The following is a 139,609-nucleotide window of genomic DNA, read 5'->3' on the forward strand; positions in this document are numbered from 1 at the left end:
AAAGCTGTTGGAAGTCATGTAAAAATGTGGAAGTAACCATAAAGTGCTAAAAAGTTTTATAGTGATAAAGATAAAATGTGAGATAAAAAAGTATTTATAATTAAGAATTAAAAAACTAAAAAGGTGGGATGAAAAAGTTGGAAGTTTAGGAGGAAAAAAAAAACTTAAGTGTATCCTACTTTTATATATATATAAATTGATGAAAATTACTTCAAGATCATGTAAGATATAACTAGAACACGTAAGTATTGTTATGTATTATTGTTTAATATAAATAATAATAGAATAAACGTTGCTATTGTTATGTATTATTTATTATTATTAGGTAATAAAGTATCATAGTCTAAAGATACAAACATATACATACATATATATGTATATACACACACACTTACTAAAAAATACATATAAAAGATATATACAAACATATATATATATATATATATATATATATATATATGTGTGTGTGTGTACATATATATGATGTATATATATATATTTAGTATTGGGGTGTGGGGTTGGGGGACTACAACCTAGTGTAGTCTCCCTTCCCTCCGTCCCATATTAACACCATTGTACAATGACAAGAGAATACATTTTCATTCCTATCTATATCAGCAAGATACGTTTCCCAATACATATTACTGTCTCATTACACAATAACCATTGCAAGTGCCCTAAGCCAACCAATGTCCTCTCCTCTCTCGATGCCAAACAAAAATATAGACCATCAAATTGTGATTGTTGTATTCACATATTCCTCCATGGCCTATCAAATATCACCATATGAACATCCATGCCACAAAAAAAAAAATGCACCATTGTTGTATTCCTATTCTTGTTCCCTCCCTTCATTTTCTGTTGTGCAACCAAACAAGCCGTGAGGGTTTAGGGTTCACCCTATACCATTTTCCCTCTCAAAACCACCGAACAAGATCAAATTAAAATACCAAGCAGCAGCGGGAGATGAGAATATCCCTGCATTAGGTCGAAGAGACTGATTTAACTTGTTCTCGAGAGCAGAAGTTAAACTCGCATTTTCAGAGAAGACGAGTAAAACTAAGATAGAGAGAAGGCCAGCCATTGCGAAGAAGACCCAGCAAATGTGCCCGATTTTTTGACTCTCTTGAAGTCGACTTGCTAGAATGCCTATCGGCGTTCGTGAACTCACAGTATTGGGCGAGTTCAAGCCCTTCGGCTTGATTGCCGAGGCTCTCGACGGAAAGCCTCCAAGCAATGTCTCCGAAAAGTTCGATTACTTTCTCTTCGACACTGAAACCACACGAGAGCGAGAAGAGGAGGATGAAACCGATGCATCCATTGCCGCATTCAGCGATGGCTGTGATCACGAGCTCTTCATTAGAGGAAATCGGTAAATTCTGTAATAATTATACAAATTTTATTCTCCAATATCGATTAAAGGAGTAAAGTTTATAGTTAGAGATTGCGTTAGATTACAAAGGTCACCGGACTTCTATTCTGTGCTTGACTGCTTATATCAGGCATGAATTGCTCACTGGATTGGTTTTCTTGTGTCAAACAGTATCATATGGTCAACAGGAGCTGGGGTTTTTAAAAGATTCACCTTACCGACCTCAGTTATCAAGGTACGTTAAGAAATATTTACAGACACATATTCATCAAAATGTGAAGTCTTTTATTTGTTCCTTTTGAGGTATTAGTGAATTCTAATTCGTTTAATGCCAAGACTGCTGTTCGTCCTTATTTGGCTCCTTGTAGATGCCATTACTCGTATAAATTGTTACTATTAGCGGGTCACTATTTTGACTTGGAAGTGATTAACAAGTACCGCTTCAACATGCAGACTGATTTCACGTTTTCATTATTCTTTACATTTATGCAAAGTATAGGGTCATTTAATTTGCTCAGTATGACTGATATTTGCTTGTTGTTTATAGTCATGCTAAGTTGCTACCCTGTTCAATACGAGATTTTTATCCTTTCTCAAGATCACTAATCTCCTCGTCATTCAAATTTTTTTAGTTTTCTTTTCTTGTTTTTGTTTAGAAAGTTGAATTTAAAAGTGCTAAGAAGTTTCATTTGCCAGTTCTCTTGGAAAATTCAGGGATATAGTAATCACAATTTCATGCATTGTATAGTTTTCCTGGTAGATTAATCTGCTTGCTAGCTTATTCCACTGAAGAGAAATGGCATAATAGAGTCAAACTACTCTGGTACTTACACCACCAAATTTTACTTTTGTGGGATGCAACTCGATTCTAAATTGCTATGACCTTTTACACCTTTTACGAAGGTATTTAGATCTGTCACAAAATTATGTGCTTGTATTTCAATATGAACTTTATTTATCTTGGCATCTTACTTACCTTAGAGTGTTCCATGTGCATGTCTTATAAATGTCACTGTGTTTGTTCTTTCACTCCCTCGGAAGAGTTGGATTTAGGTTGACAGCTTCTTAATCCATATTCTAGGTATGCTGGTGTCGTCTTGGAGAGATGACGGAAGCTTTACTATGTGTATTGCAAATTGATTGTTTAACACTATACAACACATCAGGTGAGCAACTTGGAATTTATTAAGTGAAAGTTTGTACTACAATGACAAGTGTTCCCTCTTGACGAGGCATACACATCAGTTCTACTACGTGTTAAATTAATTTATTTTCTAAATTATTACTCGATTATCTTTCCTCACAAAGTCTTTTAACAGGTGAAGTAGTTTCTATCCCTCTACCTCGCACCATTACATCAATATGGCCTCTTCCATTTGGTTTGCTACTGCAGCATGCTGCTGAAGGGAATTCACCAACACAAAATTATTTTTCATCCTCAAGTCCTTTATTTGGCTCACGTGAGATGTTTCATTCTAGAAGAGAAATTGGTCATAGTCCACAGCACAATTTCAGTTTCTCGAGCGCATCTGACTGCGCAATCAAAGGGGAGCCCACCAAAACTTCTTCACATCTTATTCTAAAGGATGCATTGGAAGAACCACAGGTATGGCTGATGGTTTCCTTGTTACTATTCATATTTTCCGTGATGTTACATTTCTCTTTGCTTCTTCATTTGAGAAAAATAATATGCTTCTTGGTTCTTGCTTTCGAGTTTTGAAGTCTGTGTTTTCATCTCCGTTGAGGTTCTTGTGTTTAATATACTTTTCTAATATAGTTTTGGGCTGATTATTTTTAGTTAACCTATATTGAAGAAAGGGGGAAACTCAACATAATGAAGGATTTTGATGAAGAAACAATATGGACTAGCAATCGGATTCCTCTAATGGCATCATATAATAAAGGTTTGTTGTATTGCCTTCTACATGATCAGTTCCATCTCTGCTGCGCCCTTTTTTCTTTCATTTTTTTTTCTTCCAGAAGTTGATGTGAACCTTTTCACTTTGTTTACAGGAAAGAAGCAACACTCAGTGTGGGTTGTAGACGTTATCAGTCCTAACCTTGAAATGGCAAATTCTTCTGTGAGTGAGGCAATTCCAGCTGCCAGGTTGCCACGGCAATTTTCTTTTCGTAAAGTATGGCAGGGGAAGGGTGCCCAATCGTCTGCCTCTAAGGTGCCACTCAACTGTTTTATTCGTCGATTGTCTTGACTGCAAAAAATGGAACTTTTTCTATGACTTGGTAGCAACTAAAGCGAATATAAAGAAGTGGAAAATGCATCCTAGGTTGGATTTTAAGACAAACAGAAATAATAGACGATGTGTTTTTACTTGGGCCTAATAATCACTGCTTAGGAAGGTTGTTTTCATGGAGCTACCATATTGCTGTATCAGGGTGCAACAAATTTTTAGCTTTCTTCTTTTTCCTTCTCATTTTCCTCTTACTATATTGTTGCTGCATAATTGGAAATCTAAACGTTCCTATATTATTGAATTAGTATTTTCTTGTTTATTTTGTGTACTGTAATTTTAATTTATTTTTTATGCAATTAAGTTCATTAGGCGTTAGTTTATATATGTGATGCAGCGAAAAATTGATGACAACAATAAAGAATAGCAGAATAAAGATTTGAACGAAGAGATTAGAAGAAGGGACGATAGAATCGACTCAATGGAGTCTTTAGGGTTAAAACCCAACAGAAAATTCTGTATTTTAATTGAATTAAAGTCTAAAGTCATCTATAGCACGGAAGGTTACAATCCTTAAATAGAGAACCCCAAACCACTCCTACTAGGAAACCAATACTAAAAAGAGATCAGACAGACTCCTAATTGAACCCTAAAAGATAGTACTTGTTCGCCAAGCAGTAGACTTCCTAAAATATCATAATAAAACATTAATAAATACTTAATCTCGTTTTTCTAACTAACCTAGAAATTACGATAATGCCATCGCTTTTAAAACTCAAATAAAACCCTATAATATTGTCTTAACAATAATACTAACTTAAGTAAAAGATAAACAAGACCTAAAACCAACTGAAAAGGAAGTAAACTTCTAAATAAACTATAATTGAAAATCTCATGATTTTTGATCTGCATCAATATGGGTCGGCGACAGACAAAATGTATGCATTTTTACCCCCACTGCGAGAGCCTTCTGCATGAGTGTTGTTTACTTTTTATAGGCGATTATGTGGCTCAGTGGTAGAGTTGCAGAGGTGCAACCTAGAATTCACAAGTTCAATTCCTGAAAATAGCCTCTCCACATATTTGTGGGTTAAGGTATGCGTTGGAGAGACCGTTTCTTATTTTGTGCCGAAGCTCTTTATAAAGCACAGGCTGAAACAGGTGAAATCAAAGGGCATTACTTGAATGCTACTGCCGGTACATGCGAAGAAATGATCAAAAGGGCTGTCTTTGCTAGAGAACTGGGCGTCCCTATCGTAATGCATGACTACTTAACGGGGGGATTCACTGCAAATACTAGCCAACATCTTGCCTGTCTCTGACTTTGCCCACTACGGGAGCCTTGTACATGGGTGTTGTTTACTTTACTCTCTAAGAAAGAGGAATATTATGTGAATAAAATCGAATATTTATGGTTTGCTTGCCCTTCCTCTCTTTCCCTTCCTACTCAACTTTTGTTCTTTTCCCTCTTTCGTTCTTGGCAAACCCTATTCTTCTTCTTCTTCTTCTATTGGGCTTCTTTTCCTCTTAACATGTTATTGTGTTCAAGTGTCTTTATTGTTCTACATGACCTTTTGGTATTAGAGACAGGCTTTAGTTTTAGTCTTTTAAATTATTAAGTCTTCATTTGGATGGCTATTTCAAGTCAAAAGGTGATTGTTCTGTAAGTTTTTATCATATTACCTTTTGGAATTGTAATGGTTTAGGGACTGGAACTAGAATTGGGAGGAATATTGTTGCAAATAAAATTGAGTATATGGAGGCCGTGGGGTTGTTTTTTCCTCTCTTTCTCCTTCTTGGTTTTTCTTCTTTTTCCTCTCTTGTTCTTGGCTTCTCTCCCGATGCTTCTTTTTGCATCTTGGCTTCTTTTTCCCATAATATTATTTTATTGTTCAATTCTCATTAGTTTTTTTACATCACGGGCAAACATGTGACGAAGTGCTAGAGTTGCAGGGGTGCAACGTAGAGGTCACAAATTCAATTCCTGGAAACAGTCTCACCACATATTATGTGGGGTAAGGTCTGCATACATTCTGCCTATCCCCGACTGCACCAATTACGGGAGCCTTGTGCACCAGAGTTGTTTACCTTTAGATGTGTCATTATGTCCTTTTATACATCCCAACTCTAGTTCAAAATAAAACACCAAAACACCGGTTTTGTTCAATCATTTATCCTCTTAGATAATGTGCTTACTCCTCTTCGGATTCTTTTATGGTCATGCCTTTGGTCCTTAGCCGATCTATTTGGACTTGAGACTTTTATTTGTTTATCTGTGCCATGTTTTTCATTTCTCTTCATTGTTGGGAATGAAAAAATCAGACAGAATTGGTAGGCGAGCATGTACTGATTAAGTCTCAACTAGCCTAGCAGTCATAAGTTATGGCGGCTCCAATTTTAAATACAGGGCGATACCCTGCGCGGCCAGAATGGGCTTAGCAGTCAGAATTCATTCAAATTACTCACTGGCGTTTTTGGACCTATATGTTTCCTCCTATAAATATTCAAACTTGGTTGATCTGATCAATTACAACCTTATAATGCAATAACATTCTCTGCCTCTGTTGCTATTTTTGTTTCTTTCTTCCTGAATTATTCACTAGGTCGGTTGGGTTGGTTCTTCTCGCATGGGTGGTGAGTTGAGTGCCACAATCCCAGTCATCATTGTTGATCCATATAAGCCAAAGTTTGTGGCACTGGCGATGTCTCTGGCATAGATGCAAGAATATATAGCTCCGTCTCCATGGGCGGTGGATGGGGAATCAAGAGAAGCAAGGCTAGGCATACCGTACACAAGGGATTGTGCAAAACTGCCAGAAGTTGTGCTAGAAATCACTTGTGTCTCTTCTTGCATTGCCCTTGGTCCTCTAAAATCCGGGCTAATATTCTCATGATGATGGGCATTTCTTGGCCCTCTAGTTCTTCAGTGGACAAGGAATTAGTGGCTTGGAAGGCTATGGGCACTGACAAACAGCAAAGGTGTTTCTTTCAGTTGATTCCTATTTCTGTCATGTGGATGCTGTGGTTGGAAAGGAATAACAGAGTGTTCAACGATAGAGAATCCTTCATAGATACTTTCCTAGTCAATTGGTTGGACTGCATTAGATTTTGGGGTTCCTCCTTTTCTGGGAACTTGTTTGAGCATCTTTTCTTCCCCTCTTTGTAATTTGTTTGGGTTGCGCCTCCTGGCGCTTGAAAAAAATCTTTTTTCCATTCAAAAAAAAAAGAAATCACTCGTGTTCAGTAGCTGCTTTCTTGACGAGTGCCCTTGGGGAACTGCTGTCCATTGAACATATATTAGTGTTGAATGTATTTTCCTTTGATCGTACTTATTGTTATCTTTAATGCTGCTTCTTAACTTTTTCTAAGCTTTTGATGCTGTGGTTCTATATAGAACGATTTCTTTTAATTTTTATTTGATTTTGTACCTCAAATGAATATCAGGTTTTTCTGGCAACTGATGACGATGCAGCTCCTGTAGTGTGTTTTCTTCTTCAAGAGCATAAAAAGTTGTTGTCTGTAAGGCTTCAAAGTGTTGAAATCAATAATGAGATTATCTTTGATGTTAAGCCTGACATGAGCTGGAGCATACCTGCAATTGCAGCTGCACCTGTGATTGTAACACGCCCAAGGTTGAGTTCCTTTTATTCTCTCCTTAGTTGTTTCATATTGGTCAGTTGTTCATGATATTGTGAAGTAGCATTTAATGGGTTTTTTTTTTCCCAGAGTGAAAATGGGACTCCTGCCATATGTGGACATCATTGTTTTAGGTCCGGAAAGCACATTCCTTCTCTATGTAAGCTCCATCCATTGAGAATTTTTATTTAAATTTGGTTATGGATAATTAGTGGTTCGATTGCTCATGAACTCCTTGACTTAAAAGAACTATATTAGACTGAACATAAAAGCCCAAAATCAAATGAAACTCAAACCAAGACCTAATTGACAAAGCAAAGATCCATTCCTGAAAAATAGAAAATTACATAATGGCGCCTAGTATAAGAATGCAGCATAGATCCTTTAATTAATAGGGTAATACACTTACCACCCCTAAAGTTTGCCATAAAGACAAATACCCCTTTCTAGTTCGAAAAAGACACTTTCCCCTTACCAATTAACTCGCCGTTAGTTTATTTCGTACAGATTGATATTTTATGAATTCTAGAAAAAGTTATAAACAAAAGAAGGGCACCAAGTGCATGCCTGAGATACACCAGTGCTGAATGAGATTCAGAACAATATCCTTGTCGTTACAACCTCTCTCCACATATCCTCTAAGCCTAAATAAATGATCATAAAAGCATGGGCTCATTGTTTACAATAATGAGAATTCCTCCCCCCTAAAAATCTTGCTATTCCTCTCCAACTAAGTTGTCCAGTGGAGGCAGCATGTTGACGAGGCCCTTAAGATTCATGTCTTGATGATCGGGATAAGGCTAACAGTTTTGCTTTGATAGTACCTACAGCAACCCACTGGATACCCAACATGCCTTTAAAAATATTCCAAAGATTCATAATCCTTTCGCACTGACAGCCTCTTGCCTTTCGAGATCCGGTCCATGGTGCAGCAAGAGACAAGCAGCATTTTCCTCCCCTTTCTTGCATTGCAGCATCTTTTTGCAAGCCCATGCCTGGTTTTATGCAGGCTATCAATAGTTAAAATCCTCTGCTAAGTTGCCTCCCATGTGCAAAAAAAAACTTTTGGATGTGCCAGAGTTTTCCAAACACCTTTCTAGGGGAAGGTAAAACATCAGTGTCTCCAGCACATGTCCCTTCGAGCTTTCCTGTTACACATCTGGACCAGGGGAGGGGAATGGTGGCGAGTCAATGCAAGATATATAATATGTTGTTTTGTCAATAGCAAATTTTGCATTTTGTTTGTTATATAATTTTCTGTTAAGTTTGACTTACTATTGACTAAATGAGGGAGGTAACTGTCCATTGCGTTAATGATTAAACCTCAAAGTATCTCGTGTTCCTTTTGAAATTAGAGGGGGTAATAAGTCTATCATAAACCTCAGGTCTAATATATGTATTTTACCATTTTATAAGCTAATAGTAATATTACATTTATGACCATGTTCTAATTTCCCATTCATCATCATGTTACTTTTTACAACTTTTTAAAGTGTATTTACATTGTTCTTGGAACAAAAATTCAGCGTTCGTTTGCATTGTTGTACTTGGTACCTGTGCAACTACGCTATGTAGGTTACGTGATATATTTTTGATATACCAAAACATTACTGGTTGTGTTGCATTGCAGTAGTTCACTTCCCTTTCTAGCCAAGTGCACCTGATGAGTGATGACAATGGAAAGTTGTTTAGCATTTTCTTTTGAACTTACTAAGGAAGTAGTGATGGTAGCATGTGATAAATGGAGGCTAACGTCCTGTGCGAGGGTGTTATTGGAGAAAAAGAATCAATTCAAATGGCTTTGTCCTATTTTTCCCTGAATTGCTCTATCTATTTAAATATGCACAACTTGAACATACTTCATTGAATCTTTATCGGATGAACCTCTTTATCCTTTGGTAAAATGCCGTTGAAGTTTTCTTGCTGACTCTTTTCTATGCATTGAGTTCTGCTCCCACAATATTTGCTTTAATGTTTGATATCTTTGTTCCTATATGATTTGATATTAATTATTCAATTTATTTAGGAAGGTTCTTTGTTTTCTCCTTTTGATGTCAAAATATCTTAGATGTGTATAGTTGACATGTGTTATATTGCAGTCAGGGAACCAATGCCTGTGTCGATTTTTATTACCTTCTCATCTTGGTCAAGGAGATCTCTCCCCTAATCCAAAATTTCCGGATAGTGCATCTATTCCCCATGACTTAAAGATGGTTGGTTTGGCTGATGCAGTGGAGGGGCGTGTAAACATAGTATTAAATAGTGGACAGGTATGCAAACTCCTAAAAAATTTAGAAACTGTTAAGCAAAAGAACAAAAGAACTCTTGGTACTATTATTAATCTATTTGCTCATTGTTCTGCTGAAAAGTTCTCTGCTATATTCTGAAATATTGCAATTTCATTCAGTTGAACTGTTACTGATGTATTAAAATATTTTATAATATTGTGTCACTCTTTAATACCACATACACCACTCCGGACTTGCAACTGCAAGTTGGGTATGGTTTTTCAGTTTTTGATGGTTATCAAATTAAATTAGGCTGGGTAAGTTCCGGTAGCTTACTCTTTAATGAAATCATTTGTGTAATCAAATGCTCTGGCTTTGAATATTTTTTGTTATTTGTCCAGATGTTTCGATGTGCTCTACGGAGAAGCCCTTCATCTTCCTTAGCAAACGATTGCATCACAGCAATGGCTGAAGGGCTTGGTTCCAGTTTCTATAATCATTTTTTAGGTCTACTTTGGGGAGACGGCGACTCCGCCTATTTGTCAAAGGCTGATTCTAGTGTTAACTCTGAATGGGATTCATTTTGTAGTGTCATTTTGCAAATGTGCAGAAAGACTAGTGTCATATCTCAAAAAACTACAAATTCGGTGACGCCTTCAGCTTGGGATTTCCTCTTGAACAGCAAATTTCACAATAACTATAGCAAAAGTAATTTTCTTTCTGGTATTTCTCTTATAACAACACCTCGTGATGGTTGGGATATGGATTCTTTAGGACCAGATATTTATTGTAAACAAAGCTCAGGAAAAGGCTTTTACTCTGAACTATTGAAGGAAGTTTTGGAAACTCTGCACGCGTTGTATGAATGTCTAAAATTGGATAATCTTCGCAAATGGTAAGTCCAGTTTCTCATTATGTGCAACTACCTCCTGTAGTTAAGGCCATGTTAAAAATTTTCTCTGACGAGTATAATTTATCCTCTGAGCTCTATCCTTTTTGAAGCTAGGATTAGTTTTGTCAAAATTTAATTTGTTATCATCTGTGTTGCATGAAAAGATGAAAGTCAAGAAGCTGCTGTTTATTTGTATTATTAGGAGTTAACATGGGTGAGTGGAAGCACAATTCTCCCATGCTGAAAGACTTACTGCAATTTTTTAACTTAATGTTCAAATGACAGAACAAGATATTGTAGGTTTTAGCTCTATGTATATGTCTGCTGAATATTTTCTGAATACATGCGTCTTGCTAAACCTCAAGTGGAATCTTGATCTTGTATTTGTATGCTGTTTTGTATTCTTTTGTGGCTTGCGTCATGCATTTTGGTTTGAATTTGAACTTTTGAAATTTTCAGAATAGTTGATAAGCCTTAGGACTCATTATTCTGTATCCTTGTTTTATTAATGCTATAATCTAAGAAGTAATTGGCGCTTTTAGGGACTTGGAGTCTCTGGCTGTTCTTTTGTGCAGTATTGCCAAATTTCTTGGTGAGGAAATTTATCTTGATCATTATGTACGAGATTTTCCTGGTCTTTTGAAGAAGTTTGGCATGTGCAAACCATCTTTCTCTCAGACGAGTCCTCCTAGTTTATTCAGATGGCTTGAAATGTGTTTGCAACATGGCTGCACCTCTGCAAATAAAAATGATCTTCCACCTTTAGTTCGTAAAGATGGAAGTAATGTTGTGAGCTGGGCGCGAAAGATAGTCTCCTTTTACAGTTTACTCTGTGGTGCTAAACAGACAGGGAAGAAGCTTTCATCTGGTGTTTACTGTAGTATTGCAATGGGTTCATACTGCAGTGCTGACGAGCTTACTGTCTTGGCTATGGTTGGGGAAAGGTTTGGATTGCAACAACTTGATTCACTGCCGTCTGGTGTGTCACTTCCTTTGCGACATGTAAGTTAGCCTATTATATCTTACAAATGTTGGAAGCTTTGTCAATGAATCCTTTTGAAAAATTTCCATGGCTTTTGTTCCTTGTAGCTTCTCGCTTTTGTTGTAAAGTTTATTAGATTAGTGTTGGCATGGCTGTTGCAATATTGACGATGGTGATAAGTTTAATTGGTAAAATGACAAATGCCAGACGTGAAGCTTCTGTATTCTGTCTCTCTACTGATTATATTCCTTGGATTGTGATTGTACAAGGTTTATGTCCTTTAACCATCTTTTAAAAAGAGCCTCCGGTTCTTGCTTTTGCTGCACTTCTCTTGTTCCTTACTTCTTTGGCTCCAGGATTTTCTTTAGCAACATTAAGTTTCTCATAGTATTTTTTTCCTCCACCTTGATAGTTGCCTTTTTCCTGCTGCATTTAGGCACTGGATAAGTGTCGTGAATCTCCGCCAACTGACTGGCCTTCAGCTGCATATGTTCTTCTTGGTAGAGAAGATTTAGCTTTGTCATGCTCGGCTCTTTTATGCAAGTCAAAGGAGCTTGGAAATCAAGCCATTGTGAATCTGATCTCCATGTCCGCACCTTACATGTTACATTTGCATCCAGTGGTAATTCCTTCTACAGTTTTGGATACAATTGGATTGGAGAGTACAAAGATTGAAGATACAGATACTGTTGATGGGTCAGCGACTGATGGTATGGACCATATCTTCAACTCTAGCACTCAGTTGCATTATGGTCGAGATCTGCGATTGAATGAGGTCTGTTCTGGCCCTTTTCTTAGAGTCACCCATTATGATTCTAAGGATTTATGTGATTTATTTACTGTGACAGCTCCTTCAATTCAATGATGATTGCAGTAGATTGTTGTTTACTTTGTGCAATGCTTAGCAACTATAAAATATTTGGAGAGACATTGGCTTCTGTTATCCTTTTTATCTCAAGTTATTCCGAGAACTTTTTTTCATTCTCTTTATTTTGTGCTCGTGGTTTATTGTTCTTCCGAAGCAGTTTTGAAATTTTTTTTATTCTGTTTTACAAAATAATTTTTTTTCCCCATTAGGTTAGACGGCTTCTGTGCTCTGCAAGACCAGTGGCGATTCAAACACCTGTGAATCCTAGTGCATCTGATCAAGACCTCCAGCAGGTATACTTTATCGGTACCTTCATTTCAATTACAGTATTGTCAGGGGTTTTCTTTACATAGCGTCAATGGAGAATAGCTGTTGGCTAAAGCAATGGAAATACTTACTTCTTGTCAGGAAAATAGAGAATAAAGATTACTGGAAATTCTACCCTCTTCCTTGCAGAGCCTTTCTCATTAATAGATGACCCAAGGTCAATTACAAGTATAACTTCTCCTAAATCTATGCACAACATAATTGCAATATCTTCTAAGTACAGAAACTAGCTGTAACGTCTCCTAAATCTATGCACAGCATTACTACAATATCTTCTAAGTATAGAAAGTATTCCCTATGTTCAGCACAGTCATTGACAGCTAAAATTTGACTAGCTGTCCTTCGACACTTCTATGGGTATTAGATAATGTATTGAAGCAAGATACATGTGTATATGTATATATTCATTTCTATAAGGGTGCTTAACAAGGTATAAGATATATGGTTCAGCTTTTTTTATATCCTGATAGTCCAAGGCTTCAAAAGAGGTTTCAGGAATGTACGCTTAACAAGGTTAAGAAAACATTTCTTGCCAACATTTAAGATTTCTTGGAGCCTATGTCCTCAGAAGTACATTGACTTGCTAAGGTAGACTTTGGGCTTTGGCAGCACATCCTTAATAAGATGGACATTGAGACTTAATATTGTGGTAGTGTTAAGTGGTGATTTCTTCAAAGAATCTGTTGCCTGGAATTACTAAGTTTGGTCACTTCAGGATGGAGGTAGTAGTCAAGTAACATTTTTCACCTGACTGAAATTTAGAAGACTTTTGTGTTGTTTATTATTGAGGACGTCATAAGGTTGAATTGCTTCACCATTGAGGTAAATTTGGATTGACCAAGCCCAATGGGCTTGCAGTCAGTGAGACTAGTTAATTAATCTTTTCAATTGAGCCTGGGTCTCTGTATTTGATGTTTGAATTTTTAATGGGATCAGCAATTGAAGTTTCTAATATATGATGGCTGCTTTGTTCAAAATTAAAATGATTTGAGTTGGCAGCATTATGCTTGTAATAATGTTAGAAATTGCGTCGTTTCATAATTTTCAGCACTCTTTCTAGACATAAGTTGCTTGTTTTGTTACTCGAATAATTGAACGACAGTGCTTGACGATTTCTCTCTTATTTTTCCCCTGACCTTGATGTCTTTGCTATTTCTGTTGCTTTATCGAGATAGGTTGTTCTATGTACTTCTTGTCTTCTTTTACTGTATCTCTTCTTCATTTGCTTGTAAAGGCTCAGCTATGGCATTTTGCACAAAGGACCACTGCTCTTCCTCTTGGCCGTGGGGCATTTACTCTTGCAACTATATATACACTTCTAACGGAGGTAGACCACCTTTGGCGTTTACTAATGAATTTTCTTTGCAGCAGTTTTTTTTTTCAATAAAATCTTACATTAATTGATTGAAGATGCATCTTGCTTTTTAATAGAACTTCTTTTCTGTAGGCCTTCACGGTCCCAAAGCTAGTTTTAGCTGGTCGGTTGCCTGCTCAACAAAATGCAACTGTATGCCCCTAATACCTATATTATATTTTATTGTAATATATTGGCATTGCTTTTTTTTGAGTACATACGCATATTATTCTGGTCAAATCACTTTGACGAAGGAGTAGGACAACTTTTGCTATCCTCATTTTAAGGGCTTATTGTGAGTGACTTTAAGCACTAGATCTATTCTTGGACTGTGAAATAGTAATTTTAAGGGAAACTTGGGGATTGCTAAGGCTAATTAGGGTTATGGGATGATTAGGGCTCTTGAAGACAATAATTTTTGGGCTGAAAAAGGAAGGAAAAAAAAACAGATTTGAAAATGCTGGAAAAGTAGTGAAAAGGTGGATAAAAGATAAATTACCTAAGCATCACACGAGGATTCTTTGGCGTCGCACCAAAGGATGATTGCATCACATGATTGAAAGTAAATGCCTTGTTGGCAATACATAAAAAAAATCACTTGCTGGAAATCATCTCAATATTATATATTGAGATTCATCAATTCATGATTCATTGTAATAGAGAGATTACATCCATATTTACGACTATACTATCGTAAAAGGAATCAAATTAAGATACCAATTTCAACTCTCAACTGAACAAACAAACATAATAAGAGACTAATAGCAAAAATTATTATTAATAATATATTCGAAATTCCAGCAAACCTCTAAATTTTAAGAATACCTACTTCTAGAAGTTAAAGAAGACCCAGATTTAAATTAACTTAAGAAAACGTATAATAAGACTTGATTTATCTAGAAAGACTCTTTGACGTTCCAAACAAACCACGACTTTAGCTTTTGACTTTTGGTATTTTAACCTCTTTGTCATCTGCATAACATATCTTTTAACCTCTTTGTCATCTGCATAACATATCTTTTCAGCAATCCATTACATGTTTTTATGAAATTCGATTGCCTTTTAGCTTACCTGATTGTATGGTCTTGTAGGTTAATTTGGACCCAAATATAAGGAATATACAAGAACTCAAATCCTGGCCAGAGTTTCATAATGCTGTAGCTGCTGGGCTAAGGCTGGCTCCCCTTAAGGTTTGTTACTGCTTCTAGGGATCAAAGCTTCCATATACTTCGCCTGTGGCGAAATGTGAAAATTGGGATCCTTTTCTTTAAATTATGTTATATGCATGAAATCTCTTACAACTGTGAGGGCAAAAATGGACATTCCATGTTTTTTAGCATGGTTTGAGTGGACATGGTAAGTTTTTTCATTCATTGTGCCACCTTTTCATGTCTTCTGCATACGTACTTTACCATGTTCATTAGTATTTGCCTTTCTTGTGCAGGGGAAAATGTCAAGAACATGGATAATCTATAACAAACCTGAGGAACCAAATGCAGTTCATGCAGGACTTCTCCTTGCACTGGGTTTGCATGGATATTTGCGTGTTTTGACTATCTCTGACATATACCAGTATTTGCAACAGGTGACACTCTTCTTGTCCGGACTTATGGTAGTTATACTCTAAATAATTCTTTTGTCCTTTTGAATATTTGATAAACAATTAACTTCTTTGCTGCCACATACAAGCACAGTATCTGTAATACGTTTGGATTCAGTTTCAAGGAAGTCATAGTTGCTTAGGTCTTGGTCCTTGAACTGATATTTTCTTGTTGTTTATGGAGAATTTAATGTGTTATGCCTTTGGCAATTCTTTCTAGTTTTTCTACCTGAATGTAACTTTTTTTTTTGGTTGTATTGTTTCACCTTTATAATATTTTAAATATTCCCAGCCTTTAGAAGGGTGTTTTTTGGGTTCATTAACAGCTTTTATCAGTGCCTACTTTTCTCTGTGTCAAGAAATTTCGGTCAAACAGTCAAACTGTTAAGGAAACTTCATAATCTAATTTAAAATTGTATTAAGTGTCATTATCTGTGCATCTTTTCTATGTATTTAAATTATGTTTCAGAGCAGCTTTTGGAATGGAAGAATTTATGTGCCTGGTCTCTGGCCCTTTCTTTGCTATAGCTTTTTGTTCATCATAGCAATTGTTGCTTTTTTATTTTTATTTCTCTGCGAGTCTGTGACGTTTCCTTTGGTAGGAACATGAGAACACAACTGTGGGATTAATGCTTGGCCTGGCAGCATCTTATAGGGGGACAATGCAACCTGCAATATCAAAGGTGACAACAGATGCTCATTTGATAATATTTTTTTAATTTTATATGATATAATCTTGAACATCAATTGATCATCTGATACTGGAGTACTTGCACATTTTATTGAAGATGTATATTTCTGGGCTAAACTTTTTGCATCCTTTTATCTCTTGCAAAAACTTTTCCCCTATATCTTTCATGAATTGTTTTCGTCCGATCTATAAAGATTTGTTGCTTGAAGTTCATATATATCTGTTTGAAAGCAGGAAAAAAATATTTGTTGTTTAGGTTAGTATTGGCTTAATTTTCTATCATTCAAGATTTTTCGTTGCTTTTATGCAACATGCTATAAACTTTATGGGAAACTCACTTACATGGCTTCAAGCGGTTCTCATATTAGTATGCTCTTGCATTAATAATATTGTAGTACAATTTATATGCCTTTTAATATATCCGTTGTTTAATCCATGAGCCTTATAAAAATTCTGCACTGTGCAGTCTCTTTATGTTCACATACCTTCTCGACATTCATCATCCTTTCCGGAGTTGGAGTTGCCAACCCTTCTACAGGTATCTATATATTTCCACTGTTATCACATTGCTGCACTCACCACTTCTGTAAGACTCCATATTTGCTAGTTTAGTTCTACGGTTAATGGAGTCAATTTTAAATGCAGTTGTGTGTTAAATAATTGATTGGCTTACCGAATTAAAATGAATATTTTTAGGATCATTAGGCAGTCTTTCATATTAATGATGTTGAAATCCTTGTTACTATATTTCCAGTCTGCAGCACTACTGTCAGTTGGGCTTCTTTATGAAGGATCAGTGCACCCGCAAACAATGCAGATTCTTCTGGTATTTCCAATTCTATCTTGCAGTCAAATTGACTTCTTTCTTGATGTTTAAAATGATATAGATAAATCGTCTTTGTTGCAACCATCAAGCTTATCGACTTGTTAAGTTTTGGGTCTGTGCCTTTGCCTGTGTGTGCTTAACGTCATTTGCATATCGGATGTTTCTAATAATTGATACCTCATTTATATTTATATTTAGTTTCTCATGTCTGTCAACCAATCCCAGATCTGATGTTGTTGAACTCTTTCTTCATATGTGAGGTTTTGGGAATTAATGATTGCTTTACATTACAAAGCCTGAAGCCCTGAATTGTACATTTATGAAGTCATTTAGTTTTGAAGTATGCAAATAGTCTTCATTTGTAGAAGCTTTTCCAGATTTGAAATGACAACTATGGGGGAAATCCTCATAATTTTTTCCTGTGAAAACTGAGGTTGAATGATACATTGTACATCATACATAACTGGTCAAGGATCAATAAATTCCATGAGATATTTATAGTGTGATATAAATCATGTAACCACTATTCTGCTGATTTAGGAAGCATTCGGGAATTTGGTTTTAGTTTCTTCTTGGAGGATGCCTTATAATGGAGCTTGAGATAATTTCATTTTGCAGGGTGAAATAGGCCGTAGAAGTGGAGGTGACAATGTTCTTGAAAGAGAAGGTTATGCTGTTTCAGCTGGATTTTCACTGGGCCTTGTTGCACTTGGTATGCATTTTTTAGACTTGTTAATCAATGTATTATGAAATTCTGTTCTTAGCTAATTCTTTTTTATTGAGTGAAGGTCGTGGGAGAGATGCAGTTGGCTTCATGGAAACTTTGGTTGATCGTCTGTTCCACTACATTGGTGGTAAAGAAGCTCATAGTGTATGTTGTCGAAATTTTATTTATCTTGTTCTTTCCCATCTTGTTCATTCTAAATAATGTGCGTCTGAAGTCCTAGTGCTGCCTCTAGAGGTAGAGTAGCTGAAACATTTAAATTCTTGTGATTTCTGGTTATTTCTCTGAAGCAGTTATTTTGTTTTTCCTAAATCAGGAAAGATTTCCATTCTTGATGCCCTCGACAGATGAACACAGCCGTGCTGCTGGACAGGTTGTCCAAGCTACCTCTGACAAGAAAATTGTTGCGTGATTGGATCTGATGTAAAATAATGTTTACTTTTAGGAAACACAGTTTATCATAATCTTTTACTGTTATGTGGTGTAGATGATGGATGGAACTGCAGTTAACATTGATGTCACCGCACCTGGAGCTACAATTGCAATTGCTCTAATGTTTCTAAAGGTAATTAGTAAAAGATGCTACTTAAGTTTATAAACCTTCTTGAACATTTTATAATTTATTTAGTACAAAATTCTCAGCATTTTGTGTTTACAACAGACTGAATCTGAAGCGATAGTGTCAAGGCTCTCAATTCCACAGACACATTTTGATTTGCAGTATGTGAGGCCTGACTTCATAACGCTTCGTGTAATTGCTCAGAATTTGATAATGTGGAGCAGGTTGTGTATATAATCAAATAAACTAGCTTTCGTTTGAACTTTCATCCATGATGTTTGTCCCTAAATTGACGTTGATAAGTTGTCCTACTTTAGGGTTCAACCCTCCAAAGACTGGATTCAGTCTCAAATTCCTGAAATCATCAAAAGCAGCATCAGTGATCTCCATAATGATGATAGTGATATTGATGAAATGGATGCTGAAACATTTGTCCAGGCTTATGTCAACATAGTGGCTGGAGCATGCATTTCTATTGGTAACATCCTGACTTGGTGCTTGATTTTTTGCCCATTACGTATGTACATACATATACATATAACCTGGTTTTTGATCACTTGTGTTTATGGACTAAAGAAAATAAGGGTAGTAAAAAGAAGTGGGTTAGTGTAGGAAACATGATGACTGAGCGAATATCTAGATTAATAGGCTAGTGAACCTGTCTTTAGGAACATAAGTTAATCAGTTAAGATGACAGCATTATTTTGTTTTTAATTTTAAAATACGAATTCATGGAACTTTGTGAGGAAGTGAAACAACTTTTTTCAAGAAACTACTTTACTAGTTTGAGACCATCAACTTAAATTTGGAATCTTATGATTGTTTTCATTCAAGGCAACCCTGTTATTCAATTACAGACGGTGATACTGGGTTTTCGGGACGATTTTTATTAAAAAAAATGGTGTCCATCAGTCCGTTAGATAAGTTTCATGACATGCAGGGTTCTGACATCAACCAGATAGTAATCTTTGTATTTATTTGAATTTTCATGTGTATTTTTCTTTTACTTTCCCTCCCTTCCTCTCTCTGAAGTCTAAGTATAATTCCTTTTCTTTTCAGTTCCTGATAATGATAAGTGTCTGGTTTCTGTGGGTGGCATTGATCTAGTACATATTTGACCAAATATTTTTTTAATGTTCAATTGCATCATAGCATTTCTGTTTTCTTTATTTTTGCATGTAACTTGGCACTGAAGATTAGTAGTTTTTTTTTTTTCCTTTCTTTATTTTTTAATGGACAGGTTTGAGATTTGCTGGCACAATGAATGGAAATGCGCAGGAGTTACTTTACGAATATGCTGTCTACTTTCTTAATGAGGTCTTGCATTCAACAGAGTGGTGCTTATAAATTTAGTAACTTCATAACAGGGATATTTCATTTGATTTTTGCAGATCAAGCCTGTTTCTTCAACTAGTGGAAATAATTTTTCCAAGGGATTGTCTCGCTACATTGATCGGGGAACATTGGAAATTTGCCTTCACCTAATTGTTCTTTCCTTATCTGTGGTATGTGGTTCTTTCCCTATCATATTCCTTTAATGGCAGACTCTTGAATTTTCCCTTCAATATTTTTTTGATCATGAAAGCAAGTACCTGTGACTATAAGTACGTGCATACTCTTTCACGACCTTCCTCCGGTAGCAATTATTGGTGAGATAAGTGCTGGTTCAAAAACTATATATGGTGCATAATAGCACCAATAACTTGATTAGTTGCAATGCTGGTTCTAAAGCTTTAACCGCTCAGATGCACACATTTATGTTTCTTCACCTTTTGTTTTTGTTTTTTTTTCTTTGCTTTTAATGACTATCAAATGTCAACGCAAATTTGTGATTCGTTGTAAAAGGCTGATTGATTTGTGACAAGAAGGCATGGTATCTTGCACAAGAACAATGTGATAGAGGCTTATAGGACTAGAGGGGCAGCGAGATACTCTTAAAATTTCTCGTGAAAGTGGCAGGCATCAACTGTATGGAAAAAACTGAAGATGAAAAAGCTAATTACGATTTACGAGCTCATGAATGAGAAAATATCAAAAAAGGTTGCCTTTAAAGTAAGGGTTATTTATGTTATGCAATTAGATTGATGAGAATGTAAGAAGCAACCAAGTCAGTTAAGCTTTATAAATGAATGTGTTTTTTTTATGCAATTTACACTCAGAAATTCTTTCCTGAATTGATCGACCTTCTTTTGAACAAAGTCCTTGCGACTCATATTGTGATTAGCCATAATTTTTTTAATGCACCAACCAAGAGACAAATGAATGGCTAGGAAATGAACCATGGGAATCACACTACTTTTGTCAACCACTCAACCATTGAAAAGCATATTAAAACTTTGGGACACCTTCATACACGTCAATTCCTTTACCTCTTCAGTTCCAATTAATTTGATACTTGCACTTACTTGAGTGTCTCCTAAATTTTTTCACAGATTTTATGTATGTCTCAGTGTTTAGTGATGCTGTTCTGAGATTGCAGGTTATGGCTGGTTCTGGACATCTTCGAACATTTCGTTTATTGAGATTTCTTCGAAGTCGTAACTCTTCGGATGGGCATACTAATTATGGCATTCAGATGGCGGTAGGCATATCTATTTACTCATGAGATCCGTCATATCCATAAACTGATCAATTTATTCATTGTACATCTTTTTATGAGATGTGAAATCTATTCATAACTTATTTATTTTATTTTGGCTCTTCCAACTTTTCTAAAATATACGAAAAATGAGTTATCATTTGCTTGTTCGGTGATTTCATAATAATTGTGTTATAATGCACATCTCCATCAATTTTGAGGCTTTGGTTAATGATTTTTACTTCAGGGGGTTACTTTTATATATCTTGTAAGCTCAATTTTGTGGTCGGCTTGCTTTTTAACCATTTGTTCTAAGATACTGATAAAGCATTCACTAGTCTGAAGACACCTTCAGTTTTTTTGGTCAACTGAAAAGCTTAAAGGCTCTATTCACTTCCTCCCATTTATATATGTTGCACAGCCTAAGGTAATGGGAAAAGCTAAAGTTTTAAGTGGACTTCCTACTATAATAAATGACCAAATATACATATAGTCATGTATATTCTGCTGAATAGTAGTCCAAATTGATTTGGTTTACTCATTTATTTTTGAATGTTATAGCTATTATTGTCATTAGTGTTGCTGTTCTTGTTCTTCTAATCTTCTTATCTGCTCCTTTATCTTTGCTCTACTTTGGTTATAGGTAAGCTTAGCAATTGGTTTCTTGTTTCTTGGTGGGGGAATGCGAACATTTTCGACTAGCAACACTGCAATTGCTGCTCTGCTGATTACCCTTTATCCACGCTTGCCTGCTGGACCAAATGACAATCGTTGCCACCTTCAGGTACATGATGATGCAATATGTTAGGAATAAGAATTGCAGAAGCTCCTGCTATAGGGTTGAAACAACACAAGACTCAGCGAATGCCTTTGCAAAATTGTTAACCTTTCTTAAATGGAGTGTTTAAGAGGTCATGTCTAATATAATGGCTTTTATTATGCAGTTCATGTCTTTTTTTAGTGCTGCTCCATCTCACATGAAGAGAAGTGCTTTACATAAATCAAATGTTGCTTCCTTCTAAACAATCCATTGGCTGCAGAAGCCCAAACTCCTTACAGTTGTTCCGTATTAATGGAAGGGCTAGAGCATTCTTATCAGTTATCACCCCCTCTTATGTATGTGTGTGTTATTTTAATATGATCTGGTGTCATCTGCCTTGTTTCTGAAGAAACTCTATTTCCAGGCATTCAGGAATTTGTATGTCCTCGCTACCGAGGCTCGCTGGATTCAGACTGTTGATGTTGACAGTGGTCTGCCTGTGTATGCCCCGCTTGAAGTTACAATTAGAGAAACAGAACATTATTCAGAAACAAGTTTTTGTGAGATTACCCCGTGCATTCTGCCAGAACGTTCTATAGTAAGTTTCACAAAGCATTTCTTTACTATTTCCCAGCTTGGGCTCTTTCTATTTTGTTAAAATGAATGTGGAAATGTTTTGCCGGTGGCCTTGCTAGCTCAATGAATCTGTCCACTTTTCAAGTTAAAAAAATATAGGAAAGGATTTTATCAACTAGATAAAAGAATAAATGAGTCTGAAAAATGATATGATGCTTGCAGTTGAGAAGAATACGTGTTTGTGGCCCTCGGTACTGGACTCAAGTGATCGATCTTGTGCCTGAAGGTAGGATACTCCTGCCCCATTCAAGTCCTGTCCTCTTATATTAGTTTAAGATATCCAGATTATCTTTTTGAAATAAATAAAAAAAAGGAATAATCACCTCGTCTGTCCACAGACAAATCCTGGTGGAGTTTCAGGGACAAGAATGACCCATTCAATTCTGGCGTTCTCTATATCAAACGGAAGGTTGGAGCTTGTTCGTATGTTGATGATCCCATAGGGTGCCAGTCGCTGCTTTCACGAGCAATGCATAAGGTAACAATCACATTATAATTTATGGTTCATTGTTTCCCTGATTCAACCTTGCTATATAGGGGATATCAATTTGCCTTTCATCCAGGTTTCTGGTTTGACAAGTTTAAAAGCATGTGATACAAGTATCAACTGCCCTTGTGGACCTGGTTCTGTTACTGTTGATCAGTTGGTCAGCACCTTTTCTTCTGATCCAAGCTTAATTGCTTTTGCCCAACTATGCTGCAACCCGTCATGGAGTAACAGGCAAGTTCACAAATCTGGTTTCCTTTTAGTCATAATGTTTTTGTTGATGTTGTTGACCTCAAGAGCTCTTGTCTAAGATAATTATAATATTTTATTCATGCAACACCTGAAAAAAAAAAAAAAAAGTGGTAATTTGCAAAAATGTTTGATTATTTACATGCTGATAGTTGTGGCAGTATGATGGCTGTACTGAGATAGATAAGAAAGTTATCTGTCCAAATCTCCTGGTCAAATAGTAATCCACCTGACTAGTTTTTGTTCTTCTTGGGATAATTGTTACATCCACTTGAAATAGAATTGACCAGGATCATGGCTTACTGGGGTTAGTATTATTTCCTATTGTTCAGACAGACAGCAAATGGTTGCTTATATGAAGGCCATTCTGCCATGCTAGAGTTGCCCCACACGAAGTCTTCATTGGGTTGCGGAGAAGACCTACCTACATAAACTTGAGGAAAAAGATTTGTTTATCCTTTAAGAATTCGGCCAACTGTTCCAACATGTTTTGTATTCAAAAAATGTAATTTGTTTTGTAGGATTTAAGGATTGTAGCCTTCACTGATGTCTCGCATTCGGAATGTAACTTTTAGTTTTGGTTGTACAATAATTGGTACTTGGACCATATTATCTGATTATCTATTCCTTAATTTAGTAATGATGATCAAAAGAATATAGGCAAAGAAATGGTACTGCTGTGTAGAAATCCTCCTCTGCGGTGGGCGGGAAGTCCTTTTTTATGCTCAAGCTGGGGTGATCACTAACACTGATTTGTTAAAATCTCTTGCAGATCTGACGTTGATTTCCAAGAATTTTGTTTACAAGTATTATTTGAGTGCATAAGCAAAGACAGACCTGGTCTGTTAACGGTAAGTTTGTAGTTCTTCATACTGCTTACTTAACTCCTTCAAGTGCAACTTAACCTTGATGATTTAAGCTATTCTCCTCTTCAAACCTGCAAGCATGACCTTTAGCATCCCGACATGTGGTCAGAGAAGTTATCTTGCTAATTTATGGTGCATGCCAAAATGCATTTTGTCATTTATTCATGTGAGTTGAAAGGATTGTCAAATAATAGTTCACTCATTGGAACTCATTCATTCTGTAAAAAAAGCTTAACATGTAGCATGTTTGTGTTCTCTTCAATTTGTTTGTTATCATATGTTTTGCATTTTGGAATTCAAGTCAAGTATTTGCTGTTGTCCACTGACTTTATGTTTTGTTTTTTGAATTTTTCGTAGGTCTACTTGTCATTATATATGACACTTGGGTCAATGGCTGATCAGGTTGCCAATGTTACTAATGCTCTCAGTGACTCACTTTCTATTTGCAATTTAAAGGTATCTTTCCTTACTCTCAGTAATAATCTACTAATGATTATGGTATTCTGTTATTTCCTTTTGGACTTAAGTCTTAAGATAATATAGTCTTAAGATAATATCCTCAGTTGGAAGGTGGTACACCTTGCTTAAGCAGAAAGTTTGTAGTCAATAATCCAATGACTGGTAAATACATGGAATAAGAATAACTTCTAATCAATGCGTTTTACCTATATTTCTTAAAACCAAGTGGAATTAATTTACAATATACTTTATTTGGTGGAATCCTGCAATGTAAAGGTGAACTAATTGGACTGGGACAAACTTAATATGTAAATTGCTAAAAATTGATCACTTTTAAAAAACTTGTCTGAGGTTGTCCTTCTGTAGTTGCTTTCTTCAATCTTGATTATAACTGCAGATTAATCATAGCACTTTTATTGGCGTGTTCTTTTGCAGCTTGCACTAACATACAATGAGGCAATTTTGGGCGGAAAATTGGCCACTTCGAGAGGTGGCATTATTCAATCAATCTTTCTAGGGTCTGTTAGGAAGCGGATAGAAGAACTCCTAAACTGTTCAGAGGGATTGAGAAATGATTTATGTAACTATTTGATGTTGGGAAGATGGCCTGACGAAGCAGAGGGAGATAAAAATTCAGTACTTCTTTCTTGGTACCTTCAATGGTTCGGTATACCTGCGTCATCTGTTGTCAAGGCAGTGGTGGATAAAATAAAGCCCAAGCTCTTATCATCTTCTTCAGTCCCCCTGCTGCGTTTGTCACTTCCAGGCACTCACATGAATGCCATTAGAGATATAGATAAGTTACTGTTTTCTCCCCAAGTCAACAACTGATGCTCAGATGGTGAACTTCATAGAAAAGAGAAACCATATGTTTCCCTTGTATATTTTTGGTTGCTTCTGCATGCAGCTCCTCAGCGGTTTATGTTAGTTTCTTGAAGAGAAGAACCATGAGGCTGTTTCAGGTCTTTCAAATTTGGAAGGTTCTGGTTTGACAAAAGATAGCAAAGTGCAGGTATTACTACCATTTCAGAATGAAGATAAACCTGGAATACGGTTATTTCTAACGCTTGCTTAACTTCTGTCGAACAGCTTCTTCTGAATTGGGTCTCACCAAGAAGAAAAGGGTGCAATGCTACCATTCATGTGAAGTCGACCTGGAGCAAGGAGTCTTACGTTGACTGTCATGCTCAACTAATGGTAGATGAGCCAAATACCTCCATCATGCAGTTTTGTTTCTAAATCGAGTATCTGGCACATTATCATCTTTGTTATTATCAAAGCTTATATCCCAAATAAATTGGGATGACCTACATGATCAAACATAGTGTGTGTGTATTTGATTACAGTGTAAATTAAATGATTGCGTACCAGGTCGCTGATAGGGCCTTTTTTTTGTATGATCTTAGTGATTTGCAAAAGTATTAAGTCTTTTTGAGCATTTACGTTCATTAAGTGCAGGACTTTAAAGAGTGCCTTTCTAGAGATCTGCTCATCTTCTATAATCCTCTGAACCACATTCACCTTTCATTCCTGTAGACAATCTGTGTGTAGAGCAGTTCATTCCAAGTATCAGGTACCCCTGGTAGACACCAGTGAAGGCAATCCACATATCTGGCTGGATCGTGTTTCTGCGCCGGCGATAGTAACCTTCCCTCGCCAGTATTGTAAACTGTGGTATGTCCATCTCTCCGGTACTCCGAGAGGGTAGTCACATTAAGGAAGTGAATAGGCACTTTGATTGATTGAGTCACATTGGCTGCAACCACAAACATTTGATAGTCTGTGCCAACGTCAAATGTTCCAGTCATGTTCATATTCGGAGTTGGCTCATCCAGGCAATTACCTTCCAGAGGGTTGTTCCAGTCCAAGCTGTCATTGCACTTGCACAGACATTAGGGATCAAAAGCATAATATTTTATTGGTTAGGTTATCTACTCATGATTATAAATTATTGTCGAAAAATATATAAAAATGTGAAATGTCTCCCTCAACCCAATAAATTAATTTATTGGGTTGAATGACAAGATAACTAATATTACATAGTATCGGAGTAGGAGGTCTTGAGGTCAAATCTTAGCTTCCGCAATTTAAACTCACATTTGTTGTTGCGTTGCTCCAAGTGTGAGCCTTTGTGAGAGTAGCCCTTCGTCCAGCTAATTCAGTAACTAATACTAACAAGTTTCTTATAATAGAGTAGTTGCTTTGCAGAAATCTCAGTCCAGCTAATTCAGTACCTAATATTAACAAGTATCTTATAGTAGAATAGTTGTTTTGCAGAAATCAGTCCAGCTATTTCAATAACTAACACACTGATTCATTGTAATAGATAGATACAGTTTTGATATAGTTGGTATATGTATAGAATCTTAGACTAGGGCAGTTCAACTAACATAAGCTTTTTAAGATTCAAAAAAAAAACACCAAGTCAACTAAAAGATGACAATGCAGCTTTTGATCTGATAAAATGTCCATATCAAGTGATGTAACTTTGAATTCTGAGAGAGAAGAGTTTTGGTTATTCTACCTGAAATGTTGAGGGAAGTTGCTGCTGAAGAAAACTGAGGTACGTTTGGGATCAACATTTTCCTCTACCCACTTTCCCCATGTTTTCAAGGCTCTCTCATATGCTACATGCCGGTCGATTTCATCGTATTCTATGGCCCCTTCATCGAACGATCCATGTCTTCTTGATCAGCTCGACAGTCACAAGGAGAAAAAAATGTCAATATGGTGATCATACTGAGATTGTTTCAATGCTGTAATTTAAACCAAGAAAATGTCAAAACACATACAAAACTTTCATGGTAGGATACTTGAGCCACCAAACGTATGTGTTAAAGATGAGGTAGTCCACGTCCTTCCAGTTATCACCATTTTTAGAGATGGATTCAGGCATGATTATGGGGTCTCTTTTGCCATCTCTAGTCGTCGGAGGGTCTGCGTTGGACTCGACAAGAAATGGTGCCCAGTAAAACTCTATGCTTGCATTGTACTCCTGCAAATTCCAAATGAAAAAAAATAACAATTGACCTCCTGAAGTTATTCTAATCGAAACAGAGATTGTGAGTGTGTGTGTGAGAGAGAGACCTCCATTTTGAAGGCAGTACTATAGTTTCCGCGGCTCAAGCTCTTCTTCTCCGGTAGAACTACAGATTGAACCAAACAAACCATAGATTGCCACTGGTTCAGGTGTATTGAGTCTCCAATAAACATAACCCTTTTCCCTCTAAGAGTCTCCAGCAACAGTTTTGCATTGAACCTTCAAATTAAAACCAGAGTCACAACCCACCATTATAATTTATACATACATACAGATCAGGTTGATTGATAAACACTTCCAACTTACAATAAAAAATAAAAAAAAAAAGATAAGAAAAAAAGATTTACTTGGGTAATGAACAATCTCTGGGTTGCCATCTCCAGTTCTGATATAGTGAATCCTGCCTGCCATTCCTCAAGCATGTAACCCACTCATCCAGAAACTCACACTCATCCTCTTTGTACAAAGGATGTGTAAATGGGTCAAATACCCACTCTCCTTTGAAGATGTCACAATCTGCAGGCAACTTCTTCATGGCTGATGATTTTACTTCACTTGCATCAGAAGCCTTTCCTTGAACAATTTCTGATTTTCCTTTTAAGGTTTCTTGGTGGATTGGCCTTGAAAATGAAAATGATAGTCCAAGTTCATCACTGAACACAAAAAAAACAAGGAGAGATACCAGAAGAAATGATGCAAGGACTTGTGCTGGGATCGAAATACGGAAACTCTGGCTAGGACATAAACTCTTCATTGGGTATGTCTTGGTTGGATACTTGGATCAACAGCTGCAAGAACACAAGAGTAGGTTTATACTCTATAGGTTAATTTATACACACACATATATACTGCTTGGAAAGGTGCTGCAATTGTTTGAAAACAGAAATTGAGTTGCAGAGAGACTTTTTCTGTCATCAAATATTGTTAAAAAAAGTAAATAACAAAAAATAGAACAGAGAGAGACTTGATCTGTCATCAAATATTTTTAAACTTTTCTTCTTTTGGTATCATAAGAAAGATGTGTTTTATTTATATATTATAAAATGACAGACATTGTGAAGTATTGTATTGCTGTATGCACTGGAGTTTACCTGGAGATTCTTGTGGTTTTTAGATTCTTGTGGTTTTAAAAAATTGAACTGCAGGTGCATATGTTTCCCTTCCTTGATAATTTGACTTTCTTTTGTTTTGGGTTTTCAAACTTAATTTCCTCCATTGATTCATTGAAACAACCTCACATAATTAATCTAAAAAAAATCTTTTTCATTACCTGTGTTGACCTAAGATTACAACTCTTTTATGGAGTATCAGGCTACATGATTGATCAACAACAACAAAACATCAAAGTTTATCTTGTTATGCTACAAGGGTACTTAGATAAAAACTAGATGGAGTTGATCAAGTAAAGGCCATCAAATCCTTTCTCAAGCAAAGATTATTGATCAACACAAATTGACTCTTCATCCAAAAACAAAAACTTACAAAGTTCACACTAGAACAAGCATGAAGAGTATACATCCTCGAACAACATTTTGTCGTCGAACCCATCAATTGTAAGAATGTTACTCCTATAACTTTGATACAACGTCCATCCTCTATGAACTTTTCAATTTCTGCATATATGTGCTTGAAAAAAAACTGAATCAATAAAACCTATTCGAATTCTTCTATATCATCAATGGTCACCTTATGAGGAACAAGGAAAAAAAATGTTTAATAGTCAAGAGTGAGAAATGATATGTGTGTAGAGGAACTCATTCCAAGTATCAGGTAATCCAGGTAGACACCAATGGATACAATCAGCATAAATTGCTGGATTGGCTTGTTGCTCCAGAGTCAACAACTTGCCTTGACGAGTGGTGTAGATTGAGGTGTGCGCATCTTTTCTGTACTCTGAGAGGGTGGTTATGTTAAGGAAATAGACGGGAACTTTCATTGATTGAATTACATTTGTTGCAGCCACCATGAGTCGGCGGTCTGTGCCCACATTGAGCGGTGTGGACATGTTGAGCACTGGACTTGTTTCCTTAGCGCACTTAATCCCATCAGGGTTGTTCCAATCGAGGCTCCTATTGCAATTTGTATGCACACATATGTTATATTATTCCAAAAGAAAAACCCACCTAGTTTACTTGAAATGTAACTCAGATAGAAATTTAAGAATTGAGTTTCAACTTTACTTGATATGAAGAGGGGAAATACTGGAGAAGTAGACAGAAGTGAACTTGGGATTCACATTGGCATCAACCCAGTTAGCCCATGTCCTCAAAATTCTTCCATAAGCTATTGACCTTTCTACTTCGTCATAGTTTTTTGCTCCTTCACCAAACGATCCTTGCCTTTCCACCCAAACCACAACACAAGCAAGTCCATTAGATGGTATCATCTAGGATTTGCTTCAAATACAGGAGGAAATCAAACTAAAGAAATAATAAAAGTGGGCGAAAAGGAAAACTTACAAGACTTTCATATTGGGAGTGTTCATCCACCATATGTAGGAGTTGAAGACCAGAAAGTCTACTCCTTTCCAGTTATCTCCATGCTTCTTGATCGACTCCGGCATAATTATACGGTCCAATATGCTGTGCATTCTTGGATTATCAGAATTTGACTCGACCAAAAACGGTGCCCAATAGAACTCCACGGTAGAGTTGTAGTCCTTAATTTAACATGAAAACTGTCATATATATGCTAAATGTGGGTGCTTACAAAAGGAGCTTGCTAGTTCATGAGACTGATAAAGTCTGAAAATATCATATAAACATAAAGTTGGGCATAACAAAAGCATAGGATTGTATTCGTAACACCCAAAATCAATCAGAAACCCAGTAAAAGTAATTTATTACATGGGTCTCACGGGTTTTCCACAAAAAGAAATCGAACAAGATTATTAAGCCGTCTATACATAGTACAGAACTTTCAGTGGTAAGCAGGGTAAAATTCCATCAAGCTTTAGGCAGACAAGAAACAAAGGCAATCATAAAGATAGAGATCTAAGATACCTCAATTTTGAAGATAGTTAGAGAGCCGGATTCACTCAAGCTCTTCTTGCCTGAAGAAGCAGATTGAACCAGACAAACCATGGATTCCCACTGGTTCCTATTTAGTGAATCTCCAACAAACATAAGCCTCTTTCCTTTCAGTTTCTCAAGCAACAACTTTGCCTTGAACCTTGAACCCAAAATCACAAATCGATAGTTTAATCAGAAATACCTGTAATGAACAAAAAACTTAGAAAATAAGAATTTCATCTATTCACTTACTTGGGCAAAGAACAGCCTCTAGGTTGCCATCTCCAGTTCCGATACATAGAATCTTTTCTTCCATTACTAATACAAGACACTTGCTGAGAGAGAAACTGACATTCTTCCTCTTTGTACAGAGGGTGAGTTGTGTTATCAAAAACCCATTTTCCTGTGAAGAGATCACAGCCTTCTGCTGGCAGTACGACTTCCTCCTCTGCCACAGGTGAGTCTACAGTGTAAGGTCCCTGAAGTTTAAAGTTTTTCTCATGGTACACAAAGAAATTGAAGAGAATTATCAAAGATAGCAGTACAATTAATGAATTGTGACCCCTTGTGTGAGTACTCAAATTGCAGAGAGAGAAAGCCCTCATCTTTATGTGGGTATTGCTAATTTCAGAGAGATGAAAGAAAAAAAAAAAATGGAAGGCAAAGAGAATTTGGAAAGAAGAAATTTAACCCAGAAGAGAAAGCCCGCTTTTGGTTTTTATAATGTCTTATTAGTTATACTAAAGAATGGAAATTAAAGTTTGGTATATATTTGGGAGAATTTCATGAATCGGAAATGGAGGCATTTTTCATTTTTTTTTTTAATGGAGAGTAAAGATTCCAACCTTCCTTATTGATATATATATATCATCCTTATCATTTTAATTAATTGCTGGAGGGTGTATGTATGGTGGCATCTTTCTCTTTATTTAATAATATGTATATATATGTGGACACCTTTTATTTAATTGGTCAGTGGAATAATTGTTTGGGTCCATCATCCATGGGCTAATATTTCTGACAATCATCCGAGGACAAAAGTCTATAAAATATTTAAGGTTCATGTCACGCTTTAATGGTTTGGTCAACCAATCCATACTTTAATTTCTTGGAGATGGGTTAGTAGCCTAGTACCTATCAAAAGCACCCGGTAGCACAGGTCAGCTGGCCAGGAAGGTGCATTCCTGCCCAACTGGGTGAGGGGATTGAAGAACAAATCGAATTTGCAAAAGAGTTTTCCTGTGGTCCTTCGGTTCTTGCATATTTAGTGCAACTCCAGTTGAGTCTTCTTTTGGTGGAACAGTGGCCAGTGGAGCTCCTATCCAGCTGAACCAATGTGCGGCAGGGCTGGTAGATTGTAAAAAAAATTTATATAAAGAAAGATTTACATGCACTACTAACGGTTAAACAAACAATGACAATGAGTTAAGAAGAAGAGGGGCGATTGCTTTTATTTTATTTTCTCAAGGTGCTCTCTCCCTTTTGACACGGGCGATTGCCAAATCGAGAAAGTTCTAAGCGGTGGGTTCTGTTTGGGTGATGAAGGAATTGAAGCGAAAACATAATTGATAGTATGGAATGATAGAATAAAGCTAGTGGAGGAAAGGGTTTCGAGTTTGGAGGGGTCGGCTTCCTCTTTGGTGGACTTGAATCACGATCTGGGAATGGATTTAACTATCAGGGAACGGAGATATCAACCAGGTGATCAGGAAGAACAAATGGCTATTTTAGCTACAAGGGCTGAACATATGACCTGGATTGAACAAGAATCTGAAGAGGATGATGAGGATCTAGAACCAGTTTCACAGGAAGTTTTTGAGGAATCTAATCTTGCTCTAGTGGCGAAGATTGCAGCACTGAAAGTTTTCCCAAAGGAGATCCTACGGAGAGAATTGACGCGAGCATGGCCAATGATACAACAATTCGCAATCACAGATATAGCTGATAATATTTTCTTACTTTCATTTGGAAACAAAAATGATATGCAAAGACCTATGCACCAAAGCCCATGGAATGTGCGGGGCCATCCTTTGATCATCCAACCTCGACAACTTGGTGTGCCAACTAATGAAATGAATTTGAACAGGGTTATCTATTGGATTCAAATCCATAATCTTCCGGTTGAATTCTCAACAGCAAAGAATGTCAAGAAAATAGGGAAGCGATTGGGTGAGGTATTGCAAGTGGAGGATGAGAATGTCGTCGGGATTATCAACAAGACGTTCCTACGGGTTCGAGTGGCTATTGCGATAGAAAGACCTCTATTACCAGGCTTCTCTCAAAGAATGTATGGAAGGGATGCAGTGTGGGTTAACCTAAAGTATGAAAGGTTGAGTTTTTTCTGTTACAATTGCGGTCGATTCACATACATGGAGTCTGAATGCAGGTGGAGTCCGATGCAGAATCTGAGAGGAAAACTTGTCGATGGAATAAGGGGGTGCCTGTTAGTAACAGAGGGATTGAGGTGAGAAATCGACCTCAAGGTTATCGGTTTCAATCTCACCGATATCTACCTCTGATGTAAATACGATGACCGGAGGTGTGCCAACGACGGCCGGAGAAAGGGAGCCAGACCATATTCATAGGGATAGGGGTCCTAATACTGTTCAACGTGGGATGCAGGTGTCACATCAATTGTCAGAGGAATGTGAACATGCTGGAGTGGGCTCGATGCAACTGGAGCAGGCTTCTGCCTCCTCTGTTATGCCGTCTTCTACAAGATTGCATTTTGTAGAAAAATAGGAGCAATTGTAGAGAAGAATAGAGGCAATATTTGTTGTGTATGTATATTGATCAAACATTACAATTACAACCTCATATATATATAGGCATCAAACATTACACCTTAAGACAAATGTTCCATAATTTGATGAGCAAATTATGGGACAAAGGTTCCATAATTTGAGGAGCAAATTATGGGACAAATTATGCCATAATTTGAGGAGCAAATTATGCCATAATTTGAGGAGCAAATTATGCCATAATTTGAGGAGCAAATTATTCCATAATTTGAGGAGCAAATTATTCCATAATTTGAGGAGCAAATTATGCCATAATTTGAGGAATAAATTATGCCATAATTTGAGGATTTAATGTCAATACTCCCCCTCAAGCTGGATCAAGAGGATTGATTGAGCCAAGCTTGGACAATAATCGGTGAAAATGACCAGAAGACAGAACCTTTGTAAAAACATCAGCAAGTTGATCATGACTTCGAGTGTAAACTGTTTGAATAACTTGATTCTGAACTTGATGACGAATAAAATGACAATCAACTTCAATATGTTTTGTGCGTTCATGAAACACGGGATTATCAGCAATATGCATAGCAGCCTGATTATCACAAAAGAGAGTCATAGGAAGACTACTTGGAAAACCCAAATCTGCGAGCAAACTCTTAAGCCATATTAGTTCACATGCACTGGATGCCATTGCACGATATTCAGCTTCAGCACTAGAACGAGCAACCACATGTTGTTTTTTGCTACGCCAAGAAATAAGATTTCCACCAACAAACATACAATAGCCGGAAGTGGACTTTCGATCAAGGGCATTTCCAGCCCAATCAGAATCACTATATCCTGTAATCCGTAAGTGACCGTGCTTAGCTAGAACTATGCCACGACCAATAGAACCCTTGAGATAACGTAAGATTCGTTTGACAATGCCCAAATGGAAAAGAGTAGGAGCGTGCATGAACTGGCTAACAAGACTTACACCATAAGCAATGTCAGGTCGAGTAATAGTGAGATAAATGAGCTTACCAACCAACCGTTGGTAATCACTAACTCCTTGTAAAGGTTCACTGGCTGTATCAAGATTTAATTTGCTATCCAGTGGAGTGGATGCTGGCTTTGAATTCATCATTTCGGTTTCCTCTAGCAAATCAAGAATATACTTCCTTTGATTTAGAAATAAACCTTTGCTGGAAACTGCCATTTCAATGCCAAGAAAGTAATTTAAGGAACCAAGATCCTTAATAGGAAATCGAGATCGAAGAGTGGTTTTGAGTTGAGAAATAGCATCAATACTATTCCCAGCAATAATAAGATCATCAACATAAATTAGGACCACCACTATAGTATTGGAAGAATGACGAATGAACAAGGAAGAATCAGCTGTACTGCGAGAGAAACCAACCTCTTGAAGAACGGTACTTAACTTGGCGTGCCAAGCACGCGGAGATTGTTTCAACCCATAGATTGATTTGTGTAGGTGACAAACCAAAGAAGAATTCGAACTCTGTGGATGTCCTAGAGGTAGTTTCATATAGACTTCTTCTTCAAGATCCCCATGCAGGAAAGCATTTTTGACGTCCATTTGACTCATAGACCATCCACAATTTACGGCAACTGAGAGGAGAGTACGCACTGTATTCATCTTAGCAACAGGAGCAAACGTCTCTTTGTAATCTACACCAAAGGTTTGAGTAAATCCCTGGGCCACAAGGCGAGCTTTATGTCTGTCAATGGTGCCATCCGAGTGAAATTTAGTTTTATATACCCAGCGGCTCCCCACTGGTTGTTTTCCAGGAGGAAGTTTAACAACACTCCAAGTTTGATTTTCAGCAAGAGCTTGAAGCTCTTCACCCATAGCTTGTCGCCATATTTCCTGAGAATTTGCTTCCTTGAAATTCTTAGGTTCATGAACAGTAGAAATAGCGGTGAGAAATGCCACATGAGCTGAGGAAAGACGATGATAAGTGACATACTTGGAGAGAGGATGGCAAGCAGAAAAAGTGACATAATCTTGAAGTTTTGTTGGAGGGACGCGATTTCGAGTAGGATTCCGTCGAACCAATGACGGTGAAACCTCATGATTATTAGTGGAAGCAAGCACCTCATGATTATTAGTGGAAGCAAGCACATGCACATCTTGGAGATTCTCGGGCTGTTCAGCTGGAGGATTTTCAACCAAATTTTCAGCTAGAACATTTGGAAGGAGTTCAGCTTGTCCAGTTGGAGGATTTTCAGTGGCCTGGTGCGGAACAAACTCAGCAATATTAGGCTTGTGAGGAACCCCTTCAGAAATAATCTCGGATATAGGCAAGGGAAACACGTCCTCTAAATCATCTTGAGAATTTGTATAATAAGGTGTTGCTTCTTCAAACATAACATCTCTGGAGACAAATAATCTTCGAGAATCAGGATGATAACATTTATACCCTTTCTGGGTCGAAGAATACCCCAGAAAAATACACTTAGCAGCTCGGGCATCAAGCTTATCACGATGAGCTGCTTGTATATGCACAAAGCAAGTGCAACCAAATACTTTCAAGTGAGACACATCAATAGTTTTCCCCTGCAAAACTTCAAGGGGAGATTTAAAAGACAGCACTCGGCTCGGAAGCCGATTAATGATATAAACTGCTGCTAATACTCCATAAGACCAAAAAACTTTTGGAACATGCATGTGAAGCATCAAAGCACGAGTTTTTTCCAACAAGTCTCTATTTTTGCGTTCTGCTACTCCGTTCTGTTGAGGAGTACCAACACAACTAGTCTGATGCACAATGCCATGAGAATATAAATACTGTGTCATATTTTTAGACATGAATTCTGTGCCATTATCAGAACGAAGTGTTTGAATTTTAGAGGAAAATTGAGTCTGAACAAGCATATGAAAATCTTTGAAGATATTCATAACTTCACTTTTTGATCTCAACAAGTACACCCAAGTAACACGTGAGAAATCATCAATAAATGTAACAAAGTATTTAAAACCATCAATTGATTCAAGAGTAGGTCCCCAAACATCGGAGTGAACAAGTTCAAACATTCTAGTAGTTCTAGAAGAAGAAGACACAAAAGGTAATCTAGTAGATTTTGACAAATGACAAATTTCACAAGAAAAATAATTGGTATCAACATTTGGCAACAATTTAGTGAGAATATTATCTGAAGGATGTGCTAAACGTTGATGCCAGAGAACATGATCTGCCGAGGAAGAAGGAAAAAACGAGACTTGAGTACTTTTACTAGGTTGAAAATTTCCTGAGATGTAGTAGAGACCTTGTAGAAAAAATCCTCTACCAATGATCTTTTTAGTGACAAGATCTTGAAAAAGTACCTCATGAGGAAGAAATATAACACAACAATTTAAAGCTTGAGTGAGTTTTCTAACCGAAAGTAACTTGACTGGAAAAGATGGAACATATAAAGCCATTGAAGTCACATCTTTAGACAACAATTTAAGTTTACCTTCACCAAGAACAGGAACACCATTCCCATTGGCAATTGACACATGGGATGGAGTAGAAAATTTTTTGAAGTCAGACAAATTGGTTAATTTATTTGTCATATGATCGGTGGCACCAGAATCAACAATCCAAAAATCATGCACGGTATTAAATTCTATAGCAGTAGAGAGTGCACTGAAAATACCTTCAAAGTTGTCATTGGATTGATGTCCCGAGTTTGATAAGAACCCAGCAAACTTACCAAGGAGGGTTGTGGAATTAGAGTGTCCTATACCAGAAGCTCCATGTATTGAATTTGAGGTGTAATTTACTCTTCCCTTCTCCTGAAGATAGGTTGCAAACTCATTTATAAGGGAAATTGGATTTAAAGTGTAATTTACCATATTTCCCTGTAATGTTTCTACAACATGACCTGCTCCGATACCATGTAGAAAAATAGGAGCAATTGTAGAGAAGAATAGAGGCAATATTTGTTGTGTATGTATATTGATCAAACATTACAATTACAACCTCATATATATAGGCATCAAACATTACACCTTAAGACAAATGTTCCATAATTTGATGAGCAAATTATGGGACAAAGGTTCCATAATTTGAGGAGCAAATTATGGGACAAATTATGCCATAATTTGAGGAGCAAATTATGCCATAATTTGAGGAGCAAATTATTCCATAATTTGAGGAGCAAATTATTCCATAATTTGAGGAGCAAATTATGCCATAATTTGAGGAATAAATTATGCCATAATTTGAGGATTTAATGTCAATACATTTAATGCTATCAGAAGATATCTCTTTTCATGATCCTTTTGGATATGTTCTACAACAGAGGGAGAAGAAGGAGATTTTTCAACACATACAAGAAAATGGAGTGGGTCCAAGAGGAGTTAAAATATCTGGAAATCAATTGTCAAATATTCTCGAAGGTCTAAACACTCCTCATGCTCTTAAACATGGGCCTAATATTAATAGGCCTCCCTTGCTCAGTACTGACCCACCGATATAGAGGGTAGAGCTATTATAAAGTATGGGCCTAAAGAAGATGCAACATTGACCCAAGGAGGGAAGGGTAAAGGCTTAATGGAAGTTTGGGCTGGGAAGAGGAGCCCAATTCGGCATAAATCAAACAAACTGCAAGGTAATAAAATCAGATTATCTCCATACTCAAGACTGAAAAATATGCTTGAAGTCACAGTGAATAGAAGCATGAATCCAGCTAGTAATATCATGGAAGTAGGTAGCCCTTTATCTCACATCAACATAACTAAGGTCCAAGAAGGTGAATCATCTGGTGGAGAATTGGGAGATAGCTCCATTAACAATCCAAATGAGGCGGGGTCTATACCCCTTGGTTCTTCATGAAGATAATTTTCTGGAATTGTCGGGGCCTAGCTCGACCCGCGGCATCTCATTCCCTGCGAGCTTATATCCGACGTTATAGGCCAGATATAATTTTTCTTTCAAAAATTCAAGTTTCTCATATGTTTATTTTTGATCAGGTTAGTAAATGGGGCTTTCCTTCCTATGTTTTTGCACCCCCGTAGGAAATCGTGGAGGCCTTCTCACTGTTTGGAAGGCAAATATGAATTTTGTTCCTACTTTTATCAATCAGAATTTTATAGCTGGAATTGTTCGGTATGACTCTATTGATCAACCTTGGCTCCTAACTGGTGTGTATGGAACTCCCTCTGCGCAAGCACAAGTCCAGTTTTGGACTGAATTGTGGAATACGATCTCTGTCTTTAATGGGCCTATGTTAATAGGTGGAGATTTTAATGCTATTTTATCTCTAGAAGAGAAAATAGGTGGTCGTGGTTTCTGTTCTAACAAGAATGGCTCATTCAAACATTTTGTTGATTCCTCTGGTTTGGTTGATTTGGGTTTCTCTGGTAAGCACTTCACCTGGTCTAATAAACGCACGGGCCCCCCGAAATATTCAGGAGAGATTGGATCGTGATTTCGCTACTACGGATTGGTGCTTTATGTTTACAAATTATGATGTTTTACACATTCCATTCACTTCTTCTGATCATCTCCCGATGCTAGTTGACTCGAACAAGGATCCCGTGCCGGTTCGCAGATCGTTTATGTTTGAGAGTTTTTGGACTCGTGAGCCATCTAGTCATAGCCTTATTTCTACGGTCTGGAATACTCAGGTGTCTGGTTCTCCAGCATATAGATTATGTCATAAGATCAAATTGGTCAAGAAAGCTTTAAGAAGTTGGAATATAACTGATTTTGGGATCATCAAAGAGCGCATTGATTCACTTTATGAGGACTTGCGAAACATCCAAGTTGATCCAATAAGTGATACTCAATGTCAGCGGGAGGAGCACATTCAAGACCAATTAAATGACCAACTACTTCGGGAGAGTATGCTTTGGAAACAAAAAAGTAGAGAAGAGTGGTTAATTTCTAAGGATCTTAACACCCGGTTCTATCATATTTCTGCTCTTATTCAACGGGAAGCCAATTCTTTTGTGCAAATTCAGGATGATGTAGGTGGTTGGTTGAGAGATAGGGAGCAGATTGGCGACTATCTAGTTTCTCATTTCTCTGAACTATTCAAATCACATCATGTTGGTGCTTTTGATGATATGGATCAACAGGTTCAACTTATTGTTTCTATTGATGAGAATGAGGTTTTTTGTGCTATCCCTTCAGAGAGCATCATCTTCAAGGCTCTCCAATCGATTGGCTCCTCTAAGGCCCCTGGCCCGGATGGTATTACTAGTCTTTTTTATAAGACATATTGGTCCACAGTTAAGGCTGATGTGGTTTCTTCTGTGCAATCATTTTTCCATAGTGGATATCTTCTGAAACAACTTAATCATACAAACATAGTGTTGATCCCAAAATCCTCGAATGCCAATCGGATTCATCAATTTCGACCTATTAGCCTCTGCAATGTCATTTATAGAATGATTGCTAAAATTCTTACAGATAGGCTTAAGAATGTCTTGACTAGATTCATCAGCCCAAACCAAGCTGGTTTTCTCCCAGGTAGAATCATTCAGGAGAATGTAGCGGTGGCTCACGAGCTCTTTCATACCATGAAGAATAAAAGAAGAAGTGGTAGTCTGATGGCTGTTAAATTAGATATGTCTAAGGCGTATGATAGAATGGAATGGAAATTTATTTTTTCCATTATGAATAGCCTGGGTTTCAATGAGAAAAGCATACATCTGATTTCTCAATGCATCACTACCACATCATTTTCTTTCCTTTTAAATGGCAGTCCAGTGGGCTTGTTTAAGGCACAGCGTGGTCTTCGCCAAGGAGATCCATTATCTCCTTTCCTATTTATAATGGGCTCGGAGATTCTGTCAAGACTGTTAATCAAGGAGGAAGCTGCTGGCTCTTTACATGGTATCAAACCTGGAAGACAAGGAACTCCTATTTCTCACTTGTTCTATGTTGATGACTCTATTATTTTCTTGAGAGCAAATCTTTCAGAGGCAACTACAATACAACGATGCCTAAATACATACGGTTTATGGTCTGGGCAACAAGTAAATGAAGGGAAATCAACCTTGTTTTTTAGCAAGAATTCCTCAGTTGTTTTAAAGCAAAATATTCATAATATCCTGCCATTTCAAATTTCGCCTCCAAGATCAGTCTACCTTGGTTTGTCGATTACTGATTTTTCTAATAGGAAGTGGTGGTATGAGGAGGTTAAAGATAAGGTGCATAAGCGTCTTTCTGGTTGGAAGGTCAAGGTGATGTCGCAGGCAACTAGAGGAATGTTGATTAAATCTGTCTTGTCTTCACTCTCTACATATAGCATGCAGGTTTTCAAACTCCCCAAGTATATTTGTCACTCTCTGGATAGAATAATGAAGGACTTTTGGTGGGGCTGGAGCTCGGGTACTAATCATATGCATTTGAAGACTTGGTATTCTATATGTCTTCCTAAATGTCAAGGAGGGCTAGGATTCAGGAACTCATCTCAGATGAATACTACTCTGCTTGTCAAACTGGCTTGGAGAATCATTAATCAGCCTAATTCCATGTTCTCTCGTGTCATTCATAGCAAATATATCAATCACAGATGGGGTAATTTTATGGATTCTACTTGCAAGGGACATGATTCATGGCTTTGGAAAAATCTCCAACAAACAAAATCTATTATTGGGGAAGGTTTGTGTCGACTTATAAGATCGGGTGTGAATACTAGCATCTGGAACGACCCTTGGATCCCTTCCCAGAATGGCTTCAAACCTCTCCCACTTACTAATTCGCCATCAGCAATGGTCGATTCCTCTGTTTCATCTCTAATGCTATTGAATCCTAGAAGATGGAATGAGTCCCTATTACATGCTCTTTTTGAGTCGGTGACAGTTTCCAACATTCTCAGAATTCAGTTGACAGATACAAATGACCAAGACAAATGGATTTGGAAACATAGCACTTCAGGGGATTATTCAGTCAAAATTGCATACCATATGATTCATGGTAATGGCACTCCTGTCACAACTATTTCTCCGCTGGCACTTGCGGATTGGAAACTTGTTTGGAAATTGGATATTCATGCTCGTTTGCAGCTATTACTCTGGAAGTCAGTCTGGAATTTGATACCTACAAAAGTGAGATTGGCACCAATATTACAATTCTCAGAGGCTCAACAGGTTTGTCCCTTATGTGATTACCAGAAGGAAAATTTAACCCACCTGATGCTTGGTTGTGTTATCCCGCAAATGGTTTGGAGACTCTCTAAATGGCATCTGGACACTATTGCCTTTGAATCTCTGGAGGCTTCTGACTGGATCGCTAAGATTCTCCACCCTCAATATGAACTGGGAATTCCAATTGAAGAAATTCATGATTTTCAGCTACTGGCTTTGGTGATTCTAGATCAAGTTTGGAAATACCGAAATAAGATAACCCATGGCGCTACTCGGTAATCTCCTGTAGAAATTGTAATCAACAGATCATTGCTTGGAATAAGAGGAAAACAGAGACTCGTATAGCTCTCCCGTAGTGGACTCTACCTTCACAGGATTGGACCAAAGTCAATTTTGATACTGCGACTTTTGGAGACACCTCATCGACATCCGCAATTGGCAGATCTTCAATAGGGGATATTGTTTTCGAGGTGGTCAGATTTTTCCCCATAATTGAGTCAACAGTGGGTGAATCGAAGGCCTTGCTACTAGGGTTGGCTACATGTGCGGAGCTCTCTGTCCAAAAGGTTAATCTCAAAAGGGATGCTCTAATGGTGGTTAATGCTATTAAGCAACCTAGTTTGGTTGCGGAGTGGGCTACTGAGGACCTGATTGCTGAGGCCCGACGCAAGTTTGATGGGTTTTCATTCTTGGTCCATTACCAAAATTCACAGGTGTCAAAATACTTGGGCGGACTCTCTCGCCAAATGGGCCGCGGCCAGAGCTTTGTCTGATGGCATTCCCAATCACATGTTCAGAGAACTTCAATTTTGGTTGTATCATGGTCTTGATCCTCCTGATCATAATTTTGGGGTTCATCATAGTCAACTGTAATCCCTTGTTTGCCGGAAAAAAAAAAAAGGTTATAAGTTGCAAAACTACAACTCTAATACTGTGCCATATATTCGCCTGTAAACCATTAACCAATAATAATATACTAAACACGCCGCATAACTTTCAAGTTTGAACATCGCTCGCTCATAAAGATGGCACGGTTTTGAAAAATTGCTGAAGGATACAAATGCATTGTTGAATTCCGGGGGAAGAGACCAGTATCCACTTATTACACCATCCAGCTTATAATCCAAGGAGTTTCCTTCACTATGCACACAATATTCTAGCTTTCCTCTGTTTTCTCCCCAGCAGCGTGTAGTCTCAAAGACAAAGAATAATTGTTCTTAATGATTTTCTCAAAGGAAAAGGTCAAGGAATGAAAGGAACCATGAAAGACAGATTGGATTCATCTACTCAAAATTGTATGGGGAAAGCTAAAACTTATCCTTGGACTAAAAAATGCCAAAACAATTCCTAAGGAACAAGAAATGAATTCATCCCTCATCACGAGATTGAATTCTAGTTGGTTAATATTGTGCCAACCAACCAAAAATATTGCATGCATCATAACCTGTGCGGAAGGCTAAATTACCAGTAACACCAGGATCTGGATGTTGTCGTCAGTTCTGAAGATTATGTCATGCATATAAATGCGAAATGGCATGCAAACATAACTGAATGTTGCTCAGCCATCATCTCCCAGTAAGCTCACGAGAATCAACAACGTTCCCGTATGAAAAAAGAATTAAGGCTTCTCTGCAGATATTCTTATGCAAACCAAAAGCTATGAAATACTGGATAAGTAACCAAAGAAAATTTGGTGGCAATTTTATGGACGAGAACCAAGCAGAAATTGATCATAAAGAAAAGAGCAAGTCAAGATTCTGTGATTAAAAGCCAAGCTGTCAAGGGCACCTATAAGTATAACCAACTCTAGTAGCATTGCCCCAAAGCTGGTCTCCAAGTCATAACTACTGAAACAACAAAATCAAGTGCATCACAATATACTAGGGGTCATACCCCCCCTGGCACCAGACCGTGATCTTAAGAGCACCATGTTTTACACAAGTGAAGTCCATCCACGCCACGGATCTCTGGATCTTAGCAATCTATCGGCGGGTACTGACAAAATGTTGGGACAGCACTTTAGTAATCTCTGGCAGCCCGACTCTCTCTTTCCCCCTCAATAAAGCCCTCACCTTCTCCTCACATAATTTGATTTCCTTTTTCCCAGGGCTCTGCAGGGTATCAATACCAGTATCATAACATCACCAGATGTTCACACATGAAGCATAAGTTTGAAATGGTATGAGAATTACATGTAAGAAACAGACAAGATTCTTCATGATCAGAAGATGCCAACAAACCACAATCCAACACAAACCCATTAATTATTTCATTTTTGGTACGTTACATCTTCAGTTGTATCTGGCGTGTTATTGAGCAAATAATTGCAGTTCTAACCTAGACACTTCTACAACAAAAAAGTTCAAAGGATTTCAGCGGTCAACATCACTCTTCTTCAGTTTTGTTTTGATGATGATACTGCTATTCGCATGCATCTTTGGCTCAATGCAACCCCAGGATGGAAATGAAAATTTCAATTCAGGCATTCAGCCCATTGTTAAGGGAAATCTTTGCAAAGTCAATTACTTCAGCAAAAAAAAAATTGTACCCATATGGTGAACTGTAGAATTCTATAATCATATTTTTCTAAAAAAAATGTCACTTATAAGGCAGAAGCTACTGAAGCAAACCATGAAGCCAGAACGCTTCAATTGCAAGAAAGGGGCCATCAATATTACTTTCTTACAGAAGATATTTATAATGCATGTTTTCCGTATATGAAATCACAAAAGAAACGAGTTAGTGCAAGGTGATGGCATTGCAGATCTGTCAGAGGCAATTGCAAGCAGTTCCTGTTCATTGAAATTCAACAACAAATGAATGAGACTATCTAGGAAACAAAAGTAAATTTCCAGTGAAAATCGAATATTCATTAAAACGGGAATAGTTAGATTTATTCACAGGATTTGGATTTCACAGACAAAGAAAACCACCGATTTAATTCTCAGAGTCAAATCATCAAACACTCGGAGGAAGTCGAAATAAATACACATAGGAGCAAAATAGCAGCATTGGAGAGTGGGGTTTTGAGAGAGACCTTGGTATTGTGCATCTTGAGGAACTTGGAGATCAGTTGGCCGAGATCGGCTCGAGGAGGAGTGGATATGCAGAGATACTTTCCGATATTGGAAGAAGACAAGGACGAAGCATCCCTTGCTTTGATTGCTGCAACCATGGCTCTCTTTCCTACTCCCATTCTCGCCTCGTATTCACTGTTTCTCTTTGTTTCCGGCTACCAATAATCCCTAAATCACTCTAAAATCTAAATCGTCCATTAGAAGGGAAGTTGTAGCTTTATGAGGAAGAATAAAAATAATAAAATAATAAAAAAAGGAAAAGTCCAAATTTTTAATGTTTATTTTTTTATTTTTTAATAATAGGTAAAAGTGTAAAACACTAAAAGCTACACAGGAGAGGAGGGTCAACTAAATTATTTACGTTCCAAACGTTATAAATTAATCACGGACTTTCCTGTATCATTCCACTCAAATTTAGCTTACCTGTATTAAGACAACAAAACTCTCTCCCTCTCTCTCCCCCTCTCTGAATAGGACTCGGGGGAGAGCCGGTGCACTAGTGCAATGGCTATTAACCTATTCAGGTTAATAGCCATTGGATTTGGAGAGACAGATCTGATGGTTATAATTTTTCTCCACCTCTCTCTTTAATTGAAACATTCTCTCTCTCAACTTCTTTCATTTCTCCGTTTTTCAACAATGGTAAAATGTTCTTTCCAATCCCAATCCTACACGAGTTCTTGCCCTTGCCTCATGGCTAATCTGCGATCACATATGACATGAATCACCGGAGACAAACTCATCTAGATCTGACAGAGTCGGTATAAACAGAATGCAGATGCAAATCAAACAAGATTTGATCTCAGCATAATAGGCTAGATGTGGATGCAAGTTTTGAACGTGTGTATATATATATATACGTATATATGTTTACAGATATATATATATATATATAGAGAGATATAGATAAATAAATAAAAAATGGTTTTGAACGTGTATATATATATGAGAGACAGGTTTTATATAAAAAAAAAGAAGAAGATATATACAAGTTTTGAACGTGAGCTTTTCAAGAAAAAGGCTGAGAGTCTTTCGAAGGTGTTCTCCTATTTTGCTCACTGTACTGATTCAAGGGGTTGAATCGGATTTGAAGACGGAGGGTTCGTTTCGGTCTAGCAACCGGAGGGCTCGTGAGTTTCGTTCGTGGACGTGAGACGTACACGAAGATTGCATCGTTCGTGTGGATACTGTAGAGGCACGATTAGAAAGTTCGTGTTCGTTAGATATTTCGACAATACGAAAGGCGCGCTACAAGGGTAACTATTCTAAACCCATAATCGAATGTTGTTTTTAAACAGATCCTCAGATTAGGAATCGAAAATTTTTATTCTTCCGCTGCTTGATCATTGTTCGATTCCTTTCACTACTCTAGTACTAACCCCGTCCAAAATCGTTGTCGATCGCGTTACCAAGAAGGGGGAGGTTTTTCAACTTCGAAAATAGGAATAAGAATTCATATTGGGTTTATTTTTAGGTTTAAATGGGTATGTTTTATTGAAGATGTATTTTTATTTTAAAAAGGTATATGACATGTATATTACATTGTTCATCTCCGGTGCCACGTTTTGGCTATCAACAATCGAAAAATTCAAAATCGGGATAGAATTGGAAACAATTTGGAAACATCAAGGATATAATCAATAAATTTTAAACTTGGAGGACATAATCAAGAAATTCTGGAAACATCAAGGACATAAACAATGATTTAGTCTAAGAATTTAATAAATAATCAGAAAATTAATTTTAATCCTGTAAAAAGAAATTGAGTTTTTAGTTTTTAATTCTTACTGTATCCGCTCGTTTATGGGCTTTTGTGGAAATGGGCCTTCGGACTTTCAGAGTTGGACTTGTATACGCGACTGAGCAAGGCTGAGGTTTCTCTTTCTCTGGTTATTTGTGAGTTGTGAGAGTGACGAGTTCTGAACTTCTGATTACTAACATGCTGTTTCCTTGTGAATCAATCAAAAATCAAATCACCAACCAAGACAGTTCTACACCAACCAAGGGAATTCTAGCATATATGTTTGTTGGGTTTCTTTCCCCCTCTGGTAAAAGACGAAGGAAGGGTGAGATGGCGGCATCTGCAAGTGCAGGTGGTGTTGCTGTAGATAGAGAGGCATGGAGAGCGCATGTTGGCATGGCAATGGTGCAGCTGTTCAACGGAGGGTATCACGTCATCACCAAAGTGGCCCTCAACGTTGGAGTCAACCAGATCGTCTTCTGCGTCTTCCGAGATCTCCTCGCCCTCGCCATCCTCGCCCCCGTCGCCTATGTCCGTGAAAAGTATTGCATTTGCTACTCTTCTTTTTCTACTCAATTTGAATAACTGATATTTCATATTTATCTGATTCTCCAAATGGGTCTATTTTGCTCTGCTCTGGCCCTTCAGATCCTGCTTTCATTCAAGCTTCAATTTTTTTTAATTGTTTTTTTTTTCATGAAATTCCAATTACTGATTGTAGGAGGGTTCGACTGCCTGTGACTAAACCGCTCCTCTTGTCATTCTTCTTTCTTGGCTTAACTGGGTATGTTTTAGAATGTTCTTTAGTCTCTATCTATGTGCTAATACAAATTTGAGTATCTCTTGTACTAACTAATTATACAGCAATGTCAATTTCTGACTGATACAATCCAACTTTTGATCTCTCAAATAGGATATTTGGAAATCAGCTTTTGTTTCTTATTGGTCTTAGCTACACGAATCCCACTTATGCTGCTGCAATACAGCCGGCAATTCCAGTATTTACATTTCTCTTCGCAGTTATGATGGGGTGAGTTCCAGTACCGGATGTATATTTACCTTACCTTGCAGTTTTGTCTATGTTGATGTGCCTGTATTGTCTTTTAGCTTAAGTTTATGCATATTTAATGGACCTTTTTAGTTCAATATTATATGCAAACTTGTTCTTGCAGTACAGAAAGAGTGAATTTGTTCCGAACTGAAGGTCAGGTCAAGGTAGTAGGTACTCTAGTCTGTGTTTGTGGAGCTGTATTGATGGTACTATTCCGTGGTCCATCTGTGTTCGGTTATAAAGAGACAGATTTTGTAGCACATAGTGAAATAAGTGCCAGGGGGCAACCAGAGCCTGCAGGATGGTTAGTATCTAGTTTTCTTCAGTTGGGACTTGACCATTGGCACGTTGGTGTCCTATGCTTAATAGGGAACTGCATGTGCATGGCTGCTTTTCTAGCCATTCAGGTAATGTGTAGGACACTTCCTCATTGGATAGAAGTTATTCATTTCATTTACCAATTGTTTGTATAGAGAAAGTTTGAACTCTTGTGCATACCATTTCTTAATGCTGAATTGTTAGTATGAACTTGTGAGACGTAACCAGATTTTTTGTCATTTCAAAAGTAGCCAGTATTACTTACTAGATATTCGCCTGGCTGTAATCTGGGACGTGGATTTTCTTTTTCTTTCCTGATGTGTAGTCCTCCATTGCCACTCAAGTAATGTATTTATACTTTGACACTGCAATTGCTTTTCAATTGGACTGGTCTATGGAAGCCTTAATAGTGTTCTGCATTAGCTTGTAATTTTAGCTCCTAATATCAATTATGCCATTGTAAAATTGAAGGATAAACGACATTGCTTTCATCATAATAATTGAAGGAGCCACTTGTGTTTTCTTCAATTGTTATTTCCTCCATTCTAGAACTCTGGTTCTTAAATGCAAAAATGCTCTATTAAGGGGCACCAAGCAGGTGCAACTCACAAACTAGAGTGCAACATAGAGAAAGAAAGAAAGACAGACAAACAAGAGGTCTTGCTTAGTTGACAGCAATACTAATAGTTTCTAGGAAGTTATTATGATGTTTTGAGCACCAGAACTTGAGAGTGCTAAGCCTTGTTGGGGAAGATTCTATCGTTGCTCTCTAACTGAAGCAGACAGTAGGTGATCCCAGGCTATAATTTATAATTCAAGCTATTGTTAACCATTGAAGAGATTCCAAATTGTGGACCAATTCTTTCTGAAGGTTATCTGCAAAAAAATTTCCAAACAACTTGCCAAAGAAAGAAAGACATCTTAGTTGGGGTTTTATCATTCCAGATCCAAAAGGCAGCAGAAGTTTGCATTTCCCAGCTGGAAGTCTTGCCTCTGAAGTTCCTTGTAAATCTTAATAGGATGCATTATGTTGTCCTCCTTTTCAACGCATTATGCTGCTTGTAAATCCATTTCCGGAATCTTAGGAAAAATCCATTTTGAAATTTGTTGAAATATGGACAGCTGTGCTTTCTTCTATTGTTTGGATGACTACGTATCTTTCAGTTTGTTTTATCAACTTTACATAGTTTAGTTTTCATAGTGCATATCTGCAAAGTACTAAAATTTATAGTCATGAAAAAACTTCCAGGCTCCAGTTTTAAAGAAGTATCCTGCCAGCCTTTCAGTCACAGCATATTCGTACTTCTTTGGTGCTGTGTTGATGGTAATAACAGGATTCTTTATGACCGGTGAATCGACAGAGTGGAATTTGACGCAATCAGAACTTTTCGCAGTCATCTATGCGGTAAGTTTCTGAATGAGTTATTATACCTTAAAATCAAAGTTGAGCATGTTCGGTGCTACTGCAGCGCAAGGCTCATCAATTATACTCGAATGTGTAGGGGCAAATCTAGTCCCTATAGTTTGTCAATGCCATGCTTACTCAATTTGTAGTTTGGTCTTGCCTGTAAGTTTTTTACAAAGTAGATGAGTAAATGAGTGGTGGATAGCTGATTTATTGAGTAAGGAGGTGGCTGCATGGAAAATGGACCTTTATTCTGCGGACTTTAGGCCTGAAAGTAGTACTGATTGGCCGCCTTCTTTTTTTCCCCCGAGTTTGGTTTTTTCTAAACAATCTTCTGGGGCTTTTCGTTCTTGTAGTCATATCAGCACTTTTGGTGCAGTGCCTATGTGGCCAATGTACCTGACATGCATAACCTATTAACCTTTTCAATAAAATTTTATCTGCTATTGGTCGAGAATACTTGACTGGATACTCCTTGCTTTCTCAGGGAGTTGTAGCGTCTGCCCTTAACTATGGACTCATAACATGGTCCAACAAGATCTTGGGACCTGCTTTGGTTGCTCTCTACAATCCACTTCAGCCTGCAGCATCTGCTTTTCTCTCCAGAATGTTTCTTGGAAGTCCTATATATCTTGGAAGGTTTTATTCAATTCCCTTGCAGAGCAATTTTTTGGCACTTATTTTTATCTTAATCGGATTATTTATGGTTCTTCTTTGTTTATTAAAATCTTTTTATGAAAACAAATTTGAATTCAATTGTCTCCATGATTTATTTGTAGTGTTTGGAAGCCTGTTCAAGCTTACACCGTGTTTTTAATGTGCCAACAGCATTTTAGGAGGCATTCTGATTATCGCTGGTCTTTATTCCGTAACGTGGGCATCCTATAGAGAAAGGCAAACAACTGTAGGAATCATTCCTCAGACCACTCGGTCCTCCGAACCTCTCATTCACAAAGATGCATCGAGTAACAAGATTTCTTATAGAGGGCACATTTTCTCAGGGTCGTCCTCGCCCAAACCCCTGGATTAAGCATAGTTGTGATGAGATGGGATGGTTTTGATGTACAAGTTGTGGTAGTTCTGTGCAAATCTATACCAGCCTTGGTTCAGAGAGAATATAAAACATTATGTTTTTCCGGTACTCATTAGATAATGACTCTTTACATAATCAATCAATAGAGGATATGATTCAATATTTCACTTGTTCATCGATCGTTCCTTTTGTCCTGCAATTTAGTCAGTACTTGTTTCATTTACCTTTATTTGTAATAACTGCATGGAATGGAAGCACCATTGAGTAGAGAAAGCTAACCAAGAAAATGAACCCATAAAGGTTCTTGACTTCTTTATATGTTGTTGTCTCCAATTTTGTAAGGAATTCCTTGTTCACATCTACATTCAACCCATGTTTTGACAATTGGGACTTTGATTTACTTAAAAACCGAGTGTTCTTCCCCGATTTATCCACTCAAGAATTAGAATTGGTGAGGCAGATTCAAGCCTCTCAACATGAATGAATTAACCCAATTGAATCTTATCACCTATTTTTAATTTTGCTGAGGTTGATTTGTATTTTTTTTATGTTAAATTCGGTAATTGACGTAATTAGCGAACTAAGTCGGTTTTTTTTACAAACCCTTCAAAATGTGAAATATTAAGGAAAGGCACTGATGATGAAAATATAGGGCTGTTATTGGTACGGTTACCGTTACCAAACATGAAATACCGTTACCATACCAATTCTTTCGGTAACTCAAAAAATGTTATCGTTACCGTTACCGAAAGAGTCGGTATACCGATGGTCGGTATACCGATCGATCGGTAATGGTAAGTCGGTAATTGGTAAATTTACCAATTCTTAAAACCTATTTAAAAAAGAGAAGAAAAAAAATGCATCAAGTAACATTGTGCTTAATAGTCATTGTATGAGACTACAACACTTTCATCTTGCCTACAATACCAATAATAAAAATGATAGATTAATGAGAATGATCATTGTGCTACATGTGAATAAGAAAAAATACCTATCAATCGGAGAAAAAAAGAAAAGAGAATTCACATACCATTATTCCAACAATCTATAACGGAAAATCTTTCATTTCATTAATTTCTAATATTTTTAGTATCCGAAGTGTTTTAAACTCCATGGCAGGAAAGCTAGAAGAAACAAGATAAATAAAGATAAAAGACCATAATAGAAAGGGAGAAGAAAAGCATGTAAACCAACAAAGCATTTTGTTATGTAACAAACATTGCTTTAAAGTTAATGAAATTGCTACGAGTGATATATAAATGATAACCCTAAAAATAATCAATGGTCTAAATTAAATTAGATCAATCTAATGGTCATAATTAAATAAAACTAAAACTAAAAATAATATTAATATATATTTAATATATATGTCGGTAATCGGGAAATTTACCGGTTTTGAACTTTGCTTACCCTTACCGTTACCGAAATCATCGGTAAATTTACCGTACCGAACAATTGGTAACGGTATACCAATCTTCTGCTATTTTCGGTAACCAATTCGTCGGTAATGGTATACCAATGGATAATTTACCATACCAGTAACAGCCCTATGAAAATATACAATTTTGCGTTGACTTTATTTTCTGTTAACCATGTATTCCTTATACAAATGACAGAAATCAGCATTGTCCAAAGCCTAGAATTTCAGGCTAAGGAAAACAAAAACTGGTACAAAATGAAGAACAAAAATTAGAGAAAAACTTACAAGACAAATTAAAGGAAGAGGTGAAGATAACAAACAAAAATTAAGTTCCAAAGTGTCACAAAGGAGCTATAATACGAGTATAGAGGAACTCATTCCACGTGTCGGGTAACCCGGGAAGGCACCAATGGATGCAATCAGCGTAGGTAGCCGGGTCAGCCTGCTGCTCGGGTGTTAGCATTTTGCCTTGACGGATAGTATGAACAGAAGTATGTGCATCTTTCCGATACTCGGAAAGAGTGGTGATATTGATGAAATGAACAGGTACTTTCATAGATTTTGTCACATTTGATGCTACTGCAAATAGTCTGCGATCCGTCCCAACATTGAGTGGCATTGACATGTTGAGAATTGGTGTGGTCTCCTTAGCACATTTGATCCCATCTGGGTTGTTCCAGTCCAAGCTTCTTCAATGGCAATTAGTGCACAGAAACATTAACAACTTAACAAAACCAAATGAGATTATTAGAGAAAGAGAGAGAGAGAGAGAGTGATTACTTGATGTGTAGAGGAGACATGCTGGTGAAGAAAACAGTGGTGCGATTTGGATCAATATTTTGATCCACCCAATTAGACCATGTACTCAAAACTCTCTGATATGCTACTGGCCGGGGGATCTCATCGTACTCGGTGGAGCCTTCATCGAACGATCCTCGTCTGTTCAATCAATGATAATGAATCCAATTAATCATCAGTAACTACAAACAAACGTTGATCTATCTTAGTATTAAGATGTGAGTGTAGTAATAATAGCTTACAGGACTTTCATGGAGAAAGTGTTCATCCACCAAATATATGTGTTGAAGATCAAATAGTCCACATTCTTCCAGTTAACACCATGCTTGTTGATGGATTCTGGCATTATGATTCTGTTCAAGATGCTGTGCATATTTGGGTCATCAGAGTTTGATTCCACCAGGAATGGAGCCCAGTAGAACTCCACTGTAGCATTGTAGTCCTAATACAAGCAATTTTTCTTGGTCAGAAAAAAATAAACACATAAAATCATGATTGCTAATGAAAGTCCGAGCAATTGGTATCTCCAGTTATCCCAATAGTTGAGTTGGAGTACAAGATCCAAGTTATAACTCAGTAGCTCGGATAAATGGAATACCAATTGTCGGGATCCGTATCATTACTGTGCTAAATATTGTAACAAAAAGTGATATCTAAGAAACAAAGAAAGTGACCCAAGAACATATAAATTAGGTAGGGGGTGGGTACCTCAATCCTGAATACAGCAAGAGATCCTGTCTTGTTCAAGCTCTTCCTTCCAGGAGGAACCACAGATTGAACGAAACAGATCATGGATTCCCATTGATTTCTGTTCAGTGAATCTCCTGCAAACATAAGCCTCTTGTTCCTTAGCTTCTCCAGCAACATTTTTGGCTTGAACCTAATTTCAGAAGAAAAAAAAAATCAATCAACAATCAATGAATAAACGAAAGAATGAAGTGATTGAATTGTGAATACAGTACTAGTACTGACTTGGGTAAAGAACAGTCTCTGGGTTGCCATCTCCAGTTTTGATACAGAGAGTCTTTTCTTCCATTTCTCATGCAAGTCACTTGCGCTGTCAAGAACTCACACTCTTCTTCTCTGTAGAGTGGATGTGTTTCGTTGTCATAAACCCACTCTCCGGTGAAAAGATCACATTCCTCCGGCGGGAATTCGACCTCTTCGTCCTCCTTGAGAGAGTCTTGAATTGGGTTTATGGGTGGTTCTTGGGTTTCTTGAGAATTACTAGGAGGCCATGAGAATGGAAACTCTGCAATGGACTGGACATCCTCATTGTACATGAAGACCCCAAACAGAAAAATTGAGAAAACAACAACGAAGATTGAGAGATTGTTGTTCTTCTTCTGCTTCATTGCCAATGTTACTGAAGAAAACAGAGGTGTTTTCCTGCGAGTGGTCTGCATATGATAGAGAATTAATCAAGTTTCTGAGAGAAGAACAAGGACAGAAAATATAACAAGATAGAATAGAAATAGAGAGAAAGATAGAGGGAGAGAAAATCACATTAGATTTGGTTCATGAAAGGATTTGGTGAAATGGGTTTTTCTTTAAGGAACTGGTAAGGTCCTTCTGGTATGGGAGGTAGAGTTGTCTTTGTCAAGTACAATTTGGTTTGTCCTCCATGGATAACTACCTTCTTCTGTTTGTTCATCAACTCTGTAAGAGAGAGATAGAAAGGGAGAGAGAGAAAGAAGTGATTTCAAAGTTTTGCCAAGTTGTTGGTCTTAGTCTTGAAAAGGATTTAGGAAGAAGCCATTGTTTTAGGTTGCAGAAGCTTCTTTTTGGTTTTTTTTTGGGAGTTGAAGATTTTCAACAGGGTCAAAAAGGTCAATTCAAATGTTCGGCGAGTCTTTCAAACTTCAAAGTGTGCTGATCGGATGGTTGTCGATTTATATACTCACGTGCTCCTAATTAATCAATATTATGTGATATAATCAAACAATAGAAAAAAAAACACCTTTAAAATTATAAAGTAGTGAGATTCGTATTAGTGGATGATACTCACGTGCTCCTAATTAACCAATATTATTTGATATAATCAATTTTTTTTAATGAGAAGCATATTTCTCAGTGATATTTAAAAAATAAATTATTATTATTAGCATTGAGTGTGTTGGACGAGTTGTTGGTGGTGGTTTACCAGTTCAACAATTTATTATTTCTAATTTTATTGGACGTAAATATTTATATATAGATAGTTATATAAATGCATCTCACTAAACAAACCAATATTCAATATTTCAGTCATTTTCAGATTGTATCTACAAGATTAATTATTTTATTTGAACTAATCTATCAACCAATTTAACCATTTAGGAATTGGCCGAGTTGACTGTAGATGAGTCATTCCAATAAAAACTACAAGTTCTACTAAACCCATATTGACATTCTACAACTTGTTGTGATCACTAGAGAGAATGGTGGCGGTTCAAGTATATGAGATTTGAAATTCCTTGTCCAAAAGAAAATTATGAGTTTTTTTTCTTCAACATTTTTGTTATTGGATAGTTAATAAATGAACTAAATATTGTGCATATATGCATAAAATAGTGGGAGATTTACAAAAAATAAAAAATAAAAAAAATGGGAAAGATTTGTTCGAATAAGGGCAGATCTAAAAAAGTTTAGAAATAAAGATAGAAGTTACAAACTGATTACAAATTGATGTAAGACACTTTTCGTATTATTTACTTAATTATTATGAATTTTTATTACTGTGTAATTAAGAGCTTTATTTTTAGTTGTTAATAAGAATTATAGTCAAATTAGTATTTCTAATTTTGTTACTAGTATTATTTTGGTAATTTTATATCTAGTACGTTTTGTAATTTTAGTATATATAGGGTTGTAGTCGTATTTAGCAAAGGAGAAAATCTTTGAAATAAAATAGGTTTACATTTTTTTTGAGATTACTCTCAACTTTCTTGATGGATTTTATGCTTTGTTTGTATTCTCAAGCTTTGCTTGTGACAGAGATCACTTCTTCTTCTTCTTCCTCCTTCACATGCAACAGAAACAGATCTTCAAGCGGAACTTTTGATCTAGAGAGAGAAATAGATGTATTTGAAACTAAATTTGTTGATATTATATTTGTTTAATATATTATCTGTTTGTTTAATTTATCAATTTTTATTATAGTGTCCTTTCTAAATGAAATTCTTGTACATATCAGCAGGTCATATATTAGTAGGTCAAAACAAATATAATAAAAAAAGATATAGTAAAACAGATAACATATTAACATGTCGAGATAGATAACATATCAACATATCCCACAAGCCAAGTGGACTACCGTCGTCCAGTCATCGATCAAGGCTGCCGACTCACCAAATAGAAGCCTTGAAGAACCACGACCAACCCCCAACCATTATTTGCTACCATCAGCTGCTGGTTCCACTAGAATCTGACCTTGAAGCCTCGGCCGCCCATGAAGAAAATAGCTTGATCCGGTCGTTGGAGACAACGCCGCATCAAGCAACCACCACGACAATATTCTCTAGACTTAAGCACGCCATCCCCACCTATTGGCTGGCCGGATTAGCCACCAAAGGAGGACGATTCGATATTGGGTATCAAATGAGGAAGATGGGGCTATTTCAGTCAATAAAATAAATGTTTATAACTTTTGTTCTTTATAGAATAAGATTTTAAAATTTATGAATTTTATGGAACAAAACTTATTTGACTGTACTTATTGAAACAACATTTAATTGAGAAACTTATCTCTAATTTTTCCTAAAATAAATAGCTCACATGTATGATATTTTTAAAAAGTTTTTGGAAAACTTTCATCTAAAATCCCATGAGGTTTCTTAATTATATACTTTTAAAAAAAAATTTACCATCATGTATATATAACGACTTTCCATTATTTATAAAATTATAATAATATTTTTCATTCGTTTGAAAAACAATTGAATAATTGGTCTTTGTCCAACCTTTAAAATAATTTAGGAGTGGACTTCTTTTTTTTGAGAAAAATTTACAAGTAGACTTGAAGCTTATTAATTTGATTATGATAACATTGTTTCTCCGAGCTAATTTACAAAATTTTTATTGTAATTATGATAGCTATGATTCTAATGAGATTGAACATCTTTTTGTATATACCTTTAAACTAAATTTTAGAGTCTTAATTAGTGGAGCAATTAAAAAATTTGTTCTTGTGAATATGTGATGAATAAATCAAGATTTGCCAAATTATACTCCCCAAATGTCACTATTTTAAGTTGGTGAAAGCAAATAGTCTTAACCCCTCCCGTTTCTTTCTAAATTGAATTACTTTTGTTTTTAGGAATAAACTCATTGCCTCATGGTTAGGAGGGGAATAAGTCCTTGGGACAAGTTGTGGGCTTGATGTTCAATACCTAAAAACAATCTTTCGTATGTTTATCCTTGTCCCACAAACTACAAGAAGTTTATGCACGAGAATTGTTTGCATTCACCTTTTTTACCGCTAGCAACTACACAAAATGAATAAAGTCGCTAGAAAGAATAATGTATCAGTGGGTGTTTCAAAATTATTAGTAACTTTATGTTTGAGAAAAGTAAAGGCCAAGGAAAGTAAACTTGCTCTTCATGACATGTAGCCAGCTAGTGCAATGATTGTTTCTTTCCAAGTCAAGGGAACTACTCTAACTTGGAAGATCTAACAAAGAAAATCCACTAACCATTTCAAGACTTCTATAAAGCTTTTCATGACTGTTTTACAGAAAACAACCTATATATATATATACAAACTCTTAAGAAACATTGAGTACGCATACATACATACGCTAGGGTTTGACAGAAATTCCTATACAAAACTGAACTTTCTTCATCCTCAAGCTATTTAATTTCCTCTGTGATTTCTCATTCTGCATCCTCCACTTTGGATGAAGGCACTTTCCTCTCCACGCCCTTCTTTGCAGAGAGAAATCTGTCCTCTCCATGTTTTCAGCCAAGAACCTATATATGTTTAAAAATGGGTTTAGTGTATATAGGTCATTGGGGCTAATTGGCTAAAGTCAAGTGTTTGCTCCTCAGGAGAGCTTCCGTTGTTGATTTCAAGTGTTTGCTCAACTTTTGTTCTTGATTTTTTTCTTCACCTACTCAAGATCCAAACAGAAATAGAAGCCTTGTGCTGGATTATAGAGATATTGATTGCATTGTTTGGCTGGCTACTGTCTTTTGGTCACTACTTGGCACCATTTTAGGAAGAGATTGTTGTGGGGGAGAAAGAATTGAGAGAGATGAATTTATTTTGAATTAATAAAATGATAAAAGAGAGAGAAATAAGTGTTATTTTAATAGAATAGAGAATATGGACAGTAGATAATATGATGCAGTGTTAGTCTGAGAGGGAATCTGTAAAATAGATAACATTGATATTTTATCTTTAGGGAATTGATTAAGAGAAAGGGAAAATTAAAGGCCAATTGTCACACAGACCCCCTGTGGTTAGGGCGGTTTTGACGTGCACCCCCTCATTTTGAATTCATAAGATTTGGACCCCTTGTGGTTTCATTATGTGTCATGCCAAGTTCCTCCATCCAGTTGACTGTTAAGGACTAACGGCAATCAAAATGGTGTCGTTTTGATTTTTTTTAATATTAAATGACAAAACGACGACGTTTTGTATCAAAGGGAAAAAAAAGAAAAAAAAAGAAACGATGACGTTTTGAAACTAAACAAAATCCTCCCTTAGACTTCTCGCGATGGTGTCTATCTGTAAAACCTAATTTGTCTCCCAAAATCTCTTTAAGCCTCGCAAGCTCTTCCCTTGCAAACTCATTTACCCAGGTTGAGTTTTTCTCGTGTGGTTCTTGTTGGTTAAGGTTCTTCAGTGGAGGTTAGTAAATGGTCAATCCCTTCTTGCTATTACTTTTCTGCGTAGTTGTTTTGTATTTGTATTGTGTTAGAACTTTGTGCTCGAGAATTTGTGATTTCTCGTGAGGTCTCGTGATAATCATAGCATATGAATTATGAGTTATCAATGCTTGGATTAGATGTAACCAGTTTGGGTTTTGATTACATGAACTTTGAGTTCTCGATCTTTATTCCAATGTAAGTACCTGTTTGGCTTTTATAGGGGATTACTTTGTGGATAGAGATACTTGGCTTATATATTAACCCTAATTGAGAACTCTTGTGTAGCTCTTTTATGAATTATTTATTTTTACAATAACTACAATGCACGAGCAGCTTGATTATTAATTTGATCCACATTGGCTTGATTATTAATTTATTCATGAAAACTGTAGATGGAGAATGATCCAAATCTCACGGATGAGAGTGCAGATGATGACACTTCCGAATTTGAGGATGGTTCAGAGGAGGATGGGCCTAACTTGTTTATGGATAAGGTTAATGAGGGTGAAGGTGACAGAACGAAACAGAAGGAGAATGATGACTGGATATGAGATTTCATTGTGGGTACTGGTGATGAGAATGAGTCTGAGTATGCGGACTCGGACTATCTTGTCACTCCTGAGAATTCAAGTGATGAAGCTCCAAAGAAGCCCAAGTTTCCTCAATTCAATGCCAATGTGGATCTTCAGGGAGACATTACATTGGTGATTGGACAAATTTTTGCTGATCATGTGCTGTTCAGAAAAGCACTAAAAGAATTCTCAATCCAACATGGTTTTGATTACATTTTCATGAAGAATGATAAATGGAGGGTAACGGCAATATGTGCTAGGCATTATGGGTGGAGGATTCATGCATCACCAACTCAAGACAAAGCTACCTTCCAAATCAAGAGTTTTAATGCAGTACATAACTGTGGTAAGCATGATTTTAGCTCTAGGGTTGATGCTAAGTGGTTGGCACATAAGTATTTGGACCATTTGAGGGATGCACCTGATTGGGATGTGGTTGCATTTAAGAAGCAAGTCCATAGAGACCACAACATTGATGTTTCAAAAGGACAGTGTTATAGGGCTAAGAGAATTGCCTATAATATCCTACAAGGCACACATGTTGAACAATATAGACAGCTCTGGGATTATTGTGCTGCTGTGTTGAAATGCAATTCAGGATCCACATTGGCTGTCTCGTGCCCAAACTCTATTTTTGAGAATTTTTATGTGTGCTTGGAAGCTTGCAAGAAGGGATTCAAGGCTGGATACAGACCTTTGATTTGTTTAGATGGTTGCCATCTAAAAACTAAGTATGGCGGGCATATATTAGCTGCAGTGGGAAAGGATGCAAACGACAATATGTACCCAATTGCATATGTTGTGGTTCAGAGTGAGTGCAGAGCCTCCTGGACATGGTTCCTAACTCTTCTACAGGACGACATTGGCAATGCACATGATAATGGTTGGATATTCATGTTTGATAGACAAAAGGTAACAACTTCTTTTTCTTTTATTTTGGTAGTTAACAACTTATATTTACTATTTTGTTCATTGGCTGAATGTATATGAACTGTCAGGGTTGATTGAGACTTTTGAGCATGAATTCCCTGGTGTACATCACAGATTTTGTGTGAGGCACTTGTATGCCAATTTCAAGAAGAGATGGAATTTGAAGACACTAAAGGATTATTTTTTTGTGGCTGCTGGTGCAACAACTCAGAGAAGATTCAGTTATTGGATGGAGGAGATCAAAAAGATTGACATCCAAGCTTTCCATTGGATAAACCAGCATGATCCTATTCTATGGTCCAAGCATGCTTTTAATCCAAATGTGAAGTGTGACATCATAGTAAACAACATTGCTAAAACATTCAACAACTGAATCCTGGAAGCTAGGGACAAATCCATCTTGACAATGATAGAGATGATTAGGAGGAAGCTAATGAAAAGGTTCCAGACTAAGAGAGATGGAATGAGTGAAAGCCAAATTCAGATCTGTCCAAGGATCCAGCTGAAGTTAGAGAAGACCAAAAATGATGCATACAATTGTTGTGTTCAGTGGCCAGGTGGTACACTTTATGAAGTTGATCACTGTTATGATGGTAGGTTGGTTGTTGATATTGGGATGAGAAGATGTGGGTGTGGTAAATGGGACTTGACTGGTGTTCCATGCTCACATGCATGTGCTACAATTTTTCACAAACAACACTACCCTGAAGACTATGTGCATGAGTACTTCAAAAGAGGAGCTTTTATGGCCGCCTATGAGCCAATGATATATCTTGTTCCTGGACCAGCAGAGTGGGATAGAACTACAAGAGATCCTATCCAACCACTAGTATTTAGACAACAACCAGGTAGGCCAAAGAAGGCAAGAATGAGAGATGTTGATGAAGGACCACTATCACAAGCTTATAAGGTTACTAGAAGAGGTGGGAAACTGAGATGTTCCAATTGCAAAACAACTAGGTCATAATTCTAGGGGATGCAGGACACACATGAGAGCTGAACAACAAAGGAAAAGAACAAGAAGTAGTACTTCAACCACTACTACAACTACATCTAGAAGGAACAATATAATTGCGGCATCCACATCAACTTCTAGGCTGCCTGTTACAGTGGACAAGCTACCTGTAAGTTGGACAACTAAAAAAACTTGTTTTCATTAATATGTGTATGACCTATCTATATATAGTGCTTAACAAGTTAACTTACATGTTTTAGGTGAGGAGAAGATCAACAAGGAGAGCTTCCACATCTGTTGTACCAACCCAAGCATCACAATCATCTTCACAGGCATCAACGACACCTCCAACATCACCTCCACCAATGTCTTCAATAAGATCTTCAACAAGACCTCCAATTGCAGGTTTTCAGCCCCCTAGACCTTCAACAACAACTACAAAGACAGGTTTTAATCCACCAAAGGCTTCAAGAATATCTTCAACAATATCCAGGAAGCAATAGATTCAAATATATTTTAATTGCTTGATAGAGCAATATTAGCTACCTTGCATAGTGATTAGCACTTTCTGGTACAATATTTTGTATTATATTTGATGATGTTGGCACCCTAGGTGACAGAATCTTTTGTGGCACATGCTCTGTTCTGGAAAATGATGCTCTGTTTTGGAACATATTTGATTATGATATGTTGTCTTCTTATGTTAACATGGTTTTAATTCTATTGCGAGAAATTTTTTTTCATTTTCTTTGGTACAAAACGACGTCGTTTTGTCATTTAATATTAAAAAAAAAATCAAAACGACACCGTTTTGATTGCCATTAGTCCTTAACAATCAACTGGATGGAGGGACTTGGCATGACACATGATGAAACCACAGGGGGTCCAAATCTTATGAATTCAAAATGAGGGGGTGCATGTCAAAACCGCCCTAACCACAGGGGGTCTGTGTGACAATTGGCCAAAATTAAATATAAATCCTTCATGGGAGAACTTTGTTCCAATAGGGACATTCTTAAAAGTCTTATGCCATAAAGTCCATGTATTTTAAACTAATATTCCAAAAAGGACAAACTCTTATCCTAATTTTTTTAAATGACTAAAATAACCTTAGTTTAATTTTTTAAAATTTAAAAATTAATCACAAAATTTATAGAAATTCTTCTCAAACTTACGAAAGCTCATCTTTCACGACTATAGCTATAGGAAATATTTTTCTTTCCAATTTTCTTCGTGAAATTGATTTTCTAATATGAATCTTGCATCAATTTTGAATTTCTATAATGATTCACCTTGCGATCTTGTTGATTTTGGATATTCTCGGTGTTTGAATTTCTAGATTTGATCATACTCACCACGGGACTTGTAGTTTTCATTCGATCTGTCATCACATCATTATTTTCGATAGTTTCTATGGTGATTTTTTGTGTTTTTTTGTTCTGATTATGGTTACAGACTGCAAGTGATATGTTATCTGTTTCGATTAATTTGATATCTGTCATAATGTTATCTGTCTTGCTAAATGTTATATGTCTTGTTAAAATGTTATCTGTCGTTAATGAAATGTTATCTGTTTAAAGTTCCAAAGCAGATAACATATAAGAACATATCCGAAACAGATATATTATCTGCAGATTCAGATCCAATTTCAGAAGAAAAAAAAAGAGTTCGAAAAAGCAATAAAACCTCAAAGGTGATGCGCCATGATCCATGGAGTTGATTGGTGGTGTTGATGGTCATCAGAGTTGGCTGTATTGATCGGATCTAACTCTTTTTCAAATGGTGGTCGTGATTTGAAGAAGCTTTTTTGGCGAATCAAGTGATAATCTATGGCCAATGATGATTGGGCTTTAATTGAGTTAACCTAAAGCTTTATTTCGGTAGTTCATTAGTCGAAAACGATGACCGGAAGATTAATTTCCGGTGGTCGACGTGAAGGAAGAAGAAGAGAGAAGAAGACTGAGAAAAAAAGGAGGAGGAAGAAAAATGACATCACGCGTGTGACTCTAAGATGAATTTTAATGATATCTTTAGGCATATTTTTGCCAACACAATACAAATATATTTTTTCCTAATGTTTTTTTCCACTTCATCTTTCCTTGAATATATAATTACTATATTATCATTTCCTCTAATTTCCCCCAGAGAAATTGGTTTAGATGCCCTTAGCTTTAGGGTAGTTGACCGACACCAAAGTGTGTGTGTGTACTTACCCCAAGTGTATGGTATCGTCAAGTAATAAACCGGTGAGTCCGGTATCGATCCACGAGGAAGCAATGCAAATTTGAAGTGAATGATATGCAAATGACTAGCTAACACTAATAAACATAATGAATATCAAATAAAAGCAAGTAAAAGAAATGGGCCGAATGACTCGGTAGCATGAGCGATTTTGTAATCAAAGTAAACACGAATTTGATTTAAAACAATTAATTAAAAACCTAGTCTCTAATCCGTCCCGGTGGCTACTCGGTTCTCATACTCAAGGTATCATTGCAAACACACACAACCGTACACAATGCATTGTGTGATACTATCAATCATGCATATGCAAAGAGAATTGGGATATAAGACTTCAATTCATACATGTAGGCCATCGGGTCTCTTAATCTACGATGAACGCAAAGGGATAAGCACCTAATATTATGGATTAATGTTCCCCCTTGGGGCTCGGCTTGGCTAACACCCTAGTTTCACACTCAAAGATCAATTAACCATAACTCTCCCATGCACATTCCTAAATTAACCCAAAACCCCATCATCAATACACATAATTAATAGCTATGCAGTGAAAAACTCAATTAATTAAGGAAATCATGCAATGGGTTTAACAATTCTCAATCGAACACATTAGATGCAATCCCTAGACTAGACAATCCAAGAATACAATCAAATATGTCATTCCCATAGATCCAATCACACAACTATCACGAAATTAAAAGAGAGAAATCGAAGCTACGATTCTTTGAGCATACCTTGAGTAATTGAAACCTTGCATCCACCATTCGGGATTAGAAACTAGAGAAGAGAACTACCCACTCATGATTGTTGCAATAAACATCCAATCTATTGTCATCTAAATCAGAGTTTATACAAAATCAAGAGAAAGCACCAAAAACAACAAAGAAAACTTAGAGAGAGAAACTAGATCTACACTACTCCTATGGTGGCTTCATGTTGGAGAAGTCAATGAATAATGAGGAAGCCAACCAAATCTTAGGGTTTTCTTCTCTTTTTCAATAGAAAATACCTAACTACCCTTATAAAATCGTTTCCCATTGGTTACATACATGATTTACCCCAAATGCCCTTGAAATTTCGGTGCAGAAAATTGCAGATTCGCCGTAGGTGTCCGGACGGGTGTCCGGACGCTTCATGCCTCCAACTTTGTGAGCCTCTGTCTCAATTTGTGAAGAAAGTGTCCGGACGGGTACTGTGGGTGTCCGGACGGTAAGTGTCGGACACCTTGGGAAGTGTCCCGACACCTCACAGCAAAAGGTGCCCAAAAAGTGCTCCAACTTGCCCGAACAAGGTCCGATTCCTACAAAACCAAGGGGAAACATTTGTAAGTGTAAAATTAAGCTAAAATGCAATCAAATACATTAACTAAGTGCTAGAACATCCTAATTAAAGGACATTAGAACCTCAAAATAGAGGTCCAATCAGTAGTCTTTTAGAAAGAGCCGCTAAATCAAGTTATAGTTTAGGTGAAGGAAGTATGACTGCTTTACCAATAGTTGAGACCCAGTCAGGAGAATCTGTACAAGTTGGACAATCTTGGTCATCGCGTAGACCTACTAATAATAGTGATGAAAAGCACATCTTTTTGTTTATGCAGTGTGAGAACTAAAAGATAGGCCTGGTTTTTGCAATTAGCGAGAGTTGTGATAGTTCAGTTCGAAAGGCAATTCCCGAGCAGATTTTGAGTTTTTTACCCAAATAACACTCTCCCCCATAATATGTCTCAATATAACACCCGAGTGAAATTATTTGTCAAAATAGCACTACACGCCACTGTCAGTGGCGTGTTCTTTGTATGGTTCCAACGATCACGCCATCAAAGATGGCGTGAATAATGTATAAAAACCAGTCGGCGTGACTGTTTGCTTTGTAAAGGTCACGCCAACAAGGTTGACGTGACCCTTATAAAAAAAAAAAAAACTAGTCACGCCGTTAGTAACGACGTGACTAGTTAATATCTTCTCACTCAACACACACGATCAACCCCAGCCACACACAGATCCTCTTCTCTCCCGTTTCTCCTCCCCACCCGTACCACACACAAGCCGCAGCAAGCCTCCGATCAGTGAGACAAGCACCACCAACGACCTCAAGCAGCAACTCCGATCCGTGAAGTAGCCACCACACCCTGCCGGACTGCCGATTCGTGAAGGTGGTGTACGTACACACCCACACCCGTGTGAGATCAACAAGAGGTGAGAGAGAGTTGATTATAAATTTTGTTTCCCAGTTTAGGCAACATGGTTTAAGGATATATGTTTATTGGTGGGTCTCACAAGATCTCTTCATTCATTAAATTAATTAGTCTCTCAGAGATTGCTCAAACAACAAAATAGCTAAAATATTAATAAACTTTATAATTAGGGAAAAAAAAATTCCGCAAAGAATTGCTCAAATTTGTATATGTGGTATTTCTGTATATGTTTATGGATATGATTATGAAGTTTTGTTACAATGGATATGCTCATATTAAAATATATAGAATTGATAATAAGGTTTTAAAATGTTGGACAAAATACACAATAGTTGTTTGTTTTATGACACAATTATTATAATCTCATGTAAATTACAGAATATAATGGCGTCAAATTGGAATCGAAATGCAAACTTCCAGTTTGCGGATGATTCTGATAATGACGAAATGCAAACTTCCAGTTCGTATCAGCATTTCTCACCATCCGTGAACCTAAATTTAATCCCAGAAATGTGTCATAATGAAGATGATAGTCAGTTCGAGGGTGCAATTGCTAATAATGATGCGGAGTTGGTAGAAGAGCAGGAAATTGAGTTTGATTCTAGCGATGATGAGAAGGGTGATGGAAACGTAGGGGTCAATATTGAGACAACCACCGTGGATCAGGGGAGGTATTTAAATGTAGTTGATCAAGTACCCGAATTTGGCGATGTTAGCCAGTCAGATTATGCTGTCTGTCGAGATTGGGGTATGCGCCACACTGATCAATTTGATACAGTGGCAGTGAATGAATTATTTAAGATAAGAAACAATTACTTCGAGCTGTGAAGATGTGGCACATTCAGAATAACTATCAGTACAAGATGCAACGCTCAAATTCAGATGTAATACAGTTGAAATGTGTAAAAGAGCCTGTTTGCAATTGGTATCTTAGAGCTATGAAAAAGGAAAAACTCAATGTATGGAAGATAACAGTAATTAGAGGGCAGCATACATGCACAAATGCGTCACTGCATCAGGGTCATCGACAGTTGGATTCAGAATATATCGCAAAGGAGGTGCTACCTATGGTAAGAGCAAATTTGAAAATAAATATAGTAGCTATTCAGGCCTTTGCTAGTTCTCAGTTACAGTACCCGGTTTCGTACAAGAAGGCATGGAAGGCCAAACAAAAGGTTATCAAGAAATTATTTGGGGCATTTGAAGCTTCATACAATGTCCTCCCTAGATTGTTGCAAGCAATACAAGTTTCAAATCCATGTCGGTGGTTAATTTTAACTATAAGGACATTGTCAGCAATCGGGCTACGTTTAGTCGTGTATTCTAGGCATTTTGGCCTTCTATAGTCGGCTTTCAATCCTGTCGTCCTTTGATAAGTATTGATGACACACATTTGTATGGGAAATACAAAGGTAAATTGTTGATCGCGGTTGGGTATGATGCAGATAATGGCCTTTTCTCGTTGTGCTTTGCTATTGTAGACGAAGAAAGTGCTGATAATTGGGGATGGTTCATAGCATGCATTCGTTCTTATGTTACCGATCGAAGAGGCATTTGTGTGTTGTCTGATCGACACGCTGGTATTTTGGTAGCAATGCGTGATGGTTGGCCAGAACCATTTGCTTATCATAGGTATTGCTCGAGACATTTTGTGAGTAATTTCAACACCCATTTTAAAGATAAAGATTTGAAACAAGCGGTTGTCACAATGGCTAACGAAGAATCTAAGGAAAAATTCAACTTTTGGATGTCGCGTGTTAAGGATTTGAACATTGCTGCGTGGGAGTACCTAAATAGTGCCGAGAAAGAAAAGTGGAGTAAAGCATATGATGATGGCCACAGATACGGTAACATGACTACTAATATGTCTGAAATCTTCAATAGTGTTCTGAAGGGTGGGAGATTTTTGCCTATTACAGCACTGGTTCAGCTGACATTTTACAGGTGCAACAAATATTTTGTTAAGAGGAGGATTGAAGCAGAACAATTTAGATTACGAGGGATTGATTTGCCACCACAAGTTTTTGGACATATTAGTTGTGAGACTGTGAAGTCTAAGCGGGAACAAGTTCGAATGTTCAACCATAATCCTCCTACATTTCAGGTGAGTACGAGAAGACGTGGTGCGGAGGACAATCAAAGTTCTAATCGTTCATACGTTGTATGTCTTGGACAACAACATGAAGAACAATATTGTTCATGGAATATGTGGCTTCTTTATCACCTTCCATGTAGCCATCTTCTATCGTGTTGTTCAGCTAATAGAATCGATTGGAGTATATATATGGAGCCATATTTTACAATTGGGGCATATGAAAGCACATGTGCCCCAGTTTTTAGTCCGATACCCGATGAGACATGTTGGCCTGATTATTTAGGACTGATGGTTGTCGTTGATGATGCACAACGAAGGAAAAGGGAAGGTCATCCCAAGTCAACCAGGCTTAGGATTGATATGGATGCACGGGAAGGTCGCACTACAAACAAGTGTAGCGTGTGTGGGCAACGAGGACATAACAAGAAATTTCACAAAAATTCGGGACAAAGTAAAGTAATTTTTTTTTATGAATAAGTTTTATTTTATATTTATAAATAATATAAAAAATGTAAAAATATCTTCATATTTTTAACATATTTATAAATGCAGGTTCAAGGAGCTGACGGATGGTGCGGACAGGGGGTGGAGGATCATCGAGTCATGCTAGAGTACCCGGTGTCCGCATTACTAGGGAGTCTCGTCCTGGTCCAGACAATCAATCTGTTCTTCATATGCAGTCAAACCATCGTTCGGAAGACATTTGGCGTGGACAGGTATATAACAATAAATACATTGAAACTTATGTTTAACTATCTATGTGCTTTTAAACCTAAAGTGTATGTTCTAAACAGGATACATGAGAACCAATCAGATTTAGGCAGCATATGTTCTGGCCATTGGATCCACGAGTTAGGCCTTATGTTATCCAGGCAGGTTTCTATGGTATCACCCAAATAGGTAACATAAAACTTGATAATGGATTACTAACTACACTTCTCGAGAGATGGAGACGTGAAACCCATACATTTCACTTCCGTGTTGGAGAGATGACTATAATACTAGAGAATGTTGCAGTTTTATTAGGATTGAGGGTCAATGGACCAGCTGTCACTGGTAGCAGTATATATGAGTGGGATGATGTGATGATGCAATTACTTGGTAGAGTGGCGAATACTGAAGAGAGGGATGGTGCATCTTTGTCGTTATCCTGGTTGGTGTTGAACTTTGGTGAACACAATCCTCCAGCAGAGGATGCTCCTGAGGTGGTGTTGCAACAATATGCATGGGCTTATATATTAGCCATGTTCGGGAGTATTCTATTCCCATCTACTACGGGGGATAGCATTCCACTCATTTTTCTACCACTTTTAGCTAAGCTAACCTTCAGGAGACTAGCTCGTATAGTTGGGGAGGAGCAGTACTTGCATGCTTATATCGCAATCTTTGCCGAGGATGTTTGAGTTCTACTCGTACGATAGGTGGTTGTAGCCTATTACTTCAGGTAACATTAGTTTATTGAAATTTAATTATAACAATAAAAAGCATATGTTTTTTTTAATATTATCTAATTTTTTTTCCAGTTATGGTCGTGAGAGAGGTTGCATGTATGTCAACCACAAATGCATACTGGGGCTCCACCTATATTTGGTCCAAACGAGCCACCCCGTCCACTTGGTGCCAGGTAATTTTTAAAAATATATGTGTATAAAGTAGCTGACATTTTGGAAAATATTGTAGCTAACATTTTGCTAATTCTTATTTTTTGCATTTTGTAGTTGGCGTGGACGACGTACATATAGAAGAAATCCAAAGCAAGTCCTTATATTTGCTAGAGATGAGCTGGATCAGCAAGAACCTAACCAGGTACAATGGATGCCTTATACACCAGGGAGATTGGCAGATGCACCAGTAATATGTATTGATGGCAGTAGAATCTGGAGAGCTGTAGTGCCTTTGAATTGCTTTAAGATTGTGGAGTTTCAATTCTCAGATCGTGTTATGAGACAATTTGGTATATCACAGCATATACCGACTCTAGTGGATACGAATGATACTTTACATAATCTAAATAAGAGAGGGCGGGATAATGTCGATTGGGTGGTCAAAAATGCTACATGATTGGCATATTGGGATGATAGACTAGCTCATATCGCACAGGAGCGATTCCCTCGCACGAGCATTGGCGAGTATATGCATTGGTATTACTCGATCACCCGACGGATTATTAGTGCTCCATCGACTGATAGGCCACAAACAAAGTTGGATTATGCGCAACGGTATTTTATTTATGTAAGTTATATTATATTGTAATGTAATAAACATTAATGCAGGCTGCTTTGGCATTAGAGGGAGCAAAAAAAGTTGTTTCTGCATTGCGTGATGCTCTTAATGACTCTACTGCTGCCATTGCAAATAATTGGTTGGGAAATTGTCGTGACATTCTAGACGAGGTTGGTGAGGGACATCGATTTGAAGAAGTTATAGACTCTGATGTTCAAGCTACGCCCCAGCATGGTGGTAGATATCCTCTTGGTCAATCACACAGACGTGGTCACATTTCCCTTGCAACTGACTTTACCATGCATCCATCCCAGTTGATGCAAGATGATGTTGGTCCATCCACTACTCCTCTTGAATGGAGTAGGCACAGGACTATATGATTTCTCTAGTTTGCTTGAACCATATAACTATTTATGTGTTTATTTTTCATGTCTTTATGATGGATAGTTCGTATTTGATGAAATATTTTACTGGATATGGATTTCTGGATATGTATCTATATGTATTTTTGGCATGTTGATTTTTTTTTCGTTTTTTTTCCCTGTGTCTGTTGATCATGCCAACATCGTTGGCGTGACCGAAGAAAAATGGATGATCACGTTGACATGAATCAAAATATGTATTGGTCACTCCATTAGCAATGGAGTGACCAGTACAAATTAGATGGCGTAATCGTCCAAAAGCATAGAAAGAACACGTCACTGTCAGTGACGTGTAGTGCTATTTTGACAAATATTTTTCTTCGGGTGTTATATTGGGATACATTATTGAGGATAGTGTTATTTGGGTAAAAAACTCGCAGATTTTTGCGAAGCTTGAAAGCAATCAAGTACAACTCGCTATCAATGAGATCTTCCTTATCTGCCGTAGCTTTAACGTTGATTAGATGCCTGAGGTTGCAGAGTTGATTATTCGGACCTTTCAATTCACAGATGTGGATCTCGGACCTATGAATGGGGATATTCCCGAAACTCACAAAGAAAAAAGGAAGTGAGAATAAGTAATTCAAATAGGAGGGCTGCTCTGCTATAAAAAAATATACTCAAACGCATCATTCTAATTGTTCTCCTCAAATGAAAATTCCAATTTAGGGTTTTTCGATTCTGCATAGCCTCCTCTCCCTCCGCTGCCTCCGTGCATCGAAGTGCTATCTTCAGAGCTATTATTCCTATCACTCTTTTTTTCTTTCTTTGCTTTTCTCAATATGAATGTTTTGATAGATAATCTGTAACGAATGATCGCTTAGTTTTATGTAAATTAGGTTTCCTCCTCAGAGAAATACACCGGGGGAGCCTGTGTACTTGGGCGAAGTCACTTTACTCAAGGTGATAACTCTCGTGGCTTTGTTTGGCTGCCCAGGATGGAAATTAAAGCCAAAGAGAGAAAATTTTGACTCTTCCTTTTTTTTTGTCCATTTAGTTTTGTTTCTGTATCAATTTGAATTTTCACATGCTTACAAATCAAAAGGGGGATTTTTGTTAGCTTTATTATTTCCCTAAGCTTACTGGACTGAAGTAAAATAGTTTAATTTTGAGTAATTTTTATTTTGTAGGGTAGATTAAGCACGAAAGAGGTTTTTGGGTTACCTAACTCTAATTTAGTACCTGACGTATATGAAGGTCTGAGCAAAGATTTAGTTCTTTATTACTCTGTACTTATTTATAAATTTTTTCATGCCAGTTTTACTTTTGTGTTTACTATTGTTACACATATAGGTGAATTCAAATTTTTGCCATGTTTTAAAGGGATTGACATTGTGGGAAGGTTCATTAGATCTGGTGAAAGTTCTGCATAAAGAGGTTGAACTTGGACGCCTATCATTTTCTGGAAAGCGAGTATTAGAGGTAAGCATTTTGTTTTTAGGGATCTATGCTACCTTGCAATGCAATTTCGTATTATTGTTGTCATGGTTAGGTTTTCATTGTTTGATTGCTTTATTTCCTATTATACACTTGAGGCCAGCCCAATTGCTCACCAGTTGCACTAAATTATTTATCCCATCTATAAGTTTGTGTTTTCACATCGCAACTCGCAAGTATCTTTTAAGAAAATATGCCCAAAGAATGGGAGTGGTAGAAATGAAAATGCTAGAATGCGAGTGCGACGACTCAAGCATTGAGAGAATAAGAAAGGATACATAAGACATTTGACTTTGATCTATCATAGGGGTTGGACCCTTACGAAAAAGGTTTGAGAAAAAGCGGACAAAAGGATATTGGAAGATTATGCTGAGAGCAGAGGGAGACCAAATAAGACATGGATGAAAGTATGCCTAATTGCAGAAGTAGTCACCATAATATATTTAAGGTAGATCAAATAGAGGTAGAAATCAGTGAACTGATGTTGGAGTTTGGTTCTTTGACTGATTTCAAACTTTCCATAGAGATAAATGTAGCTCCCAACAGTAACCTCAACTTTTCAGTCATCATTTACTAAGACTTTACTTCATCATTAGCTGATTTTTTCTGTAAAAGGCTGCTACATATTGTTAGATCACTTGATTTCTTGTTGAAGATAAATGTTTGATTTTCAAGTAGTAATTCAGGCAACCACTTTGCAATAGATATTGGGCAAAGGAGGTGTTGAATTGCTCATATATTGAATTTGCTTTGGTTCTTCAGACTCGCTGAGGATTGATTTCTTTGAAGCCAGTCTAGTAAGCCCAAGTACATTGTACTTCTGTTCCTTGTGTTCAAAGAAAAAAAGTAGTTGAATGGGAATGAATGGCGAAAAATGATATACATAACGAATTCTGACTAATTTCTTACATTGATTACGCAGCCGACCAACATTGTTTGGGATAAAGCTTTGGTGATGTTGTATCACAAGTTTCTTTTCTTCTTCTTTTTTAAAAATATTCCCTTTTTTATATTACAAAATTTATGATTGGGGAGTGGTTAAAAATCATGATTTTGAAATGTGAACCCGGAAAATGTTTGCGCTAGATATGATAGTCGTGATATGTGATTTTGCTCTGTAATTGAAGTGCATATTACTGCTATTGTGTTTTTTGTGTGCATATTACCGAAGCAGATCTGATCTTAAAGAGAGCTTCTCTTAGAATTCTTGAAGGACTAGTGAACTATAAAAGTTTGTCTTTGAATCCAAAAATGTCAAAGCCCAAGCACAAGCATAGAGTAATGCATTTAGGTGCGGGACCAATCCCAAATAGAAGTTGAACCCTGCTGATCAGGTCCAAGCAAAGATTTGGGCCGAGTGAGTTCGGTTAGGGCCCATTGGCTCACGTTCTCCCTAGTGTGGAGTGGACCTCGTGAGTCTGGCCTCGCAGTGCAATGAGTCGGCATTCGGGTCCCTTCTACTTTCTACTGCATGTCTGCATACGGTACACTCTTTCCAGTGAATACGGTTACCTCAGATGTGCTCCGGCTATCATTCTTCGGTTTTACGTTATCATAACTTCCCCGTTTATTTGCTCGGAAAGCAAAGGAAAACTTCAGTGGATTTCTCCGTGGAATCAGAAACTCTTAGTTCCATTAGGTTCTAATGTGTAGAAAGTCAAAAGAGGAACAAAACAATTTACTTGTACTAACATAGTTTTCTCCATCAGGAATTTGATGGTTGTCTCCAATTTTCAGGTTTTTTGGGTAACCAAACAGTGGACTGAATTTGGAGAGTTTATTCGTGATCTTAAGCTGAGGAAAAGATCTTGAAAGAATGAAAATAGAGAGGAGATGCGTTGAATTTCATAAAACTATTTCGTTGTCATGATTGCTCACATTTTTCTTAGAATTGTATGTTTTCCTTTCGATGATGTTTGAGTTTTTGATGAGCAGATACACATTCATATTTTTGGGCCAACCAAGAAGATTGATGACAATGGACCTCTCTTCGTTTGAGCATGACATTGATGAACTTATTGAGGAGTTTGTTATGGTACTACTTTGAATTTTGAGTTTCTTTTTCAGCTTTATCCCACTTTCATGTGCGAATATGTGTTGGTTTGCTTGTATGTGTCAGAGTGTGTTTTGTTATTAACTTACCAAAAAAGGTGCTTTATTCTTAGATTATAATAGCTCATATTTATGTTGGAGTTTGATAACTGGTAGGAAGGATCAACAACTTTTGCTGCTATGAAGAGGGTTTGGCTCTCCAAGAAGTTCTCCTACATTTACGAGGCTAGACCTTCAACCAATTTTCTTCTTTATGCAGTCATTATATACACATACGGTTGGTAAGCTATTTGATACATTACTTTATTGTCTATTAGACACCAAGGTGCCCTCATTGCCTTCTTTCCAATTGGAGTTTGCTGTTTGAGCAATTTGACACTTCTTGCAAGTTCTGAATCTTTATGTTACTTCTTTTTACCACTGCATCTTGCAACTGCTGTTAAGATTCACAATGTTTCATGCATACCTCTGGATATAGAGGTTGTGAGGTGATATTCTTTAAATACTAACCCAAGTGATGTGTACGTACGTACAGAACACTACCCTTCAGCACAACGTAACCTCACCTCAGCATATAACAATCTCAAGCAAGCATTTCCTTGCTCATTGATTTGTTTCAATCAGAGAATTTTCCTGATAGATGCTTTCTTTCAAAAAATAAATTGCAAAGTTATCACCCTTTGTCCTCATTTGACTTCTTTTCTGATAGGAAAATCTTCAACTATTCCCTCTAAGGAACTTAGTACCTAGCACTTTGTTGTTGATTGAGATTGGCTGTTTTAGTTTTACCTTCAGCAACAACTATATTTAGCAAATGGATTGTCGATCCTTTTAATTTTCTTTCTTCCAGAATAAGAGCGATTAAATATTTCCCTAAAGATGGTCAATTATCAAATTATATCTGCAAATGCAATTACTATTTGTTTCATTCTCACCGAGGTTGGAATTTTGGGTTCTTTACATTCATATTATTTCTCTATTTAATTGGCTAGCTCTTAAATACTTATATGCAGGTCATATGATCAACACTACCTCGTTATTACAGAGACTAGCTGGGCTGTATTGCCTTTACTGCCTTTGTGAGACCCAACCCTTAAGGCCTCCAGTTAAAATCTATATTTCAATTAGTACGTTTTCACTTCTCTTTTGAGACTCAGTTGTTGGTGCCCCCTTTTGATCTGAATTGTACATGATGATGAAGCAATGAGCATAATCTGAAATCATTCTATCGTATTAATTGATGAATTGTGACTTAATGTCATTATTTAGCTGTTTCTCCCATCTCCCTACTCATCTTCATGGAACAAAGATGATGTACATCTGGGATTAGCCTAGAGTAATTTTTGGTAATTAGAGCATGATGTGTTTATATCACAACACTTTGGGTTGATTAAAACTAAAATATACTCGTTAGTATACCAGTATGTCAACTAAGACTTACGATCTTGTAGTTGCCTTTATGAGCTTTCTTCAATTCTTCCGTTGTGTCTGCGGCCTTATTTCTATTAAACCACAAGTAATCAGTTTTTCTCATTTTATATATGATGCTATTGTGAATAGGTCCGATTTTTTAGGCCACAAGCGCAATGCAAAGACATGCAATTTAAACTTCCCACATATTCAAATGAGTGTTCATATGAAACATACGTACCTACTTAAATAATATTCTCTTGGAGGCTCCTAATTGGTTCTCAGTACTTCGATCGGCTAAGGTAGCCATTATTACTATCATGCTGCATGTTTAATACTTTAATGTAGTAACAGGAAACTACAATCATAGTGCTGACTATGAAGTTTTCTTTCTTCTTTACTTTTTCTGTTCGCACTTCAGCTTTTATTCAGTTGCCTTAATTCCATTTCAGGAGAGCTGAAGTGGCTCAAAGAGCTTGTTGTGGAGGCAAGAGAAAAAGATATAAAAGTAGTGCATGTTTTGATCAAAAGTATGCTAAAAATGAACCTATTTCTATTTGGATATGTGGATCTAAATGAAGGCTCTAATATGGAGACATTGAACCAGCTTACAGAGGTGCAGAATGCTCGTATTCACGTTGCATATGAGAACTATGTTCTCAATATGTTTTTTCCATGCTGTATCCTCTGTCACCTTAACTCACATCTTGATTTCAGTTCCTACATTGTTGCTTACCGCTTTTCTTTTTCCCTCTTAATTGGCAGGTTACTTAATAACACTAAGATTGAGGACTTTCTTAACATGGACTTGGTAAGTTACCAAACTCACAAAGCTATCAGGTCTTTTGGCTCTCTTGCATTACTCAGTTTCTTCACTTCCCTATAGTACTAGCATCTGGCATGAAGGTTATAGTAGCAAGCATAATATAATAACAAAAAATATGCCAAACAATGAACCTGATTGTTGCACACATTACAACATCCGATATTGTTCCTGAGTCTGAGCAACATAGCATTAAATGGTGCCATGTGTTTGTATACATATATTTCTGTACACATGCCAGTGTGTTTGTGTTAACTGTCTAGACTTCATGTGTTTGTTCCTGTGTATGCTAGGGTACAGAAGTTGATCTGGCCGTATTAAAGAAAATGTCAACAGAATATACAGATGCCAAGAAACTAGCTATCAAAGGTACATTCATCATCAAATAGAAAATTAAGCTATGCATTTATATTTAGATACGAATCCAAACATGCTCTTCATGATGTCAAATGGTGCTCGTTTGTAATTCTTACAGTTACAGTGTACTGCATCCAAATATTGTTATCATATCATCACTGCAAATAACTTGCAACTTTGTTTGCTTAATTATCTAATATCCACTGCATGTTTTTCAACATTGACTTTAGAAACAGATTCATAGAGTCTTGGAATATGTTTTCCCTTCATTTTTTCAGTTTATACGTCTTCATATTTTGAAAATTTCTCAACTTTGCATAATTTCACATGCCAAGTTATTATTTGAATGTGAACTAATTACTACTTGTTGCCTTGTCGGTCTAACTACTTGATATGATAGAGGCCAATGAGGTGGTGGATGTCCAAAACATGCAACATATATCAGACGATGAGGAACTGATTGGAGTTGTAGTAGAGAATATCTCTGAGAACTGGAATGCATCTAGACATTTGTTTTACGAACAAACGGGGCAGATGGCTCTGGAGGTACGACGACAGCCAGTGCCACATGAAGATCAAGAATATGGTGGCTTTGATGTTGAACTGGAACTACTGCTATCTCAAACTTAACTGCAAGGAAATATGAGAATGTCGCAATTTGGTTAGCAAAACCATGAATCTAGCAAAGTAAATATCCATGATATGTTACAGCCACGTGGAAGGATTTGAATTTTCAGTTCAAGGGCCATTACTGTCGAGCAAAGTCATCGTTCTGGAGGTGTAGAAGTTGATGCGTTTTGCTGATCCAACACTATCACTGTTTTCCTGCTCAATACAGTAAGACCTCTTCCAGATTCGCTCAAATCATAAACATAGACCTACTACTCTGATAGGCATTTCTAGTGAATGTATTATTATCTCACAATCTTTCCCATTGATAGATGTGATTGTGAAGCTTACAAAGGTATTTATCTTGAAAGGGAATGTAAAGTATGCAGAAAATGTCATTGCGAACAGTTTAATATATTAACATCCATTTTTGCCAGGTGGTTTAGCAAATTTTCATGTATTTTTCACTAGTGTGGTGCCAAGTTGCTGCTTTAAAAGTGGAAAATGAAGGATCATATTCGTGATGGAAGTGTTTGTGCTCCAAGTTGTGTTTTAAAGCTAACGGAGCAGAAATTGACAAGCGTGGTAGCATCATTGGTGGGAACTCTCAAATTAGCCGTTATACTCACAAGGGCAGCCACTACGGGACTAGGATAGTAGCACAACCAGAATTGGAGTAGAATATGAAGAACCGTTCTTGGACTTGTTGGAATGAGTGTGGAAGTAGTTCAAAGATTAGAGTCTGTTTGAGTCTGGGTGGCACTTTGCTGGATAGGGTGATACATGACTCTGGCTATAAACTTTTCTTGTTAACTAGTTTTGTTGCCATTGTTTTGATGGTTATATTAACTTTTTTTGTGTTCTTTTTGAATCGGTTGTTAATGGAGCATCTAATGAATTCTCATATAGTCCTCCCCCCCTTTAATTTGGTGATGCCAAGTTTGCTGCTTTGAAAGTGAAAAATGAATGATTACAAGGAAATGTTCACATTCCAAGCTCTCTGTTTGTAGTACTTTGATTCTCTTTCTTTTGTTTGCACCTAGGTTTTTTCCCACTATGTTCGTGCCTTTAAATTGTGGACTCGAACCTTGTTCCTCTCCCCATATCCAAGTATTAAAAACATACAGCCTTTGTTCGAAATCAAGTATGTCTGGTGTTAGCGGTCCAGGATCTGGTCTAGCGGAGGCCTATGTGATGCGAAAGCTTCACAAGGAGAAGATGAAGAGAATGGCGGCCGAGAAGAAAAGAGAAGAATCGAAGGAAATTCTTGGTGGTGAAGAAAGTGGTTCTGTTAGATGTTTGTTCTGGGGATCTAAGAAGAAGGTCCGTTCAGTGGACTCGGCAACAAAGGCAAGCTGAGAGAATATGTATTGTCTTGTGGTGGTGGCGGCGGCTACCATTCGTTTTTCTTTTTTCTGCCACAGTACCTAGAATAACATATTAAATAATACATCCAAATTTTCTATATTATATCTAAATTTATCCAGACGTACAGAAAAAATAAACAAAAAAAATAATGATATTACTTGTTTTGAAAAGAGAGAAATTCATAATTGAAAATTCTAATTTCACTCATAATAAATCAACGAGTTTTGAGGAGTTAAGCAGTGATGCCCGCGAGGTTAGAGAAGCTACAATCATTGAGATCGTTTTTAGTTAAGTGAGTGTCAAAGTAAAAAAATATACAAAGTATGAGGGGCATACTATAATCACTAAGATCGTCAAGATGTTTGTGTGGTTCGTTGGTCTCGGCAATTGTCAATCCAACTAAGATAAGAAAATAGTTTTACTTCAGTCAAATAGATTGGTCAGCGCATTGACTAACCGAGACTACAAAAACTGACCGAGAAATGATCATATGAATTTAGTGAATAAAACATAACGTTTGAAATCTATCTATGTATTTTTAATTGGAGTGTAACTATTGTTCAGCATTCGAGTTAGGTTCAAAACAAGGTACTTAAAAATCGAGATTTAAATCATAAAATCTTACGATTTTACCTGCCAAAATATAGTGAAATAAAAAGTGACCAAAATTGTGCAAGATCTTAAAACATATAATTTTGAATTAAAAATGATTTTAAAATTAGGGTTAAATATGACCTTGACTAGTTGACTAGTTTATGGACTTGAAATATGAGCCAATTTAGTGGGTCTTGCTCTTTCAATAGTTATGGCTGTGCTTTGACCTTATCACAGTTTTGTTCATCCAAACACTAAATTATTGATTTCACCTAGATCACCATTTTTTTTTTTAATTGCGCACTCATTTTTTATGGACATAACTCACCTAACCTCACCAAAGTTTTTTACATATCTCATCTCACCCTGGTAGGTGAAAATACAAATCTTGGTAGGTGAAAATGCTTTTGGTTTACCTGTTTTCCAATTCTTTTCTGTCTGTTTTCAATTTCTTGAAAATGTGTTTGGTTCAACGTTTTAGAAAAGGAAAATCATTAGAAAATAGAAAATAATAAAAATACGTATTCTAAAATAGAAAACACGCTAATCTTTGTCCGTTCTTCCTCGGGTGGCGGGGACTTATTGTATTTTTATTACAGCAGGTCCCGCTGTAATACAATTTTAAGTTAGCAAAAAATTTTATTTTTATTTTTAAAAATAATAAATGTGTAGTATATTCTTCCTAACGAATCCAACTGTATATTTTTTGTTCGAAACAAAAATTATATTAAACATGAAAAATGCATGACAATTTAAGACCGTCGGATATAAACACAAAACATTCTATGTGTCGATCGCGATGAATTTGATTTTTGTTTTGAACAAAAAATATGTCGTTGGATTCGTTAGACTAAATACTACACATTTACGATTTTACAAAAGGGATAAGTATCAGAAAAGCCCCTCTACTTTACAAAACGGTTCAACTGAGCCCTTCTACTTTTTTTCGGGTCATCCAAGCCCCTCTACTTTAAAGAATAGGCCATGTTAACCCTCCAAGTCTTCAACTGTTAAAATCGTCTTATGTGGCTAATTTTTTTTTTCCTATGTGGCTTTTTTGAAGAAATTCAAAAATGAGATTTTAAATGACATGGTAAATCTAAATTAAAATAATGAGTCATAATAAAAAAAATGAGAATAAATCAAAAATTGAAAAGCAACCTCATCCAGTCATCCTTGGTATCAGTTCACATGGTGGAGGCAGCAGACCCACCGAAATCAAAAAGCCACCACCAGGAGGATCAAGATTTGCAGCCACCAAAGATCAAGATTTGCAGTGAGTGGATCGGTTTTGGATCCCAATCCATTTTGGATCTTGTGGGATATGGGTTTGGGGTACCAATTGGTTTTGGATCTTGGGTACCAATCCGTTTTGGATCTTTTGGGAGATTGTAACTTTGAAAATGGGTTTTGGGTACCAATTCATTTTAGATCTTGTCGGAGAAGATAACTTTGGAGATAGGTTTTGGGTAGGAATCCGTTTTAGATATTGTCGGAGATGGGTTTTGAGTACCAATCCTTCTGGATCTTGTCGGAGAAGATAACTTTGGAGATAGGTTTTGGATACGAATCCGTTTTAGATATTGTCGGAGATGGGTTTTGAGTACCAATCCTTCTGGATCTTGTCGGAGATGGGTCATCGACGAGTAGGCTCCAGTGATAAAACTCTAGTTATCTTCTTGGTTGAATATGAAATTTAGGGTTCCGACGAGTGAATCGACGGTCACGGTGAAGATTAGAGAATGTAGAGAGAAAGAAAGAGAGAAATGCATTTAAATATTATAATAATATTTTGACACATGTCATTATTTCATTGATCAAAGACACGTGTATACCTAGTCAGCGATTAAAAAATTATTCAAAAAAATCTATCACATTACTTAACTGCCACATCAGCACAGTTATAACAGAAGTTAGCACGAGGGGTCATTTTGACCCATTCTTTCAAGTAAAGGGGCTTGGATGACCAAAAAAAATTAGAAGGGCTCAATGAAACCGTTTTGCAAAATAAAAGGGTTTTTCTAATACTTACCCCTTTTTTAAAATTAAATAAAATATTTTTTGTGCCGCTGCAGCGGACCCCCGGCACCCGCTTTTCCTCCTCTTTCTCTCTCCATTCTTCCTTCGTCTCGTTCTCTCTCCATTCTTTCTCCACTTTCTCTCTCCCTTCTTCCTTTATCTATCCACCCGTGTCGCCGCTGTTCGATTGAGTCTCGTTGCCGCCGTTCGATTGAGTCGTCCCTGCCGCCAGGTTTTGTCGCACCCTTTTTTGAGTCATCATCTATTTTATGGTCTGCGTTCGCACTGTTATGGGTTTATCTTTTTGTGTACTCGTGCCTTTTATAAGCTACCATATTTATTCATATGCAGAAAGAGGCCAGTTTTGTTCGATATGTAAGATCAGCTTCGCTTCAACCTTATTGGGTTCAGCTAACATTAGGAAGCTATCAGAAATGGTCACAGGTATCTCTATGTGAAGGCACATGTTATATGCATAGACTACTTAATAGCAGCTCAACTGTTTTGAGATATATCCTCATAGAGATGTCTTCAGTGTTAAGTTCATAGTAATTTTACATTGTTTATTCTGTTGTCTGGGTTTCAAATTGTCTCATAAATATAGGTTTTGGTTATCACTAATGGCATTAAAGAACTTGCTTCCTTTGTGAATTCTGCTATCCTGGGAGTCGTTCTTGGTAGAGAAATTGTTGAAACTGTCATTTGGTTAGCACCCAAGTTGCGATTTTCTGGCTTCAGTGATTGTGAAGTGGAATCAAATATGTTTTTTTTCCTGATAGATTCTTTTAGCTTACTTATTGGATTAGTTTAATGAAGCTGTTTCGGTATATTCCTGTAAAAACCATGGTGATGGACTCTTTAATGGAACTTAGCAGGCATATTCAAACTTCACATTAAATGTCTCATGGTTTTTCATACTTATTTGTTTTTCGTGGACTACATATTTGATATACAGTCTTATGTGTTTGTTTTTTAAATTCTTTTAGGGCTAGCCAGAGGAAGTGTATTTCAGCTCAATATTGCACATTTGCAGAGAAGAGAAAGCCATGGTAATCTTGGACTTGGTTTTTTATTTCTACCTATTTGTATCATTTAATCATATCCTTCCTTTTGTATTAATGCAACAAGGCTGTGTGTACTACTGTACTTGATTCAATGTGTCTATTTGCATGTGATTAGTTCTAATTGGACCGATCACCAAAAATAGAATTTACTTCCTCATTGCTATGCATTTGCAGGTCCAAAGGGGGGTGCACACGATTTGCCAAAAATTAGGTCTTTCCCTAAGAGCAAAGTTATTTGCAGTCTCAGCCAGGAAAGAGTCTCATCTACTCTTGAGGAACGTGAAAAGAGTATGCCTCTTGTTAAAATGTGTGGGATTACATCAGCGAGAGATGCTGCTATGGCCGCAGAGGCTGGTGCAGATTTTATTGGGATGATTCTTTGGCCCAAGTCAAAACGTTCCATTTCACTTTCAGTTGCAAAGGAGATTTCAAAAGTTGCGAAGACATATGGGGCGATGCCTGTTGGGGTATTTGTGGACGATGATGCGGACACAATACTGAAGGCAGCTGATGCAGCAGATCTTGAGTTTGTACAGGTATGCATGCAGCTGATCCTATGGTACCGGATAACTTGATTCACACTGATGTTTTGACTTCATGCAGCTTCACGGAAACAATTCTCGGAAAGCATTTCCATTTCTAGTGAGAGAGAATCGCATTATATATGTTCTTCATGCAAATGAGGATGGTAAACTCCTAAACCATATTTCCAATGAGGAAGCTTCTCAAGTCGATTGGATTCTCGTGGATAGTTCAACTGGGGGCAGGTGAGGACATATTAACCATTTAAGACATCATCTCAATGCATGTTTTAACACAATTCATTTCAATCATTATTTTGTTGTCTAGTATACTTAATTAATTATGTTCCAATAAGCCACAATGGAAAAATAAACACAAAAAGAGCACTTGTAGTTAATCACAGAGCAATGTCTTACCTGCACCTTCCAGGAACATAGGCTTGGACTTGAATGGTGTTCTCCAGATTTTCACCTTGTCCTTCATTTGAACTAATTTAACAACCATGTTGATTGTAGTTTTCTTGTGATTTAATTAGGCCACACATCAGTTGAACTATTGCTCGAGTTAATCTCAAAATGTTTGTTTTAAGCCTGCATGTATGAACACATTTTCGTACATAATTTTGTTATCTACCTGCAGTGGAAAAGGATTCAATTGGGCCCAGTTTCAGCTACCACAAATTGAAAGCAAACAAGGGTGGCTCTTGGCAGGAGGGATCCACCCCGAGAATGTTTGTAAAGCCCTTTCTATTCTCAAACCTCACGGAGTCGATGTAAGCAGTGGCATATGCGGGTCAGATGGCCTCCAGAAAGATCAATCACGGATATCTTCCTTTATGAGCGCAATACATTCCGTCAAATATTGATTTAACTTGAGAAAGAAGCTTATGGTGAAAAGATAATAAGTGTCCAGGGACTAGTCTGGGAGAAGCCTCAGATACTCTTGTCAAGAGAATTTTTTTTTTCATAGAGCCTTTTAGATACCAAATTTGTTTTAGTGTGGGCAAATAAACACACATTCCTATTAGGGGGCAGTTACTCTTGGACCCTCTATTTGAGGCAAAAAGCTTTGCTTTTAGTGTATGATGATGGATATTATGATGACCAAATTGAATGAATTTTTAGTAGAAATGGAATGATTACCCCTTCCAGTATGTAGCATGTCTGGCTGCCAAATCTCATTTCATTTTCCCTCAATGTTATTTATTTTCTGTATCAATTGTCAACATGATGGCATATCCATACCATTCTAACTGCGGAACAATTGGATTGGAATTGTGGAGAAACTGTTTGTTGGTAATCTAGAATCCCTTCTTAGGACAAAAAAAAGGTATGGTAATCAATAAGCTTAATCTGTTTTAGCAGTTGAATCTTTATATCCAAACCATTACATTACAAGTGCAAGCCACAATTCCAAGCAAATACAATTGTAGCGGATCTTGATCAATAATTTGACACTTCTTCTAAGCAAATGTCTTATCAGACTGTTCTTCTAAGGGAAAACTGTCAACTGCAATGATCAATAGTCTGTCACAAAGTGAGAGCTCGTTCGTAGCACAAGCCTTGCTTTTTTGGTTGGAGTTAACAAGTAGTTTTTCCGCCTGCTCTGCAAGTATGGCGTATCTGGATGGACTGTACACAAGAAGAGATCATCATGTCTTACCTCAGAAGAATAATGTGTCACGAGAGCTTGACCATGTCCAAGCAGGTGTCATCATGCTAAATTGATAGACCGATGAACAGCTTACTGGCACCAGGTTCTCTCATATGTTCCACCATTTACGTTTTTCCATCGTCTTGGCGAGCTCATTAGCCATTGATGCAAAATTCTCCGCCCCACTTTGCAGCTCTTCCGTACGTAGGCTGAGCCTCTGGATATAAACATAGGAAGGAAACCTCAGTGAAGAATAACTAGTTCACCACAAAGAATTACCTGAAAAATGTTTTCGAGGCAAAGGGATCACAGAAGTATTGGTATGTTATAAAATTTATTTGAAGCGCTTCTTCGTTGAGCTTTTACTGTACCTAGAGATACTGAGCTTCATCAAAAGTGTGACTTAATCATGCTAGGCTAGCCTAATAAGAAATCTTTTGGGTGAATAACACTGACAACAGCTAGAATTCAATCTCATCTTATTTGGACAACCAACATTAGCCCAGTAAACCAGTGGTAGAGATGTAAGGATGCAACCTGGAGGTCACATGTTCAATTCTTTGAAATACTCCCTCCACATATTATGTGGGGGTAAGATCTGCGAACATTTTACTTGTCCCCAACCTCGACCCTGCTAGAGTCTTATGCACATGTGTTGTTTACCTCCTTTTTTTTCTTACCTTATTTGGAGAACCAATATTCATAACCTTTTTTTGTTTGCAAAGGAAACCGACTTACAGCGGTAAGTTCAGAAATTCTTAAAGCGTGCGCAACTGTGATGCACATATTATAATCATTGGCTTAGATCGGACCATATCTTAATCCAATTTTTAGGTATATAATAATTTTCCATAGAGTTCTGGCCTATTAAGGGAACAATTTAAGCCATTAGAGTCCCAAGATAGCATGATTCATTCTACATAAATGGTTCTTCAATATTCACACATAAATCGCCTACCTCAAGTTTCTCCTGCCGCTGTATGAGCTTGTCCTTAGCACGTGCAGCAGCCCCAGAAACATCCTATAAATATTGATCATGTCAGAAGTATAATCGATATATGCTCTCTGCTTCACCTACTTATTCAAATATTAAACTACCTCCTTCCTGTATTTAGCTCTAATTTCTTCAGCTGTTCTGGCCTTTGGTCTTGCATCAGTGGTTGCACCTTCAAACAGTCTTTGTCTCTCTGTTTCCTTATCTGCAGAGAAAAAATAACAGCATTAAGTGCTTTCACATACTAGTAGTATATTTAAAGAAATCTATGAGGTACCTCGTGCATCATTCTTGGTTGTTTTGGAGGAAGACGAAAAAACAACAGGTCCATCAATTTGAATGTCGTCTGACCAACACAACGGTAGAATCAGAGAAAAGAAAGGAGGGAAGTAGATGGGAGAAAGATTGGAAAAGGAGATAACCTATATCAAGCTCCACAATATCTTGGTCATCCATGATGGACAGGGAAGGCTTTAAGAATGGGGGATAGGAAAATATGTCCTCTAAATGTGCAAAGTTACTCTCGCAAACTTCAGAAAGATTAACATTCTCCTCCATTTTACTCACATTGAAGCCCCTAATAATGCCACCTAAAAAGCCAGGGGCAGGGCCCTGTAGCCGCAGGAGTTAGAATAATAAAATGAAAAATTCTACAAAACAGGAGAACCTGGAACATATCTGCAACCTGTATTTTCTTCTCACCGTTGGATGGAATGGCAGAAGCATCAGCAAAAGCAGCAGCAAGGACTTTATCATGGAGACAAGGTAAAGAAGCCGGAATCCTAAAATCATCAACGATTCTTTCAGAAGGTACAAAAGCCTGACTTTTGCAGCTCAACTTACAGTCTATTAACAAGTTGGGGTTTTGGGGTGGGGTAGACGAGTTTGGAGAGAAACCTGAAGTCATTCTCAGAGGCCAGCAGAGATATACTAGCAAATTCAGACCCATTTACCTGTGGTACCGACATGTTATAAATTCAGGCAAAAAATGCTACAACAGACTTGTAAGACAGAAAAACTAACTTGTCAAGCAACATAAAATAAAGAAGACCGAACATATTATGGTGCACAATACAGGATAGCACAAGACACATTACAGGCAAAACATTAAAATGGGTATTAAAAAGTTGCATTAATAGCAACTAACATTTTAGGCTCTCCTACAAATAGAGATTATAAAATCTGCACAACACTGCCATTGTCCTAGTTGTAAGCAACTCTTCTAATATGGATTGAAGAATTTACAAATCACTTATTGCTGAATTCTCTCTCCTTTTATTGTCAACGGGAAGGACGGATTCAAATACCTGCCCTGTGGGGAGGAGCCAACCAAGTTAACCAGTGGAGCTCAGTGCTCCTCAAAGCCCGTAACTTAATTGCTTATGGCTGCAGCTTGCAATGCACAGCTCATTTTTACAGCATTGCTTTAAAAGTATATTGGATGTATCCACTTTTACTTCAGCTATCTATCACTAACTCGATACCTATACATAGTACATAGAAACTTGTTCTGAGCTCTGATTGAATTGTACCAAAAGGGCATACCACAGTTATATCTGTTAGCACAAAATAATTAAAATAAGCTATGAATTTTAAGAACACACAACCTGGTTTCAGTTCCGAACTTTTTGTTTATGCATCTATTTCAGTTAACTGTAGTTTATTGCAACCATTTCCATACTTCCCCAGAGAACTTCGGTGAACAAATGGTTCAAAACACGTCGAATCAATGGTGTATAACAACCACCACCCCTACCCCCACACCAAACTTTTCTCTTGCCATCCCACTTTTTCCCAAAACATTAAGTAGATATGTAATAAGTAGGTAGAAAATGAGATTAATGGAATATCACCAAGAAGACTATATTTTTCTTCTGTTTGTCCATCATCAGTTTTGCTTGTTCACACACTATCAGATCTCAGTTTTATCATAACTATGGAAAAAAGTCTCCTGACATCCAACATCTCCAAAATTGGAATAAAAGGTGCAGACTATCTAAAGATCCAAGCAAAATTGGAATAAATAACAATTTGATTCTATATAGCAGAACATCATAGCATAGTTCCCTCCATATTTCGTGGGAACAGTTAAAAAATTATATTAAATAGGTAGTCCTTTTGGATGTTGAAAAGAATAAGAAAGTACAAACCAACATAATTTGTCCACTATCAGAGGAACAAGTAGTATTTTCCATGTCCGTCTTGAAGTTCCACCTCAGAATTGACATTAAAGAGCATTCTCCTAACACTTCAAGGTTTGGCAAGCACCTGTCCAAAGATAAAATCTTTATTCAAATTGAAAAATTACCAATCAGTTGCATGTACCACAAATTTTAATGCAAAAAGAAAAAGAAAAAGAAAAAGGAAGATACAATATAATTTTACCAGGTAGTCATAGACAACAAATCGTCACCATCCAAGCCAGTAATAATTTTTTTAGGGTGCAAAAGAATACTTTATTAAGGGACACTAAGCAAGTGAAGCCTAAAAGAAGACACAGACATCATAACAGTACAAAATAGAATAGAACAGGGAGCATAAAAAAGAAAAAAGAAAGATCACAGCAAGCCATGTATACTGAGGACATCTAGGAGATTGTTACCGTGTATAGTGAGCCATAAAATTTAGTTGAGAAGAATCAGTTGTATATAGTGGTCTATGTCTATGTTTATCAGAAAAAAAAAGAAGCAATTTCTTTCGAACCAGATAAATCATCAAGTGATCGTAGGGATACTCAGGACTATATTCCTCTTTGTTTTTTTCCTTCAAAAGCAAAGCACAGGCTATCAATTCCAAAGCAGAATCTTCAATCATAACCCAGGTAATACCCATTAGTTTCCAAATTATCTGCCAAATGTTTCTGTTCTAGGCAGTGAAGAGTACATCTGACAGTGTCTGCATCCCTTCTACACAAACAGCACCAGTTGGTAATAAACAGGCCAGTAATAGAAATATTAAGCCAGTACTCTCTTAAAATAACATCCCAACCTCGTTAGGACTAGATACTGAAGGATCCATAAAGGATCACTGAAACACATAACAGCAGCCAGCCATTCCCCCATTTGTGAATTTCTTACAAACTCCTCATCTTCATCTACACATTCATCCCGAATGAATGTTCTAACAGTTTTATAATGTAATTATCCACTACTGAGTAACGTTAACTGTATATGCCTGTCATGGAAATCTGAACTTCTGCAAGTTGATTATTCAACTTTTTTGTAAACATTGACTTTTCTTAATGAAGTTGATTGGATGACGAAACTGTTCCAATCAAATCTGAGATAGCACGCCTGGCAATCAAAAGTCTTCTTAGGGCCAGGTCTGCAATTTTCAGGCTGGGAGAACCCAAGGCTTGTATTTGGCTTATTAAGCACCTGTTCTTTAGCTTGAGAGGGAAGGCCTTAGGGCAAGGCCTGGAGCAAACAAGGCTCCTCTTTGGGCTTGGACAACCTCAGGCCCGTAGTTTGTGTTACATGCAACAATGAGGCAAGGCCAAGCAGAACAATGATCAGATAGTCATAATTTATCATCATTGTCGCCAACAAGTCTTTAGCCCAAAAAATTTGGGGTTTGGCTAAATGAATCTCAAAGAAATAATTAGTTGGAATCCACCACATGCATTCTCCTTCGTCATTCATCCCTATCTACAGCTACATGCTCGATCAGTCCTATAGATTCAGTGTCCTACCTCTCACTTCCAGACAAGTCTTTTTTGGTCACCTTATTATCTTTGTAATATCTTCTACTTTGGTTCTCCATACTCTATGCACCGTTGCACCTATATCTCTATGTGGGACATGTTCAAACCACCTAAGATGACTTCTTGACAATGGGGACTTTCTTTGACAGCCATTCTGTGTAAGGGATTGGCCTGATTCATTTAGCATCCAAGAGGCGCTCGATTTATTCTTTCACCTTTGCTGTGATCTCAGGCCGCTAAGAAAGTGAAGGATTCTACAGCGAGCACTGGATCCCCTCTGGCTGTGGGTCGACAGAGGTGCAACCTTATTGGCTTAAGCCCTTATGCTTAAGCATCCGATTTTGTCCATGAGGAGGAAGAATATCGGGTTATCGAATCCCCTGCATGAGAAGCTAGGCTTGATGCCAAAAGAATCCCGAGGACAAAACTCAATCAGAATAGGCTTTAAGGGAGAAGGAATCACACCATCCCCTTTTTACATGTATGGCCAAACGGATTGGCCTTATTTCCCCAAAGTAAATGGAAACTGGTCTTCTCCGCTCACTTCCTTGGTCTTGACTGGTCTTTTCCTCTTGAGACTTTGTAAACATACCTCTGGTAGGAAGGTCTTTAGAAAGATCTTTTGTCTACTGCCTCTTCGACCTTAGCTTTTGAGGAGACCTGCTTTGTCAACAACGGGCCTTGGCGCCTTGCTTTGTGTGTGTTTGTTATTGCGCCAAGTGAGAGCCTTGTGTGAGAGTAACCCTAGTATTGAGCCTCGTTTGTCGTGCACGTGTTGGGCTGTTGGATTGCCCAACCCACACGTGAGGGGGAGAATTAAAATATGTATAAATGATGTGAAATGCCTCGACCCAACAAGTTAACTTATTGGGTTGAATAAAAAAAGTAAGAAATCTTAAAAGGAATCACCCTAGTTCTTCTAGTATCAGTCATTAAATAGAGCGAGACAAATGAAATAATGTAGGCATTACCGACAAATAACATAATGTAGGCATTACCTTATTTCAATTTCTCCAGTACGATAAAAGACAATCAACGCACAATGTTTCTCTTCCTTCTTGATGGTTGCAGTCCAACAACATGGTTTTGAAAGATTCACCTCCCGGAACGAGTCACTATCTCCCTAGAAACATACAATTTCAGATATTGGCCAAAGCAAACATTGAAACGTCAAACATGAAAATGTTTGAGACAAGAGACACCTGATACACAGACTTGAAAGGGTATAAACGCAATGCATCTTCACAACAGAGTAAAACAAGATAATTCGCCACTCTCTGTTCTATATGTGCAGATTTGATGGGAGTCACAACTTCAAGTGGAGCACTTTCATGATGAGTATCACTTTGAACAGGTTCAGCTTTAGCTTCACTGATCTGAGACAAATTCAATGAGTGCTTCCCATTGGATAATTCTGATGATGGCTCACCGCTGTCTGCATATAGAGAATTTTAAGAAAGCTACAGCTAAAGGACAGCAAGAAAAAGGTATTGTGTTGTCAACCGAATATACTTGCCTATAATGTACAAAGAAACTGCAGTTGATTCCTTTTTAGGGTATACTGGCTTAGAAACAACAATATTGTCATTGGTTCCATCACAAACAATGACATGTGCATCCTTGGTCATAATGAACAATTCCCACTTCTCAGGATTTCCAAAACATTTAGATTCATCATTCTTTGGAAATTTTGCAGAATTACTAGCATCTGAAAATGATTTCACAGCCAAAGAATAGACAGTGGAACTTGAACTGGAGACATCTTCTGTAAGATATAACACTGATAATGAACTAGTATCGACCATTGCAACCTGAAATAAGAAATTGGAACATTAAGAGACTTTATGAAAGCAATTAACAACTAAACTTTAAACCATGAACGCCAAAGCTAAAACAGATTATTCTCACCCGGCCACATTTAAATCCTATAGCAAGCCTTCTGCCAAAATTTGCAAATTGTAAGGAGCATACAGGAGAATTGAGGAAGGAAAAAATAGCTGTGCATTGAGGTCCATCGCTTTGGGGCAAAATGTGGACTGTACAGTAAATCAGATACGAACAAGATCATAAAATATTGTCATGCATAGTAAATTTTATTAACTCGTATATTGCTTCAACAGCATAGCATCCAAATTCTTGATTATAAAGAGTAAAATAGCATTAATTATTTTGAATAGAACAATTTTATTGAGGCATCCAGCAGTTGCAAACGAGAGATTGTCAAACAATGCTTACAAACCACGCCCAGCGTAACGCAAACCGTCAGCACACCAACATCAAAATCAGCCACCATCACACTGATAGGCTAAAACAAAGGATTGGCTGACAGAAGATGTTCATGTTTCCATTTTCAGAAATGAGCCTACGGAATATCATGCACATTGACGGCTCCCAGTGAGCTAATTACTTTCTTGGATCAAAGGATGACATTAGCAATGGCACCGAGCCGTTTTTGTAAGAGAGAAATTTCGAAAGATCATACAAACATGTTGTTATGGCCCTATGGGTATCTCAGAGAGTATATTTGGAACAAGAACACTGTTTCACATTTGAAAGTCTCATAGTTTCAGCATTGTGCAGTGACTAAAACAATATGATGCTGGGCACTTGTTATGAGCATGATGTGCAACTTTTGGTTGCGGTAAGCCTTTTCTAGTTTTCTTCTACTATATCTTTTGTTGCTAACTTGTAACATAAATTCATGCAATTGACAGAAAAACAATCCGGGGCCCCTTGGGGACTCACACTACTCATTGAACTATACTTCAAACGCTATCATTTAAATTTGTAATCAGCTACATTTTCCTGACTTAAAGATGCATAGGACCACAAGACACCAACTTCTCAATTCTTTAATAGTGTAAACATCAAATGCATATCTCAAGCCCAACCATCACAACTTCGGAGGAAAACTTTATAATTAAGACCTATCCAACATCAAAAGCAAATACGGGAAGACTTTTCAAATGTCTAAGTAAATACAAAGCAGCCAAACCTTTTCGTTCAGTTTCCATTATAAAGTTCAAACTTGTTTCATCTGGACTCCTGATTAGATTATACAGGCGAACCTACAATTCTCAGAAGAAAGTTGATTGAGCAGTAAACTCTGACAATATTTGAGGAAACCACCAAAAGAAAAGTAAAAAAGAATCAATATCCTTACAACACCACACGCATTGCCAATAGCCAAACTCAAAGTCGAGGAGCAAAATTCCAACACTGATACTGATTCACTAGCGCCAGCAAATTCAATACCTTCCACCTGCCCAACCATTAAAAATTGTGTTCTCGATTGACATAGCCAATTCAAAAGGAGCGTCGCTAAACATTTTAAAGATAAAACTCATGAATTAGCAACTGCATACTGACCTCAGATCCTAAAACATAAATTGGTAACAGCGTTGGGTATGTGGCATCCCATATCCGGACAGATCCGTCTTGGTAACCGGCACAATATATTCTTTCAATCTGATAATCCTCGGCACTGAAATGAAGGCTGGGAACACCGCCAGTCAAAGGCCACTCTGTATTAATGGTTCTATTCTGTGAAGCTTCTGGGAATTTTGCAGCAGAAACAATCTAACACGAAGGAAAGACAATCTGTTAAATGGGTTGTAGATTAAAAAAATCCTAATCCTTTCCTTCTAGGAGTTCGACCATTGCTCAAGTTTCGTGACTCAAGGCTATATAAAACCAAAGAAACACAATTAATTGTTTATTAATATACAAGTGCTTCCCAAAAAAATGGGGGTTGATCAGTGCTAGAGAACAGGATAAGTTTTCTAAAGTGTGTAACCTATCTAATGTCTACACACATAAAAAGTCTACTGTACCTCTGAAAGAATCCTTGATAGCTTCCCTTCTCTATATAACATAGCTAGCTTCCCTGTCGTCATGCATGGTTCAACAGCGGGTATGAGCCTAGGATACTGAATAGAAGAAACAGAAGCAGCCTTTTCTTGCAGGGACATTAGCTCGGATAAGCAATCATCATTGTAGAAGTGCAAATTTCCAGGGTTTGTCAATACAAGAAGCATAGTGCCACTACTTCCCATCATACCAGCATGTCTTAATAGAACCATGTCAGCAAAGGAACCATTAAGTCTAAGATCAACACGGGCAATACATTTCAGAGACTTAATTCCTGAAGACTGATCAATGCTCAAAATCTGCAAAAGGCAAAAGATTTTGTTAATTCATGGCTTGTAAAATCCATTGTATTCAACAGCAAGTACACCATCGTTTAAATTGTCGGATTTCTAATAAGCAAGTTCGATGTAGTTCAACACGAAGAATCTAAATCCATCTATAGCAGTAAATGCAGGGCATCAAAATATATTACAACATTTGAGTTCCCCCCCATGCTAATAATGAAAACTAAAAACAAGAAGCATAGCTTATCAAAAAAATCAGAATATATAACAAGGGAAAAAATAGAAAAACTATCAATTGCTATTGTTTCTGAAAAGAGACTCAGGTTAGAAAACAACTAAGAATAATTATTTGTTCCATTAGGTCTTCTTCAAAAACAGAAATGTAAAATATACTAAAACAAGATCGATTAGAGTGGAAATAGTCTTTTTGTTGCTAAAAAAAGTGGCAATACATTATCTTCTCAATGTAGATCTCCGAAGCTAACTTTGTAATCAATTAAGGGATTTCCATTATTAATCATGTTTCGTCTCGGATACAACCTTGGAAATTGAACTATATTCTTTCATCCACACTACTTCAGAAACATGGTACCCATTGCCACTCCTATTACCACCAGTGCATAAATATACCCAGCATACTAAAAAGTTAAAAACACACCGTTAGAACTTCTTCAGATCCAACTTCATTACCACCATAGACAAAGAGTTGGCCACCACGATCATTATGCAATCCATGGGCAGACCAATGCAAAACAATGACAGGAAGTCTTTTGGCCCCAGATGATAATTGTAGCTTAACAACATTATTAGATGAATTTTCAGCTTGCCGATCTTTGGAAGAGGCAGCAGTTGATAGGTCCCAAAACATTATATCTCCATCAACATAACCAGCAGCAAGAATTGACCCATTTGTGGATGCCCAACAGAGAGAGCTAATCTCCTTCTCCACTTGTTCATCTTCAGATAATTCATCAGACTGCTTACTTTTGCCTTTTAAAGAATCAGCCACTGCCTCACTCTTCATTTCGAGAACCTTATTGCCTCTAAGAAGAACAACTCGATCTTCAGAGACATCCCAGATAACAATCAACCCATTTTCATATGCCATCAACAATCTGCAAAATACTGTCAGTTATCATAATTATCAAGTGAAAACAAAATATAACCATCCAAAAGAATTCTACAGCACCCAACACTGCTAATTTCTAAGCCTGGCTTCTGTCGCGGCACACATTTTTGCACTTTCTATCTTAGGGGAAACCTTGCACGTAGAGTAGAAAGGAGAAACAATTAATAAACAGAATGTCTAAATTTAAAGATTAAAGAAAACTCAGAAATTTAAAATTTGAACATACAGATGAAGTTCCATATAAAAACACTCATTTAAAGGTTAAGAAGGGAAAATAGTATAGAAGTTTATAAGAAAGGATATTGATACTAAAGGATTAGTAAAGGATGTAGCTAAATACCAAATTGAATAGTGAGAGACTCCAAGTTGTGCACTGCAATAAATTTTGACTAAGGACTCATGTAGGAGCAACGCTAAATATTTTAGATCAAGTGAATCCTTATTAATTAAAATCTATTAAACTTACTCATTGCGCAATGTTTGACGCTTTAACTAATATTTTGAATTAAAGAAATCAAATAAAGAGCACTTGTAGTATCCAGAGAACATTGAAAGTGAAACATACTTTCTATATATAGACGTAGAAAAATGAATGGACACAAGAAGACCTTTAATGGAGAAAAGAAAAGAAAAGCTAAACTAAAAAGAAACAACAAGAAAATTGTACTTCAAAAGGAAGTATTGTTTTAGAGTAGTTGATTGGTCCTATGACATTTTGTGGAAAAAAAAATTGTAATCGAATTTAGAATTTCTGATGTTATAATTCTGATAGTCTAAATTGTCAACTGACAAGTCTTGCTACTGCAATCAGCTGATTTGTTTATGTGGTGTTGTGAGTTACAACAAACCAACTGGAGCGGCTACTTCATAAATTCTGCATTTCTTAATTCCCGTGGCTACATCATTTTGTATTTCCATTGTTATTTGTTACAGTTAAACAAGTGAGTAAGCAGTATAGCCACAGGTCAGCGCCATGATAAGTGATGCAACCATATAGATCGTTATAATAGAGGACTACTAGTTTGAAATGTTCCAGTTTGTCACCCTTGTTGCAAGTATGCAAACATTTGGGCTCCAGGCAATCCAAACCTGGTCAAGTTTTAAAAATCTAGAACCCACATGAATATTTTTAGTATCCAGAAAAAAAATGTCCACGATTACAAAACTGATTACCAAAACTCAAAATCAAGAAAGCAACATCAATTAAAAGGAAGAAAATGAGGAGGAAGATAAAATAAATCTTCTCTTGCCTGCTTCCCTGAGAACAAGGTTGAGGTAGAATTCCAACGATAGAATGATTATGCAATGAAATCCCGGATGCTTCTGTAAATCAGCGCGAGTTTGTCACTTGACAGATATTAGACATGATAGAACTGTAATAGCGATGATAAATAAGAACAAAGGAACATGGCAGCGCAACTACAGGGATATAAAATGTAAGTTTAACAATTTCCATCACCAAATTCCTAGATGGGGAACTAACCAGCCAAAAATTTCTATACTTTTTTAAAATTTTAAAGGCTATCAGAAATTCTGAATAAAGTTCATTAAAAATCAGGCACAAAAGTCCTCATGTCCAGCACTTTGTGAGCATAAAAAAGGCTTATGAGTTAAGTGACAAAAACTATGACAGTGGGTATCAAATCTCATCACATACACATTCAAACTCGTCTTACCAATTATCATCTACCCAAAAAACTGATTCAAGAAGTGACATTATGAATGAAGTTGAATTACTCATAATATCTGTTGAAGCCAAGAGTTTAGCAGCAAATAAGAAATGAGACAGTTACCAGTAATACTGTTTGTTGGAACATAATATGGCAATAGCACCAGTTTTCCTTCGGCAGCATCATATTTTAATACAGAAACCATCCCATACTCGTCACCAACATACCTAAATATGATTACAAAATATAAGAAGAGGGCTAATCAGTCCGGACAAGTTTTCAGTTCCATTGGAAGCCAACAACTTCCATATGAAGATGCAGCATACTAAAAGTTTCCCAAGTGTTTACATGAAACTGGTGCCACAGATGACAGAGAATGCTGTTATGTTGGACTCCCACTGTAAAGCAGAGGTAAGTTGTCTACACTCCAAATCCCAAACCTGAAACATAAAAAATTAACTAACAAAGCAAAAAAAATGAATGGCAAGAAAAACAAAAGAAGAGCCAGCATTATAAGAACCTCTTAGCAATTATACAACATATGAACAAAGGAGCAAAATTTGTATAGTACTACATCGGTACTTATAACTGAAACTTCCATGTAAAATGAGGAACCAATACCTGAATTTCATTTTCATTCGAGATGCTGGCCAGAAAACCTTTATTTTGCATGAACTGTCAAGAAGAAGTAATTACAAATAGATTAGAGTATTCTTAAGAAGCGAAATATGAATCAAACATAAATAGACTACTTCAATTTAAACAATTGAACCATTTCCAGAATTCAATCACCAAAATGATCAATCACATGACTCAAACTCAATATCTGGAACCATATTCTTAAATATCGTATCTTAACAGGCAATAAGTGCAGACAAACAAACATAAGATAACTTCTTCAGCTTTTAAGAAATTGAAAGTCACAACCATATGCTACCCATATCAAACAACTCCCATGAAAGGTAACAAAAGGCATCAAACAGAACAAATTACTCCCAGGGATACAAACCCACAAACCTCCAAATTTTTAAAAGGCAGCTGCTTAGGAGACACAAGCAGTGCTTCGATATTATCACCACCGATCACTTTTATCCTGCCATCCCTGCATTGAATTAATTCATAACTAAGAACCCAAAAATTTCGTTCTTTTATCATAACTTAATCAGAAATTGAAAAGAAATTCCGCAGTATTCATTCATTGATCATTGCTACAAAGGTGTCAACAACTCACAGAGTCCCTACTGCCAAGAGGCTTTGAATGGCATCAAAAGCTAGAACAGATGCTGTAGCCGGAATCCCATAGTGTATCGTAATGCGTGGATTCAAGTCTGCTGATCTCAAACTTCCCTGTTGAATCAGATCACCGGGAAAAAAATCAAATTAAGCTGAATTGAAGCGAATAAAACAATATTCCGCAATTGAATACCTGAGGCGCCTGTGGTTGATGTTGTTGCTGATGATGCTGATTTCGTTCTTCATGTTCTTTTTCTTGTTGTTGTACGTTCTTTTGAAAGAATCTGGCGAACATTTTCGGAGCTGATTGATTTGTGAGCTTTCACCAGTTTATTCTTCTTTTGTGCGTTTACTTTGAATCAGCGACGATCGTCCATTTCCATCGGCGGTCGTGTTCGTTGATCGCCGGCAGATGCGAACTGGACGCGGGTATAAGTGACCGTTTGATTGCCCCTCAATTTAAGGGAAAAAGGAAAAAATTACTTTAAATAAGTACTAACTTTTTTTTTTGGGTAAGACCATACAAAATTATCCTTTAGAAATTAACCGTGACACAAAAATTTCACCTCGCCACGATAAAACTAGAAATACACATAAATCATCATCGGATATTCTCGGACCACATCTTATTACACCCAACTTCATTGACCAACTGCCAAAATGATAGTGTACCCCACCGGACTTCACTGAGTTACATAGATTGAAACAAAAAAAAAACATCAAACAAACAACACCATGGTTCTAGATCAAGGATTTTGGCTTCCCCTTTAACAGTTGAGTGGATTGAGGATTGATATTGCCTAAGTCTTCAATTTGTACACATTTCAGGTGTTCGAGGCATGCATTGAAGAAAGGGAGTGAAATCGAGTTGGAATTAGCCATTTATGAAAACAGATACAAATTTCGATGGATCGGAATTGATTCCCAATCGATTGGACCTCCTGAAACAACTTTGAAGTTTTGGAGACAGTAGCAATTTCTGATCGATCGGAATCATTATTCACAGCACATCAAATTTAGCAAAAAATAATCTCAAATTCAAGTGGGTCCTAACCAAAACAATCCCAACTTATTAGAGAAACGGCATAGGGGTTTTGGGATGTATAAAAGGGTAGATTTTAGGGTTTTAGAGACATTCTTGGAGGCAAGGACTTGGAGCTCTCAAGGGTGGCAACCACTGAAGCTTGGGAAAGAAGGGAGTTTCCATTTCTCTCTCTTTTCCGTGTTATTGATGATTGTAATTGATACTTCTATGATGTATTTGCACTCTATGAGGAACAAAATCATCAACTAGGGCTCTAATGAAGTCCCACCTTGAATATTGAATAAACTTGATTTGTGATTCTTGATTCCTCTTTCTTGTTGATTATCTAAGGATATTCTTAATGCTTTTGGATGATTGATCACCATCTAAATGATATTTTGCCTAGGTTGAGACAGGAAGGAGATACCTAGGCTTTGATTTACCATAAATGACATAGGTTGCATGAACCATAGGAATTTAGGGGCACGGCCTATGCAATCGCTATGTGATTATCCGTTGTTCTTAATGGGTTTTTGATATTTGAATTCGATTGTTAGGAATAACAAGGATTAGTATTGAAAACACTTTTGATATATCTAGTAATAGAACATTGAATAGGAAAGGGAAATCGATTGTCATTGATTGAATAGGGAATTGAGGATTAACGAATCAAGGGAGTTTAATTGGATAGGTGGTGGTGACATTAGGTGCTCTAGTATTTGCATTCTTGATTTAAATCTGTGTTTCACTTTTTAATTGCTTAATTAATTCTTTAATTTCTTGTTTTAGTGTTAGTTGACCCAATCTTTAATTGATATTAATTTGAATTGTCAACACATCCTTGTGTGATGATATTCTATATTCACTCTTTATTACTTGAGTATCCTCGTGGGATGATACTCTATATTCACTCTTTATTACTTGAGTGATTTGTACACTTGTGGATGATAAATGTGACGCAGCACGAAACAATCAATGGAAATACAAGCGTAAATCATCAAGAATAATCTTGGAATCCACCAAGAAAAACTGGTTGTAAACCAAAGAGTTTATTTTTTTCAATAAAAATAATAATCTCATAATAACAACCGGTCAGCAGCTTAAATAGTCACTAGGAAACCCTAATTAAGTAAAAAGACCAACAAAGACATTAACTAAAACTAAACAACCTAAAACGAAAAGTTGACCAAATTAATAAAACTTTGATCACCCGTCAGCCTGTCTTAAACAGGTAATTTAAGCATGAAAACGATCTCAAGTGGGCAAGCCCAGGATTCGAAAATCAGTCTTCGAAAATATATTATAATAGAAAATCTGCCAACCGAGTCAAAAGTTATAACTGTTTCTTCTCTGCAACTCTTTTGAGCTTTCCCTTCTCAATTTCTTCTTGATTCCCATCAAATCCTTCCTCAAACGCAAACACCACTCGTTCTACATCAAAATGGATACTAAAATACTATATACTAGGTACTAGCATCATGTTTTAATATAAAGTTTAGAAACATGATGTATATCCAAACCGAGTTTGGGGTGAGTTCGTGTTTGGATTTGTGATAAACGGGTACCAATGACAAACGATTATTAAACAATTTCAATTTTAGAAATTTAAAAATCATATTTTGGAATGATTTTGTTATAGGATACCTTAAATGGAAAATGCTTTGATATTCTTTAATTGGAAGAGCACCCAAACCACTATCAGCCCTACTCTAGATGATGCACTGTTATTTTTTTCTTCAAAAGGGTGGGCAGGGGAAACCAATGTTAGCAATCTCTATGAAGGTACCATACGGACACTCACTCGTTGTGAAATGTTCGATTTGAGTTATAATGCAGTCCGAAGGGCGAGCCCTTCACCATAACCAAAGTGCAAGCTGATAGAAGCCACTCTCAACAACATCTTGTTATCAATCCGCCGAACAGTTTGCTATAATTATACCAAGCACACAATGCCTGAAATTCGAACTCGCCATGGACAGAAAGTTAAGCCCTTATTTGTTTGGAACGTAGTGGGCTTCTTTGGGCTTATTAGACTTTTTTTTTGTCCGGCAAATATCCATTAACAAAAAGACGAGATACAATTGGGAATGAAATACAACTTATACATGATTTTCCTCCCAAACAACCAAATACATCTCTCAAAACTAGCCCAAGAGGATATACATAAAGACATAGAGAATGCAACACAAGGCTGCGGCCCTTATGATCTAGATCTAGGTCATTCGTGCCGGGTTAACACAACTTTCCAATTGGTGAATCCCCAATCGGATAGTGTAGTAGGTTTGCTGAAATTGATTCATTGGCATTAGACAAAATAAAATCAGGTTGCATACCCCTCGGCCATTCATCAATTTCCACCATTGTTGGCTACGATGAGTCATGAAAGCATATCTAAATCCATATCCACTACAAACATATCCAAGAGTACCCTTCTTTGAAAAATCTATTACTAGAAAGGTGAAATTATATCTTCCCAAACATAAGCCTACAAGACAAGCAGAGTTCCAACAAAATATGTCGATCGACAAGGGCAAAGGTATAGTGAGGGGGACAGCTGACCCCCCTCAATTTTTTTTTATAACCCTTAGTATAAGCAAATGTAAATAAGACCCGCTAAATATATAGTAAACTACAAAAGACCCCCCTAAACATATAGTAAACTAAAAAAAGACCCCCTGAATTTGTCTCACCCCTCCTCATGGCCTTTGGATATCCAAAGATTATTATGGACCATTGGATTTTTCTATAAAAAATAAGGTATAATTAATAAATAACCCAAAAAAATTAATAGATATAATAATAGATAACCCAAAATTTTTTTTTTTTTTTACTTTCGAAGATATGATTAATAGATAACTCAAAAAAAATTTTGGGGGCACTGTCCCCGGACCCCCACTTAGCTTTACTCAACCCGACATGAAATCTCTTGTCAGCCCTTACAACCCCTCTCAGCGTGTGGCACAAGAGACTTGTCCACTATCCCACACCGGATACTGCTTGAGAGAAAGTGCAGAATATAATAGGTCAAACTCTCAAACTAGTAACAATCGGTTTTCGTTGGAGTGGTGGCACCAAATCTCATAATAACTCCGTAGTTAAATGTGCTTCTATAATGACAATATTGGGATGGATGACCTCCTGGGAAGACAAAGCCGTGAGGGACAGTTGGGCCCAAAGCGGACAACCTTTGTTTGCAAGTCACAACCTTTGCATTTATAATAACAACTTTAATTGCAAAGCTGCCACTTTGACAACACAATTTACAAGACAAAAAGTTTATAAATTTCGCATCTTGAGTTCTTGACCGTTACTCTTACAGCGTGTTTGGTTGCATGGTTCTAGCGGGAATGGAACCATGTATTCCGTTCTTGGTGGTAATTTCGGTGTTTGGTTGCTAGCTATCATGGGAATGGAATTGCAAAGTTCCTTTACACACAGGAACTTCACATTCCCAACTCTCCCCTAGGAACTTCAAGTTTCGTTCCTGTCCAGAATCATATTAACAAATGAATTTACAAAATTACCCCTAGATAAGAGATCTTGACTATTCATATGAATGAATCTCAATCATTAATTTCTTTTAACCTAAAACCCACATGTTCGTTTCTATCTGTGCCGAAAGTGGTAGGAAGAAGACAAAGCACTGCTGCTTCTCATCTCCAATACAGGTTCGTCTTCTTAATCATTCAACCTTGCAGTTCTCTTGATTGAACAGGATATGGGTTTAGGGAATAATTCTCTGTTTGTTTGTGTACTTTACTCTCTTGATCGAATAGGGTCTACCACTCTCGCTTTTAGAAGCCTCCATGCTCGTTCCAGGTCCTCCCTCTATACCTTTTTATATGCGTAGATTTCTTTTACTTCATCGTTTCATTTTCATTAGTTGACAATTGTTGCTTTCACTGCAATGTTGAATTAATTTTTATCAATAAAGCACGTATTTTGATGGTATTTCTGTGATTATTTGACTAACAAAAGGCCTCTTTTGGATTGGATAATCTACAATTAGGGATTGGAAAATCCGTGCATCCAAGTTGCTTTCAATGTGACCCTAAACATGAAATCAATGCTCTTTGTTTAATTGTTTGCTTCTCTTGAGACTTTCTTTAAGCTCCTCTGAACTTCCTTTATTTGTGCTATCTTTGTCCTATGGGGCGGCCTTCCTTTATGCACTATTATAATGTAGTGATGACTCGAATGACGCGAAAGAAGAAATTGGTTGTTGCATTGTCTCTGTGGAACGAAATTGTTTCCTCAATTGTCCTAATTTTCTATCTATTTTGTATTGCAACATCACTCCAAACATTAAGACCAAGAGGTTGGTCTTATGTATTGGATTTTGCAGTTCAAAGGTCACACCTTAGAAATCTAGTGTACTCAAGTGACAATACATGCATTGCACAATTAAGAATGAATAGGATGACTTTTGGAAATCTATGTTCTATGTTAGAGAATTTAGGAGGTCTAAAACCAACAAAAAACATGTTGGTTGATGAACAAGTTGCAATATTCTTGCATATTTTGGCTCACCATGTCAAGAATAAGGTTATCAAGTTTAGATTTAAGCGATCTAGTGAGACGATTAGTCGGTACTTTAGGAGGGTTTTGAACGTTGCCATTTGTCTACACGGGGAGCTATTGAAACAACCTATACCTGTGCCATCAAACTCAACAAATCAGAAATGGAGATGGTTTAAGGTAATTTAAAAATAGTAGCTATTTTTTGTCTAGTTTCAATAATTTTTAAATGGAATTTTTCTTTTATGCTTTCCTTTGTAGAATTGTTTGGGTACTTTAGATGGAACACATATCAAAGTAAGAGTACCAGTAAAGGAGAAATCTGGGTACCATAATCGTAAAGGTGAAATTTCAACCAATGTGCTTGGTGTGTGCGAACCCGACATGAATTTTATCTATGTGCTTCCTAGTTGGGAGGGTTCTGCAGCTGATGGGAGGGTACTACGTGATACCATTAGTAGGTGCAATGGTCTAAAAGTCCCACAGGGTGATAATGCATGATCATACATTGTAAATTAGTTCAATAAATCACAGAATGAATAATGCATAATAGTAACCGTCTTATATCTAGGTGTTTATTATCTTGTGGATGCTGGCTATACCAATTGTAAGGATTTTTTAGCTCCATTTAGAGGACAAAGGTATCATCTCAATGATTGGAGACATGGCCATCAACCAGTCACTCCTGAGGTGCTTTTCAATATGAAACATGCATCCGCCAGAAATGTAATTGAGAGATGCTTTGGGTTGTTGAAAATGCATTGGACAATTCTTCGTAGTCCATCTTTCTACCCAATTAAGATACAAAATCGGATAATCATTGCATGTTGTTTGTTGCATAACCTAATTAGGAGACAAATGGATAGTGATCCAATGGAACCATTACTAGATCAATTGCATAGTACATTAAACTCTTCTTCTCCACCAATTTCTTCAATTGAACCAAGTGATCAGTGGAGCAATTGGCGGAAGGAATTGACAGTTCAAATGTTCAATGAATGGAGGGCAAATAGGCATGCGACATAAAGTAAAACTAAATATTATGTACGAGCTATTGCTTTGTTACTTTTGGTGTATATATGGAAAATCCATAGTTGAAACTGTATGTACTTTTTGGTATATATGAATGGAAAAAACTAGGTACTGCTAATATGTGCATAATAACTATATGTATGGTTGTTTAATTTTTTCTTTCTTCCTTGGATATGAAGCCATGTCTAAAAAAACAAAACAACAACATATGTGGACCGATGATGAGATTAGTGTGCTTGTTAATACTTTATTGGACTTGTACAATGTTGGAACGTACAATGTCGATAATGGGTTCAAAACTGGTTACTTGGTTGTGTTGGAGAAAGCAATAAAAGATAAGATGCCTAAGATAGACATCAAGGCAAAGCCTCACATAGAGTCGAAGCTAAAACTATTGAAGAAGGACTTCTCAGTGGTGTATGACATGATCTATGGTCCGATTACAAAGTGTGTTGTAGCTGAAGCTCCTATTTGGGAGGAGTACATAAAGGTTAGTATGAAACTGATTTTTTTTGTTCAGATGTGGGCATGATTTGTATTAATAGTCATATCATATAAATAAATAAAATATCCAAGTGTATTTGGTTCAATTAAATCTGTCAACATTATACATATGGAGCATTTTCTGAATGACCATTGTATGTATTGTTACATTGGTTTTGGAAATATTGGTTTGGAAAATATTCTATAGTAATAGGCCTACGCTATCATACATTTGCTTCTTTGATTTTCATGCATATTATATTGCCTGCTATGTGTATATATGATATGAATGAATTGATGACAAGTCAATATATTTCTTATTCTTCTACAGCGTCATAAACGGGCAGCTAATTTCAAGAACAAAGAGATCCCGCATTTTGAGGCATTATGCACCATTTATGGTAAGGATCGAGCTAATGGAAGTAATGCCTAAGATCCCACAGATGTCGTCGAGGAAATGAGAAATGAAGAAGTCCTAAACCAAAGTGATGATAGCGGGTATGTACCTGATGTAGACTGGTTGAATGATATGCATGAAATGAACATCCCACTGTTTGGGGTAAGGCCTGAAGATTCTCATTCCTAAGAGCCAATGTTAGCTACTAAAGGAGATACAAATCCTTCTGCAACTAATTTTGGATCTCAAGGTGATGGTGAGTCAAGCAGGCAAAAAAAAAGGAAGAGCAGTCACAATATAGAGGTTATTGAGGCGATTCGAGAGGTTGCTACAACATTGAGAAAACAGATTGAGAAGGCCACCCACGAGCTTAGTGAAGCAATTGGCACTGAAAAGAGATCAGAGGATAGGAGGGACAAGTTCTTTGATGAACTACGTACTTTGGAGGGGCTATCCATCAATGAGCGCTTCATTGCTGGAGTTAAGATGGGGGGTGATAAGACATTGGTTTCAATGTTTTTTAGTTTGCCGGTTGAAGAAAGGGAAGCATATGTCAAGAGTTGCATTGAAATGTTATGAGAGTTATGGATTTTATTGCATCTTATGAACATGAATTTTCCTTTGTTGAACATATTTAAGTTTATGTTTTAACAGCTCTTGTATCCTCTTGTATTTGTGGATTTTATATCATGGCCTTGATGCCTTTTAATTATGTTAAATATATTTCAGTTTATGTTATGCAAATTTGTCAAAATGTTTCCTTTTGTTAAAGGGTAATATAGTCATTTGTTAATTATTCTCATTCCATTCCTCCATGAATTCCTACATACCAAACATTGAAACACAGAGTTCCTGTTACAATTCCTTGAGCAACCAAACATAGGAATTGATTGAATTCCTGTTCCCATTCCCTTTCCCGTTTCTGTTCCATCCCCACCACTAACCATACTAGGTGTAATGATCTTCTCACTTCTTGGTCTTCTTCACTTCTTCTTCTGCACAGCAACTTGGCAACAGATAATCTCATGGCAACAGATAATCTCAACTCCTCTAAATTTTTTACAAGAAATTTTCACGTACAAACTTAACCATTTATTCTTCTCTTGGTTTAGAATTCCAAGGCCCAAGCGTCAAGGCTCTAACAAATAACAAAAACCAGGTTTTATTTTTCCATTTTATTATTTTTATTTATATTTTTCCCTATTATTTGTTATTTTTGTATTAGTTAATTTTCTATTTTAATTATGTCAACAAGAAAATATGAATATGGATATGAAAAAATTAAAAAAAATATATAAAAAAAGAGAAGATTTTGTATCATCTCAAAAGGGGGCTCTTGATAAATTTCTTACTAATACTAAAGAAAAAGTAAATGAGCATGTTGAAAATCTTTCTATTGATAAACATATGAAAATATTTTGGTTTTCTTATATGATTTAAAAATATTAAAATCATTAGATGAGATTGATTGATCTAAAACAAAATTGTCTCAAACTTGATAATGTTTTAAAATTTGAAATGCATTATGATATTGATGGTTTTGATTTATTTTCAGAATTAAAATTTTAAAAGAAATTTTGGAAGAAAAAGTACTTCAATTGAAATATTAAACTTTATAAAAAAATTTAGGTTCATTTCCGAATGTATGGATTGTTTATAGAATTTTGTTAACATACCTAAAATAGTAACTTCTGTAGAACGAAGTTTTTCAAAACTTAAACTTTTAAAAAACTACTTGCGGTCAACTATGTCATAAGAAAGATTAAATGGATTGACTTTATTATCGATTGAAAAAGAAATGTTAGAGAATCTTTACTATATAACTTTAATTAGTGATTTTGCATTTCAAAAAGCAAAAAAGTAAATTTTAAATAAAATTTAAAAATTATATTAAATTTAAAGGGGCCTCGGTTATAATATTTGCCCAAGGCCTCTAAATATGTTGAGCCACCCTGAAAGGTCATGTGGACCCTATGTATCAACAGAACCGGACAACCCAAAGCGCTCTCACAAAAGCACGCTTAACTGTAGAGATGTGGTTCGGCTCATTCAAGAAATTGCGTTATTGATGTTTAGAAACTGAATTCATGTATGTATGTTAACAAGGATTGGACCAAGAAAGTCATTTCAAATACAATTTCACACAGATATAGATATTCAGTTCATGGTTAAAAGTAAAAATGACGTTACATTTAAACGTGACAATAAAAATGTTTCACTGTGTTTGAATGATCTTCTGATAATAAGCATTTTTCATTGCTCTCTAGCCCCACTCAAATTGACCCGACTTCCATTTAACATATAGGCGTCAAGAAACATGATTTTTAACAGGTCTAAGCTCCCATGTCTTGCATGAGCTGCAGTAGTTTGCAGTAATGGAGAAGTAAAATATCACAGCAGAAACATTTTTCTCAAACACGAGTCTTAAACTACAACACAAATCCTGTATTTTTCGCTTATAGTGTCTTTTCTCTGCTGCTTCATGTTTGCAGCGATATCAACTGCAGAAGTGCAGAGTTAAGAGGACTTAGTGTCTCCTTCTTGTCTCTCTCTAATGGGGACCATAATTTTGCTCTTCTAAATTTCTCTGATAGCTAAAGAGAACAGAAGGAGCACACTTCGCATAACAACAGGCACATAAGTTTTGTGATTATGAAAAAGGAATGCGGAGACAAGTAACAGCTGCCAATTGCCAAATAGTATGTTATTCAAAATTACAATGGGTCATTGAGAGATACAAGATTGATTGAAGCTTTCTCAAACACTATTTCCTTCATATTGAGATTACAGAATAACCTGAAAAAGAATTCCCCAGAAGGGTAAAAAAATATGGAAAATAGAATAATTAAACGAATACTCTCCCTCCCTTTCTTTGTTTTATCTGAACCTGAGAAACCTATGAGCAAAATGAGCAGAGACTCGTTCTTTCTACCCAAATCCTTGTAATCAGCTGATGTTTTGTGGTGTTCTATACTGACCTCCTTTTTCTGATATACTAAACTGCAATAATTCAAATACTAACAAGAATTCCAAGAATAAATTTGTCAGAAGAAAGCTAGAAACCAAGGAGCAGAAAGGCGTTCTGCTTATGCCACCATCTGCTCCTGTTCTTTGTACAGTTGTTCCATCCATGGTGGAAGAGAGTCACGTACCCCATCTCCGACATTATACTGCTGTCTCTCAGGAGTAACATCTTTCACCAATGAATTAACCCAAGACACATCGGGCTCATTAACATGAGACGGTCTGAAGTCTGCTGTGGCTATGTTGCTGGCATTGCGAGTTCGAAACCCAAATGAAGCAGACTTCTTTAGCTTGTTCAACTCATCTCCTTGCATTCCCCAGTCCAGTTTCCCATCGGGAGAGCTCCAGTCTGATATATTAGAAGGCATCATGGCAGCTGAATTTGCAGCAGCAGGAAATCCTAGTCGATTAGTCGCTTGTCCACGGTCAATAAAACTTTGGCTCCGCTTGGCAAAGGCAGAAGACCTGGAACTCATCACTGCTGCAGCCACCGCAGCTGACGAATCAAACCCAAGTGAAGAGGGCTTCCAACTCGGAGAGGAAGAGACATTTGTAGTGGGGTAGCTTGCACGAAGCTGGCTCATGTTTTGACGCATTTGAAGGCCAGTGGGGGATTGTACCTGGGTTGGGGTTGAGGGCCTTGACATCTTCAGCGAAAGTCCCGTCAATGAAGACATTACAGAAGGATCGAGAGATCCAAAGACATCCTCAAGGTTGGTACCCTTAAATTCTCCAAACCTGTTGAAGTCCTTGCTCCAAGAAGAAGGAGATGATAGAGTTGATATCTCATCTATCAACTGCTGCTGCTGCAGTAAGCTATTATGATTTTCCAGCGCAAGCAACTCCATCTCCAAGTTTAAATCTCTAGCACTTAGAGCAGATTTCAACCTGCTGCCAGGGAGCTGCAAGGCAGGTGGGGTTAGGTTGATTTTGTTCTGCCTCAAGCCTCCACTCTTTGGAGACGGTGAGGCAGCTGTCAAGGGGGACATTGGTGGTGTAGAAACAGTAGGTAATGGCAAAGATGCTGGCCCAAGTGCCAATGGGCTCAATGTTGCCATGTCCACTGTACTAACCGAAGTAGATCTAGGAGAAGGCATTGCTGAACCAGTTGAAGCATACACAGGTCGTAATTCTTCAGGCTTGTGAGCGAAGAAGCAAACTTTACGGTTACAACTAGTTTCGTCCTTACAAAGACGTGTCCGGTACTGTGCAGGATGCAACCAGGACTCAAACACACCATGAGCATACTCACAGGTATCACCCTTTTGGCAAGCCCCTTTGCGGAAATCAGGGCAAGGGACACAAGTGTAAGGATATTTCTTTGGGTCTCGCCTCCTTGCATTTTCACCTGGATGGACAAATGGGCACTCTGTCCAATCATGAGAGTACGCCCTCGAGCATGGCTTCACCTTGAAAGCGTACATTCTGAATTCATCTGTTCCATATAATCCGTTGTTTATATCTGGCAATGATACATCAATTGGATATTCTTTCTTGTCACTTCCTTCTTTCAGTAATTGAGGCATTGTCGTTAGCTTCTCTTCACCATCTTGATTAAAATGCTCGCCTTTCAATAACATCTCCAATTCCCTTTTTGTTGAACAGCGCATCGACTTAAAAGTTGGGGATATAAGATCGCAGGGCTTGTTTCCATTGGCATCAATATAATTAGGATTGGCGGATGCATCAAGCAAGAACTTGGCAATCTCAACTGAAACATCAGCGCCACCAGCAATGGCACAGTGGAGGGCAGTGACTCTATCCGATCCACAGGCCCTGTTGACATCAACCGTGCCTGTTCCAATTAGATACTTCAAAACATCAACACTTCCAAACATGGCAGCAATCATAAGTGGCGTTCTCTCTTCAAAACCCATCTTCTTGGACCCAATTCTTCGACCATACCATAAGCTAGCCTCTTCAACACCAAAACCCTTTTCTTCAACTTCATCCTTGAAGGCAGCAAGATCATCAGAGGCAGCTAATTCAAGCAAAACTGAGCAATTAAACAAGGCGCCATCTCTCTGCTTTAGGGATTCACCTTCCATGCTGAAGTTTGCAGGGCTATGGTTACTATTTGAACCACTGCACATACCCAAATCCTGCATAACAAGAACAACAGACTCTCAATATGCCGCCCAATCAAAAGAATCACAAAATTATAGAAGAGGAACAGATCATATGTAATAAACAGCCTCAGCAAAAATCATGGAAACCATTCTATTCAGAGTTAATGAACAAAAATAGGTAAACTGAATCTTGGTTATTGCACTTAATGGACCAAATGAAGTGACAACCCACCTGAAACTTCAAACCCAATAATGGCACTTAAGTACAAGAAAACTAAATCTGGGTATCAAAATAACATAGATCCTATGATCTATATCCTCTTATATTTCAAAAATCTCCATTATTTTCTTTCCCAACCTCTACAAACATACAAATCATAAATTCACCAGGTGAATACAAGAAAAGTGAGGATTTCAAAGTCAACCACACAGCCAAAGACACCGTCTTCCAAAATTTACAATACCTTCAAACTTCTAAGGAAAATTGATAACAAAAAAAAAGCCAAATTAGGCAACCCAGAAAACCAAATTTCAAAAATACCCAGAAAACCAAATTGTAAACACCCCGAATATCAAACCCAGTTATTGAACCAAATCCACACAAAGTTCAAAGTAAATACAAAGAAATCTCTCATCAAAGTTCGAAACTTGCCTGGTAAGGATAGAAATATGCGCTGTGTAGTTTTGTTTTCCTTGATTGGAGAGATCAGAATAGAGAAGAAATGAGTTGAAGGTTGTCTTGAGCTGGTGTCACAAAGAGAAGACCCAGTTGAGGCCCTTTTATGTAGTTTTGGGAGAGGAGGAAGGAGATGGGAAGGTGAGAATTTTCTTCTACCCTGTTTCTTCTGGTCAAAAGTCAAAACATCAGATCAGAGCGAGGAGAAGGGCTCCTACTCCAGTCCAGTTCCACTCCTCTATTATTATTTTCTGATCTCATCTCTGTTTGTCACTCACAAATGGAATGTAAATGAAATGCAGATGCAGATGCAACTTCAAATTTTCATTATTTTTGACAGGTAGGGCCCACACATCACCTATATCTCACTGCCTTGTTCGTCACGTGTGCATGCGTGCTTGTCAGCACTCTTAGTTCACGCGCCATACTTCGGCAGCAAAATCACCAAATTTCAACTTAAATTAGTGGATGGGTATATACACATTCTATATATATATATATGTATATGTTTTATAAAATTTGAACAAATAAGAGATAATAAAATTTGAACATGTCAAATAATTTTTCTAGGTTTTTTTTTTTCTTAATCTTATGATTTTTGAATAAAGTCACATAGTTTTAATTGATCAAATAAAATTTAGTTTGCAAAGAAATAAAATTGTAATTGAAGAAATAAATAAAATTATTGAAAGTATTTTCAAATTTCAATGATAAGTTCTAAATAATGATTGAAATAGATATATATGTCGGCCTTATCTATAGCATTACAAGTCAATTAAATCCTATTTTTAGAAAGAGTAAGTGACTCTGGATTCGTACACCCAATCATTGTGGATAAGCTTGAATCCTCCTAAAGGAGAGTGAATACTCAAGAGGAAGTTAATTAGTAATTGCAGAAATGACGTTAATTTAATTCGATCTATCCTTATACGTTTTAAATATGGATACTTCAAAATGATTTTCTCTCTCAACATACATGATGATTTTTGAAAAAAAAATTACATATTCTAAATCAGCGTGAAAAATTCTTTCAAAGAAGATTACTCATCGATATATTCTGAGATGAAAAAAATCTCACATTTAAATTTAATTTATCTGCACTGCTTATAAATTTATTTGCAATGCATAAAAATTGTTTGTCAACATAGTATATAATGTATCTACAGTGCATACAACTATTTATCTATAAAACATATAATTTATCTACAGTGCATAAAAACTATTTATCTGTAATACATAAAAAAAAAATTTATCTACGGATCATATAATTTATCTGTAGTGAATCAAAATTGTTTATTTACAGATCATATAATTTATCTGTAGTGCACAAAAACTATTTATTTATAGAGCGTATAATTTATTTGCCATGATGGCTAACTATTTTATATCCTACAACAACTCTCTAGATCAGAAAAAATTTAACAAATTAATAGCACTAAAGTACAGATATTGCTTGTATAAACTTGAAATTTTGTGAGAAGTAGACCAGCAGCCATCGCTGCTTCTTTAGGATATGATGGAATTGGCTAGACTAATTTCAGCCCCCTATCCCAGAATAAATGGCCACTGACCTCTGCCTTGTAGGCTTTCGAACTTGAATTCATTACTAATGCATAGAACTCCTCAATACCAATCCGATCTTGGTAGCATCGTTTTCCTTGATTTCCATGGCAGAAGAAGAAGGATAGTGGACAGGCAGCTTGGGAACAGCAAGGGTGACTTCTTATGCGGCGACGAGAAACACGAACATGAACACAAAGAGGAGAAAGAGCAAGAGGGAAATTTTAGCCATGGATTGTGTTTTGATGATGAAAAGGGCACATTTTTCAATGAAAAATATGTTTTAATTAATTTATCCTTAATGCAATAAATCCTTTCTACTTATGGACCTTATGGCTTGAAAAAAAATTAGAGTGGATCTATTGGAATAAATCTTTCATTTGAGGGATCTATTGCTAAATATCCCTTTTTTAAAACCTATTAATTCTCATAATCAAAATAATTAGAAGGCGCGTTTGGGATACACAGAGCAGCAATTGCGAGTAGGGTCTTGAAAGCAAGACTAAAGAAGGAAAGGAAAATTCCAAGCGTGTCCAACGTTAAACGCGTTGTCTTGCCTTTTTCTTTTGTTTGTGTGGGTGACAGGAGGAGGTTATATACATAATATAATAATAATAATAATAGATGACTCATATTTCCACAATGTCCATCCTCCTTCCGCGTTCTTCTCTCCCTTTATTTATTTCTTTTTAAATCACTTGCAAGACAAAATGTTTACAATGCAACCCAAATGTCTGAAAAACCAATGTGGAATTAGGAATCTCTTGAAGAATTGGATTTTGCTGATTATGATTTAAATTTTCTTTTAAGTGGGAATATATATATATATATATATCCAAGTAGACATGGATGGATATATCTATTAAAAAAAATAGTAACCTCAGTATTTCATTTTATGATAGCAAACGATCAACTTGGCGTCACAAAAGCAGCCTAGAAATTTATAAATACTGGACAACATCAGACCACTCAAAAAAATTACAAACACTGTGGATTAGACTAAACTATATCGGGATATACTCGAGCAGACTAAACAAAAAAAAAAGAACAGACAAAAAAATAATGGTTTTGAATCAAAAATCTTGGTTTTCCCTTCATCGAGAGAAACCGATATCCATCAAGTCTTGGAACCGCATCACTGAAGAAGAGAAAGAAGAATGAGATTCAGTCGTAATATTATTATTTATTCAAAAGTTATGTTGGCATTGAGCAATATATACAAAATTGAACTTGCTATTGTTACTCAACGGTAGTGTTGAGTTGACAGGTACAAAGAATATCATGAAATAGAATGGGCTTAAGTGAGAAAAATAATGGAAAACGATAAATTAATGTCACTTTTAAAACTGTTAGATATTTAGATCCACTTCAAAAAATTTTATCTTTCATAAGTTCATTTTTATTTTTTATAATTATTTAAATCATTTAAATTTTATCTAGTTCTTGTTTTGTCATTTTTTCAAAGCGATTTAGATTTAATATGGTTTATCTCTCTTGTTACTTTCTCTCTATGCTACATCTTTCTCTCTCTCATCTATTTTGTTAGTGGTCGTTTTGGTCCAGATATGGCTGGGCATTATGTATCTCTATGAGGGGAGTCCAACGGTGGTGGTGGTGTGGCGAAACGTTGTCGGAATCGACCCGATTTGAAGTTTTTTTCAAAACTGTAACATTAGCCGACCAATGTTGCTGTTTTAAAACGGACATATCCGGTGGCCATTTTGGATCGTATATGATTGGACATTCTGTACTTCAATGAGGGGAGTCCAATGGTGATGGTGGTATGGTGAAATGTCGTCGGATCTGAAGTTTTTTCCAAATAGTAACATTAGTAAACCAATGTTATTGTTTTGAAACACTAACTTTAACCGACCAATGTTACTGTTTTAAAATAGTAACATTGGCCGACCAATATTACTTGTTTTAAACAGCCATATCCAGTGGATTTTTTGGGCCATATATGACTGGACATTGTGTGGCTCAGTGAGGGGAGTCCAATGGTAGTGGTGGTGTAGCGAACCGTCGTCGGAATCGACCCAATATGAGGCTTTTGTCTTGCGACGATTGTAGCCTTTCGATCGCTTTCTGGCCGAATGGACAACCGTTGGTGGTGGTGGAAGGTCAGAGTATGTTCGTGGTGATGTGAGCTTCAGTTTAGGTTAGATATCAACGGGCAACAGTAAGGAGGGAGGAGAGAGAAAAAGAAGAGTGTATGGCAAACAAAGAGACAAGAAACACCAACTACAAACCACACCATGCCAGACCAAAAAAATGATCCGAGGGATCGCACCCACTGTACAACCAATATTGCAACTCTGGAAGTCTGTGACTGAGAATGCTACCTGAAAGTCTCAAGGTAGCGGTCCATTTGGCGAAGGCATCCTCCCAGACATTTTGATGTTTGCTAATCTTTGAAATAGACTAGTTCTTAAGGTCGTCTAGCTGATTGTAAGTCCCCTCTATTAGATTTTCATTAGCCCAATGAGAGACGAAATCCGGTTGAGCAATCGCATGAACAACAATCAAAGCATCCCCTTCAAATTGCACCTCCTACAGCCTGAGATCTAGACATCGATGGACACCCAACCTCAAAGCCAAAGCCTCACCAACAGCAGGATCTACTCGGACAGCACATGAAACTGAAGCAAAAATGATATCCCCACCTGAAGACCTAGCAATGACAGCTGAAGTAGTAAGGTTGTGACCCATAGCTGTATCAAAATTTACCTTGATCCAATTCAAAGGAGGAGGAACCCAATTTGGATGAAGAATATTTTGAACATAGCGAGAAATCCTCCAAGCTTGACAATGTTGATTATGAACATGCTGAATTTGAGCCATCACCAGGTTAATTGATCTCACTGGAGTCCCATGAAGAACATCATTTCTATACCTCCGAGTTTGGTCAAAAGTCACTAAAGCCAACAATTGAAAAGCTTGACAATCCTCTCTAGAAATACCAATCAGATAGGGATTCATCAACACCTTGACCCAATCCGCCCTTCCTCCATGAACCAAGGTAGACACATTCATGATCCATCTAGAGTTGTTCCAAACCAAGAGAGAAATCGAGCATCCAAACATGAGGTGATCCAAAGTTTCCTTTTCAAAATTACAAATAGGACAAAGCTGCTGTTCCTCTGGAATATGCAAAACATGTAGTTGTTGTGGGAGGAAGAAGATAATGGTAAGAAAGTAATTAGCATACTAGTGGTACCTTAGAGGGATAAAGTTTTATGGATTGGACTTAAGTGTCCAAAACTTTCACAAGTGGTACCAGCCTGAAATTTTCCCGAAAAATAATAGGCAAGCCCAACCTAACTTAAGAGACAGGTCCAACGTCTCATAAGGGGAAGAAGGGAACAAGACAAACATTAGAATAGATAGCCTAAAAGGATTAGGGCAATCTAAACACGAAGACTTCAAAGATTAGTAGAGAGTTTGAGAGTTCGAGATGAGAAAATTGAATCAATGAAGATGAAGCACAGTGGAGATAAACAATATCTGTATGGTAATTTTTTATTTATGCTTTAAGTGTTTTTTTCCTAGAAAAATTTGCACTGAGCTAAAACCTAGGAAGCACGGACACGGGACACGACACGACACGGACACTCCAACACGGGAATTTCAAATTTTATAAGACACAGACACGGACACGCCTAGGACACGTATACATAAAATATATATTATATATATATAATATATATAAATCATATATAAAATAATTAACATAAACAATTGTTTTTGAATAGAATAATGTTTGATTTTAATATATATACTTTTGAATTCAATTTGACTATATATAGTTTCTAGTTTTATTAGTTTCTTCAAATTATTAAGGGTAAACAAATAAAAAATAAAAAAGTTCAAGAATGGGCCCAGTGCTTTCTTATCCTGTTTTTATAATATTATTTTCAATTAGTATTGACAAGGAGTAACTTTGACAAAACAAGTACGAGCCCATTAGTGTTTTTTTAAACTCTAGTAGAAGAAAATGTGTGGGTCCACAAGTGTTTTATTAAAACTCTGACGGAAGAAAGTGCAGGACAAGGTAAAAAAAACATGACACGGCCTGGACACGTGTCGAACAGGTGTCCGAGCCGTGTCAATGTTCGATAAGTGTCCGACACCGGGACGGTTTCATATGGGAAGTGTCCGTGCTTCCTAGGCTAAAACCCAATGCTGCCCCCTCCCTCTGCCCTTGGTGGTAAGCTTATGGGTTCGGGTCATGCTCCACGTGACTGGTGCCAAGTTGCATGAATATTGAACTTAATAGAATGGGTCAACCTGTTTGACCAGGTAACCATATTTTGACCCGTTTTAAATATGGCTATCAACCATTTATGATTTTGAGCCCCATTTAGCCAAATTGGAGTATTGGACCCATAGTTTTGGTACTTTGGACCGTGGACTAGACAACTAATATTGGAGTTTGGGCTTGTCCCAACTTGGTCCATGACCAAGATGTGGCTTTTGACCTTAGGTTATGGAACAAGCCTTTTGATCATTGTTGACCACTTGACCAAGCCTTTTGATCATTGTTAGTTAAATGTTAGGTCTCAATGGGTACGTTGACCCATTACAAAGTGTTTTAGCCCAAATCTTAAATTCAGCCCATTTTAAAATTAGTTTATTTTACCAAACAAATATATTTGACAAGATTTTTGAAGGAGTTACCAAATTCTATAGTTGACGAGATTTGACCATTTGAATAAGTGGGCCTATGGCCCAATTGGGCAGGCCCCGGATAAATAATTAGAAGACCAAAATAAAATTTCTTTTAGATAGTCTAGTAAAACGAACAATTTAATAACCAACGATATGTCGGTATATTTTATAAGAGATCGAGGAGACCGAGTAGACGCTTATTAATTGATCACTACTATCGAGGTAGGGTTTTTATATTCTTTGCCTCTAAGAGCAACTGCAGTGAGGCCATTTTGCTGGCCCAAAAGTGTAATCTATTGGCCCTAATGCTGGCCCAAGCAAAAACATGAGCTACAATGACACACTTTTATTGTCCCGAAGATACTGGCCCAAGCTTGAGAGAATGGATGTTCCATGGCTTGTTTGCTAACTGTCAGATGGGGCCCACTGAGGTCTATTCAACCAATATCGTATACGATCGTCTTCCATGGGGCGCTCACACGCACACACAGATATATATATATATATATATATATATATATATATATATATATATATATATATATATATATATATATATATATATAATGTGTGTATATATATGTATGTACAATATAACACACACAAACATATATATATATGCATATGTTATATATCAGTATATAGATATGCATAATGTGTGTATATATACGTATGTACAATATATGTGTATTGTGTACATTTGGCACAAAAAACGTAGCTAGCAAATTTACACCATTGTACAACTCCAAGAGACATTTCCTTTCCATTCCCAGCCACATCAGCAAAACACGTCTCCCAATACAGCTACATCAGGAAAACACAATTCTCAATACATTATATTTGCCCAAGCAAATTACAACCATTGTGATTGCTCTAATGCCCGATTTTATTTTCCCTAATAGGATTTCGTACATTCTTGACTATTATGTCCGAATTTATATTTCTATATATCTCATATATCTTGTCCGTTGATTAGTTGTTTGTTAAATTTCTAAATGTCATCTACATTAGAATTAGTCGAGAGTCGTTGAATATTCATATATGAATGTCATCTTTATTATTGTTTTGGATTCCTGTCTCATATGTTCATACTTCGTTGACTGAAATTTTTCTAGTCATATAGTCAGGCATGCATTGATTTGAAATCGGGCCAGTAATGATTTTTAAACCAAATAAATTTATTTTGACAAAATCTTTCAAATGTTAAAATCTTTATTTATTATTTATTATGTATAATTTAAATAGAAAAATCATTTAAAAGAGATTTAAATCAAAGAAAAATTATTTTAGCTTGATTAAATTCTTCATAGAGCCATGCATGGAAATTCATTAAATTCATGCATTATTGTTGTAGGGTTGATTGATTGACTAATTCGTTTGTTGGATCGATATTGCTAGTATTGTTGGTATTATTGATAGTAGTCGGATGTCGTGGATAGGCTGTTTGTAGTGGTTGTCGTAGCTACACATCACCTTGAGATGTCATGATTGCCTGGGATTTATCGCCTTCTTATTTCGTTGTTATTTGCATGATGATACGGGGTATTGTTGGACCCTTTATAGTCCCTCTTGTTTTGACACTATGGTGCACTTAGGTACTAAATACCATAGCCTTCGATGAATGTTTTTAGACCATTGTGCACATATGTTGTAGTGACCGATTGTTGCATATATATTTGTATACTTGTGTATATGCATTGCTAGTAGTGGTTGTTCGGTATGATCATATGTATTATTTTCTACCTCATATTTATCGTTGTCGTTTCGCTAGTTTTGCCTCTTGTTTTGGAAGATTAAATCTACACTATATATTCTCTCTTACTTTGAAATTTGTTCACTCTGATATTTGTTTCATAGATTCTCAAACTATTGTCGAGTATTTACCCCTATTGTATTTTGTAGCTCATCCCTTCTAGTTTTTCCTTTTTTAGGTGAGTTCAATGAGGACAACCTGCACCCTACGAAGTGATCACATGACATGGATATTAAGATCCTACAGGGTTAGTGATTTTGTTTAGTGTTAGGATTTGAACTTTGAGCTTTCACATTGCATTAAATTTATTTTTCAATCATTATTTAACTGTTGTAATATTTTTAACATTTAATTTTAATAATATAAATGCTCGTTTGAGGATTTCTGCTTAAGTGTGACAGTCAAGGTTAGTGTAGTAATTTTGACGATCTCCTGTTGCGATGGGCATCGTCACAGATATTCTATATATAGTGTTAGTTTGATAAAGCTTTTTGACTAGCATTTTTATTACTTTCTAGCATAAATGCTTTGGGCTTGCCAAACAACCATTTCGGGGCAACAATTCCAATGCAATTTCCCTAACATTTTAAAACTTTTTCAAAATGCTCCATAGAGATCTTTTCTCGGAATGTGTGAATTGTTGTTTTGGTTTAGATATCATATGGTATTTGTTGTTGTGGGGTGACCATATCATATGCTCTGTTCGACATATTTTCGAACAACTCAAGTTTCAGTAGTTTAAGTTATTATTCTACTACTTTACCTGCTAATCATTTGGTTCCGGTTACATATGTTATACCCACCACTTGAATTACTACTAGTATGTTATATTTGCGTTTGAATTATTAGTTTCTTGAAGTGATTATTGTTAGATCTCCATATTAACTTAATATGAGCTAAACCAATCAGAGGTGATTCGGTTGATAATCGGCTGGATTAAACATATATGTGTTCAAGGTTTGATTTTAATGAAAAGCAAATTTGTCAACGGTATTCAAAAACTTAATATGAGCTGCAAATACTCAATGGGCTCTTTGTCCCATTGATCTTGGGCTTGCTAAGCCCAAAGCTAACATTTTTTTTTGCCAATTTCATTCCCATAACATTTTTTTTTTCTTTTTTGGACTCAAGTAGAACTCGAACCCACAATTTTGATTCTCTCAAGTAGCACATGAAATTCCATGTGTGGGCATGGGCTCAAGTGGAACTAGAACCCACAATTTTCAGGAAAAAAAAAAAAGACAAACTATCCCTAATTTTAGACTAGGAGCTAATTCTTCACTTATCATTCTTTACACGAGTTGATTTTTCGGGAGTGGGAGGAGCTCCAATTTCTGACTCCAATTATCCTCCAAAAATCATGTTAAATCATGATTTTTTTTTGAAAATGACATATTAAAGTTTAGGAGTTAGAAATTAGTGTTTAGGGTTTAAGATTTAGAGTTTAGGGCTTAATTTTTAGTATTTAGTGTTTAGGATTTAAGATTTATGGTTTATAATTTAGTATTTAGAATTTTTCCCCCAAAATCTATATATAAACACCAAAATACTCAATCACATATTTTAATTCATGATTTAATATAATTTTAGGGGAGAATTGGAGCCCCCTATATCCCGATTTATCAATTAGTCCCTCATCTATATTCGTTCTTCAAAATCTCTTTAATATCCATTCTCCTCTTGGTCATAAAAAAAAATCTGTATGTTACCCACACTTGTAGTCCAACATTCCAAAAGAACTACAATATTGTAATTGTCATATATCGATATATATACAAACTAACTTAAAAGCTTGAGGCTGTGATTGGTACATCTTCTCCTCCCAAATAGGAAGATAAGTAAAAATAAACTTTGAATACATCCATCCACGGATCATAGTTAGTCTCAATTTAATAGGTATCATGTTATGTTCCTCCTTAATTTGTAGTAGAACAAATGTTTAATCTTTGAAAGAAGTACATAATTGTATCATAACTTATTATTACAACTTTTTAGCGTGTAAGAAGATTCGAACTTGGCTTTTAATTCTGTTGGAAATCCAATGACATTATTAAGAGCTCTTTGTTTTAGGCAAATGTGGTGGAGAGGATGTTTGAAGTTTGAACCCACGATACGAGTCTTGGTCACTATTTTTCACACCTATTATTCTACAAGCAAACACTTGCATATACTCATTTATTTATGCACAAAAACAATACTAAAACTTCCAATTGAAGGGTTTGATAAATATGGGTTGACAAGAGTTGGAAAAAATCCCGAATCCCCCACATGTTGTATATTTTAATTTTTAACCACTTTAACATATTTATTGTTGGTGTTGGAGTACAAAATAATAGCAAAATAAAAAAAAAAGAAATTTGACCGTAGTGGACTGAGACATGGGTATCTCGTTCTTTCCAAAGAGATTCGAGCCCTCTACAGTTTTTTGGTTCAAAACAGGTGCACCAAGATTCTATTGGCTCGACTCCTCTAGGATATAACAGCCCAATTCGATTGTGTAGCTAACTCGGACCTGCACTCAGTTGGTTAGCTTGAAACCCCACAAGAACACATTTTTATCTTTGTCCAGAGAATATTTGAGAGAGTTTGTTTGCTAGAGAGAAGGCGGCTTGTGAGAAGTGTGTTGACAAGGGCAGAGCTATGAATTTTTTCGGGGGGCAAAAGTTTTGGCAGGGTTCGGGGGCAGCGCCCCCAAATTTCTTTTAGGGTATTTTGATGTGGGGTTTAGTACCCGCTAAAAGTATAGCGATTATAAACCCAAATTATACTCGCAAGTGCACGAATCAATTGTAGTATAGAAGTGGCAAATACGAGTGTCGTACTCACAGGGACTGAATATTAAATATCTGCAATTCAAACTCTTGTAATTATCAATGGAAACAAAATAAACAAGGATTAATACAAATAAACAAACACTAGGGATCCGATTTCACCAACTCTATTGTATTTAAATTATTTAGCCGACAATTATCATTTTATTCATGCATGTCAAAGATCAAGTCCCCTAATTTATGTAATAGTCACGGGCATCTGACTTACCACGCCTATTCTTAATTGCAACCAACCATGAGCATTTGGATTGGCTAAGACAATCAAGAATGCATTAGGATTTATGGTAACTTATGTAGCGATCACAAAGATCATAGCATATGGCATTTATGTCTAGGTAACTCTGGTGTTAACTGCAAGAAGCTGGTCTCAAATTGGACATGGGCATTTGTCTCAATTTGCATCATGGTAATCAAACCTAGATGGTAGCTAAGCATCAAGATTTAATTATCAATAAAGAATAGCTAATTAACACTTGACATAGCATAAATAAATTAACAATTAATCAAACTAAATTTATTTAGATACAATAGAGTGGATCCATCATCACCCTAGTAAGAGGATTAGTTCCTCATACTAGGTTTACACAACCAACAATTGATCTCACAAAATTCTAGAAAGAATATATGAGTAAATTGCTGTAAAAGAGAAAATAAAACTCAAGAACTCACTCCTTGATTTCTTTCTCCTCTTCCTCCTTGATTTCTTCTCTTCTTTCCTCTCTGATTTCTTCTCTGGTTTTTGTGATGTCTTTCTTCAATGTTTTCCGTCTCTATTTATAGAAGAAAAAAAACGACGAAGAAATAATATAATTACTATTCATCATGCGACTTTACATATATTACTGTTCATGAATAGTAAATATTACTATACATTCTGCGACTTTTATGTATTACTATTCATGAATAGTATGTTACTATGCACTTTACGACTTATATATATAAACAGAATACCAAGTCAAACAAAACTAAGATTGTTTATGGAATAAAGCCTGAACTGAAATATGAGTTATATGTTTTTGGGCCTAAAAATATAGAAATAAGTATAAAGTGATTAAAAAAATGACATTTGTACTTTTAATTGTGTAATAATCACTTTACGCCCAAATTATATGACAAATGTTCATGATAATTTATCATTTAAAGTGTATATTTGAACATTTATCATATTTACTAGAAAGTGATTGAAAATGAGTTATAATAACAACAACAAATTATAATAAGAGTGAAGAATTATAATAATAGCGAAAAATTTTAATAAAAGTCTAAAATTTGATTGATGATTCATTACACTACATTTTACACGAGAAAATTTGATTGATCATTCATTACCCGTTTGGGCTAATGGGCTTGAAACATCGAAAAAATTCATTATTTGTAAATGGGTCAATGGCTTCCATTTAAAACGAGATTGTTCTCCTTCATATTATTTCCGTTTTGTTCTTGTTTGGGCCAATGGGCTAATAGCTTCCATTTGTATGGCCTCTCTTTTTAAAATACATATAAATACATATACATATTAATATATATATATTTTTTAAAAAAAAATCAATGGGGTCCAGGGCCCCTGGCCCAATTGTGGCTTCGCCCCTATGTGTTCGAAGTGTTGCGGTAGAGAGGTTTATATAGGTTGGGCTATAGCTAATGGGTTGAACAATATACGAGCTGTAACAAATGTAACGGCCCAATAACTCCTCCCCCTCTTTCCTCATTCCCCTACACCGAATCCATATCCAAACCCATCTCATTTACTCATTAGTGTGTTCCCTCTCATTAAAATTGGTGTTTACTCCTATATTTTTTCAATATGGGATTTAATGTTTCCCATTTAATTAGATAGGTTACAATTAGACAAGATAAATATGATAATGAATAATATAATTGATTACAATTAAATATCTTATTTCTATATTTTATTTAAAATAATGCCAACAATCCCCCACCTATTTTAAATAAAAGAAAAAAGGAATATATCCGGACAGAGAGGACCATTATGCATCATGAAGGTGTGTTATGCATTGAACCTCCACTTAGAGTGTGTTTGGATTGAGGGATTTAGAGGGAATGAAAGAGAAGGGAAATGGAGTTTCCTTCCAATTTATCTTGTTTGGATAGTTTAGAAAAAATTAAGAGAAGGGATTTGGAAGGAATTGAAAGGAAGATTTCATTAAATTTTTGTCAAAATTCTTCCTCTCCAAAATGGAGTCATTTGGAGGGAAGAGATGACTTATTAAGTTATAAATATGTTAAAAACTTATTTTACCCTTGTAAATAACACTCTAACATACAAAATAACGATAAACTAGTAAATTAAACTAATTTTCTTTTCATTCTTTTTTTTTTATCTATCCAAACATGAGAGAGGGAAAATTATTATTCCTTCCATTCTCTTCCCTTCCCTCCAAATCCCTCAATCCAAACACACTCTTAGTGAACCAACAACCTCTACTACAGAGCATAGTAGTCTCAGACTTGAACTATGACTGCTTTGAGGAAATAAAGTGTCAACGACCACACATGACAGTCTAGGTGTAGACATAGGCTTCCATAGCAAGCACGTTATGGCCACGTGTTAATCCCAGTATTCATAAGTGCTTTTGAGAATTCGCCCAAATTCTCATTAGGAGCAGCCCCACTCCTACACTCATATAGGTGAATTCTGTCAAGGGTGTTCCTCTACATTATACACCCACGCATACAAGCTACAGATATTCATTAAGAGTTTTAGAAAACTCAACCACCTCCAAACAGTACAAGATAATGCACACACACCATACGAATGGAAGAAATAATTGTGCATTGTCAACCACTTTATGATTCGTTCATTCCATTGAACCTAGTTAGAGGATCTCTGGTCCTTGGGTTGGGTATCCTCATATGTGGCTTATGAATCCATGGGCTTTACACCCATCTCCCTCGATGTACTTCAGACCCTATCTCTTGTCAAGGCCTTTGTTAGTGGATATGCAAGGTTATCACATGATTTTACATAGTCTACATTTATAACACCATTACACATATAAGATGCTTGATAAACATTGCAGCAGAAATAGTGCCTGAAATATAGAATAGACCAGCAAAGAGTTTTGGTCCTAAACTCGGGATTCCATTATCATCATACAATAAATGTAAACAATCTGAAATAGAGAGCTTTTCATCCTCTAATTGCTGCATTCAGGGGTGGAGCCAGAATTTTTTATGATGCGGGCAAAAAATTAGCGGGGTTCGGGGGTAGCACCCCCGAATTTTTTTTTAAAGTTATTTAATGAAAAATTAACTAATTTCTCATTAATTATATAACAAAGTTAAAATGAAAAACAAAACATCATGGAATGTGAATGCATAGATATCCCATACTTACAAACAAAAATATTTATACTTCAAAATGAATGTAGTTACAATATTTAGATGAATAAATTGAATAAGTAGCAATCTTTATTAGTTTCTTATTAGATGATGCAAACAATGAAGACAAGCAAAATAAAAAAATATAAATTTTAGTATTTTAGATGAATAAATTGAATAAGGAACCTCTTTGTCAACTTCTTATTGGATAAATAAAGAGAAATTCTTAGTATTTTAGATGAATATATTGAATAGGGAACCCCTTTGTCAACTTCTTATTGGATGATGCACATAAAAAATAGAAAATCTTAGTATTTTAGATGAATATATTGTATAAGGAACTTCTTATTGGATGATGCATAAATGAAGACAAGCAAAATTAAAAAAATAAAAATAAAAAATACTTGATGAAGTTTGGTGAGATGTAAGCTTGGGTTCTTCTTTTTTGAAAACCATGAATGTTACCTGGGTATGCATTCTAGGATAACTTGTAAGAAATCACTTACACATGGGGAAACTAATCCCCACACAATACGAAGAAAATCTTCGAAGAGTCAGCCGAAACCATGCAGCCATAATTCAAGGACAAAAATAGATAAAAAAAACACAAGATTACGCCCGACCCATTAGGCCCCGATCCTGCTAGAGTGCCTTCAATAGAAAAGATGACCCCTCCTCAATCCAAACAGTTTTCCTTATTCACCTAAAGGGCCTCCCTTGCCAAATAATGAGCAGCTATATTACTTGTACGTCTCACATGCTGAACTACCCAAGACGAAAAACCATTCAGCCGCCTCTTAATCTCCTGGATGGTGCCACTCCATGCATTAAATTGCTCCTCCTCAGACAGAAGATCTTGAATGATTGTAAGCGAATCCCCTTCTAAAATGATACTTCTGAACCCATATCACAAACAAACTCGACAGCTTCTATAGCTTTTGCCATAAAAGGAGACAAAACAAAAGACCTACAGGAAATTTTTGCTGCCATCAAATCTCCTTTTGAGTCGCGAACAATCACTCCAATGCCCGATCTATTAAGAGACTCGCCAAAGCCAGCATCCCAGTTAACCTTGAAAGACCTTACTAGCGGAGGGTGCCATACTTCACTCCCTGACCTCTCTAAAACACTACTAGGAAGGGTGAGGGAGTCATAATGGGATCTAAAATTGCAGAGCTAATAGCGTATTTAGCCAAAAATGTTGAATCAATGAACACATTCTCGTGAATGAAATAGTTGCATTGTTGGCAAAGCATCCCAAGGGTAGTGGCCATAATTGTTAAATCCATCTTCAATAGTTTATCCTTAACAAAAGACCACAGATGATCAAAATCATTAAAGTTGGAGCTCACCTTCTGGATAGATGTTATGCTATTATTGAAAACCATGACTAAATGTCTGCAACTCCATAATATGTGCAGGCTTGTTTCAGGCTTTTGCTTGCATATTGGACATCAATCATCAATGAGAACCTTACGCTTATAAAGGTTTACATATGTTGGTAAGGCATTTTGTATAACTCTCCATATGAAGGACTCAGTAGAAGCATGGCTAGGCAAGGACCAGATTGAATCCCACAACAATTTTCTATCAACATTTATGATGGAGAAGTTTCCCCTTACCCTTTTAATGACACAGCCCTGTGATATTCACTTCTTATCGAATATTTCCCCGACTTAGTTCCATCCCAACTCAGTCGATCCAGTCCATTTCTGGTGAACACGGGGATACTTAAGATCTTTTGAGCAACCTCATCTAAAAAACAAGACAAATCAAATCAACATTCCAACCACCCCTTTCCACATCCACCAAACAAGCTACACGATCATCCTCATGAAAATCATACACAGTTAGCTCTTCAGACCATGATAACTTATAACCTAGCCAATTATCCTGCCAGATTTTCACATAATGACCATCTCCAATAAGCCATAAAGAGCCTGATTTGAGAAGAGTACTAGTCGAAATAATGCTTTTCCAAGCAAAGGAATCAGAAGCTTTAGGAAGAGTAGTAAACAGAGACCCATTTTGAAAATATTTTAATTTCATGACTCACCCCAAGAGTGAATTTGGGTTCTTCACAATTCTCCAACATTATTTTGCCAATAAAGCTTCATTGAACAGTGACAAGCTCCTTATACCAAGACCCCATCCTCCTTAGCTCGGCATATCTTTCCTAAGATACCCACGCCATCCTGTGCTTCTCACTTGATGAAGATCCTCCCCACCAAAAGCCCCTCAAAACTTGTTCAATTTCCTGACATAACTTACTAGGAAATTTAAAGATTTGCATGACATAGGTTGGGATGGCTTGGAGAATAGCCTTTATCAGAACCTCCCGTCCAACGTATGATAAGAATTTGTTCTTCCAACTATTCAACCTCTGTTTAACCCTTTCCACAATAAATAGGAAGGCTTTCTTCGTGGATCTCCCCACAAGAGCCGACATCCCTAGATAGTCCTCACAGGCTCCAATCTCCCGCACCCCAATGAGATTCTTCAATTGGTTCCTGGTTTTCGTTGGAGTATGTTTGCTGAAGAAAAGAGCTATTTTCTCCACATTCACCTTCTAGCTTGATTGCCTTTCATATTCAAGTAAGATATCACGTATACAACTCCAATCACTCGAAGAGACTCGACAAAAAATGAGGCTATCGTCTTCAAAAAATAAGTGAGAAACAAGAAGCGAGCCTCTACTAAATGGAAATCCATGGAAGCCATTTCTCTCCACAGCCTGCTTCAAGTAAAATCTTAACACATTAGCACAAAGAACAAAAAGCATAGGTTAAAGAGGATCACCTTGACGTAATCCTCGGGTAGGGACGATAATCTCCCCTGCTTCTCGGTTTACTATAATCGCATACATCACTGTCGATATACAACCCATAATCCAAGCTCTCCAACGCTGACAGAAACCCATACGCCTCATAACTAACTTCATAAAACTCAACTCCATTCTATCATAGGCTTTACTCATGTTGAGTTTAACCGCTATGTAGTTTGTATGACCTCGCTGTTTGGTACTCATGCTATGGAGAACTTCATAAGCTACCAAAATATTATCTATAGTAAATCTGCCTTGGACAAAGGCGGATTGGTTCTCCCTGACAACTTTTGGCAAAACCCTTTTCAATCTATTTACAAGCACTTTAGACACAATCTTATAGAGCACATTGCAAAGACTAATAGGCCGGAACTCTGTAACATTAACTGGGTGAGATACTTTTGGAATAAGAGCAATACGGGTTAAATTCACCCCTTCTGGTAAAATCCCAGTTTTGAGAAATTCAGCAACCATCGCCAGAACATTTAAACCAACTGTTTCCCAATGTTGCTTATAAAAGCTAGATGTGAAACCATCCAGTCCTGGGGTTTTAATCTGATCAATATGTTGCACAACAATCCAAACATCCTCCTTAGACACCTCGTGGGTAAGCATATTGTTCTGGATATGAGTTAAACACAAAGGAAAATCCTAAAGAGACTCATCTGCTGCCGAAGGGAAAGAAGAGGCAAAAAGTGAGGAGTAATAGTAAAAAAAGGCTTGTTGAATATCATATTGTTCCTCCCAAATATGCCCTATTGAGTCACGAACTAATTCAACAAAATTCTTCTTCCCAGTTGATTAACACAAGCATGAAAGAAACATATATTTTTATCACCCTCTCGAAACCAAGTCTACTTAGACTGATGCCTGAGAACCGACTCTGCCTGGTCCTTGTTAGCAGCATCCAACAGACCTCTGATTTTTGCCAGCTGCCCCTGATTAGATTCATCCTCCTTTTGAAGTTGCTGAGATAATTCATATTTCAATGTCTCCTCTGCTCTCTAAATTTCCTTCCTCTTCTTAACAACCCAGGCCTAAATTCCCTTCTGGCATGTCTTGAGGTATTGAAGCTGGCAAGGATGACACGCCAACTGAACAATCTCCTTTCACTTGGGGTTTTTGCCCCAGTGTTGAATATATTTAAAGGCATTCCTCATTGGAAAATTTTGGCTCAAAGACTTACCCCATTTGAGAACAAGATAGCAGTGATCCGAGCTTGACATACCCAGACTCCTCACTTCAAAAGATGAAACCAGATTAATCCAATCTAAATTCCCAAAAGCTCTATCTAAACGCTCTTTCACAAACTATCCATGCAAGCTCCTCTTATTACTCCACGTAAACTTTTGACCACGAAACCCCAAATCAACCAAACCCACTGAATTCACTGCATCTAAAAACTCCCTCATCTAACTACCAATATTAGAACTGCCTCCCACTTTTTTCGTAAGGTTCATGATAGCATTAAAATCTCTTAGGCACAACCAAGCATTGTTTGAAGCAGGGCTCAAAGCTTTCAAAAGGGCCCAACTTTCAGGCCTTTTACTCGCGACATAATTCCCATAAAAACATGTCAAAAACCAAGGAATCCCCATCCTACCCTCTCAAATAGAAGCCATGATGTGACTTTGAGAATAATTGATCATCGAAACCTCCTAATCAAAATTCTAAAATAAAACCAAACCCCCACTACGACCCCGCGAATCAACCACAAAAGCATTGTCAAACCCTAACTTACATCGAAGTCTTTCTATCTTAATCTTGAGAACCTTTTTTTCTATAAGGAAACAGAAGTTTGGCGACTTATTCTTCACCAATAGGTGAAGTTTCCGAATTGGTCGGGGGTGGCCAAGCCCCCGACAATTCTAGGAAATGCATGTCATTGTTCTCAACGGGGCTGGACTTCAGCCACCACTACTCTTTTATTCCTCTAAATTTGGTTATCCTCATCTGGTACTTCATCGAAGTGAGCACGTTTTCCTCCCACCACATTCCCAGCTTAGGAATCTTGATCATCTTCTAATCCTCTCCAACAGTCCCAGTCAACCCCTGTTCCTCCAGCCTAACTAATTCAATTGAGTCCATGTCACCGCTATTGTCCTTCCCTGCTGACTGAACCTTAGAGTTATATGGACAATTCTCCATGTTCTATGTTTCAAAGATCTTTCCCTTGTCCCCATTATTTACATCATGCCCTGCCTGAGTAGATGATGTATTATTCGTCTTAGAATTTTCTCCAGGGCACTCCCGAATATGCTCGTCCAGTCGATCTACTGAATTAACCACCTCCTTATAACTACGACCCCGTGACCCCAAAATTTTTTCATTGGATTCCCCATATAGATTCACCGCCACTTATTTTGTACCCTTGTAGTCTCTTTGGGACTGCCTTCCCACCTTCTTGAGCAAAGGCTCAGCCCTAAGCCAACTTCCATATTGTGAAGATTCTGGGTCAGAGTGCAATCGTACCGGCTTGGGATTTTTGTAAATTTCCTTCAGATGAATAATGCAACCACACCCAAAACAAAACCTTAGTAATCGTTCATATTGAAAATTAATCAAAACATCCCGCGAGGGGAAGTGAGTTATCTTTCCACGCACCAAGGGTTTTGACAATGGGAGCCATAGAAGAACTCGACTGTGCTTCCCCAAGCACATTCCCGCTTGATCTGTATCAACCTTTACCACCTTCCCAAGAGAACCTCCTATTTTTTCTTCAAGAGATTTCGTCATTCCTCCTATCGAGAGATGTAATTGTACCTAAAACAATTCTGTATCAAGCTATATCTCTCTGATTGGGGTCTCACTATCCATCTCCTTTATCACCAACAAGCATTTGTCAAACAACTATGGACGACCCTCCATCACCCATTCCTTGTCCCTCATTGTTTGGAAAATTATAGCATAAGTGTTTTGCCCCAACTCGTGAAATTTTGGTGGGGTCGAGATTGTCCAGACTTTTGTCGTAGTGAGCATCACTACATCCATTGCTAGAAATATATCTGTAATGACCTTACCAAAGATCCCTGCATTGATCAACTCCTTCGACAAAAGGGATGTCCTCTTGAGCCACCTCTATACCCTGTTTTTCTCCTCCTCCGTGACCGTCAGTTTTGACCAAATTTCTATGAGATCCTCCATCGGGACTTACGACCCCCTTTCACTACCGAAGATGAGATAACGAATGAAGAAAGATCACACCGAAACAAACTCACCTTCTTCTCCTAGTCAAGAACCAGGGGAAGAGACTGTGTCGTTTTCTCAGAGAACCCCTAGGTTTCGCGAGAGAACACTTTGCCACGGAGCTTGGGTTCTTCTAAGAGGCTAACATACATAGTTGCCACCAGACTAGCAGGTCTCTCATGTCATACTTCTAAACTACTATATATATACTATTTGTTTTTTCAAATTCCAATGTGGACAAGTGCCCACCTGATATGGATTTAATTGCAAGCCCACAAATCGTACAAGTAATAAAGAGATGAGTAAATTATCGTTTCCACTAGGGATGTGTTGGCAATCAAGATCAATGTCAAACTAGTAACAACTATACAAATTGGGGAAACGGATTCGAGATTGATTTTGTTTTTAAACTAAACTAAAGCAAAAGAACAAAGACAAATCAAACAGAAGTATGAAACCAAGGACGGAAAGCACTAGGGTACTTAACGCCACCTCACTTATCCAATTCAATTCCCTTGGTCCCTTAATCCCTAATTCCTCTCTCTATAATGACAATCGATTTTCCAACCTATTCAATGATTCCTAGATACATCAAACGTATTTTCAACATAAATCCCTGTTATTCCTAACAATCGGATTAATATATCAAAAACCCATTAAGAACTATGGAAATCATTTAGCGGTTGCATAAGTCACAAACCTATATTCCTATGGTTCATGCACCCTATGTCATCTATGGCTTGAGGCAAACCCTAGATATCTCCTTCCAGTCTCAATCTAGGCAACGAATCAATTGAATGATTGCCAAACATTCAAAAGCATTAATCACACCCATAGACAATCAAGAGAGAGAGAGAAATCAAGAAATAAGGAAACCAAGTTTATTGAATCTTCAAGGTTTGGTTACATTAAGTCCCTAGTAAGAAATCTAGCCACTCATGGAAGCAAAATACATCATTAAACAAAGGAAATCAACCATAGAAACTAGGATAGAAAAGGAGAGAGAAAACCCCCATGTAGACCCTCTTCTTCTCCAAGCTCCAATAGTGGCCTCCAAGCTCTCCAATGGTGGTAGAATGAAATCCCCTCCAAGAACTCCCCCAAAAACCTATTTTATGCCCTTTTATACTTCCCCAAACTCTTATGTCGTTTCCAAAACAAGTTGGGGTCGTTTTGGCTTAAAAACATGTGAATTAGGAACTTTTTCGCGAAACTGCGCGTGCTGTGAATAGTACCTCTGTCTCCATGAATTCAAGGCTGTTTTGGCAGGTCCAATCGATCGGGAATTGATCCGATCGATCGGAAATCGGTTTTGGAGTAAAAATCTACATTTTGCACTTTTTTCCTCCCTTTCTTGCCTTGGCACCTACAATATGCAAATATACTTTTCTTAGGCAATATCAACTCTTAATCAACTCAAAATGGGATGAACTCATGTGTAAAGGATGTACAAATGTATGTATATATTTGGCACATCACCACCCTTGCCCCCTATGTGGCTCCGCCCTTGGCTGCATTCTTACAATCTCCATTAAATATACAATTGCTCTTGAAATGCCTAAAGCCAGTGGAGAACCATTTGGAACTACCTAGAAAATTTAGCAGTGAAAAATATGAGAGTTGATGGAAGTTTTTCTTTTAAGCGGAAAGATTGAGAGTTAAAAATATTACAAAATCGAAACCCGGGAGATTATATGTTGGTCCTATGGTGGTGAACTTCTCGCAATATTTTGTCAAGAAAACTATGACACGAGGTTTCAGAAAGAATGTCTCCCGGACCCCTGTTTAATTTTGTCCAACCTAACATAAATTCATGCATTCTGCCCCTGTATGTATCCTAATACAGAATTAAAAGTTACAAAAATTTTATTTAGCATTCAATGCTATTTCTTTAAAGTTTTAATACTTTATGTGTATTTTTATTCAATCATAGGACCACTAACATAATCTAACCACACAAGTGTGATATTAAGAGAAGTGGAAAAGAAAAAAAAGTGTAATCATTTACGTTATAGGACCAAAGACTTATCCCTATTTAATTAGATTTTTGTTGATTGCTTACTGAGGACCACAAAATTTGTCTAGTGATAAAGATTTTCAATTTGGATATATTGGATAAAAAATAATGAGAATGTGACTAAATAAAGTAACTTGGTGGTAATAAATTATTTTTTTTTAATTAAAGTTTAATGTCGCATAATCTAGTATATCTAGAAAAAGTTAAAACGAAAACCCTAGTCGCCTCCTCTCTCTCTCAAATTTTCTCTCAACAAAAGTTTCTATCGTCATGCAGATCTGAGAAGGAGGAGGAGACCACCATCTCCATCTCCTCCTCCTCCACACACCATTTACTATATGTCCTTTTAGTTTTACTGATTTATTGCTGGTTCATAAATCTAGTTACAATCTCTATTCTGTTCAATAAGGAATACACAAAGTTTATTCATAACACCGTCTTCTATGGAGATGAAATATGCTTCTTCTCATCTAGAAGTCGTAGATTCTTCACAACAACAGTTCTGCTGGTGTGTTCCAGCCACTGATATTTGATGCACAGTGATAGAGCTCCTAAATCTGGTGAAGATGGTCTTTCTTGATGAAGAGGAAGACAAGAATCTTGATCCAATCCATGTGTGTTATTTTACTTTTTATTTTTGTTTAGTCTATCCAACGTTAGCCTGGGACAGTGTTATTCGGGTACATCTCGGTATTGTCCGGTGTTTGTTCTTTAGTTTTGTAATTCCTCTGCTAGGATTTGTAAATTCCTAGACCGCTAACATGATGTTAGATGTAACATTTGTTGCTATGGAATGAAGTGTCAGGGTTTAAACCCTTTATATAAAAATATCTAGTATATCTAGAGTTGCCACAATTGACTTCAAAACATGATCCATAAATAGAAAAATAAAACATAAACTCAAAGTGAAATAAACATATGATTCCACTTCTTTAGATATGATTCGATTCTTCCTCTCTTAAAAAATTTAAAAAACGAGAAAATTTGACTTTCAAAAGAATAAAATAAAATAAAATGACCAAGTTGGATAATGCAACATAAAATATTTAAACTTAGTGGCAATCATATGATTTGAATGCTTTTTTCTATTAATGAAGTTAACAAATTGAATACTTCATGTTCTAAGGAACAATTTAAAATCAATACTTCCTAAAAGCAAAATGCTTGAGACTCTCAATTTATGACCTCCATTTTATCCCTAATTCATATAGAGTGTTGGATGTTAATTAAGTGGACCCTATATATATATATTTGTAATTATACCTATCACACATGCCACATACGATTAGAATAAAATGTAGATCATAAATTGAGGGTCTGCTCTTCGTACTGTTAACAAGGTGGGGGATACATATGTGTTTTCTTCTTTTTTTAATTAAAAAGAAAAATAAATTTCACCATAGACTATACTAACAATACAAAGACCAGAAGAAAATAAATAGTTCCAATAAAATGAGGCAAAAATATTTAAATATGCAAAAGAATATCGAATTAATGAGCAATTCAATATCTAATTTTCTATATTTTCCTTTCATTATATGATTTCCTTAATTTACCTTCCAAAGCAATTGCCTTTTTTTGAATATCAAGATGTACAATTAACTCAAATCAATGATTAATTTTTAAAAAATTATCTTGGAGATTTGAGAGATTCAACTTGGGATTTGCCTTGAGGACCCTTTAATCGAATGAAAAGACGATACTCATCGAACGTCATCGGTTGGTACAAAGCGGGCCTCTCCGGCGTTTGAAGCTCCTTTGCCGGTGATATCAATATATCACTCTTTGGATTATAAAAGAAAGCAAGCGATAATCGCTCTTTTGACTGGTTTACGATTACTCGATGCTCCACGCTCTTGTAAATTGCGTTGCTTAGAACCTTAAAACACATCATCAAAGCAAGCGTTAAAATTATGTCAAGTTGTTAACTAGACATTAGAGTCATGTTATACGTAAGAGCAGTTTTACGGATTCTAATGTTGTTTGTTACAGTTATCCCAAATATTGATATGGAAGCACATGATTTTACATGGATCATGCAGAATCAAGAATTCCACATGGATCATGTACATACATAACAACATTTGAGATAATTAGAAAGAAAAAAAAGTGAGATCATTTTTCTACATGTAATGTCAACACACAGCACACCTACTATTACTTTTCTCAAATGTTAGTCGTCAAAGTGTTCCATTATTGATTATAATATATAAAAAATGGAAAATAAAAATAATTTAACTATGTGAACATATGACTTGGTGACATATAAAGCCAAAAGAATAGTAGTGTGGGTGTCAGTTTCAAGCCTATTAAGCATGTGTCAATACTGTTTGATGTTTGGAAAAGCCACTTATTAGAAAATGACAAAACCCAGATAAATTATAAGTGTATATGCAGAATTCTCACATAAGGATCTAAAATAAATATCTAAAATAGTGATAATGTTTTGACATTGATTTAAATAGAATGATAAGTGGGGCTCTGTTTTGGGTCTCATATATTTCAAATCAATGATTAAAAAATGATTCTTATTTTAAATTTTTACTTTAAGAATTCCTAATGAGCTCCTAAAATGAAATCTTAACTTTTAAATTTATTTTTAAGGTTCAAAATATTTTCAAAATTTTGAATAAAAATATATTTGTATCTTGATCGGTCTTACGAACCAATACAGGAGAAAGAGCGTGAAAACAGTAAATGAAAAAGAACCAAGGAATTTTAAGTTTTGATTAAAGAAGAATCAAAGTGTCTTTTTAAGACCTTATCATAAAAAATTATCTTGTTAACTTTATCTACATTTTACTTGATAAGATTCCAAGAGAAAAAATAATTATTCCTGCCCCATCACAATCATATATCCAAGATATTCACAACACATGGCCCTTAATGTGATCTATACATACACACACATATAGAGACATATATAAATATACAAATTAATTTGGACCGACCGTTGTTGGATAACTGAGAGAGAGAAATTAATTAAGGTTACCTGAATTTGATCACCAATGTTGAAGACAAAAGCATGCTTAGCAGGCTGAACTGTGATCCATTTGTTGGCTTTCCGGACTTGGAGACCCGCCACGTTATCATCCGGTAACAAAAGGGTCAACCCGCCCGGATCCGAATGGGGCGACAACCCGAGAGCCAATTCGGGTTGTGGACATTTGGGATAAAAATTCACTCTAAGACATGCCCCAATATTGTCACCACCAAATGCATTCTGTAGATGGTCTTCAGGCAATCCTAGGTTTATTGACAAAACCTTCATTAACCTCCCACTTAGCTCCACTAATTGCTTACCATACTCATCAAACACTTCCCTATAAAAAAAATAAAAAATCTTGTCATAAATCTCATCCCACTCACATTAATTATATATTGTTCGTTTCGAGATTCTGATTCTTGTGAATCCATCAGATTACTCTCATGGGTTTATTCCTCCCAAACTCAGCAAGTGGCTGAAACCCAATGCATTGAACCGAAAAAAAGGCTTTGCTGGTAGAGTACGATATTATATCCCCACATCTTTTCGACATGAGATTCTAACAAATCCATTCAACTAAATTAAATTAAAACAATCACCATAGGAAGATAGTGATGAAAGTACCTGCAACGGGAAGGGAGGGCAGGCCACTTGTTATAGTCCTTCAAACACAAAGGAAGAAAGTGAAGGAAGTAGTAATCACTCCAATCAAGAATGGCACCCTTTTGGACCCCTAATCGGCTGCCATAACCTTCGTAGGTCTTGGGGGTGTTGGCATAATCTTGCTTGATCTCCATAGGTAGATGGAAGAAGTCGCGCCACGTTTCGCGGGTTCTGTCCATCAATTCAGGACTCACTCCATGGTTAACAATCTGGAAAAATCCCCACTCTCTGCAAGCAATTGAAATCTGTATAAGCGTAGTGGCTCTACGAGCATCGTCGTCTAGGCCGCTCATGTCAATGATTGGGATACTAACGTGCTCATCTTCCTCCTCGTCGATGCAAGGATCGTTTAATGCCCTCATCGTAGCAGGTTTGATGTACCTATCTGGGATTGAACAGATTCCACTTTCGGATAATGATTGGACGCGAACAATTGGCTCCGGCCACTCATGAAGCTTGTTCATCCTACCGATAAACTACTTTACAAGGCAGATCCTATATACATATACAGTTAACAGTTGTAGTTTCTATGTATATATGTGTGCGTGTGTGTATGTGTATATATATACAGAATTTAAGGTACCATGAAAGTGTGAATCAATGAAGATGGAATTGAAAAGTTGTGAGTAGTTAATTAAGTGGTGGGGAATTGTGAAACTAGAACGTGAAAGTAATGTGGGATTTTTAAATTATGGTTTTGACAACTATTTGCTTTTTTTTTGTGAGGTTTTCATTAAGGTTGTGTGTTAATGGGATTGTGTGGTTTATTTTGGGTCTCTTTATTGTGGTGGACAAGCCGACCAGCTCAAATACAGAAATATTACATTTTTTTAAATCCAGGAAATATTATAATTATATAAAAAATATATATATGTATATATATGTCATACGTCCATGTATGATTGAGATTGAGACAGGTCGTTTATCGCATTTCGGCGCCGTGTACAACTTTGCTTGCAAGTGCACCGGGTCTATTTTTCCCCACATGCATATATATAAAGAGTAAAATACACTACTACCCCTAGCTCTTTCGCGTAAAGACCGCGTATATATTTTAATTCTAAAAAGAGTAAATGTACTTGATGACATGTAAATCTAGCTCGGCTTGCAAAAGTATCAGGTCGGTTCGAACTAAGCTATTCGGGTGTTGTTAGGACACTTTACCTGAGGAAACTTTGAAAGCGCACTTCTCGGGGTTTAGTTTCATATTGTATTTGTTTAAGACGTTGAACACTGCTTGTAAGTCGGATGGATGGTCTTCAACGTTCTTACTCTTAGTGACTATGTGATCCACATATGCCTTCATTGTTTTCCCGTGAAGACTAGAAATTTTTTTATTTACCAGTATTTGGTAAGTTACTCCCGCATTTTTTAGTCCAAAAGGCATCACTTGATAGCAGTAAGTGTCTTCTTGTGCTATAAATGGTGTGCGTTCCTCCTCGAATGGATTCGTTATGATCTAATGGTCATTAGAATAAGCATCTAAGAAGCTGAGGAGGCCTTTACCCGAGGTGGCATCTATGACTTGGTCAATTTTTGCTAGAGGATAATTCTCTTTTGGAGATGCTTTATTAAGATCAGTGAAGTCCACACACATGCGTCACTTGCCATTGGGTTTGATAACCATGACTTACATTGGCAAGCCATTCTGAATATTGGACTTCTCTGATAAATCAGGCATCAACGAGTTTGTTGACTTCTTCTTTGATGAATTGAGACAATTTTTTTCTTCTGTTTTATCAATTTGCTTCTTGCCTTGTTATTGAGGTGATGCATAATGACATCGACAATTATTCAAGGCATCTCATCCACATTCCATGCGAATGTCTTGATGTTGAAAAGGAGCAAAATGGTTAAATCTTTAGAGAGCTGCTTGGCCAGCTCAGATACAAGGTATTCTTTTTGCTCCTTCTTTGGTGACAATTGAGACTAGTTCCTCAACAGGATGAGTTTTGGGCTAGTGATTTCTCTAAAGTCCAAGCTGGTGACTGAGATAGAGGATTTCTTCTTTTCGTTTAGGCCATTCATGTAAACCTACCGAGCAAGCTATTGGTCGCCATTCATTTCTCCCATCCCATGATCGGCTAAAAATTTTACTTACAAGTGATAGGTCGATCCTACTGTCGAGCACGATTGAGCAATGGTCTTCCATTGAGTGTATTATATGAAGTTTTTACATCAACCACCAATAAATCACAAGATAATAACTTTGACTTAGGGCATGCACCCAAAGTGGCCATAAGTGTTATTATTCCATGAGGTAGAACATGTTCTCCAGTGAATCCATATAATGGGGATACAAAAGGCTTCAGGTTTTCCTTGAAAATGTTCATCTCCTTGAAAATGTCTATTTGACGATGTAATTGGCAATGACTGCTTCAACTACTAACGCATCATCATGGGGAATACTGATTTTGCCAGTGTCTTTCTCGGAGAGGTAATTACTTTCTCTTCCTTTTTCTTCTTTCTATCTTCGACTTGGTTAATTGTCCTAGCATAGGCTCTTCATTTAAAAGAACTTTCCCCTCCTGATGCCAATCCTCCAACAATCACATTGATGGTTTCAACTGTACCTCAATTTTGCCTTCGGGGAGAATCATCTCACCTCTTCGTCGAACAATGATCGTCTTATCAGTCACTACCTTGTCTTCATTTTTCCTCCCCTGCATAAATGAAAGTTTTGAGGTAGCCTTGTCAGATGAGACTTTTTATCTCATCTTTGAGGTGTCGCCTTTCTTCGGTGTCGTGATCTGGTCCTCGATGGAATTTGTAATATTATTCATTGAGTTTAAGACCAGGTAATATCTTCATCTAAGGCGCCATTTGAGGAGATCTCGGTCTAGAATTTCCATCAAGAATTTTCTCATTGATTTGTTAAGGGGAGTGTAAGTGCTAAATTGAGGAGGTAGCGCTAAATCAGTTTTTTGGAAGTCATTCGAGGTACATTTCTTGTCATTTTTGTCTCGGCTGTTTGAATATTCTTTTTGGATGGGGATTCGTATAGGTCACTTTTGGCTTCTCCCATGGTTTTGTCGGTTATGATGTATTTCTCAACTCACTCCAAGAGTGTCGCCATGTCCTTAGGTGATTTTTTGAAAAATGAGTATTTTAGTATTGAAAGTTAGATTGCTCGAGCAAGTGTCGGTGTTGCTACTGAGACAGTTAGGCCGAGTACTTTCAAGCACTTTTGGTTGATCCTGGCAATGAATACTCGGAGTTATCGTATCTCTTTTGCTTATGTTTATTAAGGTAATATTTGTCTTCGTCGGCTTTCTGGCGTTGGTGCATTGTGAATATTTATGATTCAATTCTCTGAAATTGAAAATACTTTCCCAAGGAAACCTTTGGAACCATCTTTGTGATACTCCTCTGAGATAGACGGGGAGGATTTTGTAGCATGCTGCCTGAAAATTTATTATGGTTTTGATATCGAGGATGTGATCAGTTGAGTCCCCTTTTCCTTCATATTTTTCCGTGCTTATAACTCTAAAAATTTTGACATCTTGGCGTTTCGTATTTCAGGTGTTAGAGAAGTTAACATCTAAACCCAAGCAGGAGCCAAGATTGGATCCTCTTTAAATGCAGTAATTTTTCGATCTATCATGTCTTAAATTCACCTGCATTCTTCTTCCATAGTGGTAGTATTATCTCTTTAGCTACTCTTTACGGGGGTTTTTCTTAGTTCCGAGGTCTAGATTTCTCGGTGCGAGAGTCTTGTGCAACATCTCTGTTGGCATTAGCCGGATAAGGAGTGTCATCTTGCAAAGGTGGTGGTAGGAGAAAGTCCTACATATGCTGTTGGAGCAAAGAAAATTGCTTTTGTTGCTCGTGGTTGTCTCTCTGGCAACCATTGACCCCATCCCCTTGAACGAACTCTGTTGACCTAGTTTGAACCATGATTAGATCAAAAAGTTTATTTTTTCCATAGACAGTGCTAATCCAATGACGTGCAAATCTACCTTGGCTTGCAAACGTACTAGGTCTATTCGAACTAAGCTCTTCAGGTCCCCTGAGGTGTGTTTCTCGAAAAAGATGGTCTAATACTTAAGTCAGACGTAAGGAAGCAAGAAGGTTTAGAACTTCATAAGTCGAAACTCTTAGGAAGAAAAGTATTAAAAATTATGAATGAATCTTTTACCTAGCTTGAGATGCCTTTTTATAGTGGTTGAAAAAGTCCTAGTCCTTTATGAAGTGTGATCCTTGTTTTTAGAAACTTTTAGTTTTATTAGGAGATATATTCTCCTGTTCTTCGAATTGGAGATCCAAGATATCTAAA

General features: G+C 36.8%; 16 protein-coding genes, 1 long non-coding RNA gene and 1 other non-coding gene across 34 annotated transcripts; 11 read left to right on the forward strand and 7 right to left on the reverse strand.

Annotated features, from left to right (window-relative positions):
• The first annotated feature begins 811 nt into the window (after positions 1-811).
• On the forward strand, positions 812-25,718 carry LOC120014806 (anaphase-promoting complex subunit 1). Of its 3 annotated transcripts, XR_005471636.1 has the most exons (38): positions 1,146-1,372; positions 1,544-1,607; positions 2,454-2,538; positions 2,692-2,978; positions 3,171-3,276; positions 3,386-3,546; positions 7,006-7,193; positions 7,288-7,357; positions 9,297-9,467; positions 9,827-10,320; positions 10,860-11,319; positions 11,736-12,074; positions 12,377-12,460; positions 13,729-13,821; positions 13,942-14,001; positions 14,940-15,038; positions 15,293-15,433; positions 16,051-16,131; positions 16,606-16,677; positions 16,894-16,965; positions 17,584-17,677; positions 17,754-17,836; positions 18,006-18,062; positions 18,177-18,254; positions 18,351-18,472; positions 18,566-18,726; positions 19,489-19,565; positions 19,640-19,753; positions 20,728-20,829; positions 21,470-21,610; positions 22,011-22,184; positions 22,385-22,448; positions 22,561-22,700; positions 22,786-22,943; positions 23,731-23,809; positions 24,182-24,280; positions 24,719-25,295; positions 25,373-25,718. XR_005471636.1 is itself a non-coding variant. In XM_038866876.1 (37 exons), the coding sequence occupies exons 1-37, from the start codon at positions 1,146-1,148 to the stop codon at positions 25,112-25,114; spliced, it is 5,493 nt and encodes a 1,830-aa protein (XP_038722804.1). In that variant the 5' UTR covers positions 812-1,145; the 3' UTR covers positions 25,115-25,718. The 3 variants fall into 3 exon arrangements, 1 of the variants encoding a protein (XP_038722804.1); XM_038866876.1 differs by having other exon boundaries at positions 812-1,372; positions 24,719-25,718; XR_005471637.1 differs by lacking the exons at positions 22,385-22,448; positions 22,561-22,700; positions 22,786-22,943; ... (2 more) ...; positions 24,719-25,295; positions 25,373-25,718 and adding an exon at positions 21,771-21,942 and having other exon boundaries at positions 22,011-22,151.
• LOC120014680 (ribulose bisphosphate carboxylase large chain) lies at positions 4,659-6,278 on the forward strand. The gene is made up of 3 exons (XM_038866703.1): positions 4,659-4,875; positions 5,182-5,213; positions 6,165-6,278. Exons 1-3 carry the CDS (start codon positions 4,659-4,661, stop codon positions 6,276-6,278), a joined length of 363 nt encoding a protein of 120 aa, XP_038722631.1.
• Positions 25,719-25,774: 56 nt separating the features above from the next.
• On the reverse strand, positions 25,775-28,942 carry LOC120014807 (protein ESKIMO 1-like). 2 transcript variants are annotated; one of them, XM_038866879.1, is made up of 6 exons: positions 28,806-28,942; positions 27,671-28,111; positions 27,371-27,542; positions 27,076-27,278; positions 26,808-26,966; positions 25,775-26,152 (listed from the first exon to the last, which is right to left on the reverse strand). In XM_038866879.1, exons 2-6 carry the CDS (start codon positions 28,075-28,077, stop codon positions 25,801-25,803), a joined length of 1,293 nt encoding a protein of 430 aa, XP_038722807.1. In that variant the 5' UTR covers positions 28,078-28,111; positions 28,806-28,942; the 3' UTR covers positions 25,775-25,800. The 2 variants fall into 2 exon arrangements, with proteins under 2 accessions (XP_038722807.1, XP_038722806.1); XM_038866878.1 differs by having other exon boundaries at positions 26,808-26,969.
• Positions 28,843-31,104, reverse strand: LOC120014808 (protein ESKIMO 1-like). Its single transcript, XM_038866880.1, has 5 exons — positions 30,587-31,104; positions 30,326-30,494; positions 29,783-29,982; positions 29,504-29,662; positions 28,843-29,392 (listed from the first exon to the last, which is right to left on the reverse strand). Exons 1-5 carry the CDS (start codon positions 30,937-30,939, stop codon positions 29,044-29,046), a joined length of 1,230 nt encoding a protein of 409 aa, XP_038722808.1. The 5' UTR covers positions 30,940-31,104; the 3' UTR covers positions 28,843-29,043.
• A 14,992-nt stretch (positions 31,105-46,096) lies between these two features.
• LOC120015204 (WAT1-related protein At4g19185-like) lies at positions 46,097-49,961 on the forward strand. Its single transcript, XM_038867501.1, has 7 exons — positions 46,097-46,521; positions 46,701-46,763; positions 46,893-47,009; positions 47,152-47,437; positions 48,598-48,753; positions 49,241-49,392; positions 49,582-49,961. Exons 1-7 carry the CDS (start codon positions 46,178-46,180, stop codon positions 49,781-49,783), a joined length of 1,320 nt encoding a protein of 439 aa, XP_038723429.1. The 5' UTR covers positions 46,097-46,177; the 3' UTR covers positions 49,784-49,961.
• A 1,375-nt stretch (positions 49,962-51,336) lies between these two features.
• Positions 51,337-53,677, reverse strand: LOC120015205 (protein ESKIMO 1-like). 2 transcript variants are annotated; one of them, XM_038867503.1, is made up of 6 exons: positions 53,511-53,677; positions 52,977-53,404; positions 52,713-52,884; positions 52,247-52,446; positions 51,987-52,145; positions 51,337-51,895 (listed from the first exon to the last, which is right to left on the reverse strand). In XM_038867503.1, exons 2-6 carry the CDS (start codon positions 53,357-53,359, stop codon positions 51,547-51,549), a joined length of 1,263 nt encoding a protein of 420 aa, XP_038723431.1. In that variant the 5' UTR covers positions 53,360-53,404; positions 53,511-53,677; the 3' UTR covers positions 51,337-51,546. The 2 variants fall into 2 exon arrangements, with proteins under 2 accessions (XP_038723431.1, XP_038723430.1); XM_038867502.1 differs by having other exon boundaries at positions 52,977-53,677.
• Positions 53,678-54,934: 1,257 nt separating this feature from the next.
• On the forward strand, positions 54,935-59,732 carry LOC120014142. Its single transcript, XM_038866064.1, has 7 exons — positions 54,935-55,066; positions 55,392-55,576; positions 57,752-57,837; positions 57,908-57,942; positions 58,250-58,351; positions 58,436-59,312; positions 59,428-59,732. The coding sequence occupies exons 1-7, from the start codon at positions 54,935-54,937 to the stop codon at positions 59,730-59,732; spliced, it is 1,722 nt and encodes a 573-aa protein (XP_038721992.1).
• Positions 59,733-60,348: 616 nt separating this feature from the next.
• On the forward strand, positions 60,349-60,817 carry LOC120014143 (salivary glue protein Sgs-3-like). Its single transcript, XM_038866065.1, has 2 exons — positions 60,349-60,483; positions 60,575-60,817. Exons 1-2 carry the CDS (start codon positions 60,349-60,351, stop codon positions 60,815-60,817), a joined length of 378 nt encoding a protein of 125 aa, XP_038721993.1.
• Positions 60,818-65,579: 4,762 nt separating this feature from the next.
• Positions 65,580-67,410, forward strand: LOC120014144. The gene is made up of 3 exons (XM_038866066.1): positions 65,580-65,819; positions 66,077-67,238; positions 67,397-67,410. The coding sequence occupies exons 1-3, from the start codon at positions 65,580-65,582 to the stop codon at positions 67,408-67,410; spliced, it is 1,416 nt and encodes a 471-aa protein (XP_038721994.1).
• Positions 67,411-69,911: 2,501 nt separating this feature from the next.
• On the forward strand, positions 69,912-76,613 carry LOC120015195. Of its 10 annotated transcripts, none has more exons than XM_038867482.1 (10): positions 69,912-70,392; positions 70,620-70,686; positions 70,813-70,911; positions 72,862-72,961; positions 73,120-73,259; positions 74,841-74,918; positions 74,996-75,037; positions 75,145-75,199; positions 75,505-75,580; positions 75,969-76,613. In XM_038867482.1, the coding sequence occupies exons 5-10, from the start codon at positions 73,159-73,161 to the stop codon at positions 76,196-76,198; spliced, it is 582 nt and encodes a 193-aa protein (XP_038723410.1). In that variant the 5' UTR covers positions 69,912-70,392; positions 70,620-70,686; positions 70,813-70,911; positions 72,862-72,961; positions 73,120-73,158; the 3' UTR covers positions 76,199-76,613. The 10 variants fall into 10 exon arrangements, 7 of the variants coding, with proteins under 7 accessions (XP_038723410.1, XP_038723409.1, XP_038723405.1 ...); XM_038867481.1 differs by having other exon boundaries at positions 73,139-73,259; XM_038867477.1 differs by having other exon boundaries at positions 69,922-70,392; positions 70,783-70,911; positions 73,135-73,259.
• On the forward strand, positions 71,611-71,740 carry LOC120015830. Its single transcript, XR_005471842.1, has one exon. It is a non-coding gene; the product is annotated as a small nucleolar RNA snoR77 (small nucleolar RNA).
• Positions 74,912-75,486, reverse strand: LOC120015197. Its single transcript, XR_005471708.1, has 2 exons — positions 75,159-75,486; positions 74,912-75,039 (listed from the first exon to the last, which is right to left on the reverse strand). It is a non-coding gene; the product is annotated as an uncharacterized LOC120015197 (long non-coding RNA).
• Positions 76,271-77,634, forward strand: LOC120015196. Of its 2 annotated transcripts, none has more exons than XM_038867484.1 (2): positions 76,271-76,405; positions 77,221-77,634. In XM_038867484.1, the coding sequence occupies exons 1-2, from the start codon at positions 76,359-76,361 to the stop codon at positions 77,534-77,536; spliced, it is 363 nt and encodes a 120-aa protein (XP_038723412.1). In that variant the 5' UTR covers positions 76,271-76,358; the 3' UTR covers positions 77,537-77,634. The 2 variants fall into 2 exon arrangements, with proteins under 2 accessions (XP_038723412.1, XP_038723413.1); XM_038867485.1 differs by lacking the exon at positions 76,271-76,405 and adding an exon at positions 76,753-77,021 and having other exon boundaries at positions 77,166-77,634.
• A 1,690-nt stretch (positions 77,635-79,324) lies between these two features.
• On the forward strand, positions 79,325-82,897 carry LOC120015194 (N-(5'-phosphoribosyl)anthranilate isomerase 1, chloroplastic-like). Of its 2 annotated transcripts, none has more exons than XM_038867475.1 (6): positions 79,325-80,430; positions 80,510-80,602; positions 81,145-81,207; positions 81,397-81,758; positions 81,826-81,989; positions 82,384-82,609. In XM_038867475.1, the coding sequence occupies exons 2-6, from the start codon at positions 80,593-80,595 to the stop codon at positions 82,607-82,609; spliced, it is 825 nt and encodes a 274-aa protein (XP_038723403.1). In that variant the 5' UTR covers positions 79,325-80,430; positions 80,510-80,592. The 2 variants fall into 2 exon arrangements, with proteins under 2 accessions (XP_038723403.1, XP_038723402.1); XM_038867474.1 differs by having other exon boundaries at positions 80,122-80,390; positions 82,384-82,897.
• A 136-nt stretch (positions 82,898-83,033) lies between these two features.
• LOC120015193 lies at positions 83,034-96,749 on the reverse strand. Of its 2 annotated transcripts, XR_005471702.1 has the most exons (25): positions 96,474-96,749; positions 96,279-96,394; positions 96,065-96,149; positions 95,669-95,722; positions 95,396-95,487; positions 95,171-95,274; positions 94,628-94,700; positions 92,907-93,363; positions 91,928-92,263; positions 91,464-91,673; positions 91,258-91,356; positions 91,090-91,162; positions 90,003-90,130; positions 89,611-89,905; positions 89,297-89,529; positions 89,093-89,217; positions 86,542-86,659; positions 85,289-85,344; positions 85,077-85,173; positions 84,814-85,003; positions 84,669-84,737; positions 84,496-84,596; positions 84,356-84,418; positions 83,407-83,614; positions 83,034-83,253 (listed from the first exon to the last, which is right to left on the reverse strand). XR_005471702.1 is itself a non-coding variant. In XM_038867473.1 (24 exons), the coding sequence occupies exons 1-24, from the start codon at positions 96,573-96,575 to the stop codon at positions 83,507-83,509; spliced, it is 3,384 nt and encodes a 1,127-aa protein (XP_038723401.1). In that variant the 5' UTR covers positions 96,576-96,749; the 3' UTR covers positions 83,034-83,506. The 2 variants fall into 2 exon arrangements, 1 of the variants encoding a protein (XP_038723401.1); XM_038867473.1 differs by having other exon boundaries at positions 83,034-83,614.
• Positions 96,750-100,900: 4,151 nt separating this feature from the next.
• LOC120014145 lies at positions 100,901-104,006 on the forward strand. The gene is made up of 4 exons (XM_038866067.1): positions 100,901-100,972; positions 101,081-101,123; positions 103,034-103,344; positions 103,669-104,006. Exons 1-4 carry the CDS (start codon positions 100,901-100,903, stop codon positions 103,768-103,770), a joined length of 528 nt encoding a protein of 175 aa, XP_038721995.1. The 3' UTR covers positions 103,771-104,006.
• A 2,403-nt stretch (positions 104,007-106,409) lies between these two features.
• Positions 106,410-109,706, reverse strand: LOC120014934 (zinc finger CCCH domain-containing protein 29-like). Its single transcript, XM_038867069.1, has 2 exons — positions 109,480-109,706; positions 106,410-108,860 (listed from the first exon to the last, which is right to left on the reverse strand). The coding sequence occupies exon 2, from the start codon at positions 108,849-108,851 to the stop codon at positions 106,821-106,823; it is 2,031 nt and encodes a 676-aa protein (XP_038722997.1). The 5' UTR covers positions 108,852-108,860; positions 109,480-109,706; the 3' UTR covers positions 106,410-106,820.
• Positions 109,707-133,111: 23,405 nt separating this feature from the next.
• On the reverse strand, positions 133,112-136,045 carry LOC120014053 (probable 2-oxoglutarate-dependent dioxygenase At5g05600). The gene is made up of 3 exons (XM_038865978.1): positions 135,295-136,045; positions 134,677-135,007; positions 133,112-133,563 (listed from the first exon to the last, which is right to left on the reverse strand). The coding sequence occupies exons 1-3, from the start codon at positions 135,795-135,797 to the stop codon at positions 133,315-133,317; spliced, it is 1,083 nt and encodes a 360-aa protein (XP_038721906.1). The 5' UTR covers positions 135,798-136,045; the 3' UTR covers positions 133,112-133,314.
• Between the last annotated feature and the right edge of the window lie 3,564 nt (positions 136,046-139,609).

The sequence above is a fragment of the Tripterygium wilfordii genome, chromosome 14 (genome assembly GCF_013401445.1).
Source record: "Tripterygium wilfordii isolate XIE 37 chromosome 14, ASM1340144v1, whole genome shotgun sequence".
NCBI lineage: Eukaryota > Viridiplantae > Streptophyta > Magnoliopsida > Celastrales > Celastraceae > Tripterygium > Tripterygium wilfordii.

Bases quoted from the DNA above. Each gene is read 5' to 3' on its own strand.
- LOC120014145 (XM_038866067.1), top strand. From the start codon at position 100,901: ATGTTCGTTTCTATCTGTGCCGAAAGTGGTAGGAAGAAGACAAAGCAC. The intron at 100,973-101,080 runs GTTCGTCTTCTT...TTGATCGAATAG, and splicing joins GCTTCTCATCTCCAATACAG to GGTCTACCACTCTCGCTTTT. The intron at 103,345-103,668 runs GTTAGTATGAAA...ATTCTTCTACAG, and splicing joins TTTGGGAGGAGTACATAAAG to CGTCATAAACGGGCAGCTAA.
- LOC120015195 (XM_038867477.1), top strand. From the start codon at position 72,899: ATGACAATGGACCTCTCTTCGTTTGAGCATGACATTGATGAACTTATT. The intron at 72,962-73,134 runs GTACTACTTTGA...GATAACTGGTAG, and splicing joins TTATTGAGGAGTTTGTTATG to GAAGGATCAACAACTTTTGC. The intron at 75,200-75,504 runs GTAAGTTACCAA...TGTGTATGCTAG, and splicing joins ACTTTCTTAACATGGACTTG to GGTACAGAAGTTGATCTGGC.
- LOC120014807 (XM_038866878.1), bottom strand. From the start codon at position 28,077: ATGAAGAGTTTATGTCCTAGCCAGAGTTTCCGTATTTCGATCCCAGCA. The intron at 27,279-27,370 runs GTCTCTCTCTCA...TGGAATTTGCAG, and splicing joins GTACTGCCTTCAAAATGGAG to GAGTACAATGCAAGCATAGA. The intron at 26,153-26,807 runs GTAGAATAACCA...GTGCAATGACAG, and splicing joins AACTTCCCTCAACATTTCAG to CTTGGACTGGAACAACCCTC.
- LOC120015193 (XM_038867473.1), bottom strand. From the start codon at position 96,575: ATGTTCGCCAGATTCTTTCAAAAGAACGTACAACAACAAGAAAAAGAA. The intron at 91,674-91,927 runs GTACAGTAGACT...CCTTCGTGTTAG, and splicing joins TATCAAGGATTCTTTCAGAG to ATTGTTTCTGCTGCAAAATT. The intron at 85,004-85,076 runs GTTGCAGATATG...CTGCGGCTACAG, and splicing joins ACGGTGAGAAGAAAATACAG to GGCCCTGCCCCTGGCTTTTT.
- LOC120014934 (XM_038867069.1), bottom strand. From the start codon at position 108,851: ATGTGCAGTGGTTCAAATAGTAACCATAGCCCTGCAAACTTCAGCATG.
- LOC120015204 (XM_038867501.1), top strand. From the start codon at position 46,178: ATGCTGTTTCCTTGTGAATCAATCAAAAATCAAATCACCAACCAAGAC. The intron at 46,764-46,892 runs GTATGTTTTAGA...TCTCTCAAATAG, and splicing joins TTCTTTCTTGGCTTAACTGG to GATATTTGGAAATCAGCTTT. The intron at 48,754-49,240 runs GTAAGTTTCTGA...TTGCTTTCTCAG, and splicing joins TTTTCGCAGTCATCTATGCG to GGAGTTGTAGCGTCTGCCCT.
- LOC120014680 (XM_038866703.1), top strand. From the start codon at position 4,659: ATGCGTTGGAGAGACCGTTTCTTATTTTGTGCCGAAGCTCTTTATAAA. The intron at 4,876-5,181 runs GTCTCTGACTTT...TAAATTATTAAG, and splicing joins TACTAGCCAACATCTTGCCT to TCTTCATTTGGATGGCTATT. The intron at 5,214-6,164 runs GTGATTGTTCTG...ATTATTCACTAG, and splicing joins TGGCTATTTCAAGTCAAAAG to GTCGGTTGGGTTGGTTCTTC.
- LOC120014143 (XM_038866065.1), top strand. From the start codon at position 60,349: ATGAGAGCTGAACAACAAAGGAAAAGAACAAGAAGTAGTACTTCAACC. The intron at 60,484-60,574 runs GTAAGTTGGACA...TACATGTTTTAG, and splicing joins TTACAGTGGACAAGCTACCT to GTGAGGAGAAGATCAACAAG.
- LOC120015196 (XM_038867484.1), top strand. From the start codon at position 76,359: ATGCGTTTTGCTGATCCAACACTATCACTGTTTTCCTGCTCAATACA. The intron at 76,406-77,220 runs GTAAGACCTCTT...GTTTGCACCTAG, and splicing joins CTGTTTTCCTGCTCAATACA to GTTTTTTCCCACTATGTTCG.
- LOC120014142 (XM_038866064.1), top strand. From the start codon at position 54,935: ATGGATTTTATGCTTTGTTTGTATTCTCAAGCTTTGCTTGTGACAGAG. The intron at 58,352-58,435 runs GTTAATGAGGGT...ACTGGTGATGAG, and splicing joins CTAACTTGTTTATGGATAAG to AATGAGTCTGAGTATGCGGA. The intron at 59,313-59,427 runs GTTGGATATTCA...ATGAACTGTCAG, and splicing joins TGGCAATGCACATGATAATG to GGTTGATTGAGACTTTTGAG.
- LOC120015205 (XM_038867502.1), bottom strand. From the start codon at position 53,410: ATGCAGACCACTCGCAGGAAAACACCTCTGTTTTCTTCAGTAACATTG. The intron at 52,146-52,246 runs GTAAGCTATTAT...TTGATTGAACAG, and splicing joins ACTTTCTCCATGAAAGTCCT to ACGAGGATCGTTCGATGAAG. The intron at 51,896-51,986 runs GTAATCACTCTC...TTGCCATTGAAG, and splicing joins ATGTCTCCTCTACACATCAA to AAGCTTGGACTGGAACAACC.
- LOC120014806 (XM_038866876.1), top strand. From the start codon at position 1,146: ATGCCTATCGGCGTTCGTGAACTCACAGTATTGGGCGAGTTCAAGCCC. The intron at 13,822-13,941 runs GTAGACCACCTT...TCTTTTCTGTAG, and splicing joins TATATACACTTCTAACGGAG to GCCTTCACGGTCCCAAAGCT. The intron at 19,754-20,727 runs GTATGTGGTTCT...CTGAGATTGCAG, and splicing joins TTGTTCTTTCCTTATCTGTG to GTTATGGCTGGTTCTGGACA.
- LOC120015194 (XM_038867475.1), top strand. The intron at 81,208-81,396 runs GTAATCTTGGAC...ATGCATTTGCAG, and splicing joins GCAGAGAAGAGAAAGCCATG to GTCCAAAGGGGGGTGCACAC. The intron at 81,990-82,383 runs GTGAGGACATAT...ATCTACCTGCAG, and splicing joins GATAGTTCAACTGGGGGCAG to TGGAAAAGGATTCAATTGGG.
- LOC120014144 (XM_038866066.1), top strand. From the start codon at position 65,580: ATGTGGCACATTCAGAATAACTATCAGTACAAGATGCAACGCTCAAAT. The intron at 65,820-66,076 runs GTAAGAGCAAAT...CGTGTATTCTAG, and splicing joins CAAAGGAGGTGCTACCTATG to GCATTTTGGCCTTCTATAGT.
- LOC120014053 (XM_038865978.1), bottom strand. From the start codon at position 135,797: ATGAACAAGCTTCATGAGTGGCCGGAGCCAATTGTTCGCGTCCAATCA. The intron at 135,008-135,294 runs GTACTTTCATCA...TTTTTTTTATAG, and splicing joins GCCCTCCCTTCCCGTTGCAG to GGAAGTGTTTGATGAGTATG. The intron at 133,564-134,676 runs GTAACCTTAATT...ATGTGTTTTAAG, and splicing joins ACATTGGTGATCAAATTCAG to GTTCTAAGCAACGCAATTTA.
- LOC120014808 (XM_038866880.1), bottom strand. From the start codon at position 30,939: ATGAGGGCTTTCTCTCTCTGCAATTTGAGTACTCACACAAGGGGTCAC. The intron at 30,495-30,586 runs GTAAGTGAATAG...TTTGGGTTCAAG, and splicing joins AGAGGCTGTTCTTTGCCCAA to GTTCAAGGCAAAGTTGTTGC. The intron at 29,663-29,782 runs GTAAGTTTTCCT...TTGGGTGGAAAG, and splicing joins ACTCCCAATATGAAAGTCTT to GCAAGGATCGTTTGGTGAAG.